The sequence below is a fragment of the Numenius arquata genome, chromosome 7 (genome assembly GCF_964106895.1).
Source record: "Numenius arquata chromosome 7, bNumArq3.hap1.1, whole genome shotgun sequence".
Lineage (NCBI taxonomy): Eukaryota > Metazoa > Chordata > Aves > Charadriiformes > Scolopacidae > Numenius > Numenius arquata.
Window position 1 is genome coordinate 37,110,541 of NC_133582.1, and position 126,906 is coordinate 37,237,446.

General features: G+C 48.1%; 1 protein-coding gene across 1 annotated transcript; it reads left to right on the forward strand.

Moving 5' to 3' along the window:
• Positions 1-39,667: 39,667 nt before the first annotated feature.
• EEPD1 (endonuclease/exonuclease/phosphatase family domain containing 1) lies at positions 39,668-117,945 on the forward strand. Its single transcript, XM_074150693.1, has 7 exons — positions 39,668-40,778; positions 80,735-80,786; positions 104,317-104,427; positions 109,119-109,253; positions 110,512-110,644; positions 117,140-117,334; positions 117,443-117,945. Exons 1-7 carry the CDS (start codon positions 39,925-39,927, stop codon positions 117,640-117,642), a joined length of 1,680 nt encoding a protein of 559 aa, XP_074006794.1. The 5' UTR covers positions 39,668-39,924; the 3' UTR covers positions 117,643-117,945.
• The last annotated feature ends 8,961 nt before the right edge of the window (positions 117,946-126,906 follow it).

Sequence of the window (126,906 nt, forward strand, 5' to 3'; positions counted from 1 at the left end):
TCACCACACTGTTTTGCAGACTCACGTGTGCTTAGGGTTTTATTATAGGATTAGAGCTGCCAAACTATGCCAAAGGCTTTGGTTGAGTTTCCATTATAAGTCTGCTTTTGGCTTCTCCCCAAAACCGCAAAAGGCTTCACAAATCCCATGAAATCCGTAGACAGGTAGGCTTTAGGGTGAAGGTGTGTACGTGTGGGACTTGCTTGGCTTTCTGTAGCTAAATTTTGAAGTGGGGTGCCTGGAGCGTCCTGGCCGTGGAGAGCATCACACCCTGGTGTGTGCTTTCCCGGTGGCCGCTGGGCTGGGGACCAACTGCTGCTGGCCACCTTGGCTGAAAAGAGCTGTTGTTACTGGAATGAGTGCCGGGTTTCACCTGTCCCATGTTACACCCCCGGTTGTTTGTGCAGAGCCATGAGAGGGGGGAAAAATTAGCCTGAAAATTGGCTTTTTTTCCTACCAAAGCTTTCTGTCCTACCTTTGTCCTCCTGGTGCTGGTAAAGAGGTCTAAAAGGCAAGAGGTCCAAAAGACCCTTTTGTAGAAGACAACTGTGAACAGAAGTCTGTGGAGAAAGACCTGGGAGTCCTGGTGGACAACAGGATGACCACAAGCCAGCAATGTGCCCTTGTGGCCAAGAAGGCCAATGGCATCCTGGGGTGCATCAGGAAGAGTGTGGCCAGCAGGTGGAGGGAGGTCATCCTCCCCCTCTGCTCTGCCCTGGGGAGGCCCCATCTGGAGCACTGGGTCCAGTTCTGGGCTCCCCAGTTCAAGAAGGACAGGGAACTGCTGGAGAGGGTCCAGCAGAGGGCTACAAAGATGATGAGGGGCCTGGAGCATCTCTCTTAGGAAGAAAGGCTGAGGGACTTGGGGCTTTTTAGTCTGGAGAAGAAAAGACTGAGGGGTGATCTGATCAACACCTATAAATACTTAAAGGGTGGGTGATCAGGAGGATGGGGCCAGTCTTTTTTTCAGTGGTGCCCAGGGACAGGACAAGAGGTAATGAGCACAAACTTGAACATAGGAAGTTCCATCCAAACATGAGGAGGAACTTCTTCACTTTGAGGGTGGCAGAGCCCTGGAAGAGGCTGCCCAGGGAGGTGGTGGAGTCTCCTTCTCTGGAGACATTCAAACCCGCTTGGACACGTTCCTGTGCGACCTTCTTTGGCAGGGGGGTTGGACTAGATGATCTCCAGAGGTCCCTTCCAACCCCATAGCATTCTGTGATTCTGTGACAACATCAGCACATAAACAAATGTGTATAGCAAAAAAAAAAAAGCAAACCCCAATGTTGCCTTTTCATGTGACAGAAATTTGAAGGAGTAAAAGTTTCAGGATGGCTTCCAAGCGGGGATCCCCTCAGAGTACTGTATCGGGCTGACGCTGCCTCATCATCCTTCCTGCTTTCCCTTTTTTTTTTTTCTTCTCTTTTTTTCAAATGTGTTTTTATTCGTCAACAAGCAGAATCCATTATTTTGCAAGAGCTTAATCTATAAAAAGCAACAAGTATGCTGAAGCCTGCCTCAGCTGGGAACAGCTCTGCCACTCTGAGTTATCACACCGCGTTTGCAGAGCGTGTGCCGGGGGGGTGGGAAGCAGCAATACCTGCGGGGACTGACCCAGATAATTGGAACAGCACCATTTCTTTCGCTGCTAGCAATGAAAAATAGCTGCTGCGGGTCATTACTGTAAAGATCTGAGGGGGCAAACAGGGTCCATCAGCTTTCCCAGTGCTAAAACTGGACGGAGAGGCCAGCTCACCACCCTCGCTTGTACCCTCGTGTCTCTTGGTCAAGGCTACATCTGCAACGCACGAGGGATTTGAAACACCTTGCAGCTGGCAGCAACGATAATAAGGCTAATAAATAGATGTGTTGCTTGTGAAATGATCATTTGTTCCAAAATAGTCCTTATTAATAGCACAGGGATGGCAGTGGCCATCTGGGGCCTCAGCTATGCAAACCGCTACAAGAATTTGCTCCGGCTTTGCTTTGCTCCGGGGCTGGCGGGGAGCTGTGCTGCTGCTGGTTTTGTCCTAGGTCAAATGGGTGCTAAAACTGGGGAATGTTTCCTTGGTGAAATCTATTTCCAGTCAAAACATCTATGTGTTGCTCTACGTACTTCATGACACGGCCACGAAGAGCACGAAGAAGGGTATTTACCCCCTGAGTAACGTGGCTGGCTCCAGGAGAGTTATCCCCTGGACAAACTTGGCCTGTTTTATTTCTTAATGGTATTTCAGAGCTAATTAAAACTCTCCTGTGCAGATAAGCAAGGAGAAAAAAACTAAAAAACCCACCACAAAACAGGACAGAAAAATCCCCCAAGCCTCCCCCAAAGGTCAAGCGACACCACAAGCTGTGATGAATGTGTCCATTTGTCACCTCAGGCATGAAGCTATCCAGAGCCATGACATTTCCCTGGTAAAGCAGCAACTCCTAAGTTCGTAATTCATGGTGCAATTTGCCTGCCTTTTCTTTTTTTTTTTTCCTTCTCCCATTTCCAGTTTCAGGATGTGATGGTCTGTGACGATCCCCATCTCTTCCCAGGGATTCAGCTGGTCTCGAGCGTGTGGAGCGCAGAGAGCGGCAGGACCACCCCAGTGAGACTTGTTCTGTCTGGGAGAGGGGGGGGACCGAGGGACCAGCTGCTGGGAGAGGGCAGACCTGGGTCTGCAGTTGAATCATGGATGCAGGCACCGTTATCTGCTGCATATCAGCAACAGGAGGGAGTTGGGGCTGCTGTCTCTGTTCTCGACTCTCATTTTCCTCCAGAGCGTAGCTGCAAGCCCAAGAACCTGGGGCTGCACCTCCTCGCCTCCTGCTTGCCCTGCGGTTTGAAACAGTTGTGTGTTGGGACGAAAGCGCTGGATGCCCTGGTGGGTGCTTTGGCGTACATGACCCAGCTGCCTGAGGAGGAAACCAACCCAGAAACCACTTCTACGTCCCCACCAAAACCCATCTGGGGTGGCCCAGACCAATTCTCAACCCTTGTGGCAGGGGCATCCAGTCCAGGGCACCAGCCCCAGACCTAATCTGAAATAAAACCCCTGAACCACTTATAGCAGGAAGGCATCAGCTGCTTTGGTCCATTGACCCGTTCCTATCGTGCTGAATTACTTGCTAATTATAGCGGAGAGGCAGACCTTTCCCCCAGCCCCTGCCCTGCTGAGCTATGCCAGTCTTCCCAGCAAGCTGATGGTAAGGCTTACTGGTGTCTGTTACCATCAAGTGGCAGGAATTTATCCTAGTGCACAGCTGGCTCCGGTTGCACTATACCAACGAGGGACTGTTGCATTTAAAGCTTGCCAAGTTTTAGTTTTAGAAGCCAAGGCTGAAGCTGTGAGGCCCTTCTACAGCCCCTGCATTCCCTTGGGATGTGGCTGTTGGGGCACACGAAGTTGGTCACGAGGAAGGGATGGCACGAGGGGACACCATGTGTCGTGTCCCCACCACCGCTGGTGCAGAAGCTGGTGGGGGATGGGGACACACACAATAATTAACAGTGAGTCATGTGCGTGCAAAGGCAGAGCTGCTTCCCTTCTCTGCACCTTTGGGGACTGTTTTGGGTAACTCTTCTGTTAAGAAGAGACACAAGCTCTTCTATAGTTGCAGTCAAAGCCGTCTGCCAATAATAGACGCATTCTGTCTCTTCAGTCCACCCACGCAGGTTGATCTGTGGTGTTTGGGGGTTTTTTTTATTAAATATCAGGGAAGGCATTTTAAAGTTATAATTGGAAAAAAAAAAATACGTAACTATTCCTTATGTTGTTGTTGGGTTTGGGGGCTTTATTTGGCTCAACTGTATCTTTGGATTGGCTTAGGAAATCTGTGCTTGCTTGGTCTGCTTTGTTGGCTCTTTTGAGAATACATGCTTGGTATGTACAGGGGAAGAATTAGTAGCAAAATGTAGTTTTCTCTAGGGTTTCTGAACCAGGCAGAAGAGCCTGTGCTTTGACCTGACTTGCAAGAAGACCCCGTGCTGCAGGTTGACTGCAGGAGGCAGTATCTTTATTTTTTCCCTTCCTTCTGTGGCTGCTGCCTCTGCCAGAGGTATAGGGAGCCGATTTTGGGCGCACAATGTCACTGAGGGGTTCTACGGAAAGAGGTAGAAGAGGTGACAGACTGGAGCCTAGACAGGGATGAAGGGGATGAGAGGAATTGGGGAATAAGGTAGGTGAAGTGAAAAGGAAGGAGGTGTGGGTGGGAGGATAAAGAAATGGGGGACTCAGAGCTGTATATTCCGCTCTTAAGAGGCGGCTAATGGTGGTGCCAAGTAGGCAGAGATACGCAGGGAACTATATATAGACACACCTACAGACACACACAGACAAATATGTCTCTTAAGAGGTTATAAATGGTAGGAGCAAAATGAGCATCTATATACATGCACATCATCTAACAACAAATGACTTCTGAAATCGGTGCTTGTCAGTGCTCATACCAGTACTGATCTATAAATCCAGCACAACGGGCCTCTAAATAGCCTGTTATTTTGATGCTGTATAATGTTTTTAAAAACAAGGAGACCAAATGTAACGTAGGTAAGGGAAGTAAATTGCACAGGAACAAGGATGAATGATGTCCTCCCGTCTGCTGGAGGAAACTCGGTGCTCCCAACTCTTTGTCTCTGGACCCTCTGAAGATGGGGTCTCTAATTGCATTAAACACTTTGTGAGGGAAGGACCTGTTTGGGACATTAGCTGGGTCCTTTAGTCTTCCCTGCTGAAGTCTGTTCTCTGGCAGCACACCTTGTTCACCTGAGCACCCCCAGGGATTAGAGAAATTAAAATCATTGTGGGGTGTGGAAGGGAGGTGGTGGAAAGCAGCAAAGAAATAAAGCTCTGCAGCACTAGCTAGGCTGAATGTGCTCTTCAGAAGTCCTCTGGTGTTTGCTGACAAGGAGTTATATGAGAAAAAGATGAAACGAGGGCCTCAAATACCAGTGCAGGGCATGTGCTCTACAAAGAGATACCTGCAATGGGGGTGAAGCCGTCCCTCATGGCAGGGATGCTCTGTGCTGGAGCAGACAGCTATTTGTAACTAAAGGACAGCAAATTTAGCAGGATCAGAGAAGGCTGAGGGGGGATCTGATCAACACCTATAAATACTTAAAGGGTGGGTGTCAGGAGGATGGGGCCAGTCTTTTTTCAGTGGTGCCCAGGGACAGGACAAGAGGGAACGGGCACAAACATGAACATAAGAAGTTCCATCCAAACATGAGGAGGAACTTCTTCCCTTTGGGGGTGGCAGAGCCCTGGAAGAGGCTGCCCAGAGAGGTGGTGGAGTCTCCTTCTCTGGAGACATTCAAACCCTGCCTGGACACGTTCCTGTGCAACCTGCTCTGGGTGGACCTGCTTTGGCTAGACTAAATGATCTCCAGATGACTAGATGATCTCCAGAGGTCCCTTCCAACCCCATAGCATTCTGTGATTTGAGTTCTTTTCACAGAATCCAAGGAAACTCCCAAGCCAGTACTAAATTACTACTCAAAAATGCAAAGGTTTATTATCTATTGTATGTGTCACAGTAGGATGTCGGAACTTTGCCAGGGCTCTAAGCAAGTGGAAGACAAAGATGGCTTATACCTCCAAGACCTTTTCTGGGGTAGAAACTTACTCATATGTGCAGTGTCTCCTGCAGAGAGCCACAATCCCCCAGGGAAGTTTAATCCTAGTGTGTGCAGAGTAAGCTGCTATGTGAAACGGGAAAGGTCTTCCGTAAATCCTGCTTTCTGGGCTATGGAAACCATGTGCCCCGAGGACTTGGATTCTTAATTTTGACCAGTGGGTTTCACAGAAGTGCCTGAAGCAGGTGAGCGCAGGTACCATCTGCAGCAGAGCATGCACTACAATTTGAATCGGTTTTGCTTTGTCAGTTTTATTTCTTTAGGAAGAAACATTTTGATTGAGGACTCTTTCCCCCTTTTTTTTTTTTTTTTGGTTATAAACCTGGGTTCTGATCCTATACCTGCTTCTGCAGAGAAGGATCCCAGTGCCTGGCTGATGCCTTTATCTCTTTACCAGCTGAAGGTAGCAGTAAAACATTGAAATTAGACTGGAAATCACAGAGTAATCCTGACCCTGCATCTGCCTGCTTGTCACTGAGATAATATGGAACTGCTTCAATTAAATATGAAAGCCCCCTGGTCTCTTTAATCCAGTAGCTTAAGGCTCTTTTAATATATATGTATGTATTTTTTTTTAATTCTGTTTTTTAATGCCTGCCCGAAACAATCTGTCTACCCCTGGTTTTGCTTTTTGGCCATGGGTCAGCATTTCCCTTCTGGCTCAAGAAAGGCTGATAAAATGTCAAAGGCTGGGTTGCAGCCAGGTAATCGGGTCACTGAGGCAAAATTCAATCAAATGTCCTTTCGGTCAGTGTCACTCTGGCCCGAACGGCCCCTGGAGCCACTGCTGCCTGGCAGCTCTTGTCCCCCTGATAGGCTCAGGGCTGATCTGCAGGCCGTTTTGGCATCCGATTAGCTATTTGCGTCTTGCTGTGTGGATCTCGGTGATTCATAGATTCATAGATTGGTCCAGGCCAGAAGGGACCTCCAAAGGTCATCTAGTCCGACCTCCCCGCAGTCAGCAGGGACACCTCCAACTAGACCAGGTTGCCCAGGGCCTCGTCGAGCTTCACCTTGAATATCTCAAGGGAAGGGGCCTCAACCACCTCCCTGGGCAACCCCTTCCAGTGTTCCACCACCCTCATGGTAAAGAACTTGTTCCTAATGTCTAATCTAAATCTCCCCTTCTCCAGCTTAAAACCATTGCCCCTCGTCCTGTCACTGCAGGCCTTTGTAAACAGACCCTCCCCAGCCTTCCTGCAGGCCCCCTCAGGTACTGGAAGGCCGCTATTAGGTCTCCCCAGAGCCCCCTCTTCTCCAGGCTGAACAACCCCAGTTCCCTCAGCCTGTCCTCGTAGCAGAGGTGCTCCAACCCCCTGATCATTTTGGTGGCCCTCCTCTGGACCCGCTCCATCAGGTCCATGTCCTTTCTATATGGAGGGCTCCAGACCTGCACACAGCACTCCAGGGGAGGTCTCACCAGAGCAGAGCAGAGCAAAGTGGCAGAATCCTCTCTCTGGATCTGCTGGCAACACTTCTCTTGATGTGGCCCAGGATGCAATTGGCCTTCTGGGCTGCGAGTGCACATTGCCTGCTCATGTCCAGCTTCTCCTCCATCAGCACCCCCAAGTCCCTTTCCTCGGGGCTGCTGAGGGGGTGGCCGGCAGCCGGCAAGGTCCCCATCTGAGGCTCTGCTGCCCCACCTCTGGTGCGGTTCCTGGCTCTCAAGTGACCTGTCTCATGGGGTATCTAGCTAGCCCTTGAGCCCTCGTGAACTGGTGGGGTCTGTCCCATCAGGCACCAAGAGGCGACGTAGCTTGACGAGGCTTTGCCTGAAGGACCACTTCTTTTTCTTTCATTTTAAACCTTCCCTTAACATCCAGGAAAAAGTAGCAAAGGGGCTGCACGGCTCGGGTGCCTCGACAGATTGCGGAGAGACGCTTTCTGCTTCTGTCAATGACTGAGTTTTGCTCTCCAGACTGGCCCTGTCAGGAAAATTAGCTGCTTCTGCTGGCGTCTAATCCAGAGCCAAAGCTTGAAAGATGAGACGAGTCAATTTTCTGCTGGGTGCGCCTTAATATTTCATTGCCAGCATTGCACAAGCCACGGTTTCCCTGCATTAGAAGACGGCATAAGAAGGATGCAGATCCCAGAAACAGGCTTTCTTAATTTACATCTCATGAGTGTTGTTTGTCAAATACAACTGTAGTAATTGTTTGCCTTCTGTTTCTAAAATGTACTAGCAATAAACTGAAAATATAATAGGATACATATATTTGGCAAGCTCTTTCCCAGGTTTCGTAGCAGACCCACTGCTGGATTCAATAACTACAGTTTATTTGAAATTTTCACGGAACTTCTTGCTTCTTAAAAATGTCTCCTTTCAAAGTCAAACCCCCAAAATAATTTGTGAAAACACTTGAGGTGTTTTAAGTTTTATTCCAAAGTTTTCTGCATTGTATGAAATTGGATTTTTTTTTTTTTTTTTCTGAGTGCAAAAATGTTATTCTTGTTGGATTAAAACACCTCCAGTGCTTCTGGTTAAAAGGGTACGTACTGAGCCAGAGCGAAATGGATTAATTTCTTAACATCCTTCTCCTCTGGTGCATGGGAATAAAATAGCCAGTCGCTATCCAGCTGCTCTGCCCATCGCATCTTGAGGACTGTCCAGACAGACACTTTCCCAAATTAATTCTCACAGCACCCAATGGTGAAGAGAAAAAAAAAAAAAAAAAACAACAGGAATCTGTGATTAAAGGACAGCTTTTCTAAGGCTTGAGGACCTTTCACTGGTAAAAAAGTTGCTGCTGGGATGCTCCAAAGCATTTTAACTTCTCTGAACTAGGTAATACCACTGGGAATCATGCTCTGGACCACACAGGTGTTTATTGCCATTCCCTGAGCGTGGCTTGGAGGACATCGGAAGCGCCACGGTCTGCTTATCCTTCTGGTTTTCCCCCTTAGGCTTTGAGTTAAAGTTTCTTTCCTAAAAGATGTTGTTTTAAATGAATGAAGCAGTCATTGCTCACCCTAACCGATTGTAGTGAAAGTTCACAGTGCTAATTCTCTCTCTCACACCTCCTTCCCATTTGTATCCACCGCTGTTGGATGCGGCAGAGAAGCCATGGGATGGAAGTCCCACAGTGTGCGGGGTTTCTCTGCTAAAACCTCTCTTGTGCAGTGAGGGGATTCATAGTAGGTGTTATCAGCTGTAAATCCAGGTCCCTGGGCTGGTTCTGCTTCCATACGTGCTTGAGTGTCTTGAATGTAATTTCTGACTAATGCCACCCCCCTGTTGCTGTTACTCTTTTATAATGGGCTGTCGACCAAGGCAGATCTGACCAGAGACCTACGTGATGGGGAGGGCGAGGAGGGTGTTTGTGCTCTCATCCCTTCTCTCGGTAGCCCTTCCCCGCTTGGTCACCACCACGTATGCCCCGTGAAGGTTATGTTGCTATGAAAACCTGTGCTTTGACTCAAATGCTTTTCTCCTCCACCTGTTTCCCATCACTGGCAGGTTGTATTTTTAAAGGTCATGCAGGCACAGGGTGAAACACGAGCATCCTGCCTGTTGCAGCTCCGGGCTGCTGCTGGAGACCTGTGATTTCTCTCTGGGAAAGGCAGGGAGAGAGGAGTGGGCTGGGGGAGGGCTGCAAACTTCCCCACTAGAAGCGCAACCACTTGGGAGAGAAAACGCAGGAAGAAGAGAAGACGGATATCGCAGCAGCATTGCAGTCCTGCAGAGAACCACTTCTGGTTCAGCCTTCATTTGCTGAATGGTATCACTGCTGCCTCCCGGATGTGATATTTGAGTTTCCTACGGCACTTGCTGCCCATATGCCGTGCGTTTCTTTACCATTTATCTTTGCAGATGTGGAGGCAGAGGCAGTAAAAGGTGAAATGCCTTTGCTAAGGTCGCAGAGCAGATGTAGGAACTGGGAACAGAAGGTGGTTCCTCTGATACTTTCTCCCTTGAAGCAGAAAAAGGCAATGAATTTTCACCAAGGTCCTCCAGATGGTTTTAGTGGGGCCAGCACAGCAGCTCCAGCTCCGTTAGGTGCTTCCCACTTCCATCGTGCAGCTTTCTGAGATGGTGAAAGAAAGGTAAGAGTAAGGGCAGTCCCATGGGCACATGTACTCCCCCTGTACCCGGCACTGGTGAGGCCCCACCTCGAGGGCTGTGTCCAGTTTTGGGCCCCTTCCCACAAAAAAGCCATTGAGGGGCTGGAGCGGGTCCAGAGAAGGGCAACGGAGCTGGTGAGGGGTCTGGAGAACAAGTCTTGTGAGGAGAGGCTGAGGGAGCTGGGGGTGTTCAGCCTGGAGAAAAGGAGGCTGAGGGGAGACCTTCTCGCTCTCTCCAACTCCCGGAAAGGAGGGTGTAGCCAGCGGGGGGGTTGGTCTCTTCTCCCAAGTCCCAGGCCATGGGACAAGAGGAAATGGCCTCGAGTTGTGCCAGGGGAGGTTCAGATTGGATATCAGGAGAAATGTTTCCATGGAAAGGGTTATTGCACCTTGGACTGGGCTGCCCAGGGCAGTGGTTGAGGCCCCATCCCTGGAGGTATTGAAAAGCCGGGTTGACATAGTGCTTAGAGACATGGTTTAGTGATGGTTTTGATCAGAGTTAGGCTGATGGTTGGACTAGATGATCTGAAAGGTCCCTTCCAACCTGGACAATTCTGTGATTCTATGAAAAAGGGCTATAACATGCATCTGGAAAACATAACCTTGGGACAAATATTGCAGGGCTTACCAGTTCCACCTGAGCCTTGTGCCAGGCAGAACGTGGGGTGCCACGTGGTCCATAGGGTCTCTGGGCATGGGATGCATCCAGCACACACCAGAATACAGAAAGGGACAGATGCAGAGAGAAAAAGCTTTGGGATTTCAGCCTGGTAAAAGCAGCAGTTTTTGCCATGTCATATGTTTGGTCCTTGAACTTTCCCCCCAGTAGTTTAGGAAGGTTCCTGCCTCAAAGAGCTAAAAGTTTCTAGTGAGAACTTTTTGCTGCTGAGGTTCAGGGAAAAGGAGCACTCCATCAGCCCAGACAGGGTAATCTCTGACAGCCATGGTGGACTGTGGTTGAGGAGAAGGATTTGGGTTTGCCAGGGTGGAAAGTGAGCTGTTACAGGGTGAGCAGCCGTAATTAAAAACTAAAAAATAAAATGAGCATTTTTAGGTTTTTTACAAAATCGTTGCAGAATTAAGGGAAAGTCCAATGAGAAACAAAATAACAAAATTAAATATTTGAGGAATTAATAAACATTGGATAAAAATGAGAAAGGTCTTTGGTTTTCCTTGGAGAAAAAAAAAAAGCACAGATGAGCTTGCGGTGGGCAAAATGAACATATCCTAAGGGGAAGGAGCCATAACGGCTGTTCCCTCTGCAGCCCTGGGCAGCGCCGGATCCACCACCACGGGAGTCTTCTTCCTCCCACTTCAGCCTGAGAGGGAGGGAAGAGCACCCCAGCGGTGGGGTTGTCTGGGATGCCTTTATAGCCAGCGGAATCATGAAATACACCTTGGTTTTTGCAACTAGAAAACTGCTGTTTAAATTGTTGTGGTGGTTCAAAACCTCCTGTGTTCACAGCTACTGCTCCTTCAGCTGCGGGGGAGCTTTGCCACTTGATGTGAGCGATGAATTGGGCTTGAAATGTGCATTTATTGTGTCCTTTTGTCCCAGGTCCTGTATGATCCAAACCTTTTTCATCCACTCCTATTCCATAAGCTTTGCACTTTCTTCCTGGGCCTTATTCAGTACATTTCTTGACTTTGGAGGGAAGCGAAGTGCACACTTACATAGATACCTACGTAGGTTTGGAATTGAGACTGCTTTTTTCCAGTCTGTGTTGTTTTGGAAGAGGGTTAAGACAAACCTTAACTGGGCTGCTCTGAAACACATAGAATAACTGTTCTTCCACAGTTATACCAGTATAACTTTTATCCATGAAATTAAACATATTTAATATAACTGGCAAAACTCTCAGAGAAAGCTGAGCCTTTGGCTTCTTCATCCCTGAGGCTGCCCTTCAGTTTGTTTTCCTTTTTTTATTATTATTATTATTTTTAAATCAAAGCTGACACACGAATGTTTTGGGCCACCAGCGAAACTATGATGAAAAGAGGAATGTGGAGAAGCTCTGTTATCAGACTGACCTTTTCTGGCAGAGAATCCAAGTGACAGAGGGTGGAAGGACTGACCCTGTGGCTTTGACCAGCTAACCTCAATGGCTGGAAACTAGACTTTTTGGCACAAATCATGGGAGTAAACCTGAGCACAGGGAAGCCAGCAGACACTTTTCAGCTTTCTGATGGGAAAGCAGCATTCAGGCATCTCATTAAGTGCAGGGTTATTTTTTGTGTAGTTCCTGTCAGATGTAAGGGGATTTGTGAAATCTAGTTCATGGATGCACGGGGCAGTACTCAGGAGATTAAAAACCAAAAAAAAAAAACAACCCATCAACAGAGTAGCTTTCTTACCCTGTGTCTCTTGTGACTACAAAAATGTGCAAAGGAGAGCAGGGAGAGAGTTTAGAAATGCACCCAGGGCTGTGGGGATGATGGTCCCACAGCATCTGCCCCACAGTCTTGGTACCACCGACCACATTACTTTCTCCCTTCTTGTTTAGCTGCTGTAGTTGTACAACGGGACCCACACCTGCCTTGGGAGGTCAACTGATGTGGCTTCATAGCAAAAAAACTGCAAAGATACCACTGATGTAGGGCTTTCCACCTTTTGGCACATTTCTCAGTCTGGTCCTTGGAGTTGCAGGAGGAAGAAACGTGTGGCTGGAAACCTTAATCTGCCCCTATCTCTGGGCTCTTTGATCCTTTCATGCTGAACCACAAGGTCAAGGTCTACGGGCTGAACATGAGTCTTAAAATCAGCTGCAATTCCACAGTTTGTGGATCAGGTTCCCTTTAAAACAGTGTAAGCCATAAAGAGTTTAAAAAAGGAGAGAACCTGCCAGATCGGGCAAAACCAGCAAAGATTTATAACCCAGTGATTTTTTTTTTTTTTAAATTTCACTTTGTTCCTATGTTAAATATTTTCCCTTCCAGCCACTTTCACTGGGCTGCCAGTGGCAAACGAAAGGAATAGGAGCATTCCAGGAGAATAACAAGCAGTGGTTTGAGTTTTCCTTCACCTTACACATGCTGAGTTTAAGAAGTGGTGACTTTCCATCGTGGGCCTCCTGGGTCTTTGAGTCGGGTTCAGAAACTTGTGTAAAGTTCAAAGAAGAATGTGGGTCTGGAAGATATAAAGCAAGCTGTGGAAAAAGGGGAGTGAGGTGGAAGCTACCCAGCTTTCTATATTTGGAAATCAGAGTATATGCACTCCCAGCAGCTGTGAGTAATTATATTATATTATATTATATTATATTATATTATATTATATTATATTATATTATATTATATTATATTATATTATATTATATTATATTATATTATATTATATTATATTATAAGGGAAAAAACGACCTAATGGGTTCCAGCCTGCCTGTAGTGGCACCATGCTTTTGAACAGCCAGGGTATGAATTGCAGGGGTTCAGAAATTTCACTTACAACCCAAAGGCCGGCTAGAAATTTGCAGGATGTACCGATAATGTACAGCCACGCGCTGCCAAAAGTGTCCCCTGCCCCTCCAATGAGTTGCTGGTGGAAAGTCTCTTTTCACCTCAGGATCAGGGACATCGGTGGTTCTGCACTGAGCCCTTCTCACATGTATGATTAAGGAATTTTAGGACAATTTTAGTGGTGTAGGTTTTTTTTTTTCCCCTCTCAGAAAGCAACTTTTCAGTTCCCACTGTGATCTGCCATACTTAAAAGTTCAGGAGGCAAAATACAAACAATAAAAGGAGTAATGTGTATTTTTAGAGGTTGTCAATCTGGCAGGTAGAGGTGTCGCTAGTGGGCCCTGGTCAGTGATGATTTCATGACACCCACCGTGCCCAAGATGACCATGAGTGTTGGGATGCCAAAGACCTCTGAGGAGCCAAACCCTAGTTACAAAGGAATGGCTCTTGGGTGAGGGGGAAATAAATTTTAAAATCCCATCTGCACCAGCTGCAAAAAGTCAGCACTGAACTTTATAACTCTTCATAAAAAAAAAAAATCTCTTTTAAAACAGCATGAATTGTATTTGAGTAGGAACTCCATAATGAAAACAATGGGTCCAGTTTGCCCAAAAGCTGGACGCAAACCCATAGCTCCTGCTTTCATGCTCTTCTGCCTCCCTACTCCTGTCGTGGTGAGTGATGGGCAGCATCCGTCCCAACCCCCCTCCTGGATCCTTTCTTCTGGGCTCTCCCGTTCAAGAAGGACAGGGAACTGCTGGAGAGGGTCCAGCAGAGGGCTACAAAGATGATGAGGGGCCTAGAGCATCTCTCTTAGGAGGAAAGGCTGAGAGACTTGGGTCTTTTTAGTCTGGAGAAGAGAAGGCTGAGGGGGGATCTGATCAACACCTATAAATACTTAAAGGGTGGGTGTCAGGAGGATGGGGCCAGTCTTTTTTCAGTGGTGCCCAGGGACAGGACAAGAGGGAACAGGCACAAACTGGAACATAAGAAGTTCCATCTAAACATGAGGAGGAACTTCTTTCCTGTGAGGGTGGCAGAGCCCTGGAAGAGGCTGCCCAGAGAGGTGGTGGAGTCTCCGTCTCTGGAGACATTCAAACCTCACCTGGACAAGTTCCTGTGCAACCTGCTCTGGGTGGACCTGCTTTGGCAGGGTGGTTGGACTAGATGATCTCCAGAGGTCCCTTCCAACCCCATAGCATTCTGTGATTCCTGGCTGCCAGCCATGGATAATGCAGGGCTTTATTTTATTTAGTATGAAGTGAACGTTTTTGGGGTTAAGGATGTGAAAATGAGCTCAAACGTAGCTCACCCCTGGGGCCATCACAGGGGGATGCTGTGCCCTCAGCCTCGGTCATTAATGCTGCTTGCACTTTTCAGACGGCATTATCGGCACAGAGCCACAGCCGACCCAAATGCTGACAGCCACAGGTCAGCCTTTTGCTCAGAGCTTATCATCAGCAAAATCTGGGTGATCAGGTGCTGGAAAGAGATGCGCTAATGGATCGTCCTGGCCCCAGAGAGTCTAGTCCTGCTCTTCAGATCCTTGCTGAGCTCCCCAAGTCACAACCCAACCCCTATAGCCCCTCAGAGCCTGTAGCCAGAGGCAGGTTGGCTTCTTGGACTCCCTGTAGGAGCTGCTGGGCATGAGTCATGACCATATAGGAGGAAGGCAACCTGTGGTCCTGCCCTTTCTCCAGGGCTGGAGCAGCGTTAGGAGCCCTTGGGCCAAATATAAGGCTATGAGTGTCTGCAGGAGGACACGTTTAGCCATCAGAGCACTGTGGGTCATTAGAAAAGCAAGTCGGACTTCAAGTATAACGGAGCACAAACATATGGCTTAAAATTAAAAGGTATGCTTCTATCCAGGAAAAGGGAAGGTAAAGCTCCAGGGAAATTAACTGGGTGAAAAAGGGAGGTATTTAGGACAGACAGTGCTGTGAGGGCATCTGGAGAGGAGAATTTCCTACCTGCCTAATGAAATTTATAGGCTGCCTTCCACCCCGATAGATCCATACTTCAGGGAAGCGTCAGAGACCAGACAGATCCTCCTTTTAACTTCACTCCAGTTTTTCATCAGACATACAAGGCTCTAATTAAATATATTTTGGAGAAAAAGATCATGGCAGAACTGAAGCAAAATGACTTCAATTTTTTATGGCCTATGTTTCTAAAAATATAAATGACTAATAGAAATCATGAAATATTCACTAAGTCAGTAATCCACGTTTACAGTCAATGCTGAATAACCTCTGAAGAAATTCTGAAATGGGAATTTAATGGACATCTCTGAACAGAACGAGCAGGTTTCTTCTCCTCAACCTCAGTCCTCAGAGGAGAAACTTCAGGGAACTGCTAAAGCCCGTCATCGTAGCCTCATCAAAAGCTACCGCACAGTCCCCTGCAGCATGTCACCCTATGGCTGTGGAGCATTTCTGGTGACAGGAGCTGGCTGCCTACTTAGCTGGTGCTGTGCCACACTGGTGGCTTTGGCAATGTGCAATTTTCCCACTATCCGGGAATGTAAAATAGCATTTTTCTCTTCCGCACCAGTGGATGAGAAGGTCTTGGTGTCAGGATATCACCAGAGGCTAGATGGTGGCTTTGGGAGAGAGAAGCAGCTCTGTGGTTCCTGCACAGGCTGTCCAGCCCTGGGGTTGGTGTGAGATTGGAAGGGCTGCGTTCCCACGGGATCCCCACCAAAGGGTCCCAAGCAGTGGGATGCGTGCGGCTGGCTGTCCTGAAGCAAGCTTCAATTCAGAGCAGAAAGCACTGACCTGGACTTGAAAAGCCTGGGGTTTGGCATCCACTTCTGTCCCTGACCAGCTGTGTGGCTCTAGGCAAGTGGTTTCACTTCCCCATAACTAGTTTTCCACCTGCAAAACCCACCTGACTGAGTTTTGCATCCCTCAGTGGGAGTGAGGAGCTGCCTAGAAGGTACCTGTGACTTGAGAGCAGGTAAGACAGCCAGCGCTGCCCTGACTCAGGACACCGTGGGGAAGCCGGCTGGCCTAGGACTGCAGATGTTGCTGGGGAATAGTCTCGGGAAGACTGATTAAAAAATAACATTAAAAAAAGAACAGGTTTTCTATGGTGACAGCATGGTTTCATCAGTTTGCGGTCTCCCAAAATCCTGGTACTGAAAGATATTTAGGAACACGGGGCTTTACAAACTGTTCAATAAGCTTTTTGAAGAGGTTTGCAAATCTACCTAGGTTTCAAAATGTTGTGGTTTAGGGTTTCTGTGGTGGTCCATTAACCTAGATTGAAAGCGTGCTCTAGCTAGAGGACAGACGATACAGGGATGAAATAACCTTCCTTTGCCTTCTGAAAGCCAGTATGTTTTCCACCAGGAACAGGCTGTTAGGTGTTTATTAGACTGTTTCTCTTTCCCCTTGGCTTCTAATTCCATAATCTTTTTTATATTGTTTGCTTCATAGGCCGAGTACCATTTTCCCCTGCGTTCTCTTCTCCCTGTTTACTTTTTTCATTCTGCGCCTACAAATGCAAGAATCAGAGCCAAACTTTCCATTCCATCACACCTGAGGGGATCTGAAACGAGGTCAGACAAGTTCACCCATCCCTCCAGGATAAACCTGCTGCTCTACGAAGCTGCTGGATGTACTGCAGACGCTACAGGCTGCTTTTGGAGAGGAAGGGCCATTTGCAGGACTGAAAAGAGAACCAGGGATAGTAACTGGAGATGGTCCATGCATGGGAAAGTCGGGAGTAATCCTGCTGCTGGGGTTGTTGGCTTTAGTCGTCTCCCCCTCTGGGAAGGATGCCGTGTTGGACTTGCCTGCTTTCCTTGCATTAAATCTGGAAACGGCATCGCTGTAGCAGAACAGTCAGCCAGGTCTTAATGGTTGTCACACCGTTGCATGCCAAGGTCATTCAGAAAGTCACCGGCGACAGATGGGGAAAAGCAGCTCTCCCTGCTCCAAAGGCACAGGCTGCTGCCGTTGGAGCTAGTTTCTTTTCTTCATGCCTGGGTGCTTGCCGCCAAGCATGAAGGAAAATCTGCAAACTAAGTTGGTGTTTGCAGTTTCAGAACATGAAGAATAATCTCCTCCACCGTTGCCAAGGCAGGACTGAAGGAGCTGAATGACACTGACTCCCTCCAGCCAAGGACAGCAGAAGACACTTGGCCCTCTTGTTCCTTTGCAAGATAAGCCATTCCGGTTTCTGATGCTGGGTGTTAACTTCTGGAAAAACGGTGTCAAAAAACAATTGCAGTGTATTACCAAGGTCCAGGGCTTCCCTTAAGAAAATACATAGTGCTGAAGAGAGCTTCGTATTGCACCTGAAGCAAAGCAGAGACACACGTGCTGGCTGGAATGGACCTTGATGTTGGATGCAGATGCACAGAGTTAGGGCTGAGGCTGTCTCAGAGTGTCCTGGTAGTTTCTGAATACTCTCTTCCAGAGGCATTTCCATCCCCTTTTGGATGTCCCTCCTAGTGGCCCAGCCTGCTGAAGCCGGGCTCAGCAGAATCCACCATCCCCTCTTCCTCTTCTGGGTTACGCTTCCTCCATGCCATCTCAGTGGGGCTGGTGACACTGCTTGTGGGGACATGGGTTACTCATTCCTAACAGTGATGGGAGTTAAAAATAGCCCCCCAGAAAAACCTCTGGGAGAGGGAAGCTAATGGAAGATTTGGCACTGAGACTGGTTATCATAAATCAGTTCTTATTCACTCTCGGGAGCTGGGGAGTCACAGAATCACAGAATCACATGGGGTTGGAAGGGACCTCTGGAGATCATCTAGTCCAACCCCCTGCCAAAGCAGGTCCACCCAGAGCAGGTTGCACAGGAACATGTTTGAATGTCTCCAGAGACGGAGACTCCACCACCTCTCTGGGCAGCCTGTGAGGAGTTCTCCTAGTCTTTTTTCCCCCCAATTTTTCCTTATCTTTTCCTCCCCTTCTTCCTCCATTCGTTTGGATCTGGAGTGTTTATGAGAGCTAAGGCAGTCTCCATTTGGCAAACCAGAAAGCCTTGACAGGCCACCAAAATTCCTGTTGTTCCTGCCTGGGAGACATCAGCGAGATCAGGTAGGAAGTCTTCCCTTCTTGCACAGTTCCCACGCATCCTGGCTTCTCCAAGGGCCACACTGATGAATAAGATAAACATGTGGACGTTTTGAGAAACTTGAGAAAAGTTCTCAGCTCCTTGTATGCAGCTCGTCTGGGGCAAACCAGAGCTATTTTCTCTGTTTTGTAGCTCATCTGCGGACCCTGACCCTCTGTTCCAGTGCATCGTGCTTCACAGGTTAAATCTCAGCACCTGGCTGTTGTGGTGGGCTCAGGCATGCACAGAGGTCGCTGGAGCTTGCCAAAGGGTAACTTCAGTGAAACAGGCTTGAACATCGAGCAGAGGAAGGATGGTGGCTGCCATTTGGTTGAAAAAGCAAGGTTCTGGCACGGCAGCTCCACACTGTTGCTCTGACAAGGCGTAAGTGGGAGTGCAGGAGGAGGACCATACAACTCTTCCCCACATAAGGAAACCTCCTTAAGCTCTGAAATGCAGTTCTGGGTCAAGCAGTGGAAGGATTAACCATTTTAGCTTTACAGTTGAGCTAAGACACAATCCTGAACCAGTTTGGTCCAACATATCCTGGCTGAGGAAATTGCATCAACCAAGTTTAGACTGAACCTTGCTTTTTAAAAAAGAAGAAGCTGTATTTAAACATACCCCCCAACACACACACACACACACCCCTTCCTAGTAGCAGGATAAAGCCACCCTTCTTCAACCCAAGTCTGTTCTTGGATCTGTCAGTAAAAGGAGACCCCCTTAGCAAATGAACCAAGTGACTCTCAGCATCTGGAGATGATCCAACTTGCCAGTGAAGCTGAACAGAGAACAAATGACACCCTTTTGAGTCAGGAAACGCTGTGGGTGACAGAAAAACACCCTGTTTTTTGGGGTTGTGGTAGAGGATGGCTGAGACATCGCGGTGAGCCCGCAGCAAAGAAGAGCTCTGCGCCCTCTCCCTCAGAGGTGCCGCTGCAGTTGTACCTCTGGTCACATCTAATTCACGAAGACGGCAGCTCCTGTTGAACCTAAAACACGGAACCGCCCAGGTGGTCTGTTTGTCTCACCCAGTAAGTCCAAGCCCAACCCCAAAGACATCTGGTCCCATCCAGAAATTCCAGCCTTACATGAATATTTCGCACCATTCATACCTCTGGTAGGAAGGCTTGGACACATGGGACCTGCGTTTCTGCATCCTACTTCTCTTGCTACAGTAAAGAGCATCAAAAGCTGGTGTATAGTTCAAAGCATTTGCTTTGATGCCATTTTGAGTCTTCACAGATTTGGGTATTAAAGTATCTTAGTTTTCGGTAATACGTCACACCGCATTTGCAGATTTTATTAACTTGAATAAAACAAGATAAATCTTATTTAGCTTTCACAGTGTGCCCAGCATGCAAATGCCAGCTGATCTGGGTTTAAGCACAATCAAAACCTGCAGAAAAGAAGGGAAGATAAGTATTTTTAGCTCTGCTTCAATGCACAGCAGCAAGTCCCCTGTATATCGTAACTAGGAGGGAGGAGTGATGCAGAGGCAGGCAGAAGCCAAGCAGAAAAGAGCAAAAAAGGAAAAAAAAAAAAAAGAAAAAAAAAAAAGAGAAGAGGAACTTCTTAAGCTGTTATTGCTGCTGCAGTTTTTTTATCTTGAACAGAGTACAAGAAACAATTGAATTACAGTGAAATAATTACTGGGCTAATGAGGGCAGACAGTCAATTGCAATATTCCCAGAGTAATCTTCCTTCCCTTTCCTGAAAATACTTAAAATAATTGGTAAACAAAGTGGGCTATTTATAAATACAGACAGACCATACAACCCAAACCAGGACAGCTTAGCAAGGAGAATGGAAACAATGATTTGCCTGGGATTTGGAGTCATTTAAAGGAAAATCTCCCCTTAAGGAAATGGTGCTGTATACCACCAGAGCTAACTTCACAGCTTGCTGCTAAACATCCCAGCTGCTTTAAAAATCTACTTGGAGATGCTGAATATATAGTTTTAACTCCTAATGAGGTGTTAAGTGGCTCAGTAATTTATTTCCTTCCCAGGGGCTAACTATCATGTCAGAATGGAAAGGGCAGCTACCAGCCCTGACATTTTGGTGATCCTCATCAGGGCTAGAAGAATTATTATTTTCTGGTTCACCACAGGGCAATGGGCTCTCCTGGTGTCAGCAGCACAGTGGGATTTTTTTTTTTTTTTTTTTTTTTTTCCCCCTTATTCATATTACAGCAGCCTCTGTTATTCCTTGTCAGGGCTAAACACCGCAGGGAGGATGACAAAGAAGCAGCCTGTGCTTGGGGAAGCAATGAGGTGGTTGTCAGGCAAGCTCAGCAAGATGAGGAGCTCCCACTGAAAGCCAACACCGTGCCAGCTCATTAGGACCTACGGGGGAAGCACATCCCCTAATGACATGGGGTGCTAGCTATTTATTGCCTTTTTTTAAGCATCAGGTTTTCTAACTCAGCACAGGCCATCTCTAATCAATGTGTTTTTTAAGCCTCAGCTGTCAGCTTGCTTTTGAGCAGAGCCTCTGAGGGCAGAGCCAGGAAGGGTTTGCAGAGGCTTTTTTAGCACTGAGCAGGCTGAAGTCAGGAGGAGGTAAATATTTCGTTTTGGTTTAGTTGCCCTGTGCCTGTGTAAGCGCTGCTTTGCTGAGGCACCGTCTCGTGTGCCAAGCAGCAGAGTTTGTAGCCTTGGGTGGCCGCAAAGCTCTATCTTAATTTCTTTACCGGAGCTGCCCGTTGGATGAGGTGATGCTGAATGTTAATGATTTCTATAACGAGGACAATACGACAATCTGTCTGCGAGTTGGGAAGCGTCAAGAAAAAGATACTACTAAAGTATACTAATAATGACGAAGTACAGGCGAGTTCTTGCTCTTTTGGGGTGTAGCTTGGCTCGGTAAAGATGAGCTGCGTGGGCTATCATATACGTTCTCCTTTGGCGATAAGGTAAAGGCACCCCCACCTCGCTGACACGTAATGCCCTGTGTGCTCTGAAGAGCGTGGTTGTGTATGGTCATGTTGGCAGGTGGGATCGTAAAGGAGAATACGGAACAAGAAGCCAGCTGCCTAGGGCAAGGGCTTGCTGAAAGGTGAATATTTAGATCAGAAATGCATTGTCTTTTTATTTATTTATTTTTCTTCTCTTTCTTCCCTCCTGTTCCCTATTGCTCGTGTGTTCTGCTTATAACTGGTTTCTAGGAAATAGCCAGCATGAAACACCACTACCATTCTTGAGTCTTACAATGAGGTAGCTTTGGTGGGGCTGGTGTTAGCTTCAGAGAAAGAAGAACACAGCCTCCTGATTTCCCTGGGCTAGGTAGGCTTTCTCCATGCTGCTTTGTTTGGCAGAGCCCCGTTTTACATCTCCTCCTACAACAAAGTCTGTCTTGGTGAAGATAACATCACAGTAGAGGCTTGTCATACCTGCTGTCCCATTGTGTCAGTCTGTAAAAAAAAAACAGCTCCAAGTGAACAAAAATAGCTTTGGCGGTATGAATTACAGTGCTCTGGTTTATGACTAATTTCAGTGCCTTGGTGCGATAACTTAGATGCTGTCACAGTTAAGACTGTACGATGCCTTGGTAACAGGTATGAAACTCGGAGTTAGGCCTATCTTAGCTCTGTGTGTGTTTCTGAAACAGGCTTTGCCAAATCTCAGTCTAAGCCTGGAGGAAGATTGAACATTTTCCCTGCTCTGTCATCGCGGCCATTTGAAAATTATTTATTTATTTATTTTAATCCATCTGTTCCCCAGTTCTCACTGCCTTTTGTAGCTGCAGTGTAGCCCTTCTCTCCCAGAGAATGGTGCCAACGACTGTTGGGTGCATTGCTTGGCTTGAAGTCCCAGCTTCTCTAACTTAGGAAGTCACGTTGCTGAGGTCATGCAGCCTCTTAAAACCTACGCAGACAGAGACACTTGAAGAAGACTTACTCCAGCAGAAGAAACACAAGCATGCATGCAGACCGCTCGGCCAGTAAAAGCAACGGGGCTACGCACAGGCTGCAAGATGAGAAGCCGCTTGAAAGCTTTTATGGCATGGAGAGCGGTACCCCATCTAAGGCAGGGTTTTCCGACATATTCAGCTGCACTGCATGATCTTGGGTGACCTCACGGATAGCGGCACAGGGAGGGGAGGACGGTGTAAGGAGGGCCGGGCCCTTTTGTGTTGTATAAAAAAAATAACCAGTGCCTCAGAGCTAGACCAAAGTTCTCATCTGGACCATCCCCCCTTACGCTCTGTGGTATGGTTAGATGTGGGCGGCATACTGCAGGAGGATGTTGGCATTTACTTGGTTGCTTGCCTACTTAGTCATGGAGTATAGGGTGCCAACTTCCAAGGGTATATTCCTTTTTTTTTTTTTTTTTTTTTTTTTCTCCTCATCTCTGCGTTACTCACTTTTTCTGTCTTTTATCACACCGTGGGAGACCATTTTCCAGTAACTGTGCTCCGTTCTGTTGCATGTCACCTCATCTAAAATCAAAAGCCACAATAAAATCATAGAATCATCTAGGTTGGAAGAGACTTTCAAGATCATCTAGTCCAGCCATCAACCTAACTCTGACATATAAATAAATATGACAAATAAATATAAAACTCTGACAAATAAATATTATCCTATCTGTTGAGTGTTAAGTGTTGAATAGGGGCTTTAGCTGCAGACTTAGATGCTACAATTCACTCTGACGTAGTGAAGGATAAAGAGGATAATAGGAAGCTCTCGCATGGGTAAGCTTTGTATCTAAGAAGCCTTATGGTATATAGTTTTATCTTGTTTGTATATTAATCTGACAGTCAGGTGGCCAAGATTTCACGGTTCCAAAATAAAAACATCATAAACAATGATTCAAATGCAATACACGTCCATGCCAAAAGCTATTATAGTACAGTAATGTTTCGTTTTCATGTCCATACAGAAATTCCAATCTACAGCTATTGCCTTGGAAAATTGGGGAGCTAGCAGGAGAGAGTGCTAAAGGACAAAAGTATTTGCTTTGACTCATGCAGGATAAATGCAGCATCTGGGTGATGTTTCTCAAAACAAAGGACTCTCCCCATTTTCTCTCCTGTGTGGCTTGACTTGACAGGATTGCCTGCATACAGGGTATGCGATGGAGTGGTTCCAGGGACAAGGGGAAAGCCTGGGACAGATCAGGCTCTGTAATTTCAGGCATTTCACTTTATTCTCTGGTTTTTCAGTTGTAAAAAGAGGTTAACGGCACTTCCAGGTGTAACAAGGATGCTATGAGAAAAGATTTCTGTGATGTTCCTGAGGTGCTTTGATTAGAAAAACTCGGGGGAAGGACCTCAGCAGATGACTTCCAATCCCATACTGGTAGCTTTTAACTTCTCAGACCCACTCCTTTTAAAGTGTGGCAGAGCAAGTACCTCTGAGCGTTTTGTTCTGTGGCCTGGGATCACCAGACCTTTCCAGGGAAATACCTTCACTTGTACGTTCCCAAAGGGTTTCCTCGCTGCATGTCTTAGCCTGGAAGTAAAGGAGATCTGTGTCGTAGGTCTGAATCTTGCTGTTAGGAGAAAGGAGAGGAGATTAAATGCTCTGTGTGAAGGTATATTAACCCCTCCGGCCGTTTTCAGAGATCTATCATCCCTTGCTTCACTTGCCTCAGCCCCCTGGTCCCAGTTCTTGCTCTGCAAGAGATACTTCTTGGGGCTTTCTGTACGGTGAGAAGACTCATCAAGGCCATACAGGCCTTAGCCTTACCTCAGAAAAACATTTATTCTCAAATCTTCCAGGCAGTTCAGTTTCATTATTATCCATTACTGTCAAATAATTTCTTAACTGAAGAGACCAAAAACCTGAAATCTCTCTGGCAGAGAGACACTGAGACATCTCTGTTCTTCCCAGGCTTGTGGGCTCATTACAGAGGCAGTAGGCTGGGCACAGAAATGAAAAGACACAGCTCTTAGTGTTTTAATGTCTTCATTAAAAATGAATGTATTGTATGAATGTTCTCTTCTCTGTGTAATTTCACTTTGCTATGAAATCCCAAGTTCTCAGCAATGTGATCCTGCTGGAGCAGCGTTCCTCAAGCAACACAAAGGCTTTTACTGGACCTTCTAGGACTGCACTGATTTCTGTGGTCTTGCAGACAGAGCTCAGTACAGCTCATACTTTGTAGGAACCCCCACTGAGATTCAAGGGGATCGTAATAATTTAAAAAAAATAAAAGTCCTCAAAAAGAGCCTTGCAAAAGACCCTATCTGGCCTTTATGTAGGAGATAACCAGGACCACAGTCTTCTCTGCAGCTGCTGGTTGGAGAAATCGCGTGATTAAAAAAAAAACTACAGCACAGAACTCCCTCCGTTAGGAGGGACTGTACATCTATCCAGCTTCCGCGTTCCCTCGGCTGGAAGCACTATGAGTCTGGTCTCTGACAGATCACTGGTCTCCCGAAGGTGCGGGTTTCTGAGCTCCATGGCTGGAGAAGCAAGGGGCCAAACATCAGCAGCAGCTCTCGGGAGTCGCTCCTCGTCGTGCAGGCACAGCTCTAGCGGCTACGTCAGCCCCCGGCGCCTTTGCTTCCTTCCAAATATTGGAGCTCCCGCTCGGATGAGCGCGAAGGTTAAATGGAGCGTGGCTGATAGTCCCGAGACCTCACAAGAGCACTATCTGTTTTATCCCCGTCACCATTTCTGTTATCAAACAACATTCCAGGGAACAAAATTAATTGGAAGCGGTAGTTCAATTTGATTAGCTTCGACTAGTTTAGAAAGCTGGAGGGGGGGGAGGAATTTTAAGATTGAACACACTAAATTTTTGTTTACGGTATGGCATAAGGCAAGAAAAATGGAGATGTTTCTTCACTGTGAATCCAAATCAGGCATTTAAACTTATGTGCATATTGTCTGTCTCTATTCTGAGTTTTGATTTATTTTTTTTTTCCCCTCAGTCCTTTCCTGACATTTTTAAGCATTAAATGTTAATGTAATTAAATGCTAATTTAACTGCAGCCTCTAACAAACACAGCATGCATTTTTTTTAATACCGAGAAAGCTTCACATGAGCGTGGGAGTTTACCTCTTTTCCTTCAGTTTCCTCAAGTTTTGGAACCTGTCTTTCCAAAAGCGATGCCAGGAACCAGTGTAGGTGTCCCTAGCCTGTGATGTGGCCACGAAAGTGCAGAAGAGCATAGCTATCATGTGAGTGTTTATTATAGATGCTACCAAAAATAAGGGCTGCAAGCCAGCGAGGACTTTTTCATCCAGTACAGCAGATCCTATTCACCGGGGGAGATGAAGATCCATTCGTTTTACTTCTGGGCTGTGCTCTCAAATGAAGAAAGGGTCCCTTTCCTGAAGCAGGGGCAATTATCCCTTTCTGTGCCGATGTAGTATATTCCCCAATGACTATGTGCACATCATAGTATCTCTGTTTGGTCCTTAAGAGAAGTAAGTTAAATGTCCCTGTTGTCAATTATGGCAACGTTTACAAAGTATTTGGCTGAAGTTAACCCCTACAGCGATTGCTTGGACTCCTAAGCACACACATCCCCTTCACATAGTAATCATAGCAGCGAAAAACTCCTCCAACTTTTTAGTAAGGAAATGTTCCATTGTTTCCATTTGCTGTAATTAAAGCCTGCTCTTTGCATTAGAAAATCAAATTCCATTTACAAGATGAGTAATTCCCTTGGGTTCTCTTTGCTTCCATTGTTCTGAAGTGACCGAACTTCTCCCTGTTTGGCAAAAAAAGCCCGCTATTTTTTTCTCTCTTAAAATTAACCCCATATATCATGCAGAGAGACAGCAGAATAAGAGCTCTGTGATGTTGCTGGTTGAAGGCTGCCTTGTTTCTCCTTCCCCAGAGATGGCACCTCTCCTTGACTAAGGAGTCTCTCTGCTGGACCACTTCAACAGGGCTTTGGCTCAGGACTCGTGGATTTTCTTGTATGGTATTAACAAACCACTTTTTCTGTTCCTGCAGAAGCAGAAAAAAATCTTAATTACTTGAGCGCAGATGTATGAGGATTTTTTTTGCCTTTTTTTTTTTCTTTTTTTGTTCCACTTTGGATCACAGATCATCTTTCAGATCTTCTTTGTCTATCAAAATAACATACACCTTTAAGTTACTTCATCAGTTTAAAATGGGTTAGTTAATGCCCCAAATGGATATGAAAGTACCAGTCCTGTACTACCCATCTTCTGTTCCCTTCTTCTCCCTCTCATAGTTGCTCAGAGGGCTGAAGCACCTCTTCTTTGAGGACAGGCTGGGAGAGTTGGGGTTGTTCAGCCTGGAGAAGAGAAGGCTCCAGGGAGACCTTATAATGGCCTTCCAGTACCTGAAGGGGCTACAGGAGAGATGGGGAGGGACTCTTGATCAGGGAGTGGAGCCATAGGACAAGGGATAATGGTTTTAAATTGGAAGAGGGGAGATTTAGATGAGATACTAGAAAGAAATTCTTTCCTGTGAGGGTGGTGAGACACTGGAACAGGTTGCCCAGAGAAGCTGTGGATGCCCCATCCCTGGAGGGGTTCAAGGCCAGGTTGGATGGGGCTTTGAGCAACCTGGTCTGGTGGGAGGTGTCCCTGCCCAGGGCAGGGGGGTTGGAACTGGATGATCTTTAAGGTCCCTTCCAACTCTAACCATTCTATGATTCTATGATTTCAAGAGTTTAATATGATTAAAATTAGTTTTATTAGTCTTAATAGTAACTAGGACACGGTTAGGAGTGACAGATTTTTCTCCTCTCGCCTCCAGACATGAGAGCTCCTCTTTTCTATGGGCAATCCTAGCACTGAATTTGAGTCTTAACACAGCTTTAATGTTTCAGAGTCATGGGCAAGGGTCTCTTGGTTGACAGGGAGAACAAAACCCCCAGAGCAGTGGGCTGGCAGAGCCTTATGAGCAGAGCTGCGAGGAGGAGATAGAGCCCTGAGGATGCTGGGGTGCTGAGAGAAACCCTTGCTCCATCCCATGCTTCCTCACCAGGCTCAGCCTTCGCTGCTGCTCCTCTGCTAACTTCCAGTCATAAACAGCACTAAAGAGCAGGAGTGGATGCCAAGAGAGAGGCAAGTAGGTGGCACTGAAGTTGGGGAAGCAAAGAAAATAGCTCCTCCTGGATAATTTGCTCCTGGATCTTAAATGCTTTCTCAGTGGGCCTGACGATGAGCCTCTTGTGACAGCATCATATGAGTCACGGAGCTGTTAAGTGAAGCCATAGGCAATGTAGAAGACAGCATGGAGGGTCTTGGATATCTTATTGGTGGGCGGCCCCTGTCCTTTATTCAAAGATTAAAATATGTGAGCATTAAATATATATATATCTGCCCCTATGAAGTGGCACAGTATAGTGGGGTGAACCCCTTTACAGCTCGTTCCTTCAACAATGTAGATCAGTGAAATATCACAGATGTTTCAAACTTTTTTTTTTTTTTAAAATCCTTAAAAGTTTGGGGGTTGTTTTGTTTTGTTTTGTTTTTAACGGTGAACTTGGAACAATTGTTTGACATCACAAATGTCCAAAGCTTTTAGCAAGAGGGTCTTCCCTAATCAAGGAAATTTTGTTGGGATATTCCATTTTTCTAAGAATTTTTTTAAATCTTAATTCAACATTTAAAATCAAGATTAGAGTTGCCTTTTTGTTGAATGTTCCACTTCCGGAAAGTGAAACTACTTGATACGATCCTTTTGAACATTTTGATTTAAAAATGTGAGTCAGAGAATGCACTGAGAGCTTCCTGCAGCATGAGAAAGAGACTTATTTTGGCCTTTCTATAACCAGCTGTTGCTTTTTATTGTTGTTTGGTTGTCTTTTTTTCTTTTCTGATTGGGTTTTTTCCCCACATGATTTAAAGTAACACCAGTTCTTGTATTGCCTTTTTGTTTTCACACACCGTGCCTGCCCTGATCTCCTGGGAATCTATAACCCTTCCTGAAATCCAAGGGGAAGAAAATCCCTGGCACCGCTGAGGGTCTTGCAAACGCCTTGGAGAACTTGTCTCTGAGTTTTTACTTCGGCTCATGATCCTGCAGTAAGTTGGTGGAATGTCTCTGCTGTGCAGTGCACCCTACATGACACCTGCAGGAGCCTCTGCCTGGCAAAAACAAACGAGATTCAGAGCTTAACGAAGGAGAAAATACAATGTCTTCCCTGAGTCGAGGTTTTTTTTCTCTAACAATGTTTCTTTCATGATTTGTTCTTGTGATACAGAGTCATCATTGGGCCTTTAATCATTACCAGCTTAAATCCAAAGGGAATCTGCAAATTGCCTTATCTAGAAGCAGCAAGGACAAAAGAATGCAGATGGAGCAAAACTCCCCCATTCCCTTTCAATCTACTGCAAAGCTGGCGAGAACTGTTGGGTGTTTGTCTTTGGCAGAATTAGCCCTTTCAAAACCAGATGGTATCAAGATCGATGGATGTGAAGGTAATTTAGTCTCCCTGCCAACTGCGAGGGTGCATGGCTGCCTATCTCAAACACACCCCTGTGGAGGCCACATGCCTTCCTCCTGTTGGGCAATCCTCTACTCTCCAGCTAGCCATCGTCACACCAGGGAAAGCTGGACTCAACAGGAGCGGTGCAGATGGCAGATCCTCATGCACAATATGCAACGGCAGGCTCAGGTCCAACGACCTCGCTGAGCTGGGCCAGCAGCCGTTAGAGAAACCTGCAGACCCTTATTGATACGACAGATTGGACTAGATGATCTATACGGTCCCTTCCAACTCTAAGAAAATTCAGTGAAATTATCTCTATATTGAAGTTCTCTAAAATAAAGAGAGACCATTCCGGGTTCTCTTTTAACCTGCCTTTCTAAAACCTCACTGTCCTGTGCTATTAGGAGTAATGTCTGCGAGCCCTGAAATGCAATGGAAGAAAGCTGCAGGGGGGAAAAAAGTAGTACAAGTGATGCCTTGGTTTGCTGAGAATCAGTCTCCCCATCCCTGTCCGGCATGAAGGTGATAGTGCACCGAATAAAACTGCTTGCTTAGGCTGGGTAACTCACACCTGGCAAATCTAATGGCCCGAGAGGCAAACTGTGGGCAGCCTGACGACTTTGCCTGGGAGTGCTGGATGTCAGGCAGGCCAAGGGAACCGTATATCTAAAAGAGGTACCTGACACCCTGAAGTCGAAGGCAGGAAGGTTGCCGTGCAGTCGGCCCTATATGAAGCGTGGAATGAGTTCACCTCCAGTTTGGGATGGCAGTAGGGCATATACATACTGAATTTCACTGAATTTCACTGAATTTCACTGAATATTTTTTTAGAGTTGGAAGGGACCATATAGATCATCTAGTCCAACTCCCCTGCTGAAGCAGGATTGCTTAGAGAATGCTACCCAGGACTGCATCCAGGCGGGTCTTGAAAATCTCCAAAGAAGGGGACTCCACAACCTCCCCGGGCAGCCTCTTCCAGGGCTCTGTCACCCTCACCGTGAAGAAATTCTTTCTCATATTTGAGTGGAACCTCCTATGTTCCAACTTGTGCCCGTTGCCCCTTGTCCTCTCACTGGGAACCACTGAAAAGAGTCTGGCTCCCTCCTCCTTCAACCCACCCTTGAGATACTTATAGGCATTAATAAGGTCTCCCCTCAGCCTTCTCTTCTCCAGGCTAAAGAGTCCCAGCTCTCTTAGCCTTTCTTCATAAGGGAGATGCTCCAATCCCTTAATCATATTTGTTGCCCTTCGCTGGACTCTTTCCAGTAGTTCCCTATCCCTCTTGAATGGGGGAGCCCAGAGCTGGATACAGTATTCCAGTTGTGGCCTCACCAGTGCAGAGCAGAGGGGGAGAATGACTTCCCTAGACCTACTGGCCACACTCTTCCCTACGCAGCCGAGGAGGAAGGAGCTGATACTGAAGGATACTGAAGGAGCAGCGTTTGTCTTCTGGAGGTGCTTGACTGCCTCAGCTTGTGTGTGTGTGTGCACATGAGAAACAGTCAGACTCAGCAGCTGGCACCTTCGGGATGGGGCCTTAGTCAGGTTAAGTGAGTCATTCATCCAACCATTTCTCTGAGCTTATTGTCCCCACTGAGTGTCCACCCTTCCTTCTGTCCTATCTTAGGAGTCATGCCAGTGAGATACCAGCATCCCCTGATGTCACTTGGTAGGTGGCAGGATAGGGATGCCCGGCACCTTGCACCATCAGGAGACAAGGTCTCCTGAGTCATGGGAGGAGCACCCTGTGCCCCATAATTGTCTGCCACTGTGTAGGTTAAAGGCAGATGTGCTCCATGACTAACACAGGAGGAATGTGGCAAGGGTGTGTGTGTGTGTGACACGGCTATCTGCAGCGTGAAATCAGAATTAATCAAATACATGCTTCGGGACACTTGGGAGAAGGATTAAAACCTGATTTCAGGATACATAGTGAGATTGTTTTTGAAGCAGGTGTGTTGGGAGCCATTCCTGAACCACAGCAAAGTCTGAGAACCCATCACAGGAAAACCAGAAATCCCACAATATTCAGAACAATGTTTGCATAGAAATTACAGCCAACAAATACCTGCTGTGTTGTTTTCATGATGAGTCACACTAGGGAATACACCAGGTGAGTAGGAATGAACATCCTGCAGAGCATGGGGAGCTTGTGCTGCTGACATAACACAAAAGCGTGTGTAAGATGGTGACATCTATTTTTCCTTGTGGCTCTTCAAACCGTGGAAAACTCTCTCCAAAGCAGATGATGCGTGGCTAGAACAAGATTTGGAGATGAGGACGTGACCTCAGCCATAACGTCACATACAGTAAAAAGAGTACTCTTGACATCTTACGTAATTTAAGCCCTTATTGAGAAAGCAAACTCCTTACCCCAGGCTACACAAGCTTTATTCCTGTCCAGCAGCACTTCGTAGTCCCTGTAATTCCAATTAAGCCATTTATCAGAGTATGTATTATTTGGAATCAGCAAGGACTAGGCTTAAAACAGGAAGCACTTCAGGGCTGTGGGTTTTGTTCTGGGGGAACTCTTTGATTTTTGCAACTTGTACAACATCTGGCAGTAATTCATCAGTACTTTGGTATGGTGGCTCTAAGCATCGTGTTCTTGACGGTAATTGTGTCATTGCATAGCTATCTTCCTAATCATGTTGTTAGGACTCATGACATCAGCTAGAAACAGCCTTTGGTGTCTACCTAATGGGTCACCCTGCTGATTCCTGTTTACGTTGTTGAGCCTTTCCTGCTCCATCTGTGGCTCGGTTATTCCTCAGTTTGAATGGATGCTGTGGCCTTCTCCTCCCTAAGTCTCTACTGAAGCTCATCTTGTCAGTTCCGGAACGTCCCTCCGATCTGTGAAGACTATTTTGATCCCACCCACCAAAGTCCTTGCAGGCCCTGCGGCTCGGTGCCACCCACAAGCTTTGTAAGTATAGACTCTTCCACCCGCTCTGTCATTAATTTGCTGTTTCTTTCCCATCCCTCGAGCCAGTTGCTCTGTTGAAGAAAAAAGTGAGCTTGGTAAAGCCATGCTGGTGGGTTTTCTGAACACATAATTATCCTCCAAGTACTTTAAATCCTTATTTGTGCCAGGATCTTTCCAGGGATCAAAGCTGGATTTAATGGGTCCTTCGTTTTCTGTTTTAAACGGCTCAGTGGTTTTCATCTCCAGGTGCTTAAGGACTTGCTTGTCCTCCAGTGCTCTAGTATTGCTCTGTTGCCTAGTCCCCCAGATGCTGCTGACCTGAGCTTGTCTGTCTCCTCCAAGCAGCCATCCTACAGGACCTGGTCCTAGAGACAGACCTCAATACTGTCCTGTTTTCCTATCTCCTCTATGCTCTCATTTGAACAAACCCGACTTTCAGATGGAGAACCACAGGAGTCAATTCCATCAACAGCTCAGGTCTGCCTGCTCACGTAAATCAGTAGGGCACCCCTTTTGGGCATCCTTCCTCTATCTTTATGGGAATTGGATCAAACTGTCATAGAAGGTGGTGTAATGATTAGGCAGCTAGCTGTCACTTATCAGGGAGGTTCCTCAGGGAGGTTCCTTGGAGACGTTCAAAGTCTGCTGGGAGCGGTTGAGGTCATGAAACCGCTTTAATTGCTGGTGCAAGACTTGAAATCTGAAATACAGATTTTCTCAAGAGAGTAGAGCAGAGATGCTCATTTACGCAAGACGCTATGTTTTGTGTGAAAAGTCTTAAACAAAACATTTACTGTTTCATAAACCAATGACCTGATCCTCAGCAGAGCTATGGCTTTATATGGAGGCTCTGTCCTCTGCAGATCTCCTCTGAGAATTTGGGGCAGAGGGAAAATTTGACTCTACTTTGTGATTTATTTTCCTCTTAACAAACAGAAGTTTACACATGAAGAGGCAGGGACAGGAAACAAAGGCATCTTAGCACAAGTAAACAACACAAAGACCTGACTGACCTCTCCTTATGACTGAGAAAACTAGGAGAACTAGGAGTCTAGGTTTTGTCTCTCTGAATACTTCCAGGGTCTGAAGCACAACTGTTCATGCGAATGAGAAGTAGAGACTGAGCTCTTAAGTATATATACAAAAAAAAAACAAAAACAAACCAAAAGAAACCCCCCAAATAGCAGAAGTTATAAGTAATGCTTAAGGCAGAATTGCACTGGCTGCTGTAGTAACTGCAGAATCACTTTGAGTTAAAAAGCTAACTCTGTATGAGCTAACTAATTAACGTTCATGAAACGCTTCAAAACATGAAATTGATATTTTTTTTTAAACATTTCTTTAAAATTTGTTAACAAGAATGTATTATGTTTTAGCTCTTCAGTTAAGAAGTAGAGTAGTTCTTCAGTTAAGAAGTTAAGTAGTAGAAGATAACCTAGTAACTGCTACAAGTAAGGTAGAAATGACAAATAATGCAAGATAGTGATTTATTCAGTGAAACAACAGAATGATCAGGAGATAGGCCTCAATCATCATCAACAAGTTACACTGCTTTTGAAATGCAAATGTTCAGAAAGGACTAATGAAACACATCCACTGCAGGGGAAGCCTGTGGTTTGCTATAAATTAGCGAGCCGACTCACTTGCATTTTAAATCCCTCTCTGCCACCAAAAGGCACCACCTAAAACGTTTGAAGGGTAAGAGGTCTATATGGGAGGCAATGTTTGAGAGGCTGGCTGTCCAACTGCTCATAACCAAAGTGCTGTGTAATGCTACACTAAACACCCCTTTCCAGCCTGTTGGCTCACCTTCCCTCGCCTCTTGCTTGGCCCTTGTGGTGCCTAAAATGTCATTGCCCATGGCTTTTTCACAAAAATCCACTTGATGCTTTTTTCTGGGTGAAACCACAGAAAGCTTGCCCAGGTTGAGAGCTTAGACACCTAGCCCACAAGTCACAAATTCTGACTCTTCCCCCTGCCAAATTCACAAAGGAGTGATTTGTGGGCGTTTTTACTAGAGGCTTGCAAGACTAGGCCTCAAAGAAAACATTAGTTATGACACAGGTCCACTGTAACCCGTGTTTCTCATCTGGGAAGTTCAGGAGATGCCACTGCTGGAGGGTAGTGGCTTGCCAGACTAGGCCTCAAAGAAAACATAGGCTGCCCAGAGAGATGGTTGAGTCACCATCCCTGAATGTGTTTAAGAGTCCTTTAGATGTGGTTTTGGGGGATATGGTGTAGGGGAGAAATTTGTCGTGTAGGGTTGATGGTTGGACTTGAAGATTCCAAGGGTCTTTTCCAACCTGAATGATTCTATGATTAGTTGTGACACAGGTCCACTGTAACCCATGTTTCTCATCTGGGAAGTTCAGGAGATGCCACCACTGGAGGGCCTGGAGCAGGCAAGCTTCTGCAAGCATGGCCTCAGCGATTCTGCTTGGCATGAAGGAAGGACTAGATTTTTTTAATTCCTTTCCAGCACCGTGACCCAAGGGATATCTGAGTAATTAACAGTGTCCCCTCAGATGTGGGGGGATGAGAATCAAATCTGCCTGCTAAGGAAACTGTAAACGCCATCCGAAGCTCTGCTGGAGCGTGTCTTCTGTAGTGTGGGTTCCTCTCATATACCTCCAGGATGAGCTGTCCCACCACACACCGACAAGAGAGAACAGCGGGCCTGTGGTTGGGACCTCCCGTGGGAGGGAGAGGTCTGGGTTTCAGACCCAGCACCAACCAAAACGAAGCCCTAATCAAGGTATAAGGATGAGTCACTTCTGCTCACCCTTCTGACTGTATTTCTCCGTAGGATGTGACACTCGTAACTTGGCAACCCAACACCAGTGACATCACTTGATCTTTTTGCAACAAGTTTGGCAGCCATATAAAATTCCTTACAGGAAAAAGAGCTGACACCATAGACATCGGATTCCTAAGAAAAAACTCATGAGGCTGCCTTCTCTGCTGTTCTGCTCGTCATCCCGTCGCCAGGGATTTTATTAGCTTGTGGGCTAACTTCTAAGCAAATTTGACAGAGAGATTAAACGCCTCAAAAATACAGAGTTCCTATGAGCGCCACAAAAACTGGTGGCCACATAGAACAGAGACATTGAAATTAGTGACCCCGCCAAGAGACTAATGGATACTCGGTGTTATCATTATGCATCAGAAAATCATCAGGGGAAAGAGCCAGCAGAAATCAGACTTCTTAAGCCCCACCACTCCTGAAACTGCTGACTCCTACTTGTTATGATTCGTCTTAATAAAAACACTGTCTGTCTTCTGCTTGGGGCATCTGTTACGAGTGTTACTGGAGATGTCCTCTCAGAAGGAAAACAATTACTTTAATAGCTCCTTTAAATCAAAACACAGGCAGTGCAGTTCATCGGCTGCCTTTGCAAATCCTTGCCCATTAAGAGCCCAGAGTGCTGGGTCTGAAAACCTCGTCCCTAGGAGGGCAACGGCGCCTCAGAGCCAAGCCCTGGATCCCAAAGGAGCCAAGTAAGGAAAACGCTGGAAAAGGCGCTGCTCTCACATGGTGGGCTGGTAGGAAATGCAAGCGCTGCCTGAAGGCTGGAGGCAAACCCTGTGGTATTCTGTTGAGCAACATCTTCCTGGCTCGTTCTAGCCCGCATCGTGAAACAGAGCTCATTTGTTTAGAGCCTCTGCAACGTAGATGAGATGTTTTAGAAAATGTAAAAATAGATTAATAGATTTTATTTTTTTTTTAAGACCAGCTTAAAATGTAGTGGCCTCTAGGCTGATTCTTTGCATGAATTAAGTCAAAAGACCTTGCTCAGCAGTATTAGCTTCCACTCCATCCTTATTAGCTTCCACTCCATCCTTATTAGCTTCCACTCCATCCTTTTGGGTTCAAGCAATTCCATAACCTCCTTCAACATTGCCTTTAAAGGCTTTCAGTGCTGCAGAACCTCCTTCCTATGGAAAAAGTCTAGTTTTGTTCTTTCCTCTGTGAACAATTCCCGCAGGGGAGAGGAGTTTGAGACCTCCAGAGCTGGCAAGCAGATGACACTACCCTACCCCTGGGTTTCCTGCCTGGCCAGCTCCTTGTCCCAGTGCCACTCAGCTGCCAAGGAACCCGTTTCACTAGCTGCTTGGGGGGACAGGGTACGAGCTGCTCAGCCTAGGAGGGCTCTAGACAGCGGCAAAGCAAGCCCGAGATCAACAAATGGCTGCGGGGCAGTGATAAAACCGTTGCTCCTCAGGTGCTTGCTTCGTAACACTATCCAGTGACACACGAAAACACTCTGCGTGATGGGTGACGGCTGCTCCTGAGGGCTTTTTGGAGGTCTCCCCCTCTCTCCTCTCACTGCCGGAGCCTGCCTGGCACTTTGAGTTCCCCCTCTTGCCCGCCCCCCAACAAGATTCGCACCCTCAAAGCAGCAAAATTCATTTTTGCCTCCGTTGAGAGTTTTTTCCGCCAGCCCTGGCAGGCAGGCAGGCAGCTGCTCGGTAGGCAGCAAGCTGGGGATCCTGAGGAATAAGCCACCCACGGCATCTCATCTCGGAGCCTTCTAACCTGTTGGGGCTGAATGGAGATCCAGGAATCCCGGATTTCTGGCTCCTTGCCACGTTAGGTGCCGAGCAGCCAGGGGAGGAGGCTGCCTGCCAGCCAGCGAGCACCAGCAGACCACGATCAATCACCTCTTGAATAAATCTAAATACACCGAGCTTGGGATTGGATCAAAGATAAAATCTAGTATCTACCTGGGTTTCACAAGATTGATTTTCTCTTGCCTGTCAATAATTTCACCACTGCTTTTTCAATCATTTACTGACTGCACCCCATTTTTAGCTCTCTCTCATGTTGATGGATTGCCTAACACTGATGTCACGCCAGTCGACTCATCTGTTTTTCTTTTCTTTTTTTTTTTTTTTTTTAATCTTTTAAAATATAAACCAAACCCGTACCTTTTCACATCTTTTGGCACTTCCAAAAAATAACAAGACATGTCAAAAGTTGACTCAGCGTTCAGTAAGCTCCCTCTTACTGTCATTTTCATAGTGCTGACACAAAAATAAGGGTAAGGGGCTAAAGGACTGATAACCTGCCCCCCCCCCCCTTTTCTCCCCCGTGTCCCCCATTAGCACAGGTGATACTCTGTGTTAGGTGATGGGACACCCATTGCACCCCTCTGAGTTCTGCTCCATCAGCTGCGTCCAGCTGCAAGTTATCCCGGTGCTGCAGATTCAAAAAGATGTGGAGCAGCTGCTGAGGGTAGAGAACACTGGACGAGAGGGTCATCCGTTGTTTTCTTTCTGGAGATGCTCCCGCCTTCTCACCGAAACATGGAAAACCTCATGCTGCCTGCAACGCAGGTGATGCCTCAGATGGATTTTGGTGCTTTTCAGCTTCAAAACTTATTTAATGAGCCTGGATCAATTGAACACAACCCGCTGTAGAATGCAGAAGAGTATGTCCTCCATTGAGATAACAGCTTCTGGAGCTATTACCGTAATAATATCGCCTCGCAAAGAATACTCGTTTCAATGGTTAATTGTTTCCAGCTCTGTGCTGGTATCATCCCAGCACGATTAGGCCCAGCATGATTTCTGCTGCATTGGCCGCCGTTATCACAGCACACAGAGCACTTTGCAGTTGACGTGGAAGCATTTAATCACCTAAGCGAGCACTTTCTCCACTCCAACAGTCAGCGGAGAGCCAATACCCTAATGCAGCCGGTACCCATTCCCATAATGATAATTAGCTGACTCTATCGCTCGGGCGAACAGAAGAGAAATGCGTGAGCTGCAGCGGAATATCTAGCGCAAATATGAAAGCCGCCGTGCCCCTGGGCAGTCTGACAGCCCGCTGCAGCCCGACTCCCTTACGCACAGCCCATTCTCCTCCCCCAAGAAGCTGAACAAGTTCAGCCTTTTATTTTAGGGGAACCCAAATAACTTCCATTAACTTGCCGCGAAAAATACACGTGTGCGCTGCTATTACAAGCTGTTTAATTTTCATTAGAGGGCCAACCAAGAGTCTTGATGTTGAAAATATATGCTGATTGTATTCTGTCTGGATAAAAGACACCTATATATACCGTCGGCATCAGGCAGCACCAGCAGGCGTCTGCAAGCATAAGTTGCTCTTTCTGTCCGTTTTTCCTCCCCCTTCCTCCCCCCTTGTGTCCAGCTTTGGAGTCCTCAGCACAGGAAGGACATGGACCTGTTGGAACTGGTCCAGCGGAGGGTCACAAAGATGATCAGAGGGCTGGAGCACCTCCCCTATGAAGACAAGCTGAGAGAGCTGGGGTTGTTCAGCCCGGAGAAGAGAAGGCTCCGGGGAGACCTCATAGCAGCCTTCCAATATCTGAAGGGAGCCTACAGGAGAGCCGGAGAGGGACTCTTTGTCAGGAGATGTAGTGATAGGACAAGGGGTAATCGTTTTAAATTGGAAGAGGGGAGATTTAGATTAGATATTAGGAGGAAATTCTTTCCTGTGAGGGTGGTGAGACACTGGAACAGGTTGCCCAGAGAAGCCGTGGCTGCCCCATCCCTGGAGGGGTTCAAGGCCAGGCTGGGTGGGGCTTTGAGCAACCTGGTCTGGTGGGAGGTGTCCCTGCCCATGGCAAGGGGGTTGGAACTCGATGATCTTCAAGGTCCCTTCCAACTCTAACCATTCTATGATTCTATGATTCTATGATTCTATGATTCCTTTCCATCACACCCACCGATTGTGTTTCAGATTCGTTGACATCGCAGTCACTCTCGTGTGGGCACCATCAAGCTAGTTTTAACTGAGGTAGCTTGGCTCCAGACAGCACTGCAGGCAGCGCAGCCCGGGGCTCCATGCAGTAGAAGCCGGGGTGAATACTTTGGTGGCTTTCCCAAGACGGACTGCGGCGGGCTGCTGCGGCTCTTGGGACACGAACGAACCACACCAAAGCCAGCTCAGGCACACGGGTGACACACAACCACCATTTCGGTGCAGGATGGGGTTACTCTGTCTCAGGGAAAGGCTAGGCAGGTGGCAGGACCACGGGATGTAGGATGCAGACCTACTAGGTCTAACTGCAGCGTTCCGTGGGGAGTTCCAGTTTGTTGGACACTCTCCCAATTGCTTAAGATTCATAGATTCATAGATTCATAGATTGGTCCAGGTCAGAAGGGACCTCCAAAGGTCATCTAGTCCGACCTCCCCGCAGTCAGCAGGGACACCCCCAACTAGACCAGGTTGCCCAGGGCCTCGTCGAGCTTCACCTTGAATATCTCAAGGGAAGGGGCCTCAACCACCTCCCTGGGCAACCTCTTCCAGTGTTCCACCACCCTCATGGTAAAGAACTTTTTCCTAATATCCAATCTAAATCTCCCCTTCTCCAACTTATAACCATTGCCCCTCGTCCTGTCACTGCAGGCCTTTGGAAACAGACCCTCCCCAGCCTTCCTGTAGGCCCCCCTCAAAGATGTGAAGGAAAAAAAAAAAAAAAAGCCCCCCCAAAGAAATTTTAAAAAGCCAACTTTACCAAGATGTATGAAAGCATAGTGCCTGCAAAAAAAAAAAAGCTGGTGGGGACGACTGATGAGGCTTTCAGGTTTGAAAACACACTTATGCCCTACCAGCTGTGGGGAGGTGAGGCCGAGGAACTTCAGGGATGGGGAAGCCGCAGAGAGCGCCTGAGACCCCCGCGTCCCCTTCCCCGGCAGGAGGGGGAAAGCCTGCCCTTAACGGCAAGGTGAGAGCAGCGGGTCCGTTTTGGGTCCCGACCCCACCTTTCGGGGGGGGGTGTGTGTTTGTGTGTGACTGCCCATTGTTGGGGGGGGAAGGAGGAGGAGGAGGAGGAGGTCACTCTTCCTCATCCTCCACAGCCCCGTTCCGCCCCTCGGGCCAGCAGCCCGGTGCGTGTGTAGGGGGTGTCCCTCCGGGACGGCCGCCCCCGCACACACCACACCACCGCCCCCCCCGCCGGTTCCCCTCCGCCGCCGGGCGGGGGCGGGCTCGGAGGCGGGTGACGCCCCGGGAGGCGGTGGCGGCTCCGGGCCCCGCCTCACCCGGCCGAGGGGGCGGGGAGCTCCCGCCGAGCTACTACCGCCGCCGGCGGGGCTGGAGCCGCCGTGCGCGCCGGGGGCTGGAGCGGAGCGGTGCGGTGTTTCCCCCCCCCCTTCCCGGAGGAGAGCGGCGAGGAGGAGGAGGAGGAGGAGGAGGAGGAGGAGGAAGGGCGCGGGAAGGGCTCCCTGGTCCGCCTGACCGGGCGTATCGTGTCGGGTCTGTCCGCAGGGAAGCCGCCGTCCGTCCGCCCGCCCGCCGGCCGTCCCCCGGTGCGGAGCCGCGGGTTGTCGCCGGCCTCCCGCCGGGGGTGTTCCATGAGTCGCGGGCGGGCAGCGCTCCTCGCCCGCTCCTCCGGCACCGGCTCCGGCCCCGGCCCCGTCCCGGCGTGGGGGAGGCGGCGGTGAGATGGGGGGTAGCCTGGGCTGCCACCGCTCCATCCCCCGCGACCCGGCGGACCTGTGCCACAGCCGCAAGTTCAGCGCGGCGTGTAACTTCAGCAACATCCTCGTCAACCAGGAGAGGCTCAACATCAACACGGCCACGGAGGAGGAGCTGATGACCCTCCCCGGGGTCACCCGGGTGGTGGCCCAGAACATCGTGGAGTACCGGGAGTACATCGGAGGCTTCAAGAAGGTGGAGGACCTGGCGCTGGTGAGCGGAGTGGGGGCGGCCAAGCTGGAGCAGGTGAAGTTCGAGATCTGCGTGAGCAGCAAGGGCAGCTCGGCGCAGCACTCGCCCAGCTCCCTGCGCAAGGACCTGGCCTCTGAGCACCACCTCTCCGCCACCAAGATCAACATCAACACTGCTACCCCGGCCCAGCTCATGAGCATCCGCGGCATCACCGAGAAGATCGCCAACAGCATCGTGGACTACCGTAAAGAGCACGGGCCCTTCAAAAGTATTGAGGACCTGGTGAGGATGGACTGCATCAATTCCTCCTTTCTGGACAAAATCAGGCATCAGATTTTTGCAGAGCGGTCCCGGCCCCCTTCAACGAACACCAATGGTGGCCTCAACTTCACAGCCAAGCCTCACCCAAGCCCCACTTCTCTGAGCCTCCAGAGCGAGGACTTGGACTTTCCTCCTGGGGGTCCAACCCAGATCATCTCCACTCGCCCCTCTGTGGAGATGTTTGGGGGGGTGAGAGACGGTAGACCCGTCCTGAGGGTGGCTACCTGGAACCTGCAAAGCTGCTCCATCGAGAAAGCCAACAACCCGGGCGTGCGGGAGGTGGTGTGCATGACGCTTCTGGAGAACAGGTAAGAGGCAGCACCTAAGCTGTAGCCTCAGCTCCGTGTGGGATGGTAGGCTAATGCCTCCGGGGTTTGGGCACTCTAGAGTCCCCTTGGGATCCTAGTGGGACTCGCTCCTTCCTGGGATTATTAAATGTTTCTTGCTTCTTGCGTGGAACTCTGGCTGAGTCTTAATGCTGGGGTTGTAGTGACTGTCCACTCATTAAGCCTCTGTAGTCCTTGGAACGTGGTGGACCTCCTGAAGAGGTATGTGTGTATTTACGCACGTCTGTGCGGGGAAGACCGAGCCATTATGGTTGGTCACGTTGGGCCTGTTAGTAGTTGGTCAAGGACTGTTTCTCTGTCTGTCAAGAGGCTTTTGAACAAGTCATGGAGGGGGTGGTGGTGGTGGTGTGTGTCTCTCTTTCCTGCCAGAAGCAGGGGTGGGTGGAAATAGTAGGGAAAAGGCTGCTCTGTGTGTACCCTGTTTCTTACGGTGTTTCCCAGAGCATCTTGGTACCACTTTGGGAAGCAGAGTGCGGAGCTGCATCTGCCTTTCTCAGAGCTGCCAAGCTGAGACCTTCCAGTGCTGCTTCTCCAGAGATTCTTGTTTGGGTGGTGACTCCTTAACTTCGGTGTTAGGGCTGGAGCCTGGTCTCTCTCAGATCTGCTCCTCAAACGAAAAATGTTTGAGAGGCACAGTCAGGATGGTTCGGGCTGTGTAACGAGCGTGGAATGCCATGACTTGCCCCATGAGGGTGACACAGCTCGTTAACGAGCGGTCACGGGGCATCTGCTGAGCTGGAGGGACCACTCATCCTTGGGAGTGCAAGATGTGGGGCAGCTGCCTGGGGAGGCTGTGCCCCCCCTGTGCCAGGCGGACCCCTGGTTTACAGAGCAGGGTCTGCTTGTGGTGTGGTAGTTGGGATGGTATTTCTGCTGGTAATGGCTGAGAAGCTGAAAGCTGTAAATTAGTAATTTTTTTAATTTTTTTTTTTTTGTGTGTGTGTGTGTAAGGTAATCAGGCAACAGTGCTGGGGATGTCTCTCACGCTAAACTTTCTGCTTGATACAGGAATGTAAGAGGGCAATAAGGATTAAGAAATAACTCTCACCCTTTCCTTTCCCTGTGTGAAATCCGTCCCAGCTGATTTGGCTTTATTATTTACAGCATTGGGCAACTAACTCTTCTCTCTGGCTGCCATTCAGACTTCCAGCTGGAAATGAACGGGGCGGGGGGGGGGGTTCTTGGGCTTCTGCGAAAGGGATATTGTGGGGAGCAGAAGTGCTGATGAACCGTTAGTGCTGAGAGCTCTGTCCTTTTCCAGCAATGTGCCGAATAATGGCTTTTGTCGGTGCGGTTGTGGAGGTCAGGCAGGCGAGAAAGACGGGTGACAGCGATGTGGTACCCTGCGCCGCGGTGCAGTGTTTGTGGTTGAGGATGCCTCTGCCCTGCACTGCTCAGGAGCTTGATGCTCCCACACGTGGGAACATCTGTCATCTCATAGCCATGGCTGTTTGATAGGCAAAATGGAGATGATAGCCCAGCAGGGGTATTCAGATGTTGCGCTGGTGGCTTCAGCCTAACATCCTTTGGAATTCCTCGACTGCTCTGCTACTTCGGGTATCCCCTGCTTCCCCTTCAGCACCGCTCTTGTTCTTCTTGTGGGCAGTTGGTTGGCTGGAGAGAACCTTAAGGTGAAGTCTGGTGGGGTCGGGCATCAGGGTAGGGGGCAGAGGTGGACAGACCTGCTGAGGAAAGAAACATCTCTGATTATCATTAGTCTCAGGATTATTCTCATAATCCAGTTTTGGAAGAAAGTGACTTTGGTGATTTATTTTTATTTATTTACGTACATATGTAATTTTTTTTTTTTTTTTTTAAGGACCTCATCCAGTAGAGTGTTAATTTTCTGTCACTTCTGCATGGTCGGCATTTTGGGGGCGGGGAGGGGGGGAAGCCAAACTCCAAAACGCTCCACCTATTAAAAAAGTTAGGTAGAGAAAGTGACTCGTAAAATACGCCTGTGTTAGCCCAGGCTGGCCACTGTGTATGCAGCATGTGGCCCTAACGGTTGGTTTTACTTTTGCTCTTAAACCTCACGGTATTTTGTTTCCATCCAGCTTAGCAAACGGGTAACTCGGTTGTAGCGGGTGGTGTGAAAGTTCTCTCTGGCGCTTTGAAGTTCAAAAGGGGCCCAATAAAAGTTTTCACTCTCTTTTTTTTTTTTTTTTTTTTTTTCCGTTTTCTTGCACGCGTATGTGCAATCAGACACGCAGGGGGAGAGCACGATGCAATTGTTTTCTGTACTTGGTCCTGTTTATGATAACATGAGAAGCTGGAAAGAAAGTTCCAAAGAGAAAGATCTGGGGGTCCTGGTAGACAGTAAAATGACAATGAGCAAGCAGTGTGCTCTTGTGGCCAGGAAGGCCAATGGAATCCTGGGCTGCGTAGGGAAGAGTGTGGCCAGTAGGTCGAGGGAAGTCATTCTCCCCCTCTACTCTGCACTGGTGAGGCCACAACTGGAATACTGCGTCCAGTTCTGGGCTCCCCAGTTCAAGAGGGACAGGGAACTACTGGAAAGAGTCCAGCGAAGGGCAACGAGGATGATTCAAGGATTGGAGCATCTCCCTTATGAAGAAAGGCTGAGAGAGCTGGGACTCTTTAGCCTGGAGAAGAGAAGGCTGAGGGGAGACCTTATCAATGCTTATAAGTATCTGAAGGGTGGGTTGAAGGAGGATGGAGCCGGACTCTTTTCAGTGGTTCCCAGTGAGAGGACGAGGGGCAACGGGCACAAGCTGGAACATAGGAGGTTCCACTCAAATATGAGAAGAAACTTCTTTCCGGTGAGGGTGGCAGAGCCCTGGAAGAGGCTGCCCAGGGAGGGTGTGGAGTCCCCTTCTCTGGAGATCTTCAAGACCCGCCTGGATGCAGCCCTGACTAACATGCTCTGACATGCTCTGGGCAATCCTGCTTCAGCAGGGGAGTTGGACTAGATGATCTTTATGGTCCCTTCCAACTCTAAAAATTCAGTGAAAATTCAGTGAAATGAGAGGAATGTGCATCCACAGGCAAGCTGCGAAACCTTCCTGGGAAAGTAAATGTGGGAACAGGAAAAAAAAAAATCCAACACGATGCAGGAGGGGAACAAAAAAAAAAAGTGTATGTTAGGAAAAGTCACACTCAGCACCTCAGGGAGGAATTTCCTCTTGCTTGTGCTGGCATTGCTGAGGTCAGTGGAGCTTTGCAGCTGTAAAACAGCCAGGACCTGCCTTCTCTCTGAGTGTGAACTCCATGGGCTCCCTCCTGGCTCCGGCTGTGTACCCTTAGAACATCCTCCAGGGATGGGGCCTCAACCACTGCCCCTGGCAGCCCAGTCCAATGGGCAATAACCCTTTCCGTGGAAACATTTCTCCTAATATCCAATCTGAACCTCCCCTGGCACAACTTGAGGCCATTTCCTCTTGTCCCATGGCCTGGGACTTGGGAGAAGAGACCGACCCCCCCTGGCTACACCCTCCTTTCAGGGAGTTGGAGAGAGCGAGAAGGTCTCCCCTCAGCCTCCTTTTCTCCAGGCTGAACACCCCCAGCTCCCTCAGCCTCTCCTCACAAGACTTGTTCTCCAGACCCCTCACCAGCTCCGTTGCCCTTCTCTGGACCCGCTCCAGCCCCTCAATGGCTTTTTTGTGGGAAGGGGCCCAAAACTGGACACAGCCCTCGAGGTGGGGCCTCACCAGTGCCCAGTGCAGGGGGACCGTCACCTCCCGAGTCCTACTGACCACGCTGTTCCTGACACAGGCCAGGATGCTGTTGGCCTTCTTGGCCACCTGGGCACACTGCTGGCTCCTGTTCAGACCACAGTCGACCAACACCCCCAGGTCCTTTTCTGCCAGGCAGCTCCAGCCACTCTGCCCCAAGCCTGGAGCGCTGCAGTGGGTTGCTGTGACCCAAGGACAGGACCCAGCACTTGCCCTTGTTGAACCTCATCCCATTGGCCTCGGCCCATCCATCCAGCCTGTCCAGATCCCTCTGCAAAGCCTTTCTGCCCACCAGTAGGTAGACCTCTTGTCGCTGAAATCTCCAGCTGGGACTCCAGCTGTTGCCTGGTGCATCTGAAGGCCACTTAGCTTGAGAGTAGGCAGATGCTCTCATGAGCTACGCTGATGGGCACCTGCTGGCTCATGTACTTTGGGCACAGCCACCCTCATGTACCTAAGTGTGCTCCTGCCTGCCGGTCCCTCCTGGTCTGGGGTGGTCTCAGGAGCTGGAGCACTGCCTTGTTGCAGTACTCCTGTTGGAGGACCTGCCTCAGCTAGCTTTTTAAGTCCAGGAATAAAGCACTGCATGTCAAGAAGACTGTATTAAAACTGTATAAAAAGCAGAGTCTTAATCTGAGATCTTGGGGACTTTCATGCCTGTTGAAAGGCTGGTTTGGGTTTTATTTATTGGCGGTTTTGTTTTGTTTTGGTTTTTTTTCTTGTTTTTTTTTTCAAGACCAGTTCCCAGCAAGTAGCTTTGAGACCCCTTGGAGTTAACAAATGGGAAGATTACTGCTCGTTCCCAGGAGAGGCTAGAAGATTAAGGTCCTCCTGTCATCCAGCCCTGCGTAGCTTTTGCACTGAGGGAATGGTTGTGCAGGAAGGAAAAAAGGCAGTGCCTTCTTTCAAAACAACCAAAAAGCAAGAGAATGTTGTCATATAGAGTAATCTGCTGAAGGAGGGAGGGGGGAAAAAAAAAAATAACCCAAAGCCTCCACGGTCGTGCCCAGAAGTGCTAAATTTCTTAAGAGCAGCAAAGGGAATGTCTGCCACATCAGTAAGCGTGACTACTACTGTTGGCTTATTTTGAAATTCATCACTGCGGTACAAAGATAATGAAATACAGCAAGGTCCTCACCCCCTTGCTTATATTACAAGGATCTGTGTTTATCACGGTGTTTGGTGTGGAAGAAGGAGGTATTTTCATTCAGAGGACGAGAGGGTGATTTTAGAAGAGATTAACATAATGAACGTGGAGGCAAGCATGATGTGTAATTGGATTAAAGTATCAAATGTGGAGGGATTTTGCCCAAACCTGCAGTGTTTCTTGCAGGTGTGGCTCAGGAAATCTGGGATTTGTTGGCAGGGGATCAGAGATGGCCTGTCTCTGGGGTTGCAGGTTGCCTCTTCCAGCTGCCCTCCACCCTCGGGTGGGGATGAAGGAAGCAACGGCTGCTTCTCACCAGGAACAAAGGAAAGCGTAAGGTTAGGGTAGCACAACTGAAAGGGCGAGCAAGCTCAGGTCAAAGGCTGCAAGTGTTTTCATGGTGGGAGATAAGTAGCCCCAGAGGAGGTTTCCTCTGGCTAAGGTTGGTGGAGGTACCCCCTGAGCTGTCCTGTGCCCCAGGTCCATAAGGAAGGGCTCTCTTTCCACTCCTCATCCACTTCTGCCTCAGACCTGTTCCTCCTGGCTGTAAACCACGCTTGTGACTCCCACGACACCCCGCGACCGTTCTTTCCAGCTGTTAGGTGCTGGGGTGCCTGCTGGGTGACCACGTCAAGGAGCGTGATGCGGGTGCACGCAACGCTGGCCAGTACACGGGGCGTGCTGAAGGTGCAGCCTCTGGTTTAATTGCTCGCTTCAAAGTTTGATCAGCTGTGCGCCTTTCCCAGCCTGGTTTGCAGCGGAGGTTTTCCAACTGGTTTTCATTATGCTTTATAATACTGAGTGGTAACTTTGTGAAGTCCTCTTAATTTTTTTTTTTTTTTTTTTTTTCCCCTTCTGAACACACTTTGCAGTTGAGTAAATGAAAATTGATGGAGAGTCAGAAAGCCAGAACTTGCACTCTCTCTCAAAACAAACAAAAAATTAACAAAAGGGAGAGAGGGGGAAGTGTGGCAGGATGATGGTGGGGTAGCAAGGTTGAGGGTCAGGTCAATGGAGCCCAACTCGGGTTCCTTCCCCATGACAAGCAGTTCAGACTGCTCTTTCCCTCTGCTGTTTCTTGGTGTGGTTCCATCTTCTAGATGCAAAGAGTAGAAGTAATAAAGCCTTTAACACCTATTGCAAAAATCTCTGAATCATAGAAGAGCCCAGGTTGGAAGGAGCCTTCAACGATCATCTGATCCAACCTTCGGTGGGAAATGGAGCCTCGATGAGATTATCTAGCACCCTGTCCAGTCGCACCTTGAAAACCTCCAGTGATGGGGACTCTACTGTGTCCATAGGGAGGTTGTTCCAGTGATTGATTGTTCTCACTGTAAAAAAAAAAAATAATAAAAAAAAATCTTAGGCCAGTATAAGTGCCTTATATTGGCACTAATATTTAGCACTGATTAACTTTTTTTTCTCCCCTTGGCTTAGTTTCTTGCACAGCAAGCCTCTGTGCTTACTCCTTCAGAACATGTCGGCCCCTTCCTCCCCCAGCTTTGTAGCCTGTTAGCTGTTTTCACTTTGGTTACATAGAAGCACAGAAGTCTCTCCAAGGTAAGAAGTTGCCCCCGGTTTCTCTGGCTCGGAGATCCAAATTGTGGTTGCTGCTGGGGAAAGGACAGGTAAACCTCAGGCCAAAATTGCATCCTGGGATGCAGCGGGTGGACAGGAGGTCCCCGGGCCACCACAGAAGATCTTTTTCCTAGTCCTACCTAGGCCAGGTAGGTGTCCCAGGGGCGCAGTCACCCTAAGCGTGTCCTCTCATCACGCGGGAAAAAAAAAACCAACCTAAAACCTCAAAGGCAAGCCCCTGAACCACCCTCTGGAGCAGAACCTCAAAGGCAAGCCCCTGAACCACCCTCTGGAGCAGAACCTCAAAGGCAAGCCCCTGAACCACCCTCTGGAGCAGAACCTCAAAGGCAAGCCCCTGAACCACCCTCTGGAGAAGAACCTCAAAGGCAAGCCCCTGAACCACCCTCTGGAGAAGAACCTCAAAGGCAAGCCCCTGAACCACCTTCTGGAGCAGCTTCTTTCTGTGCACAAGGAGATGAGGCAAAAAGCCACCTCATTCAGGTCCCTGCAGTAGGCACTGGAGGCAGGAGGAGCACATCCCCCTTGCTCCCGTCCATTAAATGGGGTGGGAGATTTGTTTTTATGCATCCAGCCTCTTAATCTGGACTAAGAGGGGGTGTAATGCTTACAAGGGGCGATTACTTACTGCTGGGGCTTGATGCTTTGGTTGGAAAGGGATGCGGCGTGGTGCTTGGTAGCCATGTTTCCCGGCAGGACGATGGGAAGGGATCGCAGCCCCCTCCAAACGGACAGTGTCGCTTTTTCCTCACCTTCCTCACAGCCGTGTATCGTAGCAGCGATGGTTGTATCTTCATGCTTCGGGGGCTCAGCGCCAGCCCGTAGTTGTTATTTCTACTCCGTGGCTGCAGCTCTCGGTGGTCCGGCAAAGCCTCGAGGTGCGTCTGTTTTATGTCTCCTTTTCTTTTTATAAGCCCCTTGGTTTTTCCTCCCTCAGATTAATACGAGGCTGGAACCTCGCCAAGAATAATTCCCCGGCAAGAAAAGCTTGGGAAAGAGGGCCTGGCTCGAGTAACCTGACCGTGCTAATAAGTCTTAGATGGCAAAAGAACAAAATACACCCTCTTCTCCTCATGCAATAGGGAGGAAATCCTGCCTCCTGCGATTTCAGGAAAAACCTGAGAAAAAAAAGGAGTTATTAGATGGTATCTTCTATGTGCACTTCACAAAAGGATTTTTATGAGAAATGGAAATATAGATACACGTAATGCCACCATTAACTTGCACCCTTCTGATATCTCTGAGGACAAAAAAAGTGGGGTGATGGAAGAGCTATTGTGTTTGGGGCTTTTTGGGTTGACTTTTTTTGTTGTTGTTTTGGGTTGTTTTTTTTGACCTCCACCTATATGAGATCAACAATATTTTACTTGCTAGAGGCTAGTGGGAGACTGAAACTGCCTTCTGCATGCCATCTGGCAGGGGAAAGCACCGCGATCTTCTCGGGTCAGACCCTGAGTTACATCATTTTCCGGTGAACTGAAACTCTACTGATTTAGGATTTGGCCTGTTCCTTTGCCTACGTCAAATTACCTGAAGGCTGCAGAACTCGGCGCTAAAAAGCGTGACCATCTCCCAGGGGATTAGGGCTCCTGGGAAGTACTGCTCCCATCTTGGGCAGGGATCACAGCCCTTTGCAGGACTGCTGCTGGGGGAACAGGTGGTGTCAATTAAATTAATTAAATTTCATTTCCAAACCTCTGCTTCATATGGCTGCAGTACTGAGAGCTTCTATATGGGCATCACCTCCTCCTCCTGTAGGAGGTGGGTCGCTCGCCCAAGATGCTGTGCAGCTCCTGAGTCTTTGCAGGAGAGACCAAAAGCAGTGGGTGGACTTGCAGCAAGGTCATGAAGGGTGTACACCATCCCCATGTCCAGACTCTTGGAGAAGGCATCTGGAGCCATGTGCTGTGCAGGGGATCTCGGAGATGGATGCACTGAGCTGTCTGATCCTCCTTGGTCTCTTCTCAAGAGCTGTGGGTCTTCCCCAGCCTTCCTTCCTCGGATGTGACATGAGAATGTAGGACAGGCCCTTGAAATCGCCCCTGAGTAATCTTCCCAGGGGTTTTCTTTTTTAAAGAGAGATCTGGGCATCTTGTTGACTTTGAGCAACTGCCTCAGTGTATTTCTGGAACATTCAATGCCTATAAATACTTAAAGGGTGGGTGTCAGGAGGATGGGGCCAGTCTTTTTTCAGTGGTGCCCAGGGACAGGACAAGAGGGAACGGGCACAAACTTGAACATGAGTTCCATCTAAACATGAGGAGGAACTTCTTTCCTGTGAGGGTGGCAGAGCCCTGGAAGAGGCTGCCCAGAGAGGTGGTGGAGTCTCCTTCTCTGGAGACATTCAAACCCTGCCTGGACACATTCCTGTGCAACCTGCTCTGGGTGGACCTGCTTTGGCAGGGGGTTGGACTAGATGATCTCCAGAGGTCCCTTCCAACCCCATAGCATTCTGTGGTCTGAGAGGCTGTATCTGACCAGCCGTTTTTATCTGATTTAAAGTTGAAAATGTGACTGGAAAAAATGATATAGCCAAAGGCCACCTTATCCATATAAAATGAACCTTATTTTTAATCTTTTTTAAGATTATAATCATACCCTGCCACTGTTACTTGTGCCATAAAGCCTGACTGAAATGGAGGAGATCAGTGGGGAAAGCATTTGTTCATATATTATTATTTTTTTTCTCTCCCAGCATGTGTACTTGATACATCTGGCAGCATTTAATGGCTGCGTAGATTCAATCCATGCCTTCTGGCCTATCCTGCACATTTATTTCACGTCACTGGCTTCATGTTGCAGATTGCAGGTATTTTGGTAAACCAGGGCTGCCAGCTTGCTCCTGCAGATCCTGCAGGATTTGCTGTGTCCCAGGCAGCAAAGATTAAATGGGTTGGCTGATTTACGGTAATAAATTGGGGGATTAGTAAGGGATGCTATGCCGCCTGCTCCTGGATCACGAGCAGAGGCTACAAAGCTATAACCTCGTCCTGCTAGGCTTCTCAGAAAGCTTGTGCCACACGGCTGTAGAAGAAGGGAGACAGAAGAACACGGGAATTAAATACGCCAAGTTCCTGGGAAGGTGCGTGTGGAAACTCGGTCAGTCCCTCTTAACGAGAGGAAAACCACTGTCTCTGCAACCAAGTGTTGGTCTGGCTCACTGCGAACACGGGTCTACAGCTGTGTTAAACCGGGACATTTAAGAGAGAATCTGGTTTTACAGATCTAGCTGCACCCTTCCTGATGGAGTTGGGCTTCAGCATGTTCCCTACAGCTGCGTCGTTAGGAGGAACCTGCTTCTTCCGTCTCTAATTAGTGTTTCTCTGGGAGCCTTGCCCAAATAACGATTTCAAGGCTTGGCCAGATGAGAAAGGAAAAGTTGATGGGACATAGATTACAGTGTGCATGTAACTTGTTTTTAAGTTGCATTGTTCTCCCTTTGGGATGCAGGTGGGAGCTGACAGGCAGAGGCACAGTGTCCTTACTGACTTAATTACAATACGCTGCGCTAATTTAGCAACACTATTATATGGTGTGGTGATGGAGGCGAGAACCGTGCCGCATTATTAAAATGCTTAAAAATAGGAACTCAGTAGCTGCTTCACTTCCACATTGCGTATTTATTGTTTTACATGAGGGACTTTGCTTCGTTTGAAATAGTTACTGGAGAGAGTCCAGCGTAGGGCAGCAAAGATGATGGAGGGATTGGAGCATCTCCCTGATGAGGAAAGGCTGAGAGAGCTGGGACTCTTTAGCCTGGAGAAGAGAAGGCTGAGGGGAGACCTTATTAATGCTTCCAAGTATCTGAAGGGTGGGTTGAAGGAGGATGGAGCCGGACGCTTTTCAGTGGTTCCCAGTGACAGGACGAGGGGCAACGGGCACAAGCTGGAACATGGGAAGTTCCATTCAAATCTGAGGAGAAACTTCTTTCCGGTGAGGGTGGCAGAGCCCTGGAAGAGGCTGCCCAGGGAGGGTGTGGAGTCCCCTTCTCTGGAGATCTTCAAGACCCGCCTGGATGCAGTCCTGAGTGATGTGCTCTGGGCAACCCTGCTTTGGAAGGGGAGTTGGACTGGATGGTCTCTAGAGGTCCCTTCCAACTCTGACAACTCCACGATTCCTATCAAAAAATGCATTTGGGATTATATTGTCACCTACACGAAGGATAGCCAGGAATACTGTGGCTACTGAATGCCCTGTGTTGGCAGTGAAATAAATGCAGCCAGCTTGTGCAGAGCGGGTTGGAATCCCTCCGGCTGGTGCCGCCTGGCACCTCCTGTCCGTGGGGGAGCCTCGGGGCTATGCAGGCTGTCTGTCTGTCCGTCCTGTCCCCCTGTCTGTCACGGGGTGGTGGAGACAGCACACAGTAGTGCCCCCCTGCTCTTTGTGGGGAACATCCCACGGGGGAACACCGTTCCCTGGGGCAGCTCATTTACAGATACGGATGAGGAACTGGAAAATTCCCTTTTCCTGCTGCGTGGCCATTTTTTGCTGTGTTTTTATAGGGGTTTCAGGTGACGCGCTGCAGCTCCTGTGCAAATTTAGCTACGACAGCTGTCCAAGCCGTTCACAGCCAACGGGGTTTTTAATGGGTTACTGAACAGCTAATTGATCAACGAGGCTTTTGCCCTTCCTGCCCTAAATCCCTGCTGCTCGTGACACGCTCCCCGTCCTGCAAAACCGCTGTGCCCCTTTGCTTAACCAGGGCAGGGAAAGCATAAACCTCTCCGGGCTACAGCATAAAGAGGCTGTTGCTTTTGCTTTCAGCCTTAATCCTTCGAAATCCTTCGACTCCTTTATATTTATAGCTCCGTTTCCCACCCCCCCACCCCCAACCCCTGCTTCCTGGTGGGTTGGGAGCCAGCGGGGCACAGAGGGACAAGGGCTGTCCTGGTGGCCACCCAGGGCTTGCTCCAGCCCTGCTTGGGGTGATTGCCGGTCACTGCCCTCCCTCGCCCGGGCTCGGCTGGCGTGAAGGTTGGCCGGCTTTCTGCCCGGCTGGGAGCGGCGTGCCGTCGGATACGCGCTGGATGTTAACTTAGGAACCTGGCGTTTGGTTTCTTTATTTGTTCTGTTTTAAGCAAATAAGACCCAGCGCTGCCCCTGCTCCGTGCCGCTGGAACGGCAGGGTGTTGTTGCAGGAGCGACTCGGAATTTGGGATTGAAAATGAACAGTAAAATAGGCAAGTTTGCTGCTTTTACGCGTGCAAGGTCAGTTCCACGGGTTTGCTGTCAAACCTCCTGCTCGTAGCATATCAAATGACTACTTTACTCCTCTTTTTTTCTCTCCTTCCAAGCAGATAAAGATACGGAAAAGTGTGAACCCCTATCAGGGAGGATAGTCTTAGTTGGGAAGGACCCGTGTTACTCGATTTAAACCAGTTTGCATTTTAAACGCGGCAGCAGTTTTCCAGTGGTAAGACCATCTTAAGCCAAGGTGGGCAGACGCGGCTCTTCGACTGGAGGTAGTGACAGAGCCCACCTGCTTGAGGACCACCTTAGGGAAGTCTTTGAGTTGCTCCCCTCTCGTGGGGTGTGGGGCTGATGGTGGTGAGACACGCAGGAGAGGAAGTACCCTATGTCTGCCTCGGATTCCCACCGTGTAAAAAGCAGCGGAGCCCCTGCTGAATTCAGTGTTAAAATCAATGCTATTGGCAGGAAAATGCCGTGGTGGTACCTGGCTACCTGTGCAACCTTTATACTCACCAGCCCAAGTTTACTTATGATTTTGGCAGCAATACTACTGCAGTTTTTGGCTCGCTCTCTCTATCTATCTATCTATATCTTCCTGCTAGTCCTTTGTACAGCTCCTTCCCTTATCTCTGGCTGTGTTTACGCTCCTCTTTCATAATCAATGTGGACTGTGCCACCAGCGCTGCCCGCTGTCCTCTGCGGTGGCCACCCTCCCCAGAACGTGGCATTGAGCAATGAGGAGGATGTGGCCTGGGTGAGGGTGGAGGGCTTGGTACCCCTGGCAGATAGCTCAGCCTTATTTCCAACACTCCTTCGGAGGGACATCACAGTAAAGGTTAGCCTTTGGTTACCAAAAAACTCCCCAAATCTCTTGTTTTTGTTGCTTCTGAGTTCTCTGCTGCAGAGTAGCATCGCAGAAAAGGAAACCGTGGTTTGAGGACAAAGCTAAAAGTTCAGGGATTGAACAGTCCTCAGTCAGCATCTTGTGAATTTAATAGATATTTGGACAATTTTATTTATTTAATTTTTTTTTTTTTTTTTTTGTGGTTGGACTCGATGATCTCAAAGGTCCCTTCCAACCATGAAGATTCTGTGATTCTGTGATTTCTACACAGAGTAAAAATTCTGGAAACGTTGCCTGTCGGTGAGGGTTGGGCTTGCATGAGCAAAAAGCCACCTCTAAGCCTGTGGTTGTTTCCCATTTCCTGCTTAAACCGAGCCCACTTGGACGTGGCTGTGGCTGGACTTGCTTCTCCTGCCCTTTCCGACTGTCGTCTGCGTGCGTAGCGTACGGCAGCTCTTGTGAGGAGCTGTGTGCGAGGACGATGGTGGCCGTCTGGATCGCACAGCTGTGCACCCAAATTTGGCAAAAAAAAGAAAGTGGAAGTAAGAAGGTAGGAATCTACCTGTATATCTATATACCTATGTATCGATCGCCCAGAATGTTGAAAGGAAATGGCCTCATAAAAACTGCCTCTACCTTTGACCCGACCTTCAAAGCTTGCTCCCGTAACCTGAACGTGAACCTCCTTCCTCGTCCTCTCTCCAGTCCTGCTGAACCTGAAGCCTTCCCGCGGGCTTCACTTGGCCTTGAAATCGCCTTCCCCCACCTTGAGCCTTTCCACTTCTTGCAAGGGCGTTTGGATGGAGCCTTTGCTTTCGCGCCATGAGGGCTGAGCGGTATCGCCTCCCACCTACGAGGCCGAGGACTTCAGGTTCCTTGGATCATCCATGGTTTTTCCCCCCAGGTCATTCTAACACCGCCTCCTCGTTCCAAGATGTGCTGCTGATGGACTGCATGGGATGGAGATTTCACTGAATCTCACTGAATTTTCACTGAATTTTTAGAGTTGGAAGGGACCATAAAGATCATCTAGTCCAACTCCCCTGCCGAAGCAGGGTTGCCCAGAGCATGTCAGAGCACATCACTCAGGGCTGCATCCAGGCAGGTCTTGAAAATCTCCAGAGAAGGGGACTCCACACCCTCCCTGGGCAGCCTCTTCCAGGGCTCTGCCACCCTCACCAGAAAGAAGTTTCTTCTCATATTTGGGTGGAACCTCCTATGTTCCAGCTTGTGCCCGTTGCCCCTCGTCCTCTCACTGGCAACCACTGAAAAGAGTCCGGCTCCATCCTCCTTCAACCCACCCTTCAGATACTTATAAGCATTGATAAGGTCTCCCCTCAGCCTTCTCTTCTCCAGGCTAAAGAGCCCCAGCTCTCTCAGCCTTTCCTCATCAGGGAGAGGCTCCAATCCTTGAATCATCCTCGTTGCTCTTCGCTGGACTCTTTCCAGTAGTTCCCTGTCCCTCTTGAATTGTGGAGCCCAGAACTGGATGCAGTATTCCAGTTGTGGCCTCACCAGTGCAGAGTAGAGGGGGAGAATGACTTCCCTCGACCTACTGGCCACACTCTTCCCTATGCAGCCCAGGATTCCATTGGCCTTCCTGGCCACAAGAGCACACTGCTTGCTCATTGTCATTTTGCTGTCTACCAGGACCCCCAGATCTTTCTCTTCAGAACTTGTCTCCAGCAGGTCCACACCTAACCTGTATTGGTGCCTGACATTCTTCTTCCCCAGGTGCAGGACCCTACACTTTTCCTTGTTGAACCTCATGAGGTTCTTCCTTGCCCAGCTCTCCAGCCTGTCCAGGTCTCGCTGGATGGCAGCACGGCCCTCCGGGGTGTCAGCCACCCCTCCCAGTTTGGTATCATCAGCAAACTTGCTGAGGATACACTCGGTCCCCTCATCCAGGTCACTGATGAATATGTTGAACAGGACTGGAGCAAGTATTGACCCCTGGGGGACACCACTGGTTACAGGCCTCCAGCTTGAGCCTGCTCCATTAATCGTTACCCTTTGGGTCCTGTCACACAGCCAGTTCTCAATCCACCTCACTGTCCCCTCATCCAGCCCACACTTCCTTAGTTTCCCAATGAGGATGCTATGGGAGACTGTGTCAAAAGCCTTGCTGAAGTCAAGGCAGATGACATCTGCTGCCCTCCCCTCATCCAACCAACCAGTTATAGCATCGTAGAAAGCTATCAGATTGGTCAAACGTGATTTCTTTCTCCCCTGTGAAAGCCTCCTGCCAGGCAGTTTGAAAATCGGTACCTTTTAAGGTAGCTGAAGTTTCAGGCAAAATCTGCTTGAAAACTGCAGCCTTGCCTTTAATTTCAGGGGGTTGTTATGAATTCGTGCAAATAGAGGAGGCTCCCGTGCCGTCACTTTAAATGAAAAAAGTATTTAGGTTTTTGATTTCTGTTCCTCGGAAGCGCTTGAAGCTCTGCAGAAAAATACCTTGTCAACTTCCTGATGTGTTGGGTGCGGAATTATTTTTAACTGGTGAGAGCGGTTTAAAAGGAGTTTGTGTGTGCGTTAGGAGCTTAGCAGCAGAAGCGCTCGACATCTTTTTCGGCATTTTTCTTTCCTATCTCCAGTTGAGGGTATCTGATTATGCCGTAGGGGTGCACGCTGCACCGACGGTCTGCAATTCCTCTTCCATAACGCACCTTATCTTCCTCAAGATAGTGTCTGGAGACATCAGCTCTGTGAGGAGAGACCGATGAATTCATATCAGAAGAATCTTTTCCGTCTAGCAGCTCCTCAACAAGGCACGCTGTTCAGAATATCTCTTAAAAATAAAAAGTGCTGGAGGAATATCAGCTCTGTCACGGCAGTGTGCTTTGTTTCCGGTGCCGATGTGGGGCTTGATTTGGCTAAACCCTGAGGTTTGTAGGAGAAAGCCTGGGTTGTCCATGCAAGACTCCCCGTGTCCCAGTTTTTAATGTACTTGCGGGTACGTTTGGGGGGATTGTTTGGAGTCTGCAGCCAGATCAGCACTAAATGTTGGTTCTTTCTCAGTATGGAAGTGTGTTTTTTTTGCTCAGAATGCAAGTATGGTGGTCTCAAAACTTCAGTTCTCCTGGAGCAGAGATTTGTCGGATGACTATACTGTCACTGGGGGTTTTGGGGATTTTTTTTTTTTTTTTTTATTTTTTTCCTTCTCATGAGATCTTCTCAGGGTTGTTAATTACCTAAAGACTTGATGGAATGTTGTCTGTAAACTTTGTACGTGTGTTTATCTGTCGCAGGGCACTTTCACGTTATCAGGGAGCAAGGGTCATACACCAGCTTGAATCCCGTGTCCAAAGAAAGCACAGAGGTTGCTGCTTCCCTTTTCATTATTCCTCGTGCCTGGCTCAAGTTTCATCTCCCAGGTCTGTTCCCAAAACCGGGATGCTCCTGGAAAGGCTGCCACCTTTAGCAGTTTGTTTCCGCTGAGATGGTGGTTAAATTTTGGGCAGCTTGCTTTATTTCTTGTTTCCATCCTCCTGGATGCTGCATCCGGTTAAACGCTGCCGCGTGTTTCCCTGTCACCCTGTTTTTATGTGCTGTCGTTCTGCCTTACGGGTGCAATGAATGGCAAGCTTGGTATTTTAGTACTGTATTATGGCCGGTAGGTATTAAATCATTGGTTTGATTGTTTTTATGGAGTGTTTCTATGGCACAACTTTAGGAAGTGGTCACGCTAACAAAACCTGTGCGAGGCACACCTCTTCAAATAATCTGAAATGCTTCCCCTGGATCAACGATTACTTTATCCCCAGAATAATCCAGAAATGGGAATGAAAGCAGTGTTTTAAAAGGGTTATAATTTCCGCTCTGTGGACTTTGTAGGCCTGCAGGTGCATAGGCACCATTGAGAAGAATCACTGGAGCCTTCTTGATGTTGCTTATGTTTGCAAGGATGGCATTGAAAGGCTGAGGGACTTGGGTCTTTTTAGTCTGGAGAAGAGAAGGCTGAGGGGGGATCTGATCAATGCCTATAAATACTTAAAGGGTGGGTGTCGGGAGGATGGGGCCAGTCCTTTTTCAGTGGTGCCCAGGGACAGGACAAGTGGGAACAGGCACAAACTGGAACATAGGAAGTTCCATCTAAACATGAGGAGGAACTTCTTCACTTTGAGGGTGGCAGAGCCCTGGAAGAGGCTGCCCAGAGAGGTGGTGGATCCTCCTTCTCTGGAGACATTCAAACCCACCTGGCCACGTTCCTGTGCAACCTGCTCTGGGTGGACCTGCTCTGGTGGGAGGTTGGACTAGATGATCTCCAGAGGTCCCTTCCAACCCCACAGCATTCTGTGATTGCGGTGCCTGGTGGGACATCAGGTTGAACCAACGAGGGAGCTTTCATGAGCATCCACCCGATCCTGTTTTATACCCTGTGCTTAGTTCGCCGAGAGCTGCTTTCTCCACCCTGGAGCTCGTGACGAGACACGCGACTCGTGTATAAAGCATGATGCATGATTTTGGGTGGCCGTGCAGAGCCCAGGGCAGCCCATCAAACGCAATCTCCTCCTGTCGTCCCCTTCTAACACGGGGTTGCTCTTCAGCTCCAGTGTCTGGAGAGCTCTCTGGGTCTGGCCAAGCAGACTCTCTCGTTCCCACAGAAGATCTGGGTTTCTAAGACTGTTTTGTGTTGAAGCCTCTGACCTAAATAAGGTTAAGGGTCTGGACTACACAATTGGCACCCAGTGCCAGAAAAAAAGAGAGCTGAGCTCAGGCCACCATTTCCTGCTTTGCCCCGGCCGGTCTGCGTGCGGGGCTCTGCAGTCCCTCTTGCATCCTTATGCTTTAAAGGCCATTCTTACCTCCAGACGTCTCCGAGCCTGGCACGCCGGGGCTGGGAAGCTTTCAGAGCTCCTTCCTGCATGTCATTGTGCAGCTGGAGGCTGGGATTCCTTCCAGCTCGCTGAAGACACGCTGACATTGTTCCCTCCTAATCCCCTCCTCCTCCTCCTCCCGGAGCATGGTTTTTCGGGAGGCTAGCATGTTCCCTTGTTGGCTGGGAAGACAAGCGGCGGTTCATGGGAATAACCTAACCCCGAATCAGCGATGAGCCAAGGCAGAGGGCGGCTGCATGGCGTGAGGGTGGTGCGAGGGCTCGGCGTTGCAGCCTGTGAGGGAGGATGCTGAGCCAGCCCGGCCGGCTCCTGGCGGCGCTCCATTTCTCTGCTCGCTGGCCCACCATCAAGAAGCACAAATGTTCAGCGTGGCGGGGCTCCCGGGCTTCAGCAGGAGGAACTGACGCCTGCGGTCGCTCGGGGGACGATTTGCTCCTGGTCTGCTGTTTCTTTATGCGTGCAGGTAGCCAGGGGAAATAAAAAAGCAGGTTAATGGGACAGGGAGGATGGTGCTTCCTACTGAACTGTCCTATTTTCTTCCCAAACCCAGGTACAAGGTGAGGAGAGAGAGAGGAGAACGAGGCAACGGATATATAGATATATTCCAATGCCTTTACAAGGACATCTTTCAGTGCAGGGATTTGACCTTGGAGGTTTGGATTGCATCATTTATAGGATGGTGGCCTTGAAGTCAACCCGCCTGATACCTGAAGGTGCTGCTCCAGAAGACTTTGTGCAGCTCTCGAGGCATTCACAGGCTTAAGGAGACAGAGGAAATAAAGGACAAAAAGAAAATTTATTCCAGCTAAGTTATTTCACCTTTTCCTGCCTTCAAGCAGGTCAGGAGCTCAAGCGAAGTGAGAACTTCTCCTGGTGTACCCGTCACTGGTTCTGTTTGCTCTGCTGCACCTTCTGATGTTATTAGCTGTGGGTGTTTGGAGTGCCGAAGGAGTTGATTTGAGGAGAAGGAAGCTGGGGTAGAATTAAAGCTGTGGTCTGAGGCGCACAGAGATGTGCTGGATATTGTGTGCGCAGTTTGATAGCTTGGGTTTTCTTCGGGGTGTCTCCTAATTACAAGAACCTGCAAACAGCTTTACCCACCAGTACCAGCCAGCTCGACTGGCATCCCTAAATCGATGGTGTGTAGGTGTAAAAGTCCCCTTGGCAGGGCCAGGCCCTAGCCTTCAAGTATCACCTGTTCTGAACATTCAAAAATTGTGAAGATAGTCTCTACAAAAAATAACAGGATGGACTTAGAGCGATGTTTACAGATTTTGCAGAGGGTTGAGATCCATAATCTGAAACCTTTTGCATTCACCCCTCAGAGCCGTGCCCGGTGGGAAAGGCTGCTTTCTACCCTGGAGAGAGGAGAGCTAAAACGGGAGGTGGGTAGGATGCTTCACGGCCAGGTCCCATGTTGATACACAAGATCTGCCATCGTCCCCTGTGAGCTTTAGGGCACGTCCCGGTATGACTTGAAGGGCACAGCAGCCGGAGGCACGTTGCTGCACCTCCTCCGGCTAACCCACATCCCTTTCGCCTCTCACATCCTGTAGACACGGTGGGTGTTTCCCTTCTTGAAAAGAGCATTTCGGGGCTTTATTGTGTTTTGGGATGGGGGTGGGGGAAGAGAGGAAAGCAAAAGCCCAGCACCCTGGCTCTGCTGGCAGAGGAAATGGGATGGTTTGCCTACCATGTGAGAGATTTCTTCAGTGGGGAGGAGGTGATGAGGTTGTTTGGGGTAATGTGGTTAGCGACAGCAGTGTTTTCCTGCTGGGTGGAGATGTGATCCCGACAGAGCGTTGGCTCACCTCGCTGTGTTGCCCAACTGCCTTTGCACGCTGCCTTTGCATCCGCACAGGCACGTGTCAGCCCTGCGTACTCATCGCAAGAGCTTGTCTCCCCAGCGCTGGCTTTCTTGCTGTGCGTCAGGGCAACGTGCATTTATTTGGGTGTTTCATGACTGAGCAGAAATTCCACCGTTGTTACCATGTACGCACATGGATAACAGGTTCTTACAAGGCAGGAAAAGGCTGAGTTGTCTTTCTCTTACATAAAGTAGCAACTGGTATCCTATAATCCAGGTTTCTTTGTATAGGCAGAATCATAGAATGGTTAGAGACTTTGAAGATCAACCCCCCTGTCCTGGGCAGGGACACCTCCCACCAGACCAGGTTGCTCAAAGCCCCATCCAGCCTGGCCTTGAACCCCTCCAGGCATGGGGCGTCCACAGCTTCTCTGGGCAACCTGTTCCAGTGTCTCACCACCCTCACAGGAAAGGATTTCTTTCTAGTATCTCATCTAAATCTCCCCTCTTTCACTTTAAAACCATTACCCCTCATCCTATGGCTCCACTCTCTGACAAAGAGTCCCTCTCCTGTAGCCCCCTTCAGATACTGGAAGGCCGTTATAAGGTCTCCCCAGAGCCTTCTCTTCTCCAGGCTGAACAACCCCAACTCTCTCAGCCTGTCTTCATAGAAGATGCTTTTCTTCATAGGAGAGATGCTTTTCTCTGAAGAGATGAAGGAAAATTTGAAGTTCTTCTTTCTGCTCCTTTCTTCTACGCTGCTTTTCTGGGAAAGCTGTCCTTAGCATTTTTCTGTGTGTTGTGTCATGAGTATGTTGTCATCTCCTCCTTGTGCTCTCCTAAAAGAGGAAGGCACAACTGCTGCCTCTTCTTGTTTGTAGCCTTTCCTGCCCAAGCGTACTGCTTTCCTCATCCTCCTGTGTCACAACATGGTCATTTGTATGTATGGCACTGTCACAGAATCACAGAATGCTATGGGGTTGGAAGGGACCTCTGGAGATCATCTAGTCCAACCTCCCACCAGAGCAGGTCCACCCAGAGCAGGTTGCACAGGAACGTGTCCAGGCGGGTTTGGAATGTCTCCAGAGAAGGAGACTCCACCACCTCTCTGGGCAGCCTCTTCCAGGGCTCTGCCACCCTCACAGGAAAGAAGTTCCTCCTCATGTTTAGATGGAACTTCTTATGTTCCAGTTTGTGCCCGTTCCCTCTTGTCCTGTCCCTGGGCACCACTGAAAAAAGACTGGCCCCATCCTCCTGACACCCACCCTTTAAGTATTTATAGGTGTTGATCAGATCCCCCCTCAGCCTTCTCTTCTCCAGGCTAAAAAGACCCAAGACCCAAGAGAGATGCTCCAGGCCCCTCATCATCTTTGTAGCCCTCTGCTGTCCCCTCTCCAGCAGTGCCCTGTCCTTCTTGAACTAGGGAGCCCAGAACTGTCCCAGGTGGAACCACCCCAGCTTGCATTCATTGCCTCACTGAGCATCCTATGGACTCAATAATAGTTTGACTTTGCCCTACAGTGTCGTACCCCTCTGCTCCATTAGGACTCACTTTTTCCTTCCTCGAACTCCTTCCCCTGAGGATGGTGCTGCTTCATGGTGAACTTATTGAGAGTGAGATGCCAAATTGGGTGAATGCTGCCATTTCTGCTTTCTTTTCTTCATCTGTGACATGGGTGGTGTTTTCCTGAGTATTGGGATTGGAGGTATTGGGGAGGGGATGATTCCCTTTATCATCTTACATATAGGTGCCATAGTAGAGTTATCATTTGAATATTATTTGATTGCTTAAACTAGTAAAAGATTGGTGAGCGTCCAAGGGCCATAGGCCCGTCTGTTGTAGGACAAGGTTGGTACCATGTTGTGGAAGCCCCAGGTGCCTGATCAGCACCATGCTGGGAGAGCAGAGGTGCTGGAGTGGGTCTAGAGAAGGGCAACGGAGCTGGTGAGGGGTCTGGAGAACAAGTCTTGTGAGGAGAGGCTGAGGGAGCTGGGGGGTGTTCAGCCTGGAGAAAAGGAGGCTGAGGGGAGACCTTCTCGCTCTTTCCAACTCCCTGAAAGGAGGGTGTAGCCAGGGGGGGTCGGTCTCTGCTCCCAAGTCCCAGGCGATGGGACAAGAGGAAATGGCCTCAAGTTGCCCCAGGGGAGGTTCAGATTGGATATTAGGAGAAATGTTTCCACGGAAAGGGTTATTGCACCTTGGACTGGGCTGCCCAGGGCAGTGGTTGAGGCCCCATCCCTGGAGGTATTTAAAAGCCGGGTTGACATAGTGCTTAGAGACATGGTTTAGTGATGGTTTTGATCAGAGTTAGGTTGATGGTTGGACTCGATGATCTGAAAAGTCCCTTCCAACCTGGACAATTCTATGATTCTATAATTCTAACGGGAGGACAGGTGCCTCCTGAGGTGCTGCTCCATGGATGCCCCTTCCTCGGGAGAAGGTGTGGAGGCTTTTCTTCTGGCTGGATATCCTGACTACCGGGACTGCAAACCAAAATCAGTCCCATTGGAGGAATTAATGTGGTCTAGAAGCTTTGGTACCCTTACGTGTGCTGCACAGCTGCATAAAACCGCTCTGCTGAGCCAAGGTGGATGGCGAGGGGGAGCTGGTCATTGGCTCAGAAAGGAGAATGGGCTTGGAGGCAAAGCCCTTGAGTTCAGTCATGGAGGAATAAACAGAAAAACAAACAAAATCACCTTTTTGATGCATATGGGCTGTGAAGAAATGCTAGAGTTATCCCCTATTAGAAGTTCAATAAACTCTGTTAACCTTTCTTACACTGCTAGGACTTGCATAACGTCAGGAACTGATTCCTCCCCCTGCTTAATACTAGCACACAGGCTGTGTCGTGGGGGCTATTTTTCTCTTTCCTCTATAAAGCAAAAAAGACGCTTTTTTTTTTCTTTTTTGCCTAACCAAGAGAGGTAGGAGAACTTCCTCTTATTAAATCCTGCGGCGATGCAATCCCAACCGCATAATATCCGACCGAATTTAAGCGCACGGAGACATCTGCCTTTGGCAATTTTTGTTTTTATTAGAGAGAAAGAGAGAGAGTGTGTGTGTGTCAGTCAGTGTTCCTGCTCTTCAGCCGTGAATGTGAGTAACCCCTAAGACGTCTGGCTGGATCCCTGCCTGCGCTGGGTTACTGGGGTTCAGGGAGTTCACGCAGCAGGCTGCACCCACTCCCAGGAAAAGCACCTTCTGTCTTTGCCCTGCCTCACCTTGTGCTGCACAAATAAGAAGAGGCTGAGAATCATGTGTTTAACTAAATCTTCTTTTCGTGGCTCTTTGAAAGGCTTTAAAAAGATTTTTTGGGTTTTTTTTTTTTTTAGGTTTTTTGTTTGGTTTGGTTTTTTTTCTTTCTTTTTTTTTTTTTTTTAATCCCCAACAAGCTCACAGCCTTTTATAATTAGAAGCGCTTGTGGTTTTGCTTTTAACCTCTCTAAAGGAGAACCTTTGCTGACAGAGCTGACAGAACACAATCATATTTATTGTCCCCTGTTACGCATCCGGCGAAGCAGATGTGACAAGTCCTTCTTGCTTTAGACCTTCAACCTTGGTTTAGAGCTCAGCGGACAACTAGCAGGCTGGTTAAAGAAGATTCCTCCCTAGAGGCAGCTCTCTGCAATTGATGTAATGGTCATTTCTATAACTTTCTGTAGTAGCTGGTTCCATACCTGCGTGCTGGCCGTGTGCTGTGACAGTTGTGGCAGTTGTCGAGCATCTGTGTTTCATGAGAGCTGTCTAACGAAATTGATGTCCCCTTTCCGTTCTTCCAGCCTGGGTGATACCTTAAGTGCTCCGCTTTTGGTTTGAATTTTTATTGATTTTAATATTTTTTTTAAATAGCATACAACATTTTAAGACTAAGCTGTAGCTGTAGAGCGTTTGGGGATTTATTTGTCATGCTTTGAGTAGGAGGCAGCCTGAAACTTCTGCTCCTGGACCAAGTCCTGCTGAGAAGAAGACTGTGATGTTTCCCATTGCTGTCCTTGTGCTTCTAAACTAGCGATGGTCACCCACCGGGTTCTTCCCCTGCCTCCACCACCACAATTAATCCTCTGCAAACCGGCATTTGCAAATTGTAATCAAAATTATAGCTAGGAACTATTTGGCCAAAAAAAAAAAAAAGGAAAAAAAAAAAAGAAAGGGTGTGTTCGCTATAAAAATCAGAGCAACGATCCAAATAGCAAAGAGTAAAATGCTGGAGGAATGAATAATACATTAATACTTTCCTTTAATCTGAAGTAGGAGGCGTGTACAATGTATAACTGGCACTTAGATAACACATATGCTTTCGTGCACTGTAAAATGCCTCAATGAGGCATTAAAAAGTGAGGTGGTCTAAGAGGAGGAGGCTGTGCCCACCGTGGCTGTGCCCCTGCCCCATCCCCATCTCTGACGTCACGTTGGATGAGTGTCATCACTTCTCTGCAGCCTCAGGCGTATTCTCCTGGCTGCTTAAGAAGCACGTGTTTCTGAGGTCCTCCCCCTAGCTGGCTGTTACTCTTTCTCAGCACCCGGAGCCGATCCAGGTTAATCTGGGAGCTTCTTGTCTGCCGAGTAAATTGGCTTCGCTGGAACAGCCGCCGAAGGCGGGTGGCTTGGTGGATGGAAGCGATGGCTGCTGGAACCACGTCTAGCTGCAGTTGCAGGAGAAAGCCAGGCTGTGCCTTGGTTGTCCGTGTTGGTGGCAGCGCCGCTTGCCGCCTCCATAAAGCACGTGGGGGTCCACGGGGAGTGGTATGTGAAGACCCTGACTTTAAAATACACGGGCAGGAGAGCTGCTGCGTGGTGGGGACGTGGCACGGGGAGAGATCCACCAGGTGGTCACCTTTTGTGTCTGGTCAGCACTGCTGCCTGTCAAGGGAGACAGAGCTCTGCCAGATAGCCGCCCCAGGATGGTGGATGTGGCTGTCGTGGTGGTGGTGCTGGGAGCAGGGTGCCTGGGCAGGGCTGTTGTGTGTCAGTGTGATGCTACTCCTCCTGATGAGGTCCAGCGATGCCACGTAATTCCTTATCAGATTGGAGCACTTGGAGACTGGCACTGCCGTGCATTTCTTTTTTTTTTTTTTTTTCCCCTTATTTTTCTGACAAATGTAGTGGTGGCATTTGTCCTAATTAAATGGGAAAGTCACGACTTTCTCTGGTGTACAGTACTCAGCTGCAGGGAAGCATTTACTGCGCGTCCTGTCGTACACAGGCTTTTTTGCAGTCATTAGTAGAAGGATGGTTAATCTGCCTTTGTAACAGCACCCCCCCGTCATTGCTACCTCTGTGTGTGTACCCATACAGCACTCTTCATTTGAAACTTGTCATTCCACAATTTAAAACTTCTGATGGTATCTTCCATAACATAGACTTCAGATTGCTCCTCTTCTGTGGAAGAAATAGGTCACTTCAATGAGGTTCCTTAACTGATGAGGTTCGTTCTGATCTCAAAGTCATGAGATACTAGAACAAAAAGGCTACTGTGATATGTGAATGTAAAATAACTCAGCTGTGCTATTTTCTAAATACACATTGGAACAATGGGAAAACCTTCTGCTGTGCTTGCTTCAAGGGAGTTGTTGACATGGCACATTAATAAGCCCATGCCAGAAAGTGTCACGCTGGTTAGGAGGTCAGCAGAAGCTCAAATAAAGGATTAGTTGCCCCCTGAGGTGTGACTTACGTGACTGTGGTTTCATGGTGAATGAGACATCCCTTCTGAAGTTTCTTTTGGTGAAAAGTTTCACAGCAGCGTGTAATCTTCCTGAAGAGCAGCTTCAATCTTGAGAGCAGCTCGTGGCTCAGAAAGCTTGGGAACCACCGAGTGAGACAATTATACGGACAGTGGTGACATCCTGTCACTTGAGATGAGCATTGGGGGAAAAACAGAGAAGCTGCTTGGCTTCTTTACTACGTGTCTTGCTTGGTCCTCTGAAGAACCTGGCATGTACCATAGTTGGGGTGGGAAAAATAAACACTACTCGATCCGTTTGTCTAGTCAGATAAACCTACTCCTATGTCAACAAAGATCGTTGTGCTACATAAGGTAATTATCCTTTATGATGGGTAATAAGTTATTATGCACTCTAACAGTACATAATTTGTGGGAGTGGCTGCCATGGCAGATGGTAGCCCTTCAGTCCAGAAGATCCTGGAGAAACTTGTCTGGGTCAACACAAGCCTTATGAAGTTCAGCAAGAATCCCAGCACTGCAGGTAAAATAACCCCTTGCTTTAGTACCAGTGGGCAATTGGCTGCTTTGGGATCTTCAGAACAGATGCTAGAAGACCCTTCCTTGCTCAGAAGTTGGTGCAGCACTGGGAGAAGTTGTCTTGAGGCCATGGAGTCTTGGTGTTTTGGAGGTTTTCAAGACTCAGCTGGGTGAAGCCACAGGTGACCTCGTGATAGTCCCTTGTTGAGGGAGTGGTTGCATCAGATGGTCTCTTTTGACCAACGTTTCTGTGTTTGTGGTTGTGTAACGCTCCCAGAGACAGATACCCAGGATCTGGTTAATGGAGGATTCTTCTCTAGGAGTTTTCTGAGATGCAGTAGGAAAAGTGAATGGCAGCAGGCTGTAGTCTGTTCTGCCATCCGTCTGTGTTGCACTCTTTCTCTTTGAGTGGTCAGTCCCTTCTGCTCGGTGTAGCTCTGCTGGAAAGCTCTGCCAGCAAATGGAGCAGAGGCTGGTTCCAGGACAGCAGTTGGCTGGGAGAACACTGACTCAGCCCATTTTTTTTTCTGACTTTGAGAATTGAGGAAGGATTACATTCGCTCCCGAATTAGAGGTGCAGCGATGCGATGCATCCCCTGGAGGTTTAAATGCAAACCTTTCCGTGTTACTCCGATACTCAGAGCAAAGGCTGTTTGAGGTTGTGGTTTTTTGGTTAACCAGAGCATTAAGCTTCATGTTGCCCCTTATCACACTTTAAAGTCATTATTGAAGTAAAAAATACCTGGGCCGATAGAAAGACCGTCTGACCTGCTGTTTGGGTTAAAGTTCTATAAATGGCACTCCAAATGCCCCGTAAGCTAAATTCCCTATTCTAATGCAGTATCATGGCATGTTGTAGATGAAGCTGGTAGCATATTTTTGTGATTAGCTCTTGGAAAGGAGGCTTTTAACTTCTTATGTGACAAGTGGTTTTCTTGTCTGATTTGTGCTTTCTGTGGCCTCTTGCAGGTGCGACCACAGTATTGGCCAATAGTTACTTTCTGACTACAATATTCTTTGCATTTTGAGTCACCTAAGAGCGTAGCATCAGTGTTAAAAAAAAAAAAAAAAAAAAAAAAAAAAAGAAATCTTTATGGTTTGACAGTAACTCCACCTGTAAGTAGCCTTTACTCTGTTGTCTTTGGTAGCATTTCTGACAGTTAAAAGGCTTGGGTGCCTGCGAGATGGAGGAATCATGGAATTGTCAGAGTTGGAAGGGACCTCTAGAGACCATCCAGTCCAACTCCCCTTCCAAAGCAGGGTTGCCCAGAGCACATCACTCAGGACTGCATCCAGGCGGGTCTTGAAGATCTCCAGAGAAGGGGACTCCACACCCTCCCTGGGCAGCCTCTTCCAGGGCTCTGCCACCCTCACTGGAAAGAAGTTTCTCCTCAGATTCGAATGGAACTTCCCATGTTCCAGCTTGTGCCCGTTGCCCCTCGTCCTGTCACTGGCAACCACTGGAAAGAGTCCGGCTCCATCCTCCTTCAACCCACCCTTTAGGTACTTGGAAACATAGATAAGGTCTCCCCTCAGCCTTCTCTTCTCCAGGCTAAAGAGTCCCAGCTCTCTCAGCCTTTCCTCATCAGGGAGATGCTCCAATCCCTCCATCATCTTTGTTGCCCTAAAGGAGTGCAATCCTCCTTTTGGTATACATATTCCACTATTACATTACACTATTTTGGTATAAGTTTTACATATTTTGCACAGCTTTTGGTATGCAAATGTCAGAGCAAAACTGCTTCCTCTGGTCCACTTTTCACAGTTTTCCACTTCTTTACTTCCCATTTTGGAATGCGCAGTTGACCTCACTTTTAGGAGAATGGATGTATGTTCATGTATTCCTTCAAAGCCTGGGTCCCGAGTTGTTCCGTTTCCTGTAATCTTTCAGTGGCCTAGCCAAGTGACAGTGTTGAGGAAGTCTCGTCTGCTGCGGCCTTTCCTTCACCACATGGTATAGATGCTATAAAGAGGGCGATGTGGTTGTTGGCAGTGGATCCTGCCGCCGTTCCTGTTTGTGGAGCAGTAGATGGCTGTGCCGACTGACACGCTGGGCTCTGTTGGTGTGCAAACTTGATAGCATTAGGCTATCCTTTGATGCATGCCCCTTGCTCTTGCAGGGCACTGTAGCATCAAGGTCTTGTCACCAGTTTCCTGAGCTCCACTCTAGAAACACGGTTGGGCTGGCAGAGTGGGAAGTCCTTAAAACATAGAATCATAGAATTGTCCAGGTTGGAAGGGACCTTTCAGATCATCAAGTCCAACCATCAACCTAACTCTGATCAAAACCATCACTAAACCATGTCTCTAAGCATTATGTCAACCCGGCTTTTGAATACCTCCAGGGATGGGGCCTCAACCACTGCCCTGGGCAGCCCATTCCAAGGCTTAAGAACCCTTTCCGTGGAAACATTTTTCCTAATATCCAATCTGAACCTCCCCTGGGGCAACTTGAGGCCATTTCCTCTTGTCCCATGGCCTGGGACTTGGGAGCAGAGACCGACCCCCCCTGGCTACCCCCTCCTTTCCGGGAGTTGGAGAGAGTGAGAAGGTCTCCCTCGGCCTCACAGACATACGGCTGTCTACTAATACAGTTTCTGCTTTATTCTCTACCTGTTGTAATGATGCCCTTCACCTTTTCCTTTCTGCCAAAATGCCTTTGAATTTGTAACGCGACACAAGCTTCTCGTGAAAAGCACCACTTGATCGTAGTGCCCCTTTCCCCTCGTTGCGCTGCCTCTCCTCAGTGCTTCCATAGCATCTCTCCGAGCACCTCTCGTGTACGTTCTTCTATTTTAATCCCCGGTGTTCGTCCTCCCCCACCGTTTAAAGAATTCCATGTTGGCATGAAGTCTTCTGCAGGAGATGCTCATATGAAACGCCCAGTTGCTGTGGCGCTCTGCCAGCCTCTTCAAAGCAGGAGCCAGCTTTTGAGGGTCAAACTCTTTGTTAAGAACATACTATAACAGACGACTTTGAAGTTCTTGCATCCAGAACTGGCTTCAGGAAGGCAGGAAGCTTCAATACTCTTTGCATAATGCCAGGCTAAATTTTACCGGCACTCAGATGCCACCAGCTGATTGTGGTTCTCCTGCCACCCAAATGCAGCTTTGATGTTGGGCCTGTATTTAACAAAACAAACTGGCTTCCTCTGTATTCCTTTGTAAGGTTTTTAACTGGGCAAACCCATTTCTCTGAGAGATAGCATATGGGTCACAGACCTGGTGGAGGAAGGGGATGCAAAATATTTCGAATGGCCTGTTACTGCTTCCCAAGTTGAAGTCTGTTTTCCAGGGACATAGAGGTAAAGCCCTCAAGGAGAGTCCCTGTTAATCACTCTGCATCCCAAACCCCCATAATTTTATTGATAGCATTGTTCTTCATGGCACAACAATAGCGTGGCGGTGTGTCCTTTCCCAGACATGCCCATTGGATTTAATTAGGGCTAGTCAGTTTTCCTGTTGCTGCAGGATTGGGTTGGAGAAGACGCTGTGTTCTGGAACTAAGAAGCTCTGCCCCAGCAGGGAATGATTCAGAAAATCCCCCAAAAGAGCCAAATGCCAGACACCACTTACACTATAACATAATGCCTATATTTGGAAGCTCTAAGTCACCTTTGATTTTTATGAGCTTCTAAATTTTTGTTTTCAATCTTGGTCTCCTCCCTCGTTGGACAGATCTGAATAATTCAGCGCGAGTTAAATAACTTGCCCATGTCCAGTTTTAATGACTCAGAAGAAATCAATGTTGCCGCAAACACAACACTCTCTGTGAGCCTCCCTCTTCCTGCAGAATTATAAGGAAACAGGCGTCCTTTGAAAAATTAAAAAAATAAAAAAAATCATAAGACTGTGAACGTTATACAAAGCATTTTCCCTAGTTTCAAAACCACTGGAAAGTGGTTTTCATAAAGTGAACCGATTTGAAGGGAGACGTTATTACTCTAAGATAATTATAGTAAGAAATCCAATACGGAAGAAGGAAAATACATTTTATCACAATGTACGTTAAACTAAAAGCCAACTCCCTCCATGTTTTTAATACAGGCAACTGGTTTTGGTTTGGTGTCTGTCAGAAGGGAGTCAAAACAACTCCTGTGTTTTTTGTCAGCAAATATAAGGGTCATCAGATTATTCTCCGCCCCCCCCCAACCCTGTCCCGCAATAATAATTCTCTTTTGCTGCCTGAATCATCGTGTAGTGAAGTGTTTTGGAGCAGTCGGTGAAGGAGTAGGTGGAAGTGGTGGCAGAGAAGCCTCCCGGATTGTCACCCTGAGTTTGGAATGATGGTGGAAGTTGTAGCTGCGTTGCTGCTCTCCGTACCTGGTCCCCCTTAGTAGATGCATGCAGGCAAGATTGCTGCATTCACTATAATTTAATAGAGGTATTTGATTTGCTTGTTCTTTATTCATTAGGCAGCTACTCTGTAATCGTTACGTTACTGGCAGCCTCAGGCCTTCCGTGGTTTTACCTCATGAATTTGGGAGTTATTTTCAGCTGCCTAGTCTATTTTAAACTCTCTTTTAAAATTAAAAAAAAAAAAATAATAAAAAAAAATCAACAAATAATGAGTTAGAACAGATTGATCCTTTTGAGCCATTTGTCTAATTAACCTTTGCCTCTCAGGAATCAGCTTTGGTTCTGTTCAATCAAGTGCGATGTATCTCAGCCCTTAATAGCCAGCGTTTCTTCTGAGGACCTTGGAAGTCTTCCATGATGCTTAACTTCTCTAACTGCTGCCGCTCTCTTGGCATCACACCAGTTTGCAGAGGGAGAGCTGGAGGAGAACAGGAAAGAAGAATAAGAGGACGGCAAAAGAAAAGGCCATGGAATGGCCTATAGCTTAGCAATGAAAGCATTTCTGGAAGGCGCTGTTAGCTCTGGGCTCGTGTCCTCAGTACTCTGCACCCCGGATTGAGATGGGGTAGCAAATCTGTATAAACATACCAATGAATGCATGGCGAGTGTTTATGTGCACGCTCATACTGCATTCACCCAAAATGATGCTCCTTCTGCACTTCCTCTGATTTAAAAGTTTGAGGGAATCTTCAGAAAGGCAGACTTGCTGCAAGTGGAAATGAGTAGACCATGTCCAGTTTCTTTCCCCCTTACCTGAAAAAGGAAAGAATTAGGCCTGAGACGTGATCATTTAAGTGGAGGAGGAGGTAAATGGGATGCTTCTCTGCTGCTCTTAATCCTCTCTATGACAGAAACCCCCAGAATTTGCAGAATTGTCCTGCTGAGGATCCATGCCTCACAACTCAGGAGACACCTTTCTGGGTAGATGGACAAGAAAAGAATGATCTTTCCTTAAAGTCACGGAGAGCCTGGGAGTTTTGAGCAGGTCTTCTCTTAATCTCCTGTGTGTGACCTGCTCTGCTTACTGCTGTAGGAAGTGTCCCTGTGCACAGCTGCATGGGTCTCATCGACGTGGAAAGAGCTTGGAATGGGGTCTTCCCAAGGAGGAGGTCAAGAAGGCTTCCAGGTTGCGTTATATGTGGGCATTCGGTGCTTTCTGCCGGTGGTTGTGGTTTGGGTCATTGGGTGAGCATCTCTTACTCCCTTCCAGAGCGCCGGGAAGAAGCCTGTTGTTCTTGCAACCTCCCTTTTTGCGTCCGTGTGTTGGGAATAGACAGAACCCAGGGTTTATGAGCCATCGGTCTGTTCCTGCGGTGACATAGCCCTGATGAAACCACAGCATCACCTGAGCCTAAATCAGACCCCTCGATACAGAGCTTGTAGGCCCTGCAAAATGGCGGCGTTGCCGTGATCGTAGGAAAGAGAACAGCAAGGAGAGAACTGTGCGCGAGAGAGGATTGAGAGAACATTCCTGGACCCAGGGAATCTGCTGAAAATGGACAAAGAAAGGAGTGAACTATTTCAGGTGCCTCCTGCCTTTTGGCTTGGGTAATGCTGCTGTTTCCCCCCTTCCACCCTCAGTAGTAACCATCCATAATTCATGTGTTTCCCTCCCGCCTCTTTTTAGTTGCATTACAGTTCCCTTTCTCCCCGCGGCAAATACTCCGATCGCTCACATAATGTAATAGTTCCTCACACAGTTCCTCACAACATCCTGCTTGCCAAATTGGAGGGATACGGATTTGATGGGTGGACAGTTTGGTGGATAAGGAATTGGCTGAATGGTCGCACCCAGAGGGTGGTGCTCAATGGCTTTAAGTCCAGATGGAGAGCAGTGACTAGTGGTGTCCCTCAAGGGTCCGTCCTGGGACCAGTACTGTTTAACATTTTTATCAAAGACATAGACAGAGGGATTGAGAGCACCATCAGTAAGTTTGCAGATGACACCAAGCTGTGTGGTGTTGTCGATACACCAGAGGGACGGGATGTCATTCAGAGGGACCTGGACAGGCTGGAGAGGTGGGCCCAGATGAACCTCATGAGGTTCAACAAAAGCAAGTGCAGGATTCTGCACCTGGGAAGAAACAATCCTCAGTATAAATACAGACTGGGGGATGAGGTGTTAGAAAGCAGCCCTGAGGAAAGGGACTTGGGGGTGCTGATGGACGAGAAGCTGGACATGAGCAGGCAATGTGCTCTCGCAGCCCAGAAGGCCAGTCACATCCTGGGCTGCATCAAGAGAAGTGTTGCCAGCAGATCCAGAGAGGGGATTCTGCCACTTTGCTCTGCTCTGGTGAGACCTTACCTGGAGCACTGTGTGCAGGTCTGGAGCCCTCAATATAGAAAGGACATGGACCTGATGGAGCGGGTCCAGAGGAGGGCCACCAAAATGATCAGGGGGCTGGAGCACCTCTGCTACGAGGACAGGCTGAGGGAGCTGGGGTTGTTCAGCCTGGAGAAGAGGAGGCTCCGGGGAGACCTCATAGCGGCCTTCCAGTACCTGAGGGGGGCCTACAGGAAGGCTGGGGAGGGTCTGTTTACAAAGGCCTGCAGTGACAGGACGAGGGGCAATGGTTTTAAGTTGGAGAAGGGGAGATTTAGATTGGATATTAGGAAAAAATTCTTTACCATGAGGGTGGTGGAACACTGGAACGGGTTGCCCAGGGAGGTGGTTGAGGCCCCTTCCCTTGAGATATTCAAGGTGAAGCTCGACGAGGCCCTGGGCAACCTGGTCTAGTTGGGGATGTCCCTGCTGACTGCGGGGAGGTCGGAGTAGATGACCTTTGGAGGTCCCTTCTGGCCTGGACCAATCTATGAATCTATGAATAGCATCTGAGAACGCAAGCACTAGGGGGAAGGGTGTTCCTCCGGTCTGTGCTACACCGCCAGTTTGCCTGATGGATTCCAGCTTCTCTGCCCCTTCCGTTTACTCCTGGTTCCCATCCCGGCTGCGGAGCCTTCCTCTGCTTTTTCGGTTTCTAACCGTTCCGCAGGCCAATCGATGATGGCTGGACATTGAAGAACAGCTGCTTTCATCCCGACTGGGAAACGGCAAAAAAGTAGCCTGAAGTAAATTTACATATATATACAGTTATATTTATAAAATATTATATAAAATTTAGAATAGCTATTTAATATATCATATATTAAATATATATTATATATTCTACACATATAGAACCATAGAACCATAGAATAGTTTGAATTGGAAGGGATCTTTGAAGACCATCTAGTCCAACCCCCCTGGGGACATCTTCACCTAGACCAGGTTGCTCAAAGCCCTGTCCAACCTGAGTTTGAATGTTTCCAGGGATGGGGCATCCACCAACCAGGGCCAGGGTCTCACCACCCTCAGCGTAAAAAAAATTCCTCCTTATATCTAGTTTAAATCTTCCCTCCTTTTAGTTCAAAACCATTACCCCTTGTCCCATCGCAACAATATATAATGTATTTCTATAAATACATGCTATGATATAATATGTATATAAAAAGTAAATATAAATACATATATTTTTCAAAGGAAATGCAGCTACCTGTTTTTATCCTAATTCCTGCTTATTGTAGGTATATTTTTCCTGAGAATCTCCCCGGTCATTTTGTTGTGACATTAGCTGGCAGCTGGTCCCAAAGCAATATGACGCGGTATTCCCATCCAAGCCTGCCAGCTTACTCCATAAGCTCTCTGCTGACTTCCCGCAGCCGTTAATTTTTTTTCCTACCATTTAAGGAGTGATCGAGAAGACGCAGATGCTTTTAGTGGAAAAGGAGAAACTCATTTTATTTCCTCGTCAGGCTTTGTAGGGGTAGATGGAGGAAGTTTATGAGGCTTAAAGTCATTAAGCGTGCTTTTTTTTTTTTGTCTGTCTGCTGTTGTTTTTACTGGGGTTTGAGTGAACGGGGCCTTGAGGGGGAAAGACAACTCTGTAAATATGCCAGCAAAAATGAGACGATTTTTTTTTTTCCATCTTAAAGATTGCTCCTTCACTGTAGGGGCACCCTGTTTAGGTCTCCGGTGGCCCCGGTCGGTGTGGGCAGCCCCGAGGAGGGACCAGCACAGGTCCATCTGCAGCCCCCCAGGGCTGGAGCTTGGGTCAGTGTTCAGAGTCTCCTCTTGGCTCCTCGGTCATCTCACCCTGTTAAACGTCGCCCGGGGTGCTGCGGGTGGGAGCCCACCGTTCTTCTGCCTGCCTTTTTGCAAGGTCGTCTCATGGCTGGGGTGGACAGAGTCAAGAAACCAAGACTTGGGTCTCATTAGCAGCGAGGGACAATTCCAAATGTCGGCAGCGGCTCTATATTTAAACCAACCAACCAAACAAACAAAAAAAAACCATAAAAAACCCCACCCTAAGTATCCCCCCTATTTGCTTAAGCAGTAAGATAGATGTTTTTCTGTGTTTGTCACTTTTGGGCTGTTATCTGTTCCCACCTGCCGTGTACTTCCCAAAGCTTGGTGCTTGGTGCCTAAGCTTCTGCCTGCGCCTAGAACAATTAGAAGACAGTTAATCACAGCCCTTGACATCAGACTGTTGACAGCTGGCTGAGCGGGGATGCACCATGGGGATGGCACCCTCCCAGGTACCCAGGGTCATTAGCACAGATGCATTTATTTATTTAACTGGGGGGGACGGGACGACTTTTTTTAATTCCAACCCCCATGTTTTGCACCCACCTTGTAAAGCAGAACTGATTTATGAGTGAGGTTAGTTGGTGTAAATACAATTTTAGCATACGAATTTGATGACTCAAGGGGTGCTGTCCTCTTCTTTTGTGCTAATTAACCCCAACGTGAGTTGGGGGCACTTCTGTTACGTGCGTTCATGCTCCGCTCTTGGATGTATAAGTCATCCAGGAAACTTCACCATAATATGGCTATGGGATCTTATCTCAAGAACAAAGGGGAAAAATGTATGGACTGAAAGGGAGGGTGGAGGGAATGATTAATGATGCTCAAAATAACGGTTTGGGTCTGAGTGGGTTTTACACAGGCTACTTGTAATAATGTCTGTGAGTCTAGCTGGAGCGTGATTCGGTACAGCTGGACGCTGAAGAAGGAGCCAGAAAACTAAGGGAAGTTCAAATGGCATTTCTTCATGTTGTTAACTTTAGTCAGGCTTGTGCACTGACTAATAAAAAGCATTGTGGTTTTTGGAGAAACTCGGGCCGTGGAGAGCAATACTCAGTTCACGTTTGCTGCTGCCTCACAGGACCTGGCCCCTTCTGCAGGACGCCATCATGATGGCATCTTGGACTAGATGATCTTAAAGGTCCCTTCCAACCTAGACAATTCTATGGGGCCAAGTGTTTGCTTAGACACTTCGCTGACTCTCATCCACCAAACTTAACGCTCTACCTTTTCCTCCTCTGTCCCTTTTTCCCCAAATTACCAGGTTCTGCACTGAATGGGAACCTTGGTTCCACTGCGGGGTCAGCTCAGCAGATGCAGGTCGCTGTGCTTGTTGATGCAGGGCTCTGCTCTGGAGACCTTCTCCCTTGACAGTGGCAGCCAAGCGACATGTGTCCATAGAGGCTGCAAGTCTAGTGCCGTGCAAGGATCGTCCAGAAACTGACTGTAATCCTAAATCCTCTTTACCCCTGTGCTAGAGCACCCTTCAAGCTGGTTTTGAGGGAAGCAGCTTCTCTCTACCTCAGGAGCATGCAGATTGGTTTGGTGGTGGTTTTGGCAGCGTTGGGTTAATGGTTAGACTCGATGAACTTAAAGTCTAGGTTGGAAAGGGACCTTTTCTATGAGTCTATGATCTTGGATCCGCCGCGTGTGGGGGTTTCTGTCTATCCATCCCATCTGCCTTGGTGCAGAGCCATAGGTTCGCTGGTTTGCGGATGACCCTGCAGTAGTTCTTAGGAAGGCCCTGGCATCCCCTATTGCAAGAGCAGATGGGAGTGTGTGGGCGATGCCAACGCGAGCTGGGCAGGGAAGCTCAATGCAGTGATGGCTGGTGGTGAATAGGAACTCACCAACCGGCAAGGGACCTATCGGCAGGTTTGCAGGGTTGGAAAAGGTTGCTAAAGAGGCTTAAGTTATCCCTGGATATGTGGGATTAGGGAGAGGAACCCAACGCTATGTGTTTTCTCAGTGAGAAGGTTTTGAGGGAAGGATTGCAGCGCTACCCGAAGGAGTAGAGATGTGCTGTAGCGATAGGCGTTTGCTCAGCACCATGATTCATCTTCGGGAAGCCAAAAGGAATTCCCTTAGAAGAGAGTGCTGTGCATCACCCACCTCCAAAAAAAGAGGGAGTCATATGTTTCCTTGACAGCACATCATGTTTGCATATTTTTACTGGTAGAGGAGAGCCCTTCATCCTGATCACGGCGTGTTTTCAAGTACTTTGAGTGTGCTCAGGGTGCCAGGATATTCATTTCAATAGCTTTGTTTAAATAGATCATGCGAGTAACTGAGTCAGTATTCTTAATGTGGTTTCAGATACAACCAGAGTTCAGATACAACTCAATTTCCATCCAGTTGATACAGTCACTTGCAGTACAGATTTATTACCAGTATATTTTAAAGCTGGTAGATTAGAGCAGGTACTCCAGTAATCAAAAGGTTTCTTCAGAAAATTATATTTTTCTACAACTTTATTCATGAGTTAGTGTTCGCGTAGCTTGGGTGAGGATGAAAGAAATGACGCCACGGTATATAAACAGAGTAATATTAAGTGTTGTATTGTAGACAGCAAGACCTAGGGCTTCAGCATTGGTTTTTGGTAACTCTCTTTGCATTTCTGCTTTACAGAGGTCTTTTCCCCTCTCTCAGTTACTGAGTAGCTATATTCCCATCTACTGGGAAATCCTTGGGAAATCTACTTGGAAAAGTAGATTTTCCATCTACTTGGAAATCCTGGGAAATCCTTCAGCTACAAACAGCATACATAGGTGCATTTCCAAGCTGACGTTGCCTAAAGTAGCACGTACAAATGTTTCTTGGAATTGCTGGAAGAAATAGCAGTAAACAAATGGCTATCGAGAGCAGTTTTCCAGGTGGTGGACTGTCATCCAGTGGGCAGAGACAGCAGCAGTGGTGGTGCTTCAAGGAGAGAAGCATCTTACAGCAGGCTGCTTAGAGGTCTTTTCCAACCTAAATGATTCTATGATTCTAAGTTGTACGAAGGCTGATATTTGTATTTGCTCATTTCTTTTGACCCCCCCCCCAAAAATACCTGGTGTCACCTGAGGAGAAAAAAGTAAAGTACTGGGCAAATGTTGATCTCTGTAAATTTATAACAGTAGAGGAAAGTCTCACCAAAAGTCAAACAAATGTGGTTGCAAGTCATGTAATAGCATTGAATTCGGATTGACTTCTAGCCCTGCATGTGCAGTATCTCTGCAGGACATAAACATTTTGTATGGGTTCTTCACCGCTGAACAAGAGTACGGCATCCCTGTGAAGATAACGAGATACAGCAAAGAGATTCCTGCTCCCTGCTTTATTACTGGCTTCTGTGGAACTCGGTAGACTTAGTTTGAAATAAAAGCGTAGCAGTTTTTAGGAGTTCTTGTGGGGCTTTACTAGTGCAAATGGGAAGGAGGGTAGGTTTGCACAGTAAAAGTTGGGTAGACATAGTGCTTAGAGACATAGTTTAGTGATGGTTTTGATCAGAGTTCGGTTGATGGTTGGACTCGATGATCTGAAAGGTCCCTTCCAATCCAGACAATTCTATGACTCTAATGGGGGGATAGGTGCCTTCTGAGATGCCGCTCCACGGACTCCCCTTCATCAGGCAACCTAGGCAATTCTAATTCTATGATTCTAATGAAAACAGTACTTGCATTTGAGGCACTCTACGTCTTTCTTCTGCAGCTATTGAGTGTCAGATAGTCCACAATTAACGTACCAGAAATAAATCAGTCAATTGGTAGAAGCCTTGATTGATAAATTCTACCTTTTGATGCTTAAGTGATCAAAAAGTCTCTGGCTTCAAAAGGAAAAAGTATTTTGCATAACAAAACCCACATTGTTGTACAGCTTGCAGAAGGGAACGGCAAAATCTTTGCTTTTACTACGTACACATAGACTTGAAGCCGTTTTTTTAGCAGCCCAGCTGGCTGTGAGCAGCCTGGACATCTCCACAAGCGTGTTAGCCTACCTCCCTCCCACCCATCCTGGGTTCTTCCGAAGTTGTACTGCAACAGAGGTGGGGCAGCCAAAACTTAAGAGGTAAGGCCTGAATTCGGAGTCAGGTCTTGATGAGGGCTGCGTTGCTACCGTTTATGTCAATGGACTTTGTTCTCCAAAGAGGCATCGGCCTAGGCTCCTTCTGAAATTCTGGGTTGGATGCAACATTGCAGTGTTTTTTAAATGGAGGTGCCCATCCCATCTTTATTTCGTTTGCTGGCTGAGTTGCAAGGAAAATGATCTTAAAGAATACCTTGTATTGGCTTTGTACTTTCCCTAAGTACCTTCCAGTTCAGCTGAATGCTTGTGTACAGCCTGGGTGTGTTCACCAGATGGTGAGAGAAGACCACGTGCCCCCTGCTACTGCAGTGGTCGGGCTTTAATGGAAGCACCTTTTTCTTTTTCCTGACTATCCCGTTTCTTTCTGAACTATCTCCACCCTCTCTGTCTTAGCGATAATAGCCTCTGCAGAATGGAAATGCAGAAATGGTCTGGGGCTATTTTATAATTCATTGGATATAGGCCTTTTATGATGCTCTGAAGACATCTGAAAACTCAAAGTACATTAAAGTGGAAGCACATTAGTGTTTTCGGGGTTAAGCAGTGAATAATTGTGGTGGAAAGCCTTGCAGGACAGCAGAAGGACAGGGCTAAAGCTGTGTTTTGCCAGCTGCTGTTACAGGATGGGCGTACATAATTAATGTATAAGATGTCTGTGGACATTCAAGAATTACGCAATGTTGCTCTGAGGTTTTGAAGGGCTAATGAAACTCCTTGTAATACATGGCAAATTGAGTCCTTTGGCAGACTTCTATGTCGACTATTTGCGCAGTCTTGAATATGAGCCTCTTTGCTGTGCCTGTCTACAGAGTCGTGAAAGTAATTTAAACAATATTTATATGCACCGTTTGATTCTTTCACTGCCACGCAGACGTTTTTGTATCCCTGGGTAAAGGAAATTATCCCCTGGAGTCCAAGGATAATATATTAAGGAACTAGTTTTAAGGCTTGGTAAGGAAGGCGAGCAGTCGGAGCTGCAATGCTAGTTTAATCCGTGGGTTAAAAAACCGCTGCCAGCTTTCTACGAGCGTGACTTGGGGCAGCACAGTGTGACAGCAGCTTCTGCCCTTGTGGGAGGATGTAGGGAATGATGCCAGGGTGGGTGGGCTGAACTGCCCTAGGGAAGGGAGATCCATCTCCCATCTCATTGACCGTATAGCGAATCTAAACACTTAGCGAATCTTCAATTAGGCACCAAAACTGTAGCGAGCTAAAGTTTAGATGGGCTGAATCGTAACCATGCCATCATAAAGCAGGTGCCCGGCTCTGTAAGTGATTGTATTATCGATTCCTTGTGCTTTCTGGCTGAGACGGCTGCTGTGGAGAGTTGATGGTGGGTGCCCAGGGACGGGGAGCGTGCCCACGGTGCTTCTCCACCCTCTTAGGGAAGGGTACCTTCTGCACATTTGTAACTTAATCCAGAAATTAGATTTACTTAGTCCGGTGGCCTCCATCTATGGAAAAGCCAGCATTGTTTTGAATTGCCTAGAAAAGACTGAAGGGTTGAGTTTGGCATTGAATGGATTTTAAAATCTGCAAAGACTGAAGAGAAGAGGGAAAGTGGGAAGTGTCCCTGCCCAGGGCAGGGGCGTTGGAACTCGATGATCTTTAAGGTCCCTTCCAACTCTAACCACTCTATGATTCTATGACATGACACTAGGTCCTCCCTGTTGTACTCTTAAATAGGTGTAAGTGGTAATGGTCTGGGCATCTCTGCAGTATCATCTGTTTTCAAAGAGCCACAGAAGGGTTAATATGAAAAAATGTAATGATTAATGCAGTTTCTCTGTAAGGTGAATTCTGACACGCTTGTAAGTCAGATGCCAGAAAATCTGTTTGGGGCAGCTAAATCAAAGCAAACAGAGTAACATGGGTTCTCTCTTGCTTTAGTTTATTATATCCTGAGCACTTTTTGTATCTGTACCTTTATAGACTCTTTTTGTGAAGTAAGAAGATAAAAAGAGAGCCTCAGTTCTGCTCTTACTTGTGTTTCTGTAACGCTTGCAATGGAGTGATTCATTCTTTTTTTCCTCTCTGTTTTTTTCTGACAGCATCAAGCTTTTGGCTGTGCAGGAGCTGGTCGATAAAGAAGCACTGGAAAAGGTATTTAAAAATATATCTAACACAACTGTCATGATACATGTATTATAACAGCCCTCTGTGTTAGTTGGGCTTCCTAACTTTATGCATAAACCATGCAGCATAAACCAGGAGATCTTTCCAGCTATGTGAAGTCAGAGGGGTGGTGTTTTGTCCAAGCTGACGGCATGCTTTTGGTGTTTTCTGGTTTTACTGTAGGCTTGGGGTAAGCAATGCCTCTAGTCTGCCCATATAAGCTTTCCAGAAATTAGTTCCTTGCTACCAGCTAGGATAAGCAGATGATTTGAACCAACAGTGATGGATGTCTGAAGCAGAAAGAGCGTCTGCGTGGCCCCTTCTGAGCATCCAGCTCAGGAGAATTGCAGGAGGTGCCTCGGAAGAAATGCAGTTTAATTTAGGAATGAAAGGATCAAAGCAGCTAGCTGCTCAACATCAACCCTAACACCACCAGCCGAGTATATGGTGCGTGTTAGCCCAAGCTCCTCTCCTGGCTGCCTTGCTCAGGGATAGGCCTGCCTTTAAGCCTAGCTTTCCAGGGAGCTGAGGGACGTGCCATCCATCAGCCATCCGAGGGATGGTGGGGTCTGCAAACAGGCTGTGCTCGGCTGTGTCAGGGGCAGAGAGGAGAAGCTGTGTGGAGCCCATAGCTTCCAGCATCCAAGCGGTGTGGTCCTGTTCAGGGAGAGCATCCCCCTGGATGGTCCTGTTCAGGGAGAGCATCCCAGTGCCGAAGACCTCTCGTTGGCTTAGACAAGGTGCTGGTGCATCAGCAGCCTGAGACCCTACCTGTGGATCCACAGCGAAATTAGTAGACAGAAAGGGATGGAGGGTTCCTAAACAATAGAGCCCAGTGTTGCTTTTCAGCCAAGGGCATTGTAAACACCACGGTACCCTATAGATCGTTTCCTTCTGTGCAAAGACTAAAATGTTCTATTTCTTACTGTGTCATGATTTTGTTGTTCTGGAGGGTTGGACTGGATGCCCAGTGCCCATGCTGGGACTGGTGGGTTCCCTTCACTTTCTGCACCAGCTCCTTCCTCTAGAAGACTCCTCCTTTGAGTGCACCCTCAGCAAGTTTGCTGACAACACCAAGGTGTGTGGTGCGGTCGACACGCTGGAGGGAAGGGATGCCATCCAGAGGGACCTGGACAGGCTAGAGAGGTGGGCTCATGCAAAACTCATGAAGTTCAACCAAGACAAGTGTCCTGCACCTGAGACGTGGCAATCCCAGGCACAAATACAGGTTGGGCAGAGAACGGCTGGAGAGCAGCCCTGAGGAGAAGGACTTGAGGGGGGTGGTGGATGAGAAGCTCAACATGAGCCGGCAATGTGTGCTGGCAGCCCAGAAAGCCAACCGCATCCTGGGCTGCATCAAGTGTGGCCAGCAGGTCGCAGGAGGTGATTCTACCCCTCTACTCTGCTCTGGTGAGACCCCACCTGGAGTACTGTGTGCAGCTCTGGAGTCCTCAACACAGGAAGGACATGGACCTGTTGGAACAGGTCCAGAAAAGGGCCATGAAGGTGATCAGAGGGCTGGATCCCCTCTCCTATGAAGACAGGCTGAGAGAGTAGAGGTTTGGAGAAGAGAAGGCTCCTGGGAGACTTTATATCAGCCTTCCAGTACCTGAAAGGGGCTACAGGAGAGATGGGGAGGGACTCTTGATCAGGGAGTGGAGTGATAGGATGAGGAGTAATGGTTTTAAATCGGAAGAGGGGAGATTTAGATTAAATATTAGGAGGAAATTCTTTCCTGTGAGGGTGGTGAGACACTGGAACAGGTTGCCTAGAGAAGGTGTGGCTGCCCCATCCCTGGAGGGGTTCAAGGTCAGGTTGGATGGGGCTTTGAGCAACCTGGTCTGGTGGGAGGTGTCCCTGCCCATGGCAGGGGGGTTGGAACTCGATGATCTTGAAGGTCCCTTCCAACTCTAACCATTCTATGATTCTAAGACCAAGGCACCAGCCAAGAGGCAGCATGGAAATGTGAGAGATTCAAAGAAAACATCTGGATTCAGAGCCCTGTTGGGAATACTGCTGCCCCTCTCTATCTATAAGTGACCTGCCAAGGCTTGGGAAGGAAGGAGGAAACCTTCTCCTCCCTCCAGCACATCCTGTTTGTGTGAAGGAGAAGCTCCTGCAGTGCTGTGTTAAAGTCAGACGTCCATGGCTACATCTGCTGGGTACTCTAGAAACTCTGGGTGAAATGAAATTCAGCAGCAGCGGGTGCTTCAGCCTTGTGCTGTGCCACCAACTGGAGACGGTGTTTCACAGAGCTTCTACGTACAGCCCAGTTAATTCAGGAGGAGCATCTCTTCCTTGGCTTTGGTGAACTCCAATTTTGACCAGGAGAGGTGGATTTTGTTAAAAGGCAGCGACAGGGGGCTAGGCAGGTGATACTGTAGTTCTCTGCACGCGGAGAGGACATGGCTCTCAACCGCTCATTGTGCAAAACAGGTTAATATTCAGATGTTGTTGTCGTTGGCAGTGGTCGGCATCTCTGGCACCTCACACCCTGTGCACCTCTCACCTTTCTCCCTGGCCTGCACCTCTCCCTTTGGCCCAGCGCCTCCTAAAACACGGCTTGGCAAGGGCGAGTGACCTCAGCCCGGTGGGAATGGCTGTTAGAGGCATTGTCTGGAGCTCTGCAGGAAGCTCTTCAGAACGGCTCAGCCTCAGAAAAATGATCTTTCTAAATTGAGCCCTCTGAATATTTGATATCTGCTTTCATACAATGCCAAGCTTAAAGAATTTAAAAGGCCAGTTTAGCCCTCTGGAAAATAACAGGGTGGAATTATAAGTTCAAAGAAATATGCCGTCTTTATTTTTTAAATGCAGGAGGGAAAAAAAGTAGACAAGAACAAAATCCCTTGTCTTGCCTGCTTGGAGAGTCAGGTTTTGAGAACACGTGCTGAGTTTTGTGTTCATAAATCATTATTTATCTGCATTATATTGTGGGAATTCAGAATATTATTAAATCACAATATTTTAATATTCATGGCAAGATAGATTTTTCTGGTTTTTGAAGGGAACTTTCCTTTAAGATAGCTATGGACATGATAACCTGAAAGTGTTTTTCCTACAGGATGCTTTCTCGTCTGTCATAGATGGTTTTGAACTTTTGTAACCATATTTTTTCACAAATTCAATGCTCAGCTTTGAAAGTGTAGTTATATATTTATTTATAGTTATAAATATATATATTATATATAAAAATACATATATTATAGTTATAAATATATAGGGGTTTTTTAATAGTTATATCTTTGCTGTGAGGGTGGTGAGACACTGGAACAGGTTGCCCAGAGAAGCTGTGGCTGCCCCATCCCTGGAGGGGTTCAAGGCCAGGCTGGATGGGGCTTTGAGCAACCTGGTCTGGTGGGAGGTGTCCCTGCCCATGGCAGGGGGGTTGGAACTCGATGATCTTGAAGGTCCCTTCCAACTCTAACCATTCTATGATTCTATGATATTTTTGACACTTGCATGGAAGCTCGGATTGAGTAGAAGCATGCTTGTGAACAGCAGGGCCCTCTGAAAAGACCTAAAAGCACACACTAGTGTTCGTGCTCCAGACTAGCTCCACTAAATCAAATCACATTGAAGTCAAGCGCTTGTGTAGCAAGTCCCTCGAGAGCCAGGGCCTTGAGATGGTATCAGAAAAATTACCTGGGACTGCAAAACACCGGTTACCGTCACCTTTTTGTAATGGGATGACAGTCTGGGAGGCGAGGGACGTGAACCCGCAGGTTGTCGGAGCAGGCTGGGAGAACCTGGTGGACAACAGGATGACCATGAGACAGCAATGTGCCCTTGTGGCCAAGAAAGCCAATGGCATCTTGGGGGGCATCAGGTGACAGCAGGTGGAGGGAGGTCATCCTCCCCCTCTGCTCTGCCCTGGGGAGGCCCCATCTGGAGCACTGTGTCCAGTTCTGGGCTCCCCAGTTAAAGAAGGACAGGGAACTGCTGGAGAGGGTCCAGCAGAGGGCTACAAAGATGATGAGGTGCCTGGAGCATCTCTCTCACGAGGAAAGGCTGAGGGACTTGGGTCTTTTTAGTCTGGAGAAGAGAATACTGAGGGGGGATCTGATCAACACCTATAAATACTTCAAGGGTGGGTGTCAGGAGGATGGGGCCAGTCTTTTTTCAGTGGTGCCCAGGGACAGGACAAGAGGTAATGGGCACAAACTTGAACATAAGAAGTTCCATGAGGAGGAACTTCTTCACTTTGAGGGTGGCAGAGCCCTGGAAGAGGCTGCCCAGAGAGGTGGTGGAGTCTCCTTCTCTGGAGACATTCCAAACCCACCTGGACACGTTCCTGTGCAACCTGCTCTGGGTGGACCTGCTTTGGCAGGGGGTTGGACTAGATGATCTCCAGAGGTCCCTTCCAACCCCACAGCATTCTGTGATTCTTTGATTCTGTAACCTACTTGAACTGTTAGGGTCTTGAGAAGGGGGCAGCCCCCTGCGCGTATGTCACGGAAAGCTTTGCCCTCATGTAGTGGAGCGCTGTTGTGCTTCAGAAGCTGCACATCAGTTATTTACCGATTGCTTGCAGCAGAAGGGCTTAATGCCATTCTGACGATCTTAGATGCTTTATTATTCTTAAATGTTTTTGCCACCTTGTTATTGAAAATAAATTGGTTACGCTGTGAGAAGGTTTGTGTCATGAAAAGACTCTCTTTGTTTAATTTCCTAAACCCTAATGTTTTGGCATATTGGCCAAGAAGGCCACCAGCATTCTTGCCTGTGTCAGGAACAGCGTGGTGAGTAGGACTCGGGAGGTGATGGTCCCCCTGCACTGGGCACTGGTGAGGCCCCACCTCAAGGGCTGTGTCCAGTTTTGGGCCCCTTCCCACAAAAAAGACCTTGAGGTGCCGGAGAGCCTCCAGAGAAGGGCAACGGAGCTGGTGAGGGGTCTGGAGAAGAAGTCTTGTGAGGAGAGGCTGAGGGAGCTGGGGGTGTTCAGCCTGGAGAAAAGGAGGCTGAGGGGAGACCTTCTCGCTCTCTCCAACTCCCGGAAAGGAGGGGGTAGCCAGGGGGGGTCGGTCTCTGCTCCCAAGTCCCAGGCCATGGGACAAGAGGAAATGGCCTCAAGTTGCCCCAGGGGAGGTTCAGATTGGATATTAGGAAAAATGTTTCCACGGAAAGGGTTCTTAAGCCTTGGAATGGGCTGCCCAGGGCAGTGGTTGAGGCCCCATCCCTGGAGGTATTCAAAAGCCGGGTTGACATAGTGCTTAGAGACATGGTTTAGTGATGGTTTTGATCAGAGTTCGGTTGATGGTTGGACTCGATGATCTGAAAGGTCCCTTCCAACCCAGATAATTCTATGATTCTATGATTTGGCCAAAATGACCCTTTAAGCCAAAGATCCACCACACTTGACTGCATTTATGCCTGGGGTTGCTGAGACAGAAGGGATGATTGGCGCTGTTTAATTACAGCTCGTCCTGGCTCGAGACAAGCTTGTCTGACCTGTGGATGCTGCTCATCAGCTGGTTTGTTTCTCTGGGTACCACAGGCACCTGCAAGCCCTGCAGAAGCTGTGTGCTGCTTGTGGAGCTGGACCCCAGCACCACGCTTGATGTCGTTAAGAGGAACGGGAAAATAATACTATATCTCGGTGAAACAGGACGAGGTCACCTAAGAAGAACAGGAGTCTTTACCTGGAGAAAATTCTGGGTCAGAGACGGGCTTGTTTGTGTTTGTTTTGGCCGTAGCCCATCAGACCTGTCCCAGCACTGCTCCATGTGAGTGGTCTCACCGGCAGCTTAAAACTAAGCGCACACTTACCTGCGTTTTATCTTACCTTGAACCTTCAAGTCGATCTGGTTGCTTCTCCCTGCCTCCTCTCTGCGCTTGCCCCGGCTGCCCTGGGATTGCCTTCCTGGCGTGCCAAGAGAGGGCTTGTAGCCGTGACAGCCGTGTCCCCCACAAGGGTTCAAGGCCGCTCAGCCATTAGAAAGAAGTACCTCGGGCATGCGGGTTTGTTGGCGCCGTGTCCTGTATGAAGCATCTCTTTCTTCCTCTTCCAGAAACCCTGCCCTGGGAGAGACCCCCAGGGACACTCTTGCCCCAGCGTGGTTTGCGAGTACTTTACTCGGCTTAATTTTCGGAAGTCCTTAATTGCAGGTGAAGAACTCCACTTGGCAAGCGTTAATCGTATGTATTTGGGGGAAGGGAAGAACAATTCTCCTGAGGAACACGCTGTTTTTATAGTTTTAAAATAAATCTGTGTCAGTAACTAGTAGATTGAACTGCCTAGCCAGGTGACATTGGTTGCTGTGTTAGCATTTAAATCTGTAGTCCTTTTCCATAGGCAACAGCTACGCCAAAACAATTGCTCTCATTGATGCTTGGCGGCAGTAGGATGTGCGGGAAGAGTCATCCACATTGTAAGAAAAATAAAAATACTCTTTGCATTCTGACGAATTTTTACCGCCCCTGCAGCTTACAGTTATTAACACGGGCGCTTGAACTCATTTCTCCTTCAGAGGTAGGTTATTGAGGAAATTTAAGTAATCTGTAGAACAACGTTATATATTTAGTAACTCCTGACAGCTTTTCATAAGGTAAGCCTACTTTGGGAACAAGCAGCAGTAACCCCTTAGTCTCCTACTTATATATTAATAAGCAAGCACACTTGCTGTTGCTGGGGGTGAGAAGGAACTGTCCCCTTGCCTCCAAAGAGGGAGCGGTTTGTTGGCTTCTCATCTAGGCATTGCAAATCACGTAACTCCGATTCAGCCATTGGTGAAAGCGTGGAGTTCATCTGCAGAGTGATGCTGGTTCTGCGTGAAGGTGGAGGTGATCTGCATAGACTGGCACGAGAGATACGTGGGGTGGGCTGAAGCACGGTAGGAGTTGGAGTGGGAACCATGATTTCGTTCAGGGACGGTGTTCTTGAAGTTGATAAATTGCAGCTTGAAAATCAGGATAAGTAACAGGGTTTTCGCTATCGAGGTCTGTCTGTGCCAGTGATGGCAAATTTACGCCCTGTGAGCTACAGAGGTCAGTGAAAAGGAAGTGAGAAGAACAAACTAATTATCAGTAGGCTTACACTGTCTGTATGGGGATTTTCACCTTCAATGGAGAAGTTTTGAAGGTCACAAATCGGAAGGGATTGAAAGTCTTTCACCTGGCGTTCAGAAGGAGAGGTCTTGCAGCTGTGAAGCACAGGATGCATTAGCTAGGCACCAGCAGAGCCAGCGACGTCGGTCCTAGCCATCTTAATACAGGAAGGGATCCCTTGTGTCCGCTGGCCAAACGTTATGTGGTCACCCGTTGGGCATTTCTGCTGGTGTGGACACGAAGAGTGGGATGATAAAACGAGAAAACTCCAGTCAGCCCGTTGAATACAATGCGAAGCTTAGCCCTGTAAGCAAGCAGTCCCTGAGATCTGTGCTCATTTTTTGGCTTTTTCCACCTCCCTCAGCAGTCCTAATGGCTGGAGTTGTCTCCTGTGACGTGGGATGCGTTTCCTGGGTTTTCTTACCCGTAGGAAAGACCAGATGACTGTATTCAGGAGATATTCGCTGGATGCAACCTCTTCCCGTCATGCAGAATTTGCATACTGTGCCTGAGGAACCGATGCTCTACAAGTGGGGTGACACTGAGGAGGCGGCATTATTTTAGTAAAAGAAAATTAACCTGCCTGTCATGGATCAGAAGCAGCTTCTGTCTGATGGGAAATGCAATGACTAATATCGCCCGGTTTTACAGGGTAGGACCCAGGAGACGAGGACAAAAGGGACTGCTTGTTTCTTTCTAGTTGCGTCCCTCTAACAGTGCAGTTGCAGCTACAGTCAAAAACTGAGTTTGTGAAATGCTGAGCTGCGCTGTGCATTCCCTGCTGCAAAGCCTTCTCCTTTCTTTTTTTTTTTAAAGAGCACGGAGAATTTTAACTAGAAATTTGCTTTTGTTTGTCTTGATCCAGTGTACTGTTTCCTCCAGATATTATCTAAACATAAAAAGTATGACGTCAATTGAGGTTCCAGAATTTCCAGTATGAAATGCATCTGCTGGAGGTTTTTTATTTATCTTTTGTCTGCTTTTGAGTAGATTGAGCCAGATCAGTGTTTAATCATGATTAAGCCCATTGTAATCTCTGTTCTTTATAAAATCCCTCTCGGAGCGGAGTAGGTTGTTTATTTGTGAAAGGTTATCCCTGGGAGCTTGTTAGTGTTTGAAAATGAGGGGCTGGTTTCCCTTGGCAGAGGTGAGCATGGGCACATCGCTTCTTGCTTGCATGGATATAAATATTGCGGGGATTGGTCTCTTCTCCCAAGTCACGGGCAATGGGACAAGAGGAAATGGCCTCAAGTTGCGCCAGGGGAGGTTCAGATTGGATATTAGGAGAAATGTTTCCACGGAAAGGGTTCTTAAGCCTTGGAATGGGCTGCCCAGGGCAGTGGTTGAGGCCCCATCCCTGGAGGTATTTAAAAGCTGGGTTGACATAGTGCTTAGAGACATGGTTTAGTGATGGTTTTGATCAGAGTTAGGTTGATGGTTGGACTAGATGATCTGAAAGGTCCCTTCCAACCTGGACAATTCTATGATTCTATGTGTGTGTGTGCGTTTGCTAGGGCAGCTGAAAGGGAGCTATAATATGCCTTGTCATGGAGAAGCTGGTCACCTGGGGCCGTTTAACTGGCCCATCGCCGTTTCCTCCACTAGCACCAAGTGGCTGGTCATGCAGTCCATGCTGCCCTTGCAGGCAAACATTATTCCCTGTGTAATAAGCTGGCATGGGCATGGGAGCTACCGTCAGCATCTCCTGAAGGAAGAGCAGGGAAGGACTGTTGACACCCTCCCATGCAGAGCGAGGGTCTACCGTTGCTGTCTGAGCTTTGCAGCTGTTGGGGATGGACCACCTGGAATGTGTCTGTTGCCCGTGCGGCCAAAATATCCTGCACCGTTGCTGCTGTTCAGTGTTTTGGAGAGTGCAATCATGCAGCAGTCCCAGAAAGGCAGGGAAGAATTGTGGTTATCCTTGATTTATGGAGGCGTGCTGGGGTTACAAGGAAATCACATGATTTTGGCAGGGTCACCTAAGTTGACCCAGCTCTGAATAGAGCTGGGAAGTGGACTTCAGTCTCCCGAGTCCCGGGCACTCTTCTGATGCCAAGACGGTCCTTCCTCATTGGTGTGAATTATTTCAACGTGTACCCCAGAAATGCAGTTAGTTCAGGACTGAGTCTTTGTGCGCCTATTTTTAAAAGCCATAGTACAGTGTGAGCTCTTGTCTTGCAACCTTGCTTTGCTTCGGACCTATTGATTAAAAAAAGATTACAAGGCAATTGGCAACGAAGGACTTAGTTGCTGTAAATGAGTTATATTTACTGCCTGTTCTTAGAACTGTCCTTTCCAGAAAGACATTGACCTCTTTGAAACTTAAGTACGTTTGGATGTCCTCTAGAGCCAGATAAGGAAACAGCAGTCTCTCTTTCAGAGAACAGGAAAAGAAGATGTAGACTTGGCCACTGACTCAGTCGGCAACTTTGATCAGTCTCTTCCAGCCCTGTTGCTGCCTCATTTTTCTGTTCCCCGTTCCCAAAGAGGAGAGGTGGAATCAAGCTTCTTGCCATACCCTCTGCCTAATTCAGCTTTGGGGCAGACTTCTGCGTAATTCACCAGCTGAAGTAGGACCTACTTCAGGCCCTGTTCCTTCAAAGACACCATGGAGTCAATGATTGACCTCTCAGAGTAAAGGGAGATTATTCCACTTCGTCCAACTGATTTTAATTCTTTTTCTCACCTTATTCCCTATTACTTACCCTTTTGTTCTCCCACACCCTTCCTGTATTTCCCTCTATCTCTTTCGCTTGTCTTGCTTATTATCTGAGTTCAGGTAATACTCAGGGGTGCAAAGTCTCTTTTTCAATCCCCTGGGGTCAAGAAGGAGCCGTTTTTGGCTGAGTGTAGCCGGAAACGATGTTGACAACATTTCTTACAATATGGGAGGCCTCTTTGGGATTATCTCATCCACTAAATTGACTTAGGAACCCTGCAGCTATACAGCATTTGCCTCGGGCCTTTCACTTCTTCTCTTCCTCTCTGTTCTCTAGATGACTAGAAGTTTAAAGAGATGTATCGGTGAACATTATGGCTCTGGCCGGCTCCATGGTGATTTCAGTGGCTCTCTGCAGGGAACCTATGACTACTTTTGCCTTTCCAGGCCCCTCTAGTGCAAACTATTGTCCAGTGATCAGCAGCATTGGAAGCACAGGCTCTCATCGAGTAGTACATCTGGCATATTTGATCCTGGTTAGATTTTTTTTTTTCCCTTTAGTTGCATTGCCCATCTCCTTTCTGATGATCAGTGGACTTCAATAAACAAAACACTAGAAGTTTCACTGAATTTCACTGAATTTTTAGAGTTGGAAGGGACCATAAAGATCATCTAGTCCAACTCCCCTGCCGAAGCAGGGTTGCCCAGAGCATGTCAGAGCATGTTACTCAGGACTGCATCCAGGCAGGTCTTGAAAATCTCCAAAGGGGACTCCACACCCTCCCTGGGCAGCCTCTTCCAGGGCTCTGCCACCCTCACCAGAAAGAAGTTTCTTCTCATATTTGGGTGGAACCTCCTATGTTCCAGCTTGTGCCCGTTGCCCCTCGTCCTCTCACTGGCAACCACTGAAAAGAGTCCGGCTCCATCCTCCTTCAGCCCACCCTTCAGATACTTATAAGCTTTGATAAGGTCTCCCCTCAGCCTTCTCTTCTCCAGACTGAAAAGCCCCAAGTCCCTCAGCCTTTCCTCATAAGAGAGATGCTCCAATCCTTGAATCATCCTCGTTGCCCTTCGCTGGACTCTTTCCAGTAGTTCCCTGTCCCTCTTGAACTGGGGAGCCCAGAGCTGGATGCAGTATTCCAGTTGTGGCCTCACCAGTGCAGAGTAGAGGGGGAGAATGACTTCCCTCGACCTACTGGCCACACTCTTCCCTATGCAGCCCAGGATTCCATTGGCCTTCCTGGCCACAAGAGCACACTGCTTGCTCATTGTCATTTTGCTGTCTACCAGGACCCCCAGATCTTTCTCTTCAGAACTTGTCTCCAGCAGGTCCACACCTAACCTGTATTGGTGCCTGACATTCTTCTTCCCCAGGTGCAGGACCCTACACTTTTCCTTGTTGAACCTCATGAGGTTCTTCCTTGCCCAGCTCTCCAGCCTGTCCAGGTCTCGCTGGATGGCAGCACGGCCCTCCGGGGTGTCAGCCACCCCTCCCAGTTTGGTATCACCAGCGAACTTGCTGAGGATACACTCGGTCCCCTCATCCAGGTCACTGATGAATATGTTGAACAGGACTGGAGCAAGTATTGACCCCTGGGGGACACCACTGGTTACAGGCCTCCAGCTTGAACCTGCTCCATTAATCGTTACCCTTTGGGTCCTGTCACACAGCCAGTTCTCAATCCACCTCACTGTCCCCTCATCCAGCCCACACTTCCTGTTGTGCAATACTCATCACTAGGAGCCTCAGAGAACACAGGTTGCTCTTAAAATGCTGTCCTTTGGGAGGTGCCCTCTTCTTCCCTAGAGCATGGCTGTACCTCTCTGAGAAGTGGTGGTATGGAGATGGATTGTTACACGAGCTTGGCATTTAAATCTGAGGCATCTAGTCCTATCCCTGGACAGAAGCCAAACTTACCCATTAGTAAAATTCTTCTCTACACTTCCAGAACAAGGAGAAACAGAAAATATGTGTTTGCAAATGCTGGCATGTGTTTAAGTTTTGGCTGTGGGTGATAGAAGTAATAGGGATCCTTAGTCAGTCCTTTTTTCCCTGGATTTCTTCTAGAAGATGGCAGAAAGTAAAGCAAGTTTATAGAACAGGACCAGTTCTGAATAGTCAGCAATTTTGGTGAAGGGTGGCGGTGGTGTTTTTTTTTCTCTTTTAATAATTGACAAGAGCAGCAAGAGTGTTTTAATGTCAGCCCAAGTAATTTTTGGGTAGTTTTATGTGGGTTAAGCAATGCATATGCTCTCTGTGGGGAGCCACAATTGTCCCGGTTTGAAGTAAAACTGAACCAATTGTCTGTTCTGTAACTTTACATCCCAGCTCGGCCTCCTCTAACTCTCTGAAATTAACGGTGTATTGTGGAGAAAACTGCTCGTTCTCAGAATGATAAGCCCAATGTTTGTGCTCCATGCCAAGGGATGGTGTGCAGGGAGGCCCTTGCTTATCCTTATTGCTGTAACAACCAAGGGCAGCCAATTTCGTTATTTGCCCCCTTAGGGGGTCAGAAACGGAAAAAACGTAGAGGGGTCACATCGGTGGGGAGGAGTGGACAGGAGAGGTGACCCAAACCTGACCAACTGGGGTGTTCCATCCCATCTGCCCCATGCTCAGTATAAAAGCTGAGGGATCAAAGGGTCAGCCCCTTCCTGCGATGGCCGACGTCCAGAGAGGACTCTGTTCATCTGCCTTTGATCCCGATCCGTGTGTTCCTGACTCCAGAGCTGGAATCCAGCTCCCATCCGTCACTGAGTCCAGTCTGGGACTTCCCCAGTGCCTGCCGGTGACGTGACTGTCATCCTGGGAGCTTGATACGGTTTTGTATATATTATCTCTATTTCATTATTTTCTTCTTTATTTTTATTTTAATATTAATTCTTCATTAAAGTAATTTAGTTCATTCTAAACTTCTGAATCTCCTTATCTCTTTCTCCTCCTCTCTTCTCTTTTGGGGGGGGGGAGAAGGGGGCGGAAGGGCCATCTGTCGGTCCGGTTTTGGTAAATTCAGCCGAAACCACGACAACAGTCCATTGCACCTGTTAGAGCCGAACTTTGGTCAGGGTTGGAGGACAGTCCTGTAGACTCTGCGGAGGGCACGCCAGTGGGTGAAGACAGAGAACTCACGCAAATCTATAAATAAAGATTGTGCTATTTCGGAGAGGAATCAGTGTCAAACCGGGGTCTTTAAATTAAGGGCTAGAGGTGTGAAAAAGAGTGTAGATGCGTATGAGGTTTTTGAAAAAATAAGGTGAGGTGACATGTCCTAATGCTAGCAGCCTGGAAGAGATCCAATAATGAGCATCCAAAAAAAAGAAAAAAAGTAATGCCATAGGATATGAGACAGATTTAAATAACTTTACGGGAGGTGGTAGAGTGTTCTGTAATCAATGCCTGAAGGAAGAATAAATATTTGAGTCTCGCACTGGTTGTGAGTCACATTATATATTTTTCTCTTCCTTGTTTTTGTGTTCCTACCGCAGGAAAGAATACGTGCTCTAAGCTGAGATGTAAATCAGTTGGGGAAAACAGGAGTACTAACAGTAGGAAAGAAAGAGATGGAAGCAAAATGCCCAGTGAATAACTATTTTTGATGCAAGGCTCTGTAGGGGTGGCCAAACCACGACCTTGTAATAACGAGGGCCATGCCTTTTTCCTTGTGTCACAGCAGTTTTCTTAACCCACCGCTCTCATTTTTCTCATACTGCACATCAGCACAGTCCCATCCATCCCTACCACCATGTATATGCCAGCAGTGCACAACTTAAAGAAAAACAACAAAACAACCAAAACACACAAAAACCCCTCAACTCGCCTGCTAACACGTCTGGAAATGAGTAAATTTTTATCGTGGGAATGGAGAGAAGACATAGTTATCTAGGAAAGCAGCAAGCAGCTTTCCTTGATTAATAACATTCAAAACTGTGATTTCCCTGTTCCCTTTCGGTTTTGTTTCTTCGTCTTTCGTATTAGCACATTTTTTTTCCTCTCCTCTGGCTGAAGACAACGCGCAGGTAAGGAGACTTAGATCCTGGCGTCAATTTGTTTGTTTGGTTGTTTTTTTTTAAATTGGTGAACGAGAAACCATTTCTTATCACTTTTGGGTCTCAGGTTTCATAGGATGGTTTCGTATTTGCTTTCTGTATTAAGGGCTGGGTTCTGATAAACTGATTTGCACCTCATTTAGCCCCGGTTACTGGGCGAGTAAGGCTGTACTCGCGGTGGTATGGCTTTACACCACACCACAGAAATCGACCCCTGAGTTTCATGTTTCGTGAGAAAAGAATCAGCCCAGGGATTAAACAAAAAAAAAATGAAAATAAGAGGGGTTCCCAGGAAGCCACTGACTCCTTGTTGCCCGGTGCCTTATATCTAGTCCTAAGGACCATACAGCTTAGGTCTCCTTTATCATGGAGTGGTGGCCATCAGGAGTCAAAACGGGTACGTGGGCTCTGGGTAAACATGCAGTAGCTCAGTTTGTGCAAGACTTCGATCCCTCTGTGTCCAGCACTGCGTGGGATACACTTATCAGCTGGAGTGATACACTTAGAGTAGTATTTCTAAAATATCTGACACCGCATTGCTCTAACGATCTCAATGATCCCTTCCCTAAGCATACACCTGCCTTCCTAGAGAGGTGTCTTTCTGGTGGCAGAAGTGGCAGCAAAAGGAAACGTGTCTTCTTCCTTTGGAAATAATGAGTTGGGAAAAAAAAACCTCAGAAAAGCACTTGAGTGTTTGCAGCAGACAATATAGTAATGAGCAAATAATCCCGTCATGGGGTGGCTATGATTTTAGCACAGCTAACCAGTTGAGCAGATGGTTTTATGACAATGTAGAGCAAGGGTTTGAACTCAACCACTCATCTCTCGTAAAAACAGCTTGATGAAAAAGATAACCTCACAGTCATGAGGGCTTCTTTTTATTCTTCTCTATATCACATCAGTTCCCTTAGCATGCCATTATTGCTGTTAATGATTATACTGCCTACTTATGCAGAATAAAACACTATCTTGAAAAGGCTTCAAGAACAAGTTGCAAAGATTTGTGACCATCCTTGACAACCTCTTGAGCCTTGTTTCCTGTATTATGTTTAAAAATTAAAAAGAAACTCCTTACAGGTACGAAGAGAAGTAGTCAAGAAATGCCTTTTGCAAAATGAGTCTGTCCCATGAAGTACAAAGAAAAAGCTTAGCTTGTGAATGGAAACATGAGAAATTAAGAACCCACAAAACTTCTCCTACATGGAGGCTGGCAAATATGGGTGCTCTCTCCCGTAGGGAAAGGGCAGCATATATTTCCACCAAGCATCTGTGAAGACAGCTTCCCGTTAAATGACAAACTGGCTGAAAGATGTTACTTATCCCGTTTTGACAATATGTAGTTGAACATCCCATAATTCTTCAATAGTGGCCCCAACACTTAAAATGTGTTAGGGGAGTTGTTGCATTGCCTCTTTCAGTTGTTGTTATTTCGCTGCTCTGCACCAAAGGTTTCCGTGTCTTCCTTTTGAAGAGCTATAAAAAGACATTGCTTATATAAATAATCACTTTTGTTTAGGCTGAAGGTAGGAGAACATGCCAGTGAATGATCTTCATTGTTGTCCCGAGAACACTGTGATTAAAGGCGAGCAGAGAACTGGTTTTATGGAGACTACAATCTGGTTTTTTGGACTACAATCTGTTTTTTTAATCACATACTCAAAAATAAAGAAAGTAATTTCCTCTTGGATATGACAAAGAATTAAGCAGTTGGGTGACTGTGGTGAGCTGTAATTCATCTGGGAGGGCAGTGTAGAAACTCACTGCTAAAGTTTTCGAAAATATGTACTCAGAAAGGAAAGCAAATAACTTGGGAGTGCAAACTTAGGCTCCCACCACTCCCCAGCTGATCCTGATTAAAAAAAAAAAAAAACACAAAAAAAACCAAAAACAAAACCTGATTTGATTCAAACGGGTCTGTAGATGGAAACAAATCATTATATACTTTTGATAATTGAGATAATGTTAAGTTTATCAGCATAATTATTTCCTGCACGTTCATGGAGTACAATGGGTGAGTAACACTGTGGCGGCAGGAGAGAGGCGTGTGTCCAGCTGGACTCGCATCCAGGGGCTGGTTCAAACAGGGCCAGGCTCGTGAAGGGGCTCAGATACCTCACACGGGCAGCGATGCCTTTGGTTTGAAAAACTTTCCAATCCTGCCAAGTATCACAGAGCCGCTACCTAACCCCGGGGATGCCTCTGTGACAGAGTCCTCTGGTGCTTTTACGCTCCTCAGGTAAGCAGAGTGGTGCCTCTCCGCAGAGCCAGGATTACCCCCATCTGCAGCAGGCAGAATGGACATGGACAACTGAGTTTCTAGCCTGTGTATAGTTGGGCTTGAAAAACGAGGTTTCCTTATCCTGTCTCCTCTGAGGAGCTCAGTTCCAGAGGTTTCCTGGCTTAGAACTGGTTTTTGCAGCAAAGCTGGGACTTGGGGTCACCATTGTGGCTGCCGGGTGGCGAGGCTGCAGTACTGTAAATGTTTGCTCTCCAGGCCATAACATGGTGCCTGGAGCGCTCGTTTAGGAGCTGAGTGAGAATCTGATCCTCAGAGGAAGGAAATTCTTCCTCTGTGGGTGTCTGAATTACTGGGATGCTTTTTAAGAAGCAGAAGCAGCACATTTTTCTGGGGAAAAATGAGTCCTGCTCAAGTTCATGAAAAAGCTGTAGGTGCCTTCAGGGGGACCAGGGCTTGGGACCCTAATATCATAGGATCATAGAATTGTCCAGGTTGAAAGGGACCTTTCAGATCATCGAGTCCAACCATCAACTGAACTCTGATCAAAACCATCACTAAACCATGTCTCTAAGCACTATGTCAACCCGGCTTTTCAATACCTCCAGGGATGGGGCCTCAACCACTGCCCCGGGCAGCCCAGTCCAAGGTGCAATAACCCTTTCCGTGGAAACATTTCTCCTAATATCCAATCTGAACCTCCCCTGGTGCAACTTGAGGCCATTTCCTCTTGTCCCATGGCCTGGGACTTGGGAGAAGAGACCGACCCCCCCTGGCTACACCCTCCTTTCAGGGAGTTGGAGAGAGCGAGAAGGTCTCCCCTCAGCCTCCTTGTCTCCAGGCTGAACACCCCCAGCTCCCTCAGCCTCTCCTCACAAGACTTGTTCTCCAGACCCCTCACCAGCTCCGTTGCCCTTCTCTGGACCTGCTCCAGCCCCTCAATGGCTTTTTTGTGGGAAGGGGTCCATATGCATGCACGTTATCCCAACAAATGAGCTCTGTATGTCCATAGCGTGCAAAGGTGTGTGGAGGTGATGGCTGTGCCTACAGGTCCTGTATTATGTCTGAAGGAAGACACTGCTCAAGGATTTGGCTGTGCTGAAGGGCTCTGCCTTGATTTAGCTGCTCATGAGTTTATACAGCTCTTTGAAGGATGCCGTAGGTAATGTTTGTGAAAAACATTGGAGGTTGGCAAGGATTTATTCCGTCATCCATCTGGATGTTTTAGTTTAGCTCTAGGAACAACAAGCCAGTACATAAAGTATGGGAAGGTATTGCCCCAGGTCTCGGTGACCCGGTGCAAACAGGACACAAGGAAAGGGGCAGATAAGCTTTCCAGGAGTAATTCTCTGGCACTTTCAGTAGATTGGTTCATTATGTTTTTTTTTTTTCATCCTAGAGTGTTTCTCTTAAACTTTATAAATTTTTTTTTCATTATTTCTTCAGCTCTAACGTCACCGTAAAATGGTGTACAAGAGGGAGAAGTAGAAAGCTTTTTCCAGCACAAATGTATGGCTGAGGCTGAAACTGATTCCCTGGGGGTGGGTTGTTCTCCTCTGAAAACGCTCATAATTATCTGTCTATCAGACCCCCATCCACCTGCCAAGTTTTATTTGCCTTTGTGTAATATCAATACTTGAAAAACACAAGCAGTAAATATTACTCAATCTTTATTGAAGTCTTCCTAGAAGGGACTAGGTAAATGGGCATGTGAAAAATGTCCTAGCTCAATACAGGGCAACCCAGACTTTTCCTCATGTTATTTGTATGGTTCCTCTGAATAGAGTTTGCGAGCGCACCCCCCCCACGCCAGTGGGTGCATCTGTTTCTCGTGTGTGGATTTTTTTGGCTACTTTTGCAAAAAAAGGAAAGGGGTACGCTTGAGGGAAAGGCAAACAAGCAACGAGACGATGCTATTGTCAGTGGGAAATGGGATCCAAGGTTGGACCTCTTCCCTGCTTCCTTCCCTGCTGTTACATTTTGTTATAGGAGAACCCAGATGCGACTGAAAGGCCTGATGCTCCTCTGGGTCCCCTTCCTTATTTGCTCCTGCCCATGGGAGGTGAATGCAGTGTTGTTTGGCTGCAGAAGTGTGCGGAGCATCCTGGCCCTGCTGCATCTTCCATCCCCTCTTAGAATCATAGAATGGTTAGAGTTGGAAGGGACCTTCAAGATCATCCAGTTCCAACCCCCCTGCCATGGGCAGGGATACCTCCCACCAGACCAGGTTGCCCAAAGCCCCATCCAGCCTGGTCTTGAACCCCTCCAGGGATGGGGCATCCACAGCTTCTCTGGGCAACCTGTTCCAGTGTCTCACCACCCTCACAGTAAAGAATTTCTTCCTCATATCTAATCTAAATCTCCCCTCTTTCAGTTTAAAACCATTACCCTTGTCCTATGGCTCCACTCCCCCATAAAGAGTCCCTCCCCATCTCTCCTGTAGCCCCTTCGGGTACTGGAAGGCCGATATAAGGTCTCCCCGGAGCCTTCTATTCTCCAGGCTGAACAACCCCAGCTCTCTCAGCCTGTCTTCATAGGAGAGGAGAGGTGCTCCATCCCTCTGATCACCTTCATGGCCCTTTTCTGGACCAGTTCCAACAGGTCCATGTCCTTCCCGTGTTGAGGGCTCCAAAGCTGGACACAGTACTCCAGGTGGGGTCTCATCAGAGCAGAGTAGTGGGGCAGAATTACCTCCCTGGACCTGCTGGCCACACTTCTCTTGATGCAGCCCAGGATGCGGTTGGCTTTCTGGGCTGCCAGTGCACATGGCTGGCTCATGTTGATCTTCTCATCCACGAGCACTCCCAAGTCTTTCTCCTCAGGGCTGCTCTCCAGCCATTCTCTGCCCAACCTGTATTTGTGCCTGGGATTGTCATGTCCCAGGTGCAGGACACTTGTCTTGGTTGAACTTCATGAGTTTTGCATGAGCCCACCTCTCTAGCCTGTCCAGGTCCCTCTGGATGGCATCCTTTCCCTCCAGCGTGTCGACTGTGCCACACAGCTTGGTGTTGTTGGCAAACTTGCTGAGGGTGCACTCATTCCCGCTGTCCATGTCTCTGAGAAAGATGTTGAACAGTCCCAGTGCCGACCCCTGAGGAACACCACTTGTCACTGGCTTCCACTTGGACATTGAGCTGTTGACCACAACCCTTTGAGTGTGGCCATCCGGCCAGTTCCTTACCCACCGAGTGGTCCATCCACAGATGACCCTACTGTGCCTGGTTTGGGACTGGCTGCACAGATAGCACCCCAAAAGAACACAAAGATTAACCAGGGCATCCTGAAGAAGAGGTGGTGAGATCTGCTCGTGTGCTACTGCAGGGTGCTCGCTGGCAGCTCTCCTCGTGTGCAGCGTTGCTGCACTGGAGGAGATTTAGCTTAATGCACAAATTAGATGCTCTTGCTGGCAGTGCTTGGAGTGTCTTGGGGAAGCAGGTAGGTATATTGGAGAGTCTGTAACTCCCTTAGGATCTCCAGCATGTGCCAGCTCAGTGTATGTTCTTCTCCCTGCTCCCAAATTAGTCCAAGACCCTCTTGACTTCCCCTCACAAGTCCATCCTCAAATGTGCATTACCCAAGTTCTTCCAGCTTCCCTCCGTTCTTTTCCCGTGTCAGTCATAAGTTCATTCCTGTACCTGTCTCTGCTTCTGGAGGGGCTGGGAGCAACAGGCACCGACCAGCTCCTTATCAGGGTGTACAAAGAGCAATTACATCTTTGGATCCTCCCTTCTTGGGAAAATGACGTGTTGCTGATGAGGAAAGGCGATGGGGCTTGTCCCAGTTCCTGGGGTGGTGGCCCTTGCAGGCGCCTTGCAGCCAAACAGGGGCAATAGGCAGGTTCCTGGCACAAGGGGGTTCACCTCCTAGGAGCACAGGCTGCTCTTTGCCTGGAAGATGCCTGGAGCTTGGTGCTCCATGTTCCTGCTCCCTGGCGGCACTGCCTGTCCCACAGAACCCAGCCCCCAGCGGCAAGAGAGACCGCGGTGGCATGGGTGTCATACGGGGCAGGCTTGTAAATGAGCCCTGGTGCTGGTGGTGTCGTGGTCTGTGTCTGAGTTTTGACCTGGTGTGTGTAGGATTTAATGAAGCAGCTGATTGAATTTCAGGAAACTTGCAGCCTGAAAGGGTCTAGAGAAAAACAAAACTAGAACTTCTTTTCGGAAAAAAAAAAACCAACAATGTATTTTTCTGGTTGACTGAGATTTTAATTTATATTTTTCTTCACCACTTGAAGAGCTGCTCCTCAAAGGATCGGCGTAGCTCTAACTTAGTTTTGCAAAGGAGAAAAAGCATTATTTTTTTTTTCATTCCCCAGGGGGGCTAGGAGCTTGTCTGTATATTTTTACCAAACGAGGGAAACCGTGATGCTGTTTGACGTTGGGTTTTGTGGCTGCAACAACATGATTTGAGAAATGCCCTCCTCACTTCAGCTGAAAAAGCGTGACCTGAGCAAGTATGCTGCCACAGCTTCAAAATCCGTGTGCCTGTAAGCCCTGGAAAATGGGCACAGATTAAAGTCAGCTGCTGGAGGTCAAGTTCTCCGTTGCTGCAACCGTATCCAGAACGGGCTGGTGGCTTTTTTTCTGAACAAACCGTGTAATCTTATTTGTCATCTTTCTGTTTGAGCAAAGTTAAATCAAGGTCTTAAAAAAAAAAAAAAAAAAAGAATTTGGAGGAAAGAAAATATTCAAACTAGTCAACTGCAGGTGCTCTTGTTATTAATAAAGCGGTGGTTTCTGTAGGATTTATTCAGCCCTGTCATATTCTTTGTGCTGGCTGGACTTTCTAGGCAGCTGCAACCCAGAGATAAGTTAACTCTTGTCGGGTTGCAGTTGAACTCCTAACTTCAACAATTTTTATTTATTTTTTTTCTCCAATTTAAGTCATTTAAACGTTAGAAAAGTCATTCACCAAATTCCCGCTGTTTCAAGTCATCAGAGTGACATCGGGAACGAGTAGCTCTTGCTGCCGCGATTTATTGGGGTTTATTTGGGTTAGCACCTGGCAATCAGCGGAGAGCCGAGCTCTGTTCCCAGGGATGCAGACACCCCGCCTGCCTCCTCCTTTAATAAATCAGCCCGGCCCCAGCACTGCCTGGGGGTATATGGCAGAGAATAACACGGTGTGTTGGGGAGGCTCCTTGAATCAGAAACCCCAGCCAATCTCTGCAGTTCACAAAACTGTGTGCAAAGGTGTGCCAAGCGTTTTTTGCTTCGGGTGCGTGACTGAAATGACTCTTATCCTTTTGAGGCAAGAAAAAAAAAAAAAAAATAAAAAAAGGTTGCTGGGTTGCCCAGAAGTCAACGCTTACAGTTTCAGCCTCCAGGATGCTGCGCTCGCAGAGGGGACAGTTACCGACAGAGCGGGGTTTGATTTTTTTTTGAAACAGAAGATAAATTTTTATTTTTGAAATTTTTATTTTTGAAACAGAAGATAAAATAAGCGTGAGAATAACTGTCCCATCCTTTTTGCTGATACCCACCTAGGAAACGCTTCTATCCGTGCGGTTTATCACTGTAGCTCTTTGGACTGTGTTTGGCACGTCCCACTGCAGAGTCCCCGTGTACAGGAGGTTACTGTTTGCCTTGAAAATCTTTTCTCGTTAAATTGCTGCTTGATTTGGAGGGACATTCTGGATACAATTCCATATTGTCCACGTCGAGGGGTTTCAGATTCCAGATTTTCCAGAGCATGGGTTGTGTTTTTAAATGTTCTATTTAATATGTCAATCTCAAGATGTTACCCAGGTGACTTGGGGACTTTACGGGTTGTCCACGGTTAGAGTATCCCTGATCTGTTGGGCATTAGGGCACAGCCTCTATAGCTCTGACTGTGTACTTGGACACATAAAGTTGTCCAAGTGCTGTGGCCTCTGGGGAGCATCAGAAGGATCTTCTGGCTCTGTGGGCAGTTGTGCAGCCGATCCCTTTGTTCATCAAAGATGCAAGCATCCAGAAAGCATCTGTCTTAATATACCATGTAGTGGTATAGAGTGCGTATGGTGCTATTATAGCATCTATCATAGAATCACAGAATTGTCCAGGTTGGAAGGGACCTTTCAGATCATCAAGTCCAACCATCAACCGAACTCTGATAAAAACCATCACTAAACCATGTCTCTAAGCACTATGTCAACCCGGCTTTGAAATACCTCCAGGGATGGTGCCTCAACCACTGCCCTGGGCAGCCCAGTCCAATGTGCAATAGCCCTTTCCGTGGAAACATTTCTCCTAATATCCAATCTGAACCTCCCCTGGGGCAACTTGAGGCCATTTCCTCTTGTCCCATGGCCTGGGACTTGGGAGAAGAGACCGACCCCCCCTGGCTACACCCTCCTTTCAGGGAGTTGGAGAGAGCGAGAAGGTCTCCCCTCAGCCTCCTTGTCTCCAGGCTGAACACCCCCAGCTCCCTCAGCCTCTCCTCACAAGACTTGTTCTCCAGACCCCTCACCAGCTCCGTTGCCCTTCTCTGGACCCGCTCCAGCCCCTCAAGGTCTTTTTTGTGGGAAGGGGCCCAAAACTGGACACAGCCCTTGAGGTGGGGCCTCACCAGTGCCCAGTGCAGGGGGACCATCACCTCCTGAGTCCTACTCACAAAATGGTGTATGTGCAGCTGCAAAATGCCAGGTGGAGATGTGGCAGCTGTTCTTTTAACAACATTTCTGAACAGGCCTGAAGAAACTTTAGACAGAGCTCCCACACCAGTTATGGGGTTTGCCTCCGGTACATGTTTCATGGTTGTGGTTTAATACTTGTCCATTGAAATGCAGATGTTGAAACACACCCTACGATATTAAGGATCTCCTTCCTCCAGTCTGTCATCTCTCCTGCAGCGTGCCCTTGGGCATGACAATTTATTCGGGGTTCCTTAGCCCAAATGCTCAGCTTCTTTGCCGTCAAGGTACGGGCTCGTCGCTTGGCTCTCCTCTCAGGCTGAGCCCAAAATGGGGTGAGGAGAAAGGTCCTCCTCTCACCTCAGCGCTTCCAGGGGCCTGCAGTCTCCCTGGCGTAGAGTTGGAGGAGTCTTAACCCCCAAATGGCAGCTATTGAGCTTGGCCTGCACCCTTCTTTTTGTGCCTCGCTGACAGCCTCGGTGTTGGAGAGGAGGCAGCCACGCTACAGGGGCATCCTGGCCCGTGAAGCCCCTGGAGGGATGGGGTATGGAGCAGTCAGCATCTCTGGAGGCAGCAGGGAGCAAACCCACTTCCAGTCACACAAGCGGCTTGGGAGGGGACAAAAAAAAAAGAGTCTGAGGGAGAAGCATTCTCCTGGCAGCATTTGCTCTGAGCTATTTTAATTTTTATTTATCTCCAAGTAATGTCCAGTCGGGGGTGAGTCAGCCTGGGATATGGCCCAGACCACCTCCTCTGCGAGCCTTCAGGGAGGGCAGAGAGCACGGCCTGTGCTACGCGGTGTGTCTTAACAATGCCTCGCTGCTTGCTTTTATTTTGCAGGACTTTTTTTTTAAAAAAAAAAAAACCCGACGAAGCTGATCTTTTCCCCCCACACACCCCTTTCCTCTCTCTCTAGTTTTGTACGGAGCTGAACCAGCCGACGCTGCCAAACATCCGCAAGTGGAAGGGCCCTAGAGGATGTTGGAAGGGTGTTGTTTCCGAAAAACCCTCAGGCCAGCTACACAAGGTACGTTAATCCCCAAGTCTGAACTTTGCCTTTGCTTTTCTTTTTTCTTTTTTTTTTTTTTTTTCTCCCCCCCAACCAAGGACATATTTTGAATGTTTAAGGCAAAACATCTTGCAAATCTTTTTTGGCAAGGTTTGCATCTCCTGTTTTTTAAGGTGACTGTTCCTACAGCTTTCAGTTTGACTGCAATGGTTGATTTTTCGGGAAGAATTGTTTTCCTCAGCCTGTGGCACACTCGTAAGGAGGGAGGTGTGTGTTTGGGGGGGGGGAGGTATGGTGCATAAAAACAGTATAGAAACATAGGAGAAAGGCTACGCATTAGGAGAGGGAAAGAGTCTTTGCTTTTGCCCCTGGCAGGCTGCAGCACTTCTGAAATATTTTTGTGCTAGTCACCTGAACTTGTTCCCTAGCACAGCATTGGCCGCTGTTGGGAAGAGCTCCCCGTTTTCCTAGTTTGCAAGGGAAGACCCCGCAGAGGGGCCACGCAGCCTGCCGTCCTCATCTGGAAGAGGAGCTTGTCTTGGGCGTTCCCCAAATGTGCTGCCGACTCCGTTTGAAGTCAGCGCTGTGCTGCACGGGGCTTCCCCAGGCGGCATCTTCTACCATGGGAATATATATATATATGTACTGCAGTGAGGTGTTAATTTATAAGGTGGTGACAGCTGCTACCCTTGGCTACTCAGGTAGCTATGTCTGGCTGGACACCACTAACAATGCCCAAAAACACTTTCTCCCAAGGGAAATCTCTTTTTTCCCTTTAAGGGCTCTAATGAGATTTCAGAGCAAGGACCTCCTCAGGCTCAAGCATGTTGTAGCTGAACTGATCATTCTAACGATGCTGTTCACAGAATCACATGGGGTTGGAAGGGACCTCTGGAGGTCATCTACTCCAACCCCCAGCCAAAGCAGGTCCACCCAGAGCAGGTTGCACAGGAACATGTCCAGGTTGGATTTGAATGTCTCCAGAGAAGGAGACTCCACCACCTCTCTGGGCAGCCTCTTCCAGGGCTCTGACACCCTCAAAGTGAAGAAATTCCTCCTCATGTTTAGATGGAACTTCTTATGTTACTGCAATGTGGATGTTGTTGTGGGGTAGAAGCAGGAACGGAGAACTGTCATGGAATGAAAGTTATTAAAGACATGGCTGCAGTTGTATCCTGGTATCACTCTGCTTAGAATCCACGTTTCCTTAATCTGGCTTTTCCAAATCAGGTTGCATCACCGTTCACTGTTTTTTGAACGGATGTTTTGGGAGGTGCACCTCCTTTTATTGCGCTTCTGAGTAAAACCTAAGAATGAGAAAAACAAAACCAACCACAAACCAAAACGCGCCACCTGAGCAGCACAATGATTGGACTCCAGCTGCCACTAAAAGGACATAGAGGGTCTGAAGGTGTCCAAGATTTAACAAAATTCACACTTAATTCCAATGCAGAGTGCAAATCCCCTTCAGGACATTTTTTATTCCTGGTTGGAGTTTTCCTTTGGGATCTCTTGTTAGGCCAGATCATTAAAACACTGAATTTAAAAAGTTGTGCACAGTTGTCGAAGTTGTTCCCTCACCTTCTTCTTTTTTCCCAAGAATTATTAAGAATTGTCTCAAGAGTTTCTGTGTTAAATCTTTAAAGTCTTTAGTCTTAAGTTAAATCTAAAGTCTTTAGTCAGTTCTTTCTTGAGCTGTATTTCCCAAGATAACAATGAAAGTTTTGGCTATAGGCTGAGTAAACAAAAATCATCATCTACCCTGTTTTACTGGTAGGGATGTAAGGATGAACAGTTCCCAAAATTATGGGAGAAGTCCGTGGCCAAGCTAAGAACGGAAATATTACCTACTGATTCTTCCTTTGAGCTGCTTTAGCAGAAATCTGGCTGTGCTAGAGAACCCCCCACTAAGCCAACAAGGCTTTTCTACCCCTTGGGTTAATTAATGGGCTCATCAGGTCTGAACATGGTGTACACAAGCACAATACAGTGAAGTAACGTGGTATAACCCTAAGCATGTGACATCTCCAGCACGAGCTGATCTCGGGATGCTCTACAGAGCTAAATAATGCAAAACAGTGGATGGTGCTTTGGGCACATCCCAGGCATTTGGCCTTCAGCCAAGCAATGACTTTTGTCCGCCAGGCTGATGTGCAGCATGGAGCCAGGGAACGGCAGGCAGCTGTTGACAGCTGGTTTATTCCTCCACGTCTTTCCCTGTAGCAGTTTTCAGATTTTAGACTTCCGACTGGTGGAATAATTTTGTCAGTATTTTAAAGGTGAGTTACCTAAAGAATCTACCAAAGGATTTTAGCTAACCTTAGTACTTTCTTTCAAGGCTCACGGGAGGTCAGCACTTGTTTATTTGCAGCTGAAACGGAAAAACTCTTCCTTGCGGTGGATTTAACTACGATTAGCTAAGGGTACCCGGTTCGAATGATACCGAGGAAAATGGTGTCTGAGTAACGGGAGTAGAGGCTGACGGGCTTTGAATTAGATACCGCTGCTGGTGGAGCCGGGGCAGGCAGCTTTCTGAAAATGCCAATTCCATGTCCCAAAGTAATCAAAAAATCCTATGTGGCGTGATAGAAACAGAGCTGAAAGGAGCAGAGAGCTGAGTTGGAAACGTTTGAGCTGGAAAAGAGACAGGGAAGATTGACAGGGCTGAGAGGTCTAGACCAGATTTGACGCCAGGAGACTGAAGGAGCCCGGATATTTTTAGCTTGCGGGAGGCAGAAGTCTGTGAGATGGCGTATGGCGTGGGGAGAAGGAACAACTGCGCCAGCATCGTCTACTGCCAGCCCCAGCAGTCACCCACTGAGACCACGAGGCACTGAGCTCAGGGTTAGACAAATAATCCCACCGCCTTATTGACCATGCTCAGAGGAATCCAATGCCTTCATAGAGTCACAGAATGGTTAGAGTTGGAAGGGACCTTCAAGATCATCGAGTTCCAGCCCCCCTGCCCTGGGCAGGGACACCTCCCACCAGACCAGGTTGCTCAAAGCCCCATCCAGCCTGGCCTTGAACCCCTCCAGGGATGGGGCATCCACAGCTTCTCTGGGCAACCTGTTCCAGTGTCTCACCACCCTCACAGCAAAGAATTTCTTCCTGAGATCTCATCTAAATCTCCCCTCTTTCAGTTTAAAACCATTACCCCTCATCCTACTGCTACACTCCCTGACAAAGGGTCCCTCCCCATCTCTCCTGTAGCCCCCTCAGGTACTGGAAGGCCGTTATAAGGTCTCCCCGGAGCCTTCTCTTCTCCAGGCTGAACAACCCCAACTCTCTCAGCCTGTCTTCATAAGAGAGGTGCCTTGCTGGGACTAGGAGGAAACGAGGGACCGTATCAGCCCAAACACGTGCACGAGAGGCAGCATCTTTATTTTTCACCCCTGTGGCGGTCCTGAACACACTCCACCTGTATAAGATAAAAGAGCTTATTAAATCCTTGGCTGGACCACGCAGTGCTAATGTCCCCTGGGTGTCTGACAGCCAGCTTACAGGCAGAAAGGGCTGCGAGTAGCAGAGCAATATGTGTTTCAGCTCAGCATGCTCGGTTTTCAGTGGGGCTGCCCAGGGAGTTCCTCCCACATCTGGTGGGGCTTTTAGCTGGGATGAGATAAAGAAGTGTTTCTACCTGTTTCTTCATCTCCTGCTGATAGCCTAGGATGCTGTTTCTCCTTTGTGCTTGTGCGCAGGCGGTTGGGCTTCCTGCCCTCAGCAGGCACCAAGCATGGATATAAACCTGCATCATCTTTTACTGCCTCTGCGTCTTTTGGGAGTGATGTACACCATTGCCAAGACCAACAGCGGTACCGAAACTTGTGGTGTTGCGGACGGAGTGATTAACTTCACTAGTTAGAGTGAAGTAGTGAAATATTTATTAAGGTGAAACAGTGATTTAACAAAATCAGTAGTAAGTGCGATAAAACGAGCAGTAAATGCGATAGTGTTTTACGAGAATCGATGTCAAAGCACACTCTGTTATTTCCTGCAGAGAGGACAGGGTCAGACACTCTGTTAGGGAGACCCTCCCCTTGAGTCACGAGGTTCAGAAAGGACCCCCTTGGTTTCTCAACTCCTTCTCAGAGAGGAGACTGGGTGCGGCTGGATCCAACCCTAGTCCCAGACTTGGCCAACGGTTTATGGCTACAGGATTATATATGTGCAATCAACCCTTTCTGTTACTTAGCTAAGATTTCAAAGTTTAGCATGCTATTAGTCACTTACCGAGAATCTGTTGTGGCAAGGAATCTCTCAACCTCGAGGAGTCCTCACAAAAGGGGAGATCCTGGCGTGCCGCCGCTGCCATACAGGAGAGCTCCAAGGGCTCTGGGGCTGTCCACTATTTATACAGTAAGATAATTGACCTATAGTCATATTCTCCTGGGAACAAAATTTATAGGCCCCCGCTCCAGACAGTGTTTTGGCTGGGTTGCCAGCCATCCCCCAAAGTCCAGGTGCAAGTTATCGCAGCTGATGTTGTGATGGCCATGGTGGCCATGGCCCGAGCAGGAGCCGGGGGAGGAGGGGGAAGAAGAGGGGGAAAAACAGGGAGAGCACACCACCACATGTGGGCAAAAATTTCACCTAGGGGGCCGGATTTGGGCAGAATGTTTTGGTTTTACCTTCTAACTACTAGCTTTTCTCTTCCTTTTTTCTTTTTTTTTTTAATTTTTTTTTTTATTTTTATTTTAAAATTCCAGGGAGTTGAGTATTCTGGCTTCCTCTGGGATACGACAGCTGGCATTGAACTGAAAGTTGCTTCATTTCAGGAGAGTGCACAGACGAATGGCAATGGGAAGCACTCATACCCTCACCCCTACCTTGCACATTTCAAGGTAACTGCTCTTGTGCCAACCGGCCCTTGCAGAATTGAGCTTTTATTCAAAAATTTGGAGTAAGAAGCTGGAAAGACACACAGTCTTCTAACAGATAAAAATTTGCATGAGGCTGTAGCCCATCTCATCACTTCAGCACTGTCTCATGGCTTGATTGTAGGTCAGGGCCATGGGACATACCCATATAGAGCCTTTATGGGTATGGCAGATCACCAGAATCTGTCCTTTCCTCAGCTCCTGTGGGAGCAAACTCTGCCACCGGGCAGCATTCGGGTTGGTGGGTCTTCAGTAGCATCCACAGCCACTGAGAGCATGACAGAAGTCACCAGTCCCCTTCTTCTGCTTCTACCAAATGAACACAGCAGAACTGAGGTGCGTGGCCAGCAGCAGCCAGCCACGGGGCTGTCATTCCTGTCAGTGCCACAAATTGTGAGTGGAGGAGGGTAAGTGTAGACGGAACAGAGCTAGCTAGCTAGCTAGAAGGCACAGTGCTCCTGAGACACTTGGGCTAATGCCTCTGATGTTGCTGGCATACTGCAGAGTTTCCATTTTCAAGCTTTTTCGCTAGGCTTAACCCATCTAGAAGAACATCGTGCATTTTGGAAAGTGGTCCCGAGTGAACATACAAGCGTAGAGAGCCCATCTCCCAGTTTGGGGAACTTGATATCTCTGGTAATGCTTTGAGAGGAGCATTAATAAAAAAAATATTAATAAATAAATTAATATTAATATTAATATTAATATTTATTAATTAATACTGCAAATAGGTCAATATTAGGAGTAAGTATTTCTTGTGCCGAGTCCCAGAAGGTAAGCAGAAGATTGCTGGGAGCCAACAGTTCCTTTCAAGATACATTAAGTTTCTTGGTTAGCCCCAGGCTAATCACAAGGGGGTAGTAATTAGCCCACGTAATGACCACGACATAATTTCTAGCTTATTAACAACTGGTTTTGCATGAAGCGATATTCATAAGCAGCCAGCTTCTTTCTGCAGCCGTGGTGGAAAGAAGCTGTGTGCTTATGCAAACCCGTTTCCCCAGAACTGGGGAACAGGTTGTTGCAAACAGAGCTGCTGCAAAACACCTTCCCCCTCTTCCTCCGAAAAACAAGGCCAACCAAAACACACCGCACATGCAGGGGAAGGATTCCTAGGCACCCAGATTTACTACCCAAAGTACCAGGAACAAAGCCTGGGTTTGCTTTGTGACTTCTCAGCCCCTGTCTCCACGGCATTGATTTCTCCTCCTTCCTCCCCCAGGTTGGGATGAATGATCTCACGCTGGTTAACCTTCATCTGGCCCTGTCGCCCTCGCCCGGAGAGAATACCGGGAAGAACCACGACAGCCACAAACTGGCAGCCTTTGCACAGACTTTGCAGGAGGCTCTGAAAGGTAGGGCGGTTTGTTTTTGTTTTTTTTCTTCCTGCCCCCTGTCACACGCACGCTGGTCATCTTACCTAATCAAAAGGAATTTGAAAAGTAGATAAAATCTGCCTCGGTGCAGGTTTCAGAAATACCCTCATCAGCTTTACGTTGTCTTTGCTGGTATTTGTATTTGAATGATGCAAAGTGTGGAAAATTGGCTTTTCCCCTGCTCGTTGTCTTGTAGTCTCTCCTAATTAACACAAACAGCACAGGGCATCCTTCTGGCTTTGACGCTGTTTTTTCAAATGAGGTTCCTTCTGATTTCACGCTAGTCTTAAGAGTGAAAAAAAGACACCAGGGCTAAGCCCCTGTTTTAAAGTGCTTTGTGGAAACGACGCCTACCTGATATCAGAGCAAAGCTTAATGGCTTTTTTTTTTTTTTTTTTTTCCCAAATAAATAGATTCTATATATTCACTTTCGGATAATTGGAAGCACTTCAGAAAACCCAGTGCAAATCAGGAGATGCCTGTTAATGAGAAGAGACCAAATGCTGCTTTGGTACCTGGGTGCAATACCCAGGATAGTTGTGTTGGATTCAAATACGTTGCTCTGGTTTTACACCAGGATGAGAAACACCAGAATTTAGATCCGAACGTGATCTGTGTAATAGCCAGCTGTATTTCTTTACCTCGTTTCTGAGAATTTGCTTCTTATTCTGAAGCTTGCAAATGAAACTCAATTTCCTATGAAGCAGAACGGCACGTTTCAGATTCAAAATATTGCTGATCTTTTTATAGGAATAGAAAAATCCAGCCCTTTATTTACTGCTTAACAAAGATGCAAAAGGGTTACAAGGTTATTTGCATGATGATTTTCAGCTTGGCCCAGTTTAGCAAGGTTGGTCACTTGAAACCATTAATATCCCTCTTGTATAGCGCGAGAGATGTTTGCAGTTTTTATGTGTGTTCTGTTATTTTCCCTTTGGAGCTGCAAGAAGTCAGTCAGAGCTATTTTTAAGTGCTACCGATTTAAGTATTTGTCCACGTATCCTCAAACTGGAAAGGTTGAAGGTAAACAAAAGGATTGTTTGTTTAATCCCCGAGGGCTGAGCTGAGACACAGATATACGTGTAGCTCTTCTGAAGTCAATGGGGTTGCATTTCCGCCGCATCTAAATTTAGACTGTCAGTGTTAGGGCTCCTCTTCATTTCACGTTTTTATTTTCATATGGTGGGCGTGTTACTGGAGCGTGTTTGTTCTTGGCTTAGTCTTTCACAAAAGGAGGCGATTCAGATTCCTCTGAGCTTGTGGGATGCAGGTCCTGTTTTGTAAACAAGCGGTAGTGCACACGTGTTACTTTGAAGTACTGAATTACCCGGCCAAAATCAATGTCATGCTTAAAATTACTGCCATCCTTCAATTTCTTCCAAATCAATCCATAAAATATGGGTAATAAGAACTGATTCGTCTGTGGGTACTGCAGTAAATTGGAGTTTCTGCTCCCATTTTCCAACAGACTCCTACTGTTTTATCTTTCATTCTTACCAAGAGGTATGTGAGCGTCTGAGGAAATCTGGTTACTACCCACAGTCTCCTGTAATGCAGAGCAGTAGTGTCCCCATATTTTTCATAGAATCACAGAATTGTTCAGGTTGGAAGAGACCTTTCAGATCATCTAGTCCAACCATCAACCTAACTCTGATCAAAACCATCACTAAACCATGTCTCTAAGCACTATGTCAACCCGGCTTTGAAATACCTCCAGGGATGGGGCCTCAACCACTGCCCTGGGCAGCCCAGTCCAATGGGCAATAACCCTTTCCGTGGAAACATTTCTCCTAATATCCAATCTGAACCTCCCCTGGGGCAACTTGAGGCCATTTCCTCTTGTCCCATGGCCTGGTACTTGGGAGAAGAGACCGACCCCCCCTGGCTACACCGTCCTTTCAGGGAGTTGGAGAGAGTGAGAAGGTCTCCCCATCAGACCAGTGGGTCCTGGTTCCTTTCTTCCCTCTTTCTTCCCCTTCAACACTACCAGAGAGATGCGGTGGCTGTTTGCTGCTCATAGCTAACTCCCTGCAGCAGCCCTTCTGCCTTCTCTCAAGCACTCCTCTTGTCCATTTTCAATGTGGTGACCATGGGTGGCACACAGGCACTATTCTGGATGTGCTGGTAGTGCATGGACCCAGGAAGCAAGGTGTTGGCTTAGTCATCTTCACCCATCTGGCTTGGCCATAGTCCATGGTTTACTTGTGCATTGGGCACTAAGCTTAGAATCATAGAACCATAGAATCATAGAATGGTTAGAGTTGGAAGGGACCTTTAAAGATCATTTGAGTTCCAACCCCCTGCCATGGGCAGGGACACCTCCCACCAGACCAGATTGCTCAAAGCCCCATCCAGCCTGGCCTTGAACCCCTCCAGGGATGGGGCATCCACAACTTCTCTGGGCAACCTGTTCCAGTGTCTCACCACCCTCACAGCAAAGAATTTCTTTCTGGTATCTCATCTAAATCTCCCCTCTTTCAATTTAAAAGGTTTCAACCTTTGAGAAGTGGTAGGGAGCCTCTTAGGAGATGATATACCATCACATCCTTCTCATCATTTCCTTCTCACTCTCTCCGGGAAGGATTTGGTGGGTTAAGGGTCTGTTTAATTCGTGAGGGGACTCATTTGGGGCATAGGAAAGTCAAGGAGAGTGTCCTACAGGTGTCTCTTTGGACTGCTGTGAGGCAAAGGAAGGTTTCCTGGTTCCTGCAGGAAAGCAGATTCCAACACTGCAGGCTTTCTGCAGGTGCTGGAAGTCCCCCAGCTGGTGGGGCTGGCACGGCGGTGCTCAGCCGCTGCGGCACAAGGATGAGTTACGGCAGCGCTTGGCTCTGCTGGCTGGGAGCCACAAAGTCGCTGGTGAGTCTGAAGCTGCGTTTGCAAACAGACTGGCCTTTCTCCTCACCTAAAGGAGAAACCAGACTTCTCCTCACCTCTGTTGAGAAGGTCAGGGCCGCTTTGAGCCTGATGGGTCTGAATGCGTGTGAGAACACCCCTGAGAGGTAATGGGACACCTGCCTGTCTGCTGTGGGCTGCATGCCACCATGTCCCACCAGGCAGAGGCTCTGGGTCCTCATGGGACAGTATAATCTGCGAGAAGGACCTTGACAGCAAAAGCTGGGTGGGTGAGGGAGCGCTTGCTAATGCAACCTGCGGGAAGAGAAGGAGGACCAGACGGCAGCAGCCAAGGAGCCCCTGGCTCTGGCAGCCTCTGGTGCCCAGTCCAGAGGAGGAGCGAGCCCTGCCACTCTCGTCTCATCCAAAAGCGGAAAATCACGTCACGGCACCAGTAGCATTGTCTCAATTCTCTTTTTTCCCCTCATGTTATTGTAACTGTGGACATTGCGACTGCAGGTTTTGGTCTGTTATCACCCCTCATGACGGGCAAGGGCAGGAATTCTTCTGGACCTTGTGCTAAGTTTGGCCAAGGGCCGTTGGGGCTGACTCGTGAGACCCCTGAGACCTGCAGCTGCCGCGTGGTGGCTCTGCTCCCTGCCTCTGCTGGGGGACACCCGGGAGGATCCAGGCAGGTTTGCTCCCTTCCATCCTGCTGTTTGATGTCTGTTGGCGTCTCGGGAGGCAGACAAGACACGGAACCGCCGTGCTGTAACATCTGATGTTGCTGTCGCAGGAGCTGGCAGAGGCAGGAGAAGGGCTGAGAGCGAGCCAGGACAAGGGGAAGTGAAGGCGGTGGTTGTCTAGAAAATCGGTGTTGCCTGCTTTTCCTGCTCAGCCCAGGGCTGCCCAGACTTTTGCCTGGTATTTCGCAGTCATGGGGAGCCCCAGAAGCTCCTGTGAGTGGGGGCCAGAAGCAGTCCCTTCCCTCCCTGATGGCAAATTTGGTTTCAGCTTCTTTTGACATGCCCCAGCCTATTTCGTCTGTCAACTTTACGCTGCATTGTGATTTTGTGCTTAGTTATTCTGCATGCAGAAGTTTGAATGGGTGAAGAATACAGTGATTTTCTCCCTGGAGGTGCCACAGGCTGACTTCTTACCTCCTCCTGAGCACACGTCCAGGTGCTGGGTCTTTTACCCTCTGCTAGTTCCAAACTGTCCAGAACGGAGCAGTCAGTTAAAATTTTCATCTCTGAGTATGTTTTTTTCATAGATTTTCTCATTTAAGGGAAATAGGTTTGAGGATTTGGTAGAAGAAGTGTTAAGTATTTTAAGAAGGGGAGGAGGGGGAGGAAGAAAATTTTGTGGGGGATCGAGATACTTCTGTTAAGATCCCTGCCCCTCTCTCATTTTTAAACACCACCCTCCAAGGACGTGCTCCAGAGATTTCTGTGATGACCTTTCTCCACGAATATGGCCGAGCTGAAGGCATGGAAGGAGCCAAGGTGGGCCTGGGCCATGAAACAAGCATTACTTCTGAAGGACCGAGACGGCACGGTCGCATTTCAGGCTTTGCTGGTCCTGCCAAGCAAGAGATCTTGGGTTTTTGCAATAAGATACATGCAAAACCAGCAGCTCCCAGCAAGAGCTACTGTCCCATTAGACAAGCACTGATTTTTCTTCTGGGTTCTGATGGAGCTTAAAACAGCTCAGGTTGAGATTTGGGGTTTTTATATCTTTTAAAGAAAGATGGGAAGGCCCCTGTCATGAACACTTTACAGAGTAATAGTTAAAGCTCCTGTCATTTCCAATATGATTTGTGGCTTGCAAAGGGCAGAGAAACCACAAATAGTTTCACTGCCTTTTCATCGCCCCTCTGCGTCTCAGCAAGCAGCATGTTTTGAAGTATTTATTTTTGTAAGTCATACACTGTCAGTCTCGCTGCTCTCCTCCCCTTTCCCAATTCATCTCTCACGCGGTACAAGGCAGGAGGGGAATGGATTTTGTTGCTGAACTTGCGCTCCCTCTCCTGGCTAGCTGCTTCTACAGCAACAGCACAACACAGAATCACAGAATATTTTTGGTTGGATGGGACCTTTGAGATCATCGAGTCCAACCAACAAAAAAACCACAAAAAACAACACCAAAACAAACAAAAAAAAAAAAACACCAAAAAATCCCAGAACACCAAACCAAAACAAACGCCCACAACCACACACCACACCCACCCACAAACAGACACAACCCAACAATCTGAAGTGCCCTGAAGTGCCATGTCTACACGTTCCTTAAATACCTCCAGGGATGGCGACTCCACCACCTCCCTGGGCAGGCTGTTCCAGTGCCTGACCACCCTCTCAGTAAAGTCATTCTTCCTAATATCTAATCTAAACCTCCCCTGCCCCAACTTCAGACCATTTCCTCTGCTCCTGTCATTATTCCCGAGGAGGTTTATCCATGAGCGCTAGGTATGGTACAGCAATCCATCCCATCTAACCCATCACCTCCCACACTTCAGTCCCAGGAAGGATAAAGCTTACAGACTCATAGTCCTCTTCTCCGAAGTCAGCTTCTGGATAACTTTCGGTGCGTTTCTGCCTCCCTTTTAGCATCTTCCTCCTTCTCTAGTACCAAGCTGTAACACAGCAACCTCTCTGATCAGCTATCAGCATTCTTGAGTTTGTCTCATCAGTTTGTCTTATCAGACATTTCTGGCATTGGGTTGAGATGGGCACTGGGGCTCCTGCATCGTCCTCTTACCAGAGCTGGGATGTCTCCATCTGCAGCTGTGAAGCTAGGGGAGCACATGTTGGGGATATGAAATTGGGGTCCAGAGTTTCTTTTCTCACTCCATTAGAGTTGGCAAGACAATGTAACTGAGGTCATTTTCTATTCACGGGATTTTTTGATGAGTATTTCAAGTCATTCCCTTCGTTTCTTTGAAAATTCAGCTCTAGACAAAATCTAAGGCATCCCAAGTTCAGCAGCGTCCCTGCAGTCGGCCAGGCCAAGGAAAGCTGCTGTAGTCAGGGAATGTCCGTGTGGTTTGTGAACTCATCTTCTGCCATCGGGCTTGCAGGCTGCTCCTCAGGCTTGTTCCTTGGGATTTCTTAGATGCAGAGGGTTAGAATGAGCACTGCGCTTTTGGGACTCTGGGATATACCAGTAAAAGGCTGTATTTTCCTGGGATCCTCTGAAAAGTCCTTGACTCTTACAGCAAATCTATAAAAAGACAATGTCGGGACAAGTTAAAGCCAATGTGTGCTTCTCGCATAAAAAGAAAAAAATAAGCTTACAAAGTCACAGATTCCTAAAAACCAGATTCCTAAAGACCAGAACTGCTTGTCTTCGAGTTTGTCAATGAACAGCAAGGAAAGGACACCAATATGAATGAGATGATATTTAGAAACAGGCATGAAATGTGTATTGGCTGGTTTTTGTTGTCATGAAGAGAATGGCCATCAGTAAATAGCCAGTGAAAAAGGCTTTAAACAGCATTTCTTTCAGGAATTCAGAGTAAAGTCAGCCTTGCTGCTCCGTGTTTGTATTTTTCCTCCTCCATTGAATCCTCTCTCCCTCTTTTAGTTAAGTGATGGATGCCCATTCCTCCCATTCATTTCTATTTTTCCTGTTTTCCAGGAGAAAAAGACGTCATCATCCTCGGAGATTTTAACCAGGCCCCGGACAGCAGCGACCACGACATCCTGAGAAAGGAGAAGTTCCATCACCTGGTCCCTTCCAGCACCTTCACCAACATCAGCACTAAGAACCCACAAGGGTCCAAGTCGCTGGATAACATCTGGATCAGTCGGAGCTTGAAAAAGGTTTTCACAGGTAAAGTTGCTTTTTAGCGAGGGCCTGTAGCCTTTGGTTAGGTTAGGGGCACACCTCAAATTTGGGTGATCTCACATACCTTTCTCTCTGCGATTCTTTTTCACGCAGGGCACTGGGCTGTTGTGCGAGAAGGCCTTACAAACCCCTGGATCCCCGATAACTGGTCCTGGGGTGGGGTGGCTTCGGACCACTGCCCCGTGCTCGCTGAATTTTACCTGGAAAAGGACTGGAGCAGGAAGGAGGTGACGCAGAACGGGAACGGGGTGACGGTCGAATGCAAAGACTCCCACGCTAAGCATGAACGATGACGTGAACTTGAGGGTGTCTCTTCTGCTCCCCAGGGAGCAGCCGAAGGCTCTACTCGCTCGTGGCCAAGGCGGCAGAGCAGGACTGCATCCCCCTCTCCCTCCTTCCCTCTCTCCTCCCCGCGCCTAGAAAGCGTCAGCACTTGATTTTGGTGGCCCTGGCTTTGTGCCCCTCCTCGGACACTCGTGAGGCGTCTCACGGCAGCAGAGCGATCTGCAGCTTTTTCTGGGGACACAGCGGACGTTTCCACGCTTGGAGATTTGGATGAGAATTGTACAGAAAATAAAGTGTACTTTTAATACTGTACAAGAGCTTTGCTGAAACTCAGCAATTTGCTGTGAGGGGGAGGAGGGAGTGATGGGTATTTTCCTTTGCCTCCTTGTAAATTGAGGCAACAAGAGAGGCCCCAAAAAGAGAAACACCGCGGAAATTCTTGGCAGGTCACAGATGCTCTTCAGCACTGGCAAAAGCTGCTGGAGCTGGTCCCTACATGACCACAAATGAGGCCGGAGTGGTCCCTTCAGCTCAGCCTGGAGAGGCCCCGCTCCTCCACACCCCCACGTGGATGTGGGCGCCTCTTGTCCTTCCCTTCCTCTCTCCTTACGCTCCTAGCAGGGTGCATTTTCCCCCAGAAGGGCTTCCTGAAGCCTGGCTTTGGCTTTTTGTTTGGTGTGCAGCATTCACTGTTGGTTTTTTCCTGCACGCTGGCCTTCAGGAGCTGGGAAACCACCAACTTGCCCCTCTGCAGAACCTGGTCCACTTCTCCAGTGCCCTTAGCTTTGCTCCCTGTTGGAGATCTGACAGGAACAGCCCTTGTCCTCTAGCCTTGCGGCTGGCCTCAAGGAGGACATGTAGCCCAGAGTCTTTGTCTGGGAGTTGGTGTTCTGAGCAAGGCTCTGCATTGGAGAGAAATAGGTCATACATTGGTGGCAGGTCTGTAGACAAGTCCACATTCACGTGGTCACTCGCGAAGGTGAGGGGTAATGGTGTTAAACTGAAAGAGGGGAGATTTAGATTAGATATTAGGAAGAAATTCTTTCCTGTGAGGGTGGTGAGACACTGGAACAGGTTGCCCAGAGAAGCTGTGGATGCCCCATCCCTGGAGGGGTTCAAGGCCAGGCTGGATGGGGCTTTGAGCAACCTGGTCTGGTAGGAGGTGTCCCTGCCCATGGCAGGGGGGTTGGAACTGGGTGATCTTGAAGGTCCCTTCCAACTCTTACCAGTCTATGATTCTATGTGCGTGTTGCACCGACCTCTGCCCATTGATTTTTTTAGGGGTTTTCAAATTCTCCCTCTGGAAGACCAGGCAGTTATGCATCACTTTCCTGAGCTTCGTTGCTGCATAATCCTGGTCCGGGCACCGCACCAGGGAGTCCGAATACAGTGTATGGTCACGGTGCATATGGCAGGGATGGGCTCTGCTTCTAAGGAGGTTTGTTTCTCTGCATGTCCTGGGTGGGGAGGACTTCGGTCAGCAAGCTGCCACGACAGTGCCGGGGATAGAGCATTACATTTACCACCTACATAACATTTTTAAAGTAGCAATTAATAAATGGTGACCTAGAGGGGAAACGTATCAGGACTAGAAAAAGCAGCTCGGCATCTGCAAAAGAAATAGGTTCAGCGTAAAAGGCGCTGAGCTGCCCACCAGCCCAGGAAAACCCACTCGTGACAGCGGTGCCACGCCAACGGAGGGGTGGTAACTGAGGGGTTTAGAGCAAAAGAGGATCTTCCTGTTGTAGCTTTTTCCTTACTTTAACTTTCTGAAATACCACTTCCAACTGAATACGTTCACGTGGAAATCGACTCTTTCGAACAGCTTTTCTGACTATATGCAAAGCTAACCCTGGAGGAAGGAGGAATAGTCTGGGTGTGACTCAGGCTGAGGGAGGTTTCGTTGACATTTCAAGAGTTTGGGTGAATGACTAAGGGTTCAGAGCGTCAGACCAAAAATGTACCTTTACTTGCTCAGCGTTCCCTGTTGAAAATCGGAGGTGCAGGCATTTGTCCCTGGTCATTAAAGAAGCCAGCGGGAGAATTTGGCACCAGCTTTTATTCCAGATCCTTGCTGCTGCTTTTCCCTTTTCCACCAAGCACGATTTTGCTGCCCCCACCATTAATTTGAGTGGCACCAGAATCCCCCAAGCAACTCTCCCTGGGTCACTGCGAAATAGAAATGAGGATGCAATAGAGTTTCCTTCTCCCAACGAGTATCCCATGGAGGTGAGTGGCAGTAACATTCCCGAGAACACACTCACTCTCTTGTACCAACTCGTGTTTGGTGATGCGACATAAATACGTTCGGAGGCTGAAATGACTTTATAGCTCTAGAAATAAAACTTGAAAGGGCCAGATGCCGTTTAATCTGCTGCAGGTGTAAACCAACGCAGGGGCACCCAAGCCTCCAGAAGCACCTGCAGGCTCCTGCGTGGGTGGTGGTCTGCGAGCAGGAGCAGGAGCAGGAGCAGGAGCAGGAGCAGGAGCAGGAGCAGGAGCAGGAGCAGGAGCAGGAGCAGGAGCAGGAGCCTTTACTTTAGCTTATGAGTTGCTAATTAGCACAGTCTGCTGGCAAGGTAAATGAGCTGAGCCACTCCCGTGACCCACGTGTGAGCTGTAGGGAAGCTCAATGAGGCTGGTCTCATTAACCCAGAGGTTGGTCAGCCCGGCCTGCTGGGAGGAAGCAAGGAGCTGTGAAAAGGTGTTTATCTGGTGACTAGAAAGATGCCTTGGCGTAAGATGGGTCCTAGGGGATCAGAGGGAGGAGGACAGAGGAGTTTGATACCTACAGGTCTCCCCTTGCGTCAGTATGAGGTATGTGCCTGCTTACTTCATGTTGGGAATCGGCAGTGCCTGACCGTCTTGATGGTTTCACTGGTTTTAAAAAGCTTGCTTCGCTTTTTGTGTGCGACACCCTTGGAGGGAGATGAGGTGGTTGTGAGCCTGGTGGATTTTGGAGTTCCTGAGAGCGTTTGTCATGTTTTGGTAGTTCAGAAGCCTGAAGTGGTGGCCGGCTTCCTCTCGTGCCTGCAGGAGCAAACCTGAATAGCAGTTTTATTTCAAGATGCTTCCAGTAGAAGCTAGGCTAGCCCAGCTCTCTGGAGCTCTATGGCCCTGGTGGCAACGATGGAGGCAGCACAGAAACACAGTCTTTCTTGCAAAAGGCCTGATACAGCCTCTATACCTTGCGTGTTTTGGGCTCCCCTCAGGAGACCAAATTTTGCGAGGCTGGGTCCTGCTTTGTAAGTAATGTCACCAACAGCTACAGACTGATCGAAGTCCGGGTTTATTCTTTTTTTAAAGTGTAGTCACTTATGGAAGGCAATTCGGCTGACCTGGGCACAGCAAAGGCTGGTGGAGCTCTTCCCTGCCCACTGCTCATGGAGCCTGGCCGCTTTCTTACAGCTGAGTGCTGTATCTTACCATCTCCTGACGCCTGGGACATGCCCTAGCCGGGTGACGTGGTGCCAGCTGGTGCACAGCCCATGGCCCCTGCTGTGCCTGGTGAGACCCTGCCAGCGGTGGCTTCTGCAGGGGAGCTCTGTCCTCCTCCTGGCAGCTTCTGAGAGGAGAGGTGGCTCCTGGTGGGGCACGGGTGAGTTCTCAAGTTGAGTTTCTAACCTTTAGCACCATCTGGGATAAAAGCTTAAAGCAGCGCCCCGCTCACCGAGGCCGAGGGAGGCACCTCTGGTCTTTGGCGCCTCTCCTCTTTGTTCTCCATGGCGAAGGCTTTTAAAACATCCACAGCCAAATTATTGTCCTTCCCTATTTGCTTGCGACCTGTTTCCTTCAAGGCAAAGTCTCTGCTTTGTCCTGTGGGCTTGTTATGAGGATTGATTTATTTGGCAAAGGTCCACTTGGTCACTTGGCTTTGCAATGTCGTTGCACCAAGCAGTGCCGCGAGTGGCCTTAAAAAAAAAATAATAAAAAAATAAAAGGAGTTGCGATACAGGAGGAGTGTTTTGTATTTTGGAGAGCTGCTAAAAACCTCTGAGGATCAAACACAACTAAATAACTGTCCTGGAAATGAACGGCCGAGAATCGGGTCATGGCAGCAGCGGGTTGAAGGAATTCCTGGTGCAGCAGGGGGGGAAGCTTGATCACACAAGGTCTTGGCACTCTTGAGACCTAGTGGGAATTGGAGCTTGGTGTTCCTAGAAAAGGTCAGAAAGGGATCAGCCCAGGGGATTTCGAGGTTTTCCTAGACATCTAAATGCCTTCTTTTTCCGAATGAGTGGATTTTTGGTTTTAAAACTGGTGTCTTGAAGGAACATGCTGGCCACGGGCAGGAGCCGGATGCGATGGGAAGCACAGCTCCTGGAGCAGCAGCTGCTGTTCCCTGCAGGCTCTTCAGCCTGTAAATTCAAGCACTCAGGAATTGGGTGGAAATGTCCTGTATTTAGATCATGAGCTTTTCCTTAGCCGCAGGAAGCAAGGCAAATCCATACAGGCATTTCTCAGCCTTTGACTTTCCAGATCTCACACTTTCATACGGAGTTTCTAGATGGGAAGAACTTCTCAAGAGGCTTGGATTGTTTTTGTTCAAGAGGCTCGTTTGTTTTTTCCGAAGCGAGACGCAAAGTTCTCCTCTGTGCAAGGAGTCACGTTGACTCCGAAGCAGAGCTCTCGTGGGAAACATAGCCTGCGGCAGCTTTTTTCATCCTCAGAGGAGATGCAGCAGCCGCTCTTTGTGAGTCTGTCACTGTCCCCAGCAACGCGTTGGCTGCAGCTGGTTACTGCTTTGGGTGTAAGTAATGTCAGGAGGCTGCGAATCTGCGGTTGGGTGCCTCTAATGAGAGGCCACACGTCTGTAGGACAGTATAGACGTGTACATTCAACTGCACCCTTGTCTCATCGGGTTACAACATAAAATGAGATTATTTTCTTTGGTTGTTTTTTAGGTTTTTAAGCCTTAAGTCATTTTTATCTCCATATCTGGAAGTAAAAAATCAAAGTAGCTAAAAGGACTTAGTCCAGAGTTCCCACAGGTTATGTGTACACTTAGGAAATGTGTGGCTGGGTGACCCTTTGATGACCCATCCTTTTGGCTACCTCATAACCCTGCAGGCTGAGATGTTCCCAGGCTGAGGGACGCCCAGAGGTGTCTCTCTATCAGCTATATGAAAGCACAGACCTTCTTTAAAAGAAAATGGAACACGCACAGACCTGAATTCCAATATTTCTGGAACTTTGTGTGAAGAGGCAACGCAAGGAGCACCAGCACTGAGCAATCGGAGCGCTTTGCCACCGGTTTTTAGGGAGCAACCTTCAAGGAACCTCTTCCTTTTCCAGACCATCCCTTCAGACCTCCTCCATCCCTTGGCATGTTGGTAGATGAGAGGGGCTGCCTCGCAGCTGGGTGGTTACTTTACATGCCCTTCTCTTGTTGCTTGAGGTTATGGGGCCACCTTCACAAAGATCACTTGCATTATGTGCCTGGCTGGCCATCTCTTGGGTACTCTTGTTTGGGGGAACCTCAACCTGATTCCTTCAACTGCAGGACCATTACTCATTTTCCTAGTAACTTTGTGGTCGTGCTACTCTTCCTTTTTGCACGTGAGGTTTCCCCAGCTGCTTTAAAGGGACTTCTCCCCTTGTCTTCATCCACCCAAGTGCTCCCTTGCTTGGGGAGGTGCCAGAGGTGAAGCGTTTGTGCTGGGTTTCTTCCCTGCCTTCTGCCCCGTGCCTGGGGAGGAGGCATGGAGGAGTATGTGGAGCCCCCCAGGGTGGTGATACCAGTCAGCTGATACACACCGTGCTTTTTCCTGACTGTCCCCTCTGGGACAGAGAGAGTAGTACCATCTGCTGGTAGCACCATGCTTTGCTCTATGCTTAGAAATAAGCCTGCTCACCAGGCTGGGGACCCAACGTGGCTCCTTTCTGCCTGCAGTGATGTCAGAGGCAGGGTTCCAGGTTGGGAAGGTGTGACCAGAGCTACACTTAACCACCTGGGTGGGTTTTGGTTGGTTTTTTTTCTTTTTTTTTCTTTAAAACAAAAGGAAAAAGATTTCTTTTGCTCTTGGGACAGTCGGGGACCCGTGAAGGAACCTCAAAGAGTCAGGGTGATGGAGGGGATGTGTGAGAGATTGCAGGGAGCGGGGGGATAGCGGGAGCATGTCACCAGACTGGGGGCTCCCCAAAGTGACGCAGGTCTGTGACGTAGCCGTGACGTGGAGGGCCCTAAGGAGAAGGGTGGAGAAACATCTGAGCAAGGATGCTGGGAGGTGGAGGAGCATGGGGCAGAGAAGGGCTGGGACAGGAAGAAGGATGTGTTATTACAGAACTTAAGTATCATGACTTAGTAACCAGACTCTTCGCCACGGAAAAATCTGCAAAAGCTACGCTTCAAAATTTGAAACGCTTTTACAGAGGAGGAGGGATAAATCTGATGCTGAAAACAGGAGCTGACAGCTTCATCTACCCCTACAGTATTACTCTGATGCTGACCACCTCCTGACTTCAACCTTGCACAAGGCAAATCTATCTCGAGAATAACGAAGAGCAGAAGTTTAATGGCACCTACTGCTTTGAAGAAAACGTGATGCAGGTTTTCGAGTAAAGCAAAAAGGCCTGTAGTAGCATGGAGGGCTACGGGGTGGCACACGAGTCAACTGGCTGTTGGAGGAAGGGTTGCAGGCATGGTGTTTAGTGGCAAAGCAGGGTGACTAGCACAGCCTCCTGGTTTCAATGGCATGTTCATAGATTGGTCCAGGCTGGAAGGGACCTCCAGAGGTCATCTAGTCCGACCTCCCCGCAGTCAGCAGGGACACCCCCAACTAGACCAGGTTGCCCAGGGCCTCGTCGAGCTTCAACTTGAATATCTCAAGGGAAGGGGCCTCAACCACCTCCCTGGGCAACCCGTTCCAGTGTTCCACCACCCTCATGGTAAAGAACTTGTTCCTAATATCCAGTTTAAATCTCCCCTTCTCCAACTTAAAACCATTGCCCCTCGTCCTGTCACTGCAGGCCTTTGTAAACAGACCCTCCCCAGCCTTCCTGTAGGCCCCCCTCAGGTACTGGAAGGCCACGATGAGGTCTCCCCGGAGCCTCCTCTTCTCCAGGCTGAACAACCCCAGCTCCCTCAGCCTGTCCTCGTAGCAGAGGTGCTCCAACCCCCTGATCATTTTAGTGGCCCTCCTCTAGACCTGCTCCATCAGGTCCATGTCCTTCCTATATTGAGGGCTCTGCACTTAGATTAAGACGTTGCTACAGAGGGAGGAAGAAAAGCACTTTGCTTAGACAGAAATCACTGGAAGACAGGGAATTCTCTCCTGTAAGGAAAAAAAAAAAATCAGTTCTGATTTGTTCCTTTCGTAAAGAACCAGCCCTTTCACATACCTCTGGATCAGCAAAGTGAGCCAGATTCTTCCGTGGCGGAGCTCGGACCATCTCTACCGAGCTTTTGGCTGCAATCTCTGACTTGACCATCACCCATGTGTGGCTTTCCTGCTGCTGCTGGCAAAGAAGCCACAACCCGGAGCACCTGAGTGAGTGACCACAAACGGTTCCTGCAACACCCTGTCTGCTTGGCATGGCCCTAAAACAAAGCCGGCACTTACCAGTGATCAAACTGGTAACTGATGCAGGTACCGGTGATCGAACCAGACTGCCTGAAGAGAGTCAGGAGAGAAAAAGGGCTTTTATTTCAGCATACGGAGGCCGAAAGGCTTTCAGCTCACGGACAACACTGACAATACAAAATTAAGGCTCCTGCGAGCAGTTCTTGGTCCCCGCCTTGAAAATACCCAAATTTAGTAAATTAATGCTTGTGGCTCATGTTTCCTTTTTTGAAGCAGCCTGGCAGCTGCTGCAAACACGCCTGTGATACTATCTAAAAGGCAGCTGCTTTTCTGGGGTTATTCAAAAACCCTTAGACCTCAGCCTGGCGAAAGCTTTCCCTCGCAGATTTTTCTACAGATCAGAAAACATGTTCTCAAGACTTTGCTGTCGTGGCTGGTAATGTCCTGGGTGTCAAATAAGGCAGGAGGGTTGTTCCATCCATCACATTAAAGGGTAAGTAAACAGGGTAAGTGGGGAGGAAGGTGCAAGGGCTCAGGTCCGTGCAAATGTGGTGTGGAGGAAACCTTGGCTCCATCTGCTCACCTTATCCAAAGCCAGGCCTGGTACTAGTGGGGCAAGGCAGAAAGAGAAGAAACAGCCCAGTCCAAGGCTCTCACTAGTTCCCGTCCAGCCTCTCCTGCCATAGCTGCTTCCTGGGAGCTCAGAGGAGCCTTGGTAAAATGCTGTCTATGAAAACAAAACCTTTTGTCAGAATATTTATAGTTGTAAAACTCAAATTGCCTCTATAATTCCATAATACTGTGGAAGCAGAAAGCGTAGTTTATCACAGAGTCACAGAATGCTATGGGGTTGGAAGGGACCTCTGGAGATCATCTAGTCCAACCCCCTGCCAAAGTAGGTCCACCCAGAGCAGGTTGCACAGGAACGTGTGTCCAGGTGGGTTTGGAATGTCTCCAGGGATGGAGACTCCACCACCTCTCTGGGCAGCCTCTTCCAGGGCTCTGCCACCCTCACAGCAAAGAAGTTCCTCCTCATGTTTAGGTGGAACTTCTTATGTTCCACTTTGTGCCTGTTTCCTCTTGTCCTGTCCCTGGGCACCACTGAAAAAAGACTGGCCCCATCAGGCACTGATCAGATCCCCCCTCAGTCTTCTCTTCTCCAGACTGAAAAGACCCAAGTCCCTCAGCCTTTCCTCAGCAGAGAGATGCTTCAGGCCCCTCATCATCTTTGTAGCCCTCTGCTGTCCCCTCTCCAGCAGTTCCCTGTCCTTCTTGAACTGGAGAGCCCAGAACTGGACCCAGTGCTCCAGATGGGGCCTCCCCAGGGCAGAGTAGAGGGGGAGGATGACCTCCCTCCACCTGCTGGCCACACTCTTCCTGATGCACCCCAGGATGCCATTGGCCTTCCTGGCCACAAGAGCACACTGCTTGCTCATTGTCATTTTGCTGTCTACCAGGACCCCCAGATCTTTCTCTTCGGAACTTGTCTCCAGCAGGTCCACACCTAACCTGTATGGGTGCCTGACATTCTTCTTCCCCACAGTACGCTGCTTTCTCTTCTTGGTTCTGGATATAGCACCAGCAGTTAAAACAGAGGTAAGGTTGCTTTGGAGTGTGCAGCGCTTCTGTTGGAACACATAAATAGGGCACTTGTGAATCTTCTTTTTCTGCCATTCACATCTTGTTTCTTCAACAAGCTCCGCAGGCTCAAGGTTGCTGTAGCATGGAGGTACTGCTTAAAAAGTTGAC

What these genes read in the sequence shown, in the direction of transcription:
- EEPD1 (XM_074150693.1), top strand. Translation starts at nt 39,925, where the DNA reads ATGGGGGGTAGCCTGGGCTGCCACCGCTCCATCCCCCGCGACCCGGCG. An exon ending in CCTCAGGCCAGCTACACAAG is followed by an intron (nt 104,428 to 109,118) that starts GTACGTTAATCC and finishes TTAAAATTCCAG; the next exon opens with GGAGTTGAGTATTCTGGCTT. An exon ending in CTTGAAAAAGGTTTTCACAG is followed by an intron (nt 117,335 to 117,442) that starts GTAAAGTTGCTT and finishes TTTTTCACGCAG; the next exon opens with GGCACTGGGCTGTTGTGCGA.